Genomic DNA, 144,179 nt, shown 5'->3' with positions numbered 1-144,179 from the left:
CCCTACTGTTGTGCGCTCGATCGCGCATGGCCCCTTCACTACTCATCCTCTCTGGTAGCGCGCTCGATCGTAGGGAACCTGCGATCGATCGCACCGTCAGGAACTCTAATTTTTTCAAATTTCTCTCTTTGAGCCCAAATCTTCCAGATTTACTTCATTTTCTTCCAAAAGCCTACAAAAGCGTGGAAAACACATAAAAGAACTAAAATAGCACAAATTAACATACTTCAGGAATTAACACATATAAGTTTAAGGGCTAAAATATGAATATTTTGGCACTTAACACTAACTCGAGTCAAAAAGGCTACGAAACCAACTTAACCATGACATTAACCAAATCAAAATTCTTCACCTTTTGACGTGAACACTCAATGCTTTGAGGTAAGAAGTCCAGTTACTTAGTGAAAAGCTTATCAATGATCATCATTTTTTTTCTTTTTTTTCTTTTTCTCTTTTTTACATATATAAATATGTCAAAGTATCCATCTAATAAGTCATCCAGTTTCACCCAAAACATAGAAACACACACATGAGACTTTCATGTCATACCCAACAAATTATGTGCTAATGTGCTTGTGTAGATCAGATCAAACATGTGAATTCTCAACTGTCAAAAGCAAGTAACCAAACTGAAAAATCCTATCATCAGATCATGTGTTCAAAATTTTAAGCTCACCAATGAGAATCAAATCACAATTTTTAAGATCAACCAAAATTTTAAGACAACATGAACATACATATATTTATATTTTTTTTCTTTTTCGAAAATGGGACAAAGTGTATGTAAAGTGTCTCCCATACCCCCAAACTTAAATTACACATTGTCCCCAATGTTTGTATAACATGGAAAGATCTTACCCGGGAGATGGATGACATGTTTGGAATGGCATGGCTCATAGCACACCCCCAAACTTGAACTGAAGCACACTTGTTTCTAGATATTAAAACACTAAAGTAACAAAGGGAAAACAAAACGAAACTAAAAATAACCAACAGAAAAATAAAACAAATAGGAAATAAAAATGATATGCTATGGGGTGCCTCCCATGAGAGCTAAGTTTAACGTCTTCAACCAGACTTTGGCACTTTAAACTTGAAGCACTAGTCTTTCCTTCTCTTGCACCAAAGGGAATGAATTTTTCTATTGCAAGGTGATTCCAATTGTTTATAGATCAGGGAGGACCACTCTGAGTTTTCTCCAACAGCTTCTCATCTGAGAGGCAATCATGAACTGGATAATAGTCAAGAATTCATCTATCTTGATGTCCTCAATTTGCTCATAACATAACCCTATCAGACTTCTCTCTTGGATTCTTGGAAATTTGGGAATAGGAGCTGATGTTGAAGAAGTTTCAGTGCTCTCTTCCTTTTCCCAATGTAGCTCCTCTAGAACCTCAGTTTGCTTATCTTCTTTTTCTAGCTTGTTCTCAGGAGTTGAATCCAATAAGGCCTCAACTTGCTCATGTTTCATGTCAAGGTCCAGATCAAATTCATATTGAGCAAAGTGCTCTTCTAATGGATCCTCCAGACTTGACTCACTACTCATCATAGCTTGCTTGAGGAATTTATCAAGATCCAGGTCACATCCAATTTGATCAAAACGCTCTCCCACCAGATCCTCAAGACTTGGCTCATTAGAAGTTTTAGCATACTCAAGTAACTTGTCCAGGTCTAGGTCACCTCCAAATGCATCAAAGGGCTCTCCCAAAGGGTCCTTAAGACTTGGCTCATTATAAGTTTCAGCATACTCAAGTAACTTGTCCAAGTCTAGGTCACCTCCAAATTGATCAAAACGCACTCCCATCAAATCCTCAAGACTTGGCTCACAAAAACTTTCCTCAACAGTTTCTTCATTCCCAGGTGTGGTGGCTGTCTGCTCATGATAGTAAGTCAACTCATCTTCCATGTAGTGCTCATTAGGATTGGTCACCAACTGACTTTGACACTCTTCTTCTTCTTCTTTAAGTATATCTGATATTTGCTTGAAGTGATCCTCTGTCTTGGCCATAGTGGATTGCAACTGTTGATTATAGGCCTTACTGTGGCTAAGAAAAGCTGACATTGTTTCTTCTAAACTAACATGCGCTTCTTCTAACGCAGAATTCTTCAGAGGAGGTATCTCTTCTTGGTATTGTTGAGGTGGAGAGGAATATGAATAGTCATATATGGGAGATGGTTCCTCTTCATGAGCTACTATCTTGAAAATGGATTGCCTTAGACTGGGGCTAAGGCAAGAATAGGATTGACCATATAACTGTGGAGATGGCTCCTTTTCATGAAGTTGTGGTGCTTGAATTCCAGGAGCTTGAGCTTGCCATGAGAGATTAGACTGTTGGCTCCATGACAGGTTATAAGAATCAAAATAGCCGTCATTCCCCGATGTGTTCATATGCCCAAAAAAATCGTTAGAAATTTGTCTTATTGAGGGACAATTTCTAACATGGTGATAAGGGTCATGGCAAAATGAACATGGTTCATGGGGTGTCGGAATGTTTCCCCACATGTGTGAAAACAAAAATAAAATAAGAAAAATAAGTTAAAATTAAAAGGGAAATAAAAACAAAATTAAAACTTATGAAAATGCAGACTCGAACGACCTAGCATGAAACAAAAGAAAAAAAAAATCATCAGAAAGCCTAGGGGCAAAAATGAGCATGAGAGGGCGAGGGGTAATGGGTATTTATAGGTGAGAAAAAGCTAAGGGAGCTGCAGGTTATTCTGAAAAGTAGTGTATGTACAATACTATAGGGGCGTACGTGCAGTACTTTTTACCCAATAGACCAAAGGTTGCATCGTACGTTCGGACATTATCCAATGGTTATCCAAAAGTCAGCATACATCCAGGTGGTGCCTCTATGTATGTCCTCATACGATTTGCAGGCGTACGTATCATTGTCCCCTACGTATGTCCTCACTAAAGACAAGAGTGTATGTACGGTGGTCCTCCTACGTACGTCCTATCATAAAGTCTAAAATTTCTAAAATGCCCTTCTAGTTGTTCCTAGTGACCAAAAACCCAAATTAACCCTCTAACTAAGTTACCTAAGCTTAGTTAATTATTGGGTCACTACACGTGGTCCTGTTCAATGTATGCCACAACCCTGCCAATACCGCCAACATATTCACCTAAAGCCCACCTGCTTCTCATGACCAAGATAAGTCATTTGAGGTTTAATGTGTTATAGTCTAGATGGCATTCTTAGTTCCATTTATGACTACGAACAACAGGTTTTATAAGTTGTAAGGACATTTAAGTATAATCTTCTGTAATACCCACACCATCACTCAAATACAATACATCTTGGGGTTCTTAGATGCATATATTCGGAAAATACACAGTCAAACATATATGACATGCAATAATATAAGTGTATATGTCTATTGTTCTATAGTAATAATCAAAACATTATACAATCAATTGGAGTTTTGGACACCATTTCTGACAGATCACTTGTCCTGGATATTTAGGGGTTGAGAACCAACTGCACCCTGCCTAGGTTTAAGGGATAAGGATCTCTTGTACCTTCCACATTAAATTGCACTCCCAAACGGGCCCTTACTCAAAGAGTTAAAGAAGCTCAAACATTGCTATAGATTGAGTGTGATTGGAACATTCTCTAACACCATAATTATGTGATGTAGCACGTGGTCCCCATCCCTGTAAAACATAAAAGGCTTTATTTATTTATTAAGGGAAACTTCACAAAGGACCCTTGAACTATCACGCGTTTTGAGAAGACCCCCCAAATTTCAAAATCTCTCATTTTCACCTAACAGACTTTCAATTTGATCTAATTTACCCCCTCCATCAAGTTTTGTTGTTAAACCCTAACGAAAAACCCTAAAAATACCATATTACCCTTCAATTTTATTTTATTTTTTTTTGTTTAAAAAAATGAAGGGAAAAAAGGGTCACAAGGTGACCCAACCGTGGGTAATCTTGTGATTTTTTTTAAAAAAAATTTTTAATTTGAAATTAATGGTAAATGTAGAATTTAAAAAATAATAATAATAAATAAATAAAGAAAAATATAAAAAAATCAAGGGTATAATGGTGATTTTATCACTGTTAACATTTAAAAACTAACGAAGGAGTGTACATTACATTAAATTGAAAGTTCAGGAAGTGAAATCGAGAGTTTTTGAAATTTACGGGAGTCTTCTCAAAACGCCCGGTAGTTCAGAGGTCTAAAGTATGATTTTATTTTCCTTTCTCTACTAAGATTATGTTTACTTTTCCTACTAAAATTAAGTGTACTTTCCCTACTAGAAGCAGGTTTACTTTATTACAAGGATTTTTCTTCTATAAATAGGTTAGCTTATTATAAAATCAAAAGATTTCTCTCAAAACTCTGTGGAGTTTGTGTTCTTTGCTCAACCTGTGAGTTTGAGCTTATCTTTGGGTAGAAGAAGAAAATGTTTCTCCTTGCAGAATCAAAGACATTGCTCTTTAGTTAGTTAATTTAGTCTTTCGCTACGTCAGTTGGTATTAGAGTAGACTTTACCTTTATCATGTCCAATCAGTGCAACAGTGATGACCTTCTCCAACAACGCCACTTGTAGGGGAGGGGTTCTTTTGAGAGCAAAATTCATGGGGTAACCGAGCTGGTGTTATCCGGATTCGATGGCCAACTTGTACTGCAGTAACAACTTCTATAATGATGTCATTCGTGAGAGAGAGGTTCTTTCGAGAGTCGACTACAAGCAATACGTTAAGCGATCAGAGGCTCCTTCGAGAACTGAATTCCAAGAGCTCTAGCAAGTGGTGCAACACGAGATGCTCCAAATGCAGAAGATGATGGAGCACATGCACATGGGTCCTATTCGTAATCACAGAGAGAATCTTGCACATGATGATGATAGGATCCAAGTGAGATCTAATCCTCACCAACAACCTGCTCCCATAAACTGACCACCAGCCTATGATGATTTCAATGACGATGAAGACTTTGCTGAAGGAGTGTTTGGACGGGACGTTGGGCTAGATTGAAAGGGTGGATTACGTAGAGGCGGCAGTCGTGGAGGCGCAAGCTTCAAAGGCTATGAGTGAGGTGGTGCTGGCCATATGGGTAATGTCTGATAAGTGCCAAATATTGCATATTTGGACCCCTTTATTTACATTAGTTAATCCTTCAGCTGTGTCATTATTTAATATTTTGTGTTAGTTTTGTTTTTTTAGTATTTTGTAGGTCATTGAAGAAAAACTACAGCTTTAAAGGGAAAAATGCAAAGTTTGGAAGAAAGAATACTTTGAGAAGACCTAGATTGTGTGGTTAAGTCTAACCAAATCCAAGAAAAGGTTAGATCAGATTAAACTTCAGATTGGATAAGATTTCGGATCGGATTCAAAATTCAGATTATGCACATGTCTTAGTATTTTGACCATAACTCTCCGTTCAAATATTGGATTGAATTGATTCAAACGGCATTGGAAAGCTAACTCAAAATACTACAATTCGTTGTGAAATAGGAGTTTCCTAATTCTGACGGTTTCTATGCCAAAATCGCCCCGTAATTATAGGATACAAATCTGGACGAATCCTATTCCGATTTCAGACTTCTATTTTGACTGGGAGACAGACCTCCGAATTATCTAGGTTTACTTGGGCTTCTAGGACTTCCCTAAGCCTATAAATACACTTCTTTGCATTCAAGAAAAGGGACACAATCCCAGAGAGCAAAATTCTTTTGTTTAGTTTTTCTTTAGGTTTAGGTTTAGGTTTAGATTTTATTTTTATGTGGAGCTAAATTCCCACCTAAGGTTGGGGATGAAGCCTCACCGATGAAGAACATCAATACTTTTATGTAAGTTTTTATTATTATGATTTTATTGGGTTTTATATTTTAATTGTTTTACTTCTAATCAATTGTATGGAGTGATTCTTGGATATCTCTTGTGATTCAAGGATACATGTGATGATTTGAGATAATTTCATATGATTGATTGCTTGGCTTTTAACTCATAAAAATTGGATATCCCTTGTGATTTGTTCTACGGATACATTTGGTGTTTCAATTGAATTTGGATTCCTTTTGTAATTTGGTCAATGAATGGATACATGGGATGGTTTTGATTAATTCTTTGAAGCATAGTAAAACATATCTATGATTTAATTTGTGAGAACATCGGATTAATATTGATGAACATAAAGTATGTTGTTATGATTTGGTGAGTGTGAATTTCCAAACCTTAGTACCTTTATCCTTAGATTTACTTATTTTATTTAGTTTATGTTTATCCTTTAATTTTCAAAAATCAAAACCCTTTTGGAACTAGATTAGGATTTAATTAGTTTAGATATAAATTGCTCTTTCAAAAATACAATTCTCTGTAGGATCGACCTCGCACTTGCAATCCATTAAACTACAATTGATTCGTACACTTGCGAGTTAAATAAATTTGCACAATAAGTTTTTGGCGCCGTTGCCGGGGAATTGTTCAATTTTTTAAACCAATTTATTTCTAAATTCGTTTTATTCTTCTACTAGTTATAATTAGGATTTTATTTTTCTGCATTTTGTTTTGTTTTATTCGTGTTGCTAATAAAAAATAAAAATAAAATAAAAAAAGATTTTTCTTGTTGTTTTTTGTTTTGTTTGGCTTGTTTTACAGTTCTGCCGCAGCATCTTCCGCACATCAGTATGATCGAGCGCACTCACAGCAAAGGCAGCAACTGCAGCAGTTCCGTAGATTTTTGCCAAAAATTTATTTTTGGTCCTTTTTGTTAGTTTTTAAATTTTAGTTTTATTTTATTTTTTTGTTAGTTAGTCGTTTTTTTTGTTTTTTTTTTCTTTTAAAAATTTTTTTTTAAAAAAAATTGTTAATGTTTTATGTGGGATATCTGCATGCTAAAAAGTGAGGGGGAAGCATGAATTTTCGTTTTAATTATTTTAATGCCTCTCCTAGTTATAGGACACCAGCTCCTACCAACTACCCTCAAAATTTTTAGCCACATAAACCATGTTCATATTGTTTCAATCCTTATCATGAAGAAAATTATTGTCCAGATCTGCGAGCAGAGCTCGATGACTTATGGGACAAATTAGACCAAATCAGAGCAGCTAGATCTAACTTTTCATATGAACAAATGAACACCAGTTTCTCTAGCCCGGGGTTTGATTCAAATTTTAATTGTTATGACTCGGACTGGAGCAACCAATCTAATTTCTCATGGTCAGCTCAAGCTACAGGAAATTATGCTCACCAATTTGATGAATTGCACCATTCAGAATATCCGCAGTTCGATCATCAAGCTCAACCTCCTATTTATCAGTCTACCACTCAAGAGCCACAGCCTGCACCACAGTCATCACTGGAAGACATGATGAAAACATTAATAGAAAAAGTCGACCAGTCCAACTCCCAAGCTATACAAGAGCTAAAAGGTTTTACCAATCAAGCTGTACAGGAGCTGAGGAATTCCAACATGGCTAATGGCAGAGACATACAAGAACTTAAGCAGGCCATGTCTAAGATAGAAGGACAGATCGGTCATCTAGTTGCTGACTTCAACAGAATAGAGGAAGAAGAGCTTCAAAGTTAGCTGATGGCTGAAAGGTATTACATGATTGATGAGGATGATTCCAAAAATTCTTATTAACATCCTGAGCAAGTTGAGCACCATGAGAACAGTGAGCCACCAACAGATCCTGATCTACCCAGTGACATGGAAGTGAGTACTGAAGCTCTTGCCTGCATCACTGTCCCTCTTAAGACATATCAAGAGCCCAAAGCTTCATCGCCTGAATGTCTCAAAGAGCCATCTTATGTCAAGATACTCAAAGACTTGTGCACACATGCACACAAATCTAGGAACCACTTTCGTAAGAAGATCCTTCGAAGCAAGCTAGTCTACAAAAGATGGCGAAATCTCCTTCTAGAGGGGTATGAAGTTTTGAAGAAGAAGGGGTGGAAGGGATTGGTTGGACATCCGCATGATCGGGGAAAGCGCTGTAAAGTTTTCTCCTCCAGTTTATTTTCTGCACTTCACTCCACAAATTCTTTCTTTCCTTTTTCATTATATTGCATTTCTTTTTATTTATTTTTGTTTCTAACAGCAATTAATCTTTTGATGTTTTGTTTCTGTGAAAAAAAAAATATTGCTGTTAGTTTTTGTTGACAGGTGTTTTGGTGTTTAAGTTTGGAGAACGCCCTAGCCTTGTTCACACTTCGATTTCCTTACTTCCGGTAATGTATTTCTATACTACACATTGAGGGCAATGTGTAATTCAAGTTTGGGGGTATGGAAAAACACTTTGTCTGTTTATTTTTGTTCTTATTTGTTTATTTTTATTTATCATTTTGTGTTAAAAAATTTGAAAAAAAAAATAAAAATTGTGCTATGTTGTTGTCAAGTTTGAGTTAAACTATAACTGTGATTTGCATTTCATTAGCTCGCTGAAAGGGTTGAACATCATCATTATGTCATTAGGAGTCTGAGTCCTTTGACTTATTTTTGGGTAAAAGGGATTTCACTTCTTTTGAGCTTAGGCTTGCTCTCTTTGAGATTTGTTAGATGACCTATTGATGAATAACCATTGGCTTGCAAGATATAAAATAAATAAATAAATAAAAAAGAGAAGGAAAAAGAAAAGAAAGATCATGTTGAGTTTTTCATTGAGTAACCGGACCTCTTGCCTCATTAAGCATTGAGTATTCGCGTCAAAAGGTATGAAGTTCAGTGTTGATTTATGATATAGCTAGTTTGACTTCGTAGCCTTTTTGACTTAAGTTAATAAGCCCTTAGGGATGTTCTGCATCTAGTGCCCTAAAGCTACCTGGCTTGGGAGTCATTGGCCTAACACTTGTTACATGAGTCAATTAGAAAGCTCAAGGAAGTTAGACATTGCAGAGCCTGTTTAAAAAAAAAAAAAAAAAAAAAAAAAAAAAAAAAGTGAAAAAAATGCATATCTTGCTTTGGTTGTTTCATTTGATAAGGATTCTTACAAATTCTATGGAACTTGTCTTGAGTTTAAGCTAAAAGCTTCATGATTGTATGCTAATTACACTTTACACATTCCAGAACATATGAAGTCTAAATTGTTCATTTATGAGTAATTTGATTTTGGATTTCTTTTTGACTGTTATGATGGTGTTTGTCTTTTTAAGTTTGCTCATGAATAAGAACCATGGTTTATGTGAAACTTCTTTCTTATTAACAACATAGTGCACAATGTTTGTGGGTATTATTCCTGTTAAGCCCTCACGAGACTTCACTCGTCCACTAGGGATGCCTAGGGGTTTAAAAGGCTTGTTGCATATGCTAAATGCAATCGTCTCTCCCACGAAAGAGGATTTATGTTTCTTGCTTTCATTTTATTTGTCGTTTTGTTTTGCTAAGGGACTAGCAAAATGTAAGTTTGGGGGTGTTTGATAAGTGCCAAATATTGCATATTTGGACCCCTTTATTTACATTAGTTAATCCTTCAGCTGTGTCATTATTTAATATTTTGTGTTAGTTTTGTATTTTTAGTATTTTGTAGGTCATTGAAGAAAAACTACAGCTTTAAAGGGAAAAATGCAAAGTTTGGAAGAAAGAATACTTTGAGAAGACCTAGATTGTGTGGTTAAGTCTAACCAAATCCAAGAAAATGTTAAATCAGATTAAAGTTCAGATTGGATAAGATTTCGGATCGGATTCAAATTCAGATTCTGCACATGTCTTAGTATTTTGACCATAACTCTCCGCTCAAATATCAGATTGAATTGATTCAAACGGTATTGGAAAACTAACTCAAAATAATACAATTCGTTGTGAAATAGGAGTTTCCTAATTCTGACGGTTTCTATGCCAAAATCGCCCTGTAATTATAGGATACAAATCTGGACGAATCCTCTTCCGATTTTAGACTTCTATTTTGACTGGGAGACAGACCTCCGAATTATCTTGGTTTACTTGGGCTTCTAGGACTTCCCTAAGCCTATAAATACACTTCTTTGCATTCAAGAAAAGGGACATAATCTCAGAGAGCAAAATTCTTTTGTTTAGTTTTTCTTTAGGTTTAGGTTTAGGTTTAGATTTTATTTTTATGTGGAGCTAAATTCCCAACTAAGGTTGGGGATGAAGCCTCACCGATGAAGAACATCAATACTTTTATGTAAGTTTTTATTATTATGATTTTATTGGGTTTTATATTTTAATTGTTTTACTTCTAATCAATTGTATGGAGTGATTCTTGGATATCTCTTGTGATTCAAGGATATATGTGATGATTTGAGATAATTTCATATGATTGATTGCTTGGCTTTTAACTCATAAAAATTGGATATCCCTTGTGATTTGTTCTACAGATACATCTGGTGTTTCAATTGAATTTGGATTCCTTTTGTAATTTGGTCAATGAATGGATACATGGGATGGTTTTGATTAATTCTTTGAAGCATAGTAAAACATATCTATGATTTAATTTGTGAGAACTTCGGAGTAATATTGATGAACATAATGTATGTTGTTATGATTTGGTGAGTGTGAATTCCCAAACCTTAGTACCTTTATCCTTAGATTTACTTATTTTATTTAGTTTATGTTTATCCTTTAATTTTCAAAACTCAAAAATCAAAACCCTTTTGGAACTAGATTAGGATTTAATTAGTTTAGATATAAATTGCTCTTTCACAAATACAATTCTCTGTGGGATCAACCTCGCACTTGCAATCCATTAAACTACAATTGATTCGTGCACTTGCGAGTTAAATAAATTTGCACAACAATGTCTATGAAGGCGCGGGCTACCAGGATGCCTATGGAGAGCAACTCAGACATCAAGATTACGGTAGGGAGGAATCCCGCGAATACCATATTGAGAATAGGATTGCAAATCAAAGTATTTGCGCAGCGGAAGGAATCAAATTCTCATGCCAAGATCCTTTACGAAGAACATGTGGAGAACAATTGCTATTTAAAATTAAATTTCAAGAACGAAGAACACTTACTTGGATATCAACGGCCATTCCCGACTTTAGGAAAAATTCTTTTTGCTTCTCCAAGAACATGTTCTTTATTGTTCAAGAACACGAAGAACAATTTCTTCTTTGTTCAAGAACATAATAGATCTTTAAGGATGTAAAGACCTCTAGATCATCTCACCAATGACTAATAATAACCAAGAGAGTGTGGGCTCTTACTTGGCTCTTCAAATCTTAAACTTTTGTTCTTCGTGAGTTAACACAAAGAACTAATATAATTTTCAGAGAGTTTCTAAAAACTATGTATCAAGATAACTTGATTGAATGATTTGAGAGCCCTAGGCTCTCCTTTATTTATAGGCATAACAGGGAGGCAAAGAATTAGATTTAAGCAATATGGGACAAGTTGTATTAGAAGATGAAAGAACAACGAAGATCATGTTCTACCCCCAAATCAAACTCATAAGCAATTTATATAAAGAAAATAAATTGCAATGCACAATATCACCAAAATAAAACATGCACAGCAGAATTTAAAAGCAACATCACAAACACAACATAAAGTTTGTTTACGAAGTGGAAAACCCTTTGAGCACCTCAAAGGTATAAACCACTATGGGGCAGCCAAACCCGGAAAATCACTAAATGAAGATTCACAATTACAGAATAGACAATACTCACAAACTTGAGGACCTCTAAACTTGGTAAGAACAACAAGCTTCCCAAGTTGTCTCCATCGTGACCATCTTCAAGGAGTGCATCTCCTTACCGACCCTTCGGTAAACTTCTTTCTTCAAGCATCCATAGTAATAAACTTTATGTAGATGAACGAGCAAGGCAACACGCCAATCATCAACCCCAAGTGGTGGAAAGCTCCAAGCTTTTTAGTAAATCCACTTGGTGAAGCATGAAAGAAAGCTTCACAACCATCAAGAGAGGGAAAGCAATAATGGCTTCCAACCCAATCCCTCTTGAGGAGTAATCAACCTTCTCTAGAGACTCTTCCTTCTAATTTTCATGCTTGGAGGTCCAACCTACCCAAATTAGCATCATTTTCCCTATATACAAAGAGAAAGGGCAAACTTGTCATAAGCTGAAAAAAGTCATTTGGGGAACCAAAACCAGCTCGGGTATTTTGCCCATAACTTCTTCATCCGAGCTCCAAATGATGCCAACTCAATGGCTCTGGAATATCTTTCCAAGATCTATAACTTTTCTTCAAATGAGCATCTTCAAATTCGGACGTTTGCTAGGTCAAAAATGGCTTTGAACTTTTTCTCAAATGGGCCTTCAAACGCCCAGCAAATGGAGCTCTTTGGAATTAGTACTGGAAGCTCTCTTGGACTCACCATTCGAACGGCTAGCAAATGGAGCTTTTCTGGAATTAGTACTGGAAGTCTTATGTTAAGTGAAAAAATATTCATATTTTAGCCCTTAAACTTATATGTGTTAATTCCTTAAGTGTTGTTAATTTATGCTATTTTAGTTCTTTTATGTGTTTTCCATGCTTTTGTAGGCTTTTGGAAGAGAATGAAGTAAATCTGGAAGATTTGGGCTCAAAGAGAGAATTTGGGAAAAGTTAGAGTTCCTGGCAGTGTGATTGACCGCACTACCAGAGGACAAGCAGCGAGTACAGCCATGTGCAATCGTGCGCACACCAAAAGAGTCTCGATCGCAGATGTGCAATCGAGTGCACACGGGTTGCGATCGAGCTCACTAGTGTGCTGGTGACACATCAGAGGCGGCCAGACTCCCTTTCCTTCCATATTAGGGTTTTCCAAGTCCCACTTGTAATAGGACTAAAACCCTATCAATTTTCTAGGTTTACTAGGATGTCAAGGACTTCTAAAAGCCTATAAATAGACCTCTTAGCTTCTAGGAATGTGTGGGGAGAAATAGGAACAAGCTTTGAAAAGGAACTGAAGGCTATATCAAGAGGAGTTTGGGTTTTTCTTCTCTTCCACCCTTTCATTTTTGTTATGTAGTTTATATTTTAATTAGGGCTAGATTGAAACCCTAATCATGTCTTTTAGGATTGCAATATTGGCACCTTTGCTACAATTATATTTTGGTGTGTTTAACTTGATTAATGCTTGTTATCTTGAATTCCTCATATGTGTTTGTTTGGCCAACATATGCATATGGTATGGACTAGTTAATAAATGAATTTGGATGATCGAGTCCTGGGTCTAATAAGAGTAACAAAAGAAATCCACATCAGGTTCTTGAGTTAATCAACATGGAGAATCGGGAGTAGACACCCATACCCTAGGCCTCATGTGTTTGTCATTTCCACAGATATATGCTTTCTTAAAGAACAACTTAGTAAACACCCATGCGAAATCCTTTAAAAAAGAAAAGAATTAGAGTAGACACCCATGCCTAATTCGTTGCTTAGGAAAATCGATAGCTTAAGGAGTAGACACCCATACCCTTAGGTTGGCAAACATTAAATATACTAGTATAATTGGCGCATTGGCATATTGTTATCTTAATTAGTCTGATTATTGGTGGATATCAAAACCCTAATCCTTTTTAGTTTTAGTTTATCTTTTATTTTATTTCTTTATATTAAATTCAAGCATGACAATTGAATTTTATATGTTTAATTAAATAGGAAATTACTTCTAAACATAATTTACCAATTCTCGTGGGAATGATCTCGTATTTGCCTGCTATACTGTCATTTGATCTTATTCACTTGCGAGTAAAACGTACTAAATATTAACTATTAATTTAGGTAGTATGTGGCACAACAAGTTTTTGGCGCCATTGCCGGGGATTGTGTTAAATTATGTCTAGAAATTTTTTTTTTTCCTTTAGTTTAATTTAGTTTCTTTTAGTTTTTTTTTTTTATTTTTTTATTTTGCTTTCCTTTCTCTATTTTGTTTTTTTTTTTTTTTGGTTTTTTTTAATTTTGTTTGTTGTTTTTTTTTAATTTTTAAATTTTGTTTTTCGTTTCTGTTTCTACCAGCAAATCGGATTTAATTTGCAGTAGTGCGATCGAGTGCAATCTCACTGCAATCGAGCGCACTGTTGCCTGTGAGCCCTATATGCTTATGTTTTGCGACAGTACACTCGAGCGCCCATTCCAAGGAGATCGAGCACAGCTGTGCGATCGAGCGCAAGGGCACTGCGATCAAGCGCATAGCCAGATAGCAGTACTGAAGCTGCTGATTTCAATTTTGCTTTTATTTTTCTTTTTTCTTTTTTTTTTTTTATTTTTGTTTTCTGTTTTCTTTTATTTTTCCTTTTGTTTTATGTTTCTGTTTTTAAAGCCTGTTAGTTTTTATTAATTTTTTAATTTTTAATTTTTGTGGTTTTAATTTTTCTCTGTTTTTTGCCCACAACTTTGAGCTACCATGCGGCAGTGTGATTGAGCGCATCTCCATCCAGTAGTACTGAAGCTGCTGTACAGAGCTGAAGACGTTAAACTTAGCTCTCATGGGAGGCACCTCATAGTTTATCCTGTTATTTTTCTATTTGTTTTTCAATTTATTTTTGTCTTTTTTTTTTATTTTTGTTTCCTTTTTATTTGTTTAGTGTTTTATTTTGCAGGGACAAGTGTGCTTCAGTTCAAGTTTGGGAGTGTGCTATGAGGCATGCTATTCCAGACAATTTCATCCATATCCCGGATAAATTCTTTCAATGTTATAGACAGATTGGGGACAATGTGTAATTTAAGTTTGAGGGTATGGAAGACACTTTACACACATTTTGTCCCAGTTTTATTTTATTTTTATTTGTTGTGAAAAGAAAAAAATTGTCCTAGTTTTATTTTATTTTTATTTTTGTTGTTTGTGAAAAGAAAAAAAAAATATGTATAATCATGTTTGTCCTAAAATTTTGGTTGATCTTAAAAATTGTGATTTAATTTTATTGGTGAACTTAAAATTTTGAACACATGATCTAATAATTAAATTTTTCAATTTGGTTACTTGCTTTAGGCAGTTGAGAATTCATATGTTTGATATAATCTTACACAAGCACATTAGCACATAATTTGTGGGGTATGACATGAAAGTCTAATGTGTGTGTTTCTAAGGTGAAACTGGATGATCTATTTGAAGGATATTGTGGCATATATATATGTGATTAAAAAATAAATAAATAAATAAAAGAGAGAGAAATTATCATTGATAAGCCCTCTTGCCTCAAAGCATTGAGTGTTCACGTCAAAAGGTAAAGAATTTTGATTTGGTTATTGTCATGGTTAGTTTGGTTTTGTAGTCTTTTTTACTCGAGTTAGTAAGTCCTAGGGGTGTCTCTACACCTGATGTCCTACAACCATATGGTTTTGGAGTCATTGACTTAAGACTTGTTACATGGGTCAATTAGAAAGCTTAAAGGAACCAAAAATTGCACAACCTGACGAAGAAGAAAAAGAAAAAAGGAAGAAAAAAAATATATATATATATATATATGACATTGTTGTTCATCCTAATAGGGATTTCAGTGAACTTTGAGATATTGAGGCATTGCACATTGGAAATAATTGGAAGCTTTATATTTATGTGCTAGTTCACTTTACACTGTTTTCAAACTTCTGATGCCTTAGCATGTCTTTTGTAAGTGATTAAATTTTAAAATTTCAATTCATTGTGAAGATGGAGTTTATCTCTTTAAGCTTTCTAATGAGTGATAATCATGGGTTTGAGTGATACCTTAATTTTGGATAATATGAACCTGTGCATGATGTTTGTGGGTAACATTCCTGGAAAACCCTCACGAGACTTCGCTCGTCTTCTAGGGAATTCCTAAGGGTTTAAAAGGCTTGTTGCATATGTTAAATGCAATCGTATATACCACGAAAGATGGATTTATCTTTATGTTTTCTGTTTTTCATTTTGTTTTTAGTTTTGTATTGCTAAGGGACTAGCAATATGTAAGTTTAGGGGTGTGTTAAGTGCCAAAATATTCATATTTTAGCCCTTAGACTTATATGTGTTAATTCCTTAAGTGTTGTTAATTTATGCTATTTTAGTTCTTTTATGTGTTTTCCATGCTTTTGTAGGCTTTTGGAAGAGAAGGAAGTACATCTGGAAGATTTGGGCTCAAAGAAAGAATTTGGGAAAAGTTGGAGTTCCTTGCAGTGCGATCGAGCGCAGGAGACTTGCGATCAAGCGCATTACCAAAGAGGACAAGCAGCGAGTGCAGCCATGTGTGATCATGCACACACCAGAAGAGTCTCGATCGCAGACATGCGATCGAGTGCACACGGGTTGCAATCGAGCGCACCCGTGCGCTGGTGACACATCATAGGTGGCCAGACTCCCTTTCCTTCCATATTAGGGTTTTCCAAGTCCCACTCGTAATAGGACTAAAACCCTACGAATTTTCTTGGTTTACTAGGATGTCAAGAACTTCTAAAAGCCCATAAATAGACCTCTTAGATTCTAGGAATGTGTGGGGAGAAAGAGGCACAAGCTCTGGAACGGAATTGAAGGCTATATCAAGAGGAGTTTGGGTTTTTCTTCTCTTCCACCCTTTTATTTTTGTTATGTAGTTTATATTTTAATTAGGGCTAGATTGAAGCCCTAATCATGTCTTTTTAGGATTGCAATATTGGCGCCTTTGCTAGAATTATATTTTGGTGTATTTAACTTGATTAATGAATGTGATCTTGAATTCCTCATATGTGTTTGTCTGGCCAAAATATGCATGTGGTATGGACTAGTTTATTAAATCAATTTGGATGATCGAGTCTTGGGTTTAATAAGAGTAACAAAATAAGGGTTGATAACGTTTTTGGTACCTGGGATTTGAGGTTTTTTAATTTTCTCCCATAGGTTTTAAAACATAACTAAACTAGTACCTTAGATTTTCGAATAAACCGAATAGCTACCTCCATTAGTTTCAGTCAATTCCCCACTAACGGTTGTCCACGTCATCGCCACGTAAGCACTTTATATTGCAACACATGTCTACTTAAAAATAAATAAATAAAACTAGAACTAAACTGCATGGTAAATCCACGTCGGAATCTCGTTAAATGAAAAAAATCACCAATTATTTGAACATTTTCCCCCCTAGGGTTCAGACTAGCCGGTTTTCCCCTTCTGCGATTTCGATTTAGGGTTGTTGGATTGATTTCGATTTCAATTTTGATTTCCCTTGCGAATGGAAGTAGTCTGGGTTGGTTTTGATTAGTCTAAGTTTGAGTTTGAGGGTTATCGTGGGTGGAGTGGGTCAATTTAGAGTTGTTGGATTCCCGTCGGTTGTCTAAGTTTTGGTTTCGATTCGTGGTAGTTTGGGTTTGGATTTCGGTTGGATCCAGTCTGGAGTTGGCTTTCGATTGAAGTAGTCTAGGTTTGGCTTTTGATTGAAGTAGTCTAGGTTTGAGTTTGAGGATTATCATGGGTGGAGTGGTCTAGGCTATTGTTGAATCGCAATGGGCGGCCTGATTTGAGCATGTTGGCAGAGACCTTGTATGCGGGAGGAGTAAAATGAGACCACCTCAGAGAAATAGAGGTCGAGGTATGTACTTTTGCTTTGCTAAATGAAATCCCCGACAAGTGGGACGCTTTTAATAGTATTTAGCATATGTAATTGAGAGGTTGTATTCACTTTTATGGCTGACTGTTTTTTTAGTTGTCCGTTAGTGTAGTATTTTTTGTTTGTTTCGAAGCCCAGTATAAAGTTCACCTTTTCTAACAGTTAAAAAGTGGTTGTTGTGTTGTATTATGTTGGTTGTCAATGAGATATTGCTTGAGTTTGTTTGCTTTTGAAGACTTCTTTATTGTTGTGGGGTTGTTTGGTGGGTGGCCATTGTTTGAGTTTGTCTGCTTTGGGAGACTTCTTTTTTTTATTGTTGTGGGGTTGTTTGGTGGGTGGGGACCAATGTGCATGATAGATGGAGTTGGTACGTAGGTATGGAAGTGTCTCACATGGCCATTATTTTGTTCATGCAGGATCACCACTAACAAAATCCATTAATCTCGTTACTCACCATCATGGATCATTTAGTAGACCACATATAGAGTATGTAGGGGAGGAAGTGATAACTTTTCCTGACTTGGATATCTCGGTGTTATGCTATTCAGACATTACAAACCTAGTGGAAGTGTACCTTGGTGATCAGTATGGAAGGGTGCCTCCTCTCTATTACAGGGTTGATGATAATGATGAAGTTCGTGGACTTGCTAGGAGAAATCATGTCCAAGAGATGTTTAGGGTGGTTGAGTGCGAGTCCAAAAACTTTCATGTGTTTGTAGATCATGGAGATACAGAAGATGGTGAAACCGAATGAGATGTAGGGTTGAAGGATGTAGTTTTTGTAGTTGAAGAAAAAACTGTTGGAGAAAAAGGTGGAGTTGGAGAAGTTGAAGAAAAAACTATTGGAGAAGAAGGTGGAGTTGGAGAAGTTGAAGAAAAAACTGTTGGAGAAGAAGGTGTAGTTCGACCTGATGAACATAGTTGGGCTATTGTTGAAGTTCCAGCTGCTTGTGGGATTGGTGAGGAAGATGAAGGGTATGGAGATGGATTTGTGAATAATGAGGATACTTATGGGTATGAAGAGGTGCTTATGAAGGAGGTCAAAAAGGAGAAGGTTGATCAAACTGTGAAGCAGATGAGAAAACAAAAGAAGCAGCAAATGCAGACTGAGCAAACAACCAAGGATAAGAAAACGGAGAAGATGCAATCCATGGCTAGGCAGTCCAAAGCTAGGCAGTGCAAAACCAGCCAGTCCAAATCCAGGCAGCCTACAAGTGATGGAGATGAAGAAGATGAACATGATGAAGTAGAGACTCAACCTCTTCCATTAACTGACTTTGAAGATACTAATGGAAATGAGGAGGACATTTATGTCAGAAAAAATGAAGAAATTCTACGGGCAGCTAGGGAGGCTGCATCAAAGTGGTTCCAGTAATGTGGTGTATCATCATCAACTTTTAAGGAGGTTAACACTGGAAATGGTAAATGCAAACAGCCGAATTAAGAGGGTGTTGAAAGTCCTGAATTGTGCAGTTTAGAAAGTGAAGATGAGAATGATGAAGGTACAAGCAAAAGAAAAATAAAGAGAAAAAGAAGGAAGTATCTGGAATGGCGAGGGTTGAAGAACCTTAAAGAGAAGGTAGAAATATATGTGGGACAGTTATTTGCAAACCCATCGGAGTTTAAAGAGGTACTACAGTTATATGCAGTACAAAATTCATTTGATTACTCATACGCGCATAACGAGAAAAAACGTGTTTCAGGACATTGTAATAAAAATTGTGGATGGAAAGTATATGCGTCATGGAAGAATAACACCTAATACTTCCAAATAAAGACATTATTTGGTGTTCATAACTGTGGAAGTCATTACTACAACAAACAAGCTTCAATCAAGTGGGCAGCACACCGATACATTAATAGCTTCAGGGATCAAGCTAATTGGAAGGCAAGTGCTTTGAAAGAGGTGATTCGAAGGGATTACAATGTGGAGATGACTTTGCTTGCTTGCCACCATGCCAAAAGAATGGCTTTGAAGTTGTTAACCGGGTCGGATGATGAGCAATACAAACTTACAAGAACGTATTGTAGTGCAATACGTAAGTGGAATCCCAATAGCTCAGCTTATATACAAAAAGATGGTGTATTCTTCCAAAGGATGTATGTTTCTATAGTTGCTTGTAAGCAGGGTTTCTTGGCTGGATGTAGGCTATGTTTGGACGCATGCTTTATGAAAGGTCAGCATAGTGGCTAGCTACATGCTGCCATTGCACGGGGTGGGAATGATGACATCTTCCCAATAGCATATGCTATATGCGAGACCGAAAGTAGAGCCACATGGACATGGTTTTTGAACACTTTGTTGAAGGATATTGGGAATCCAAGGGAGCACACATGATCATTTATGTCCGACAGACAAAAGATAATAACCTAACATCCTAATTGAATGAATATTATTAATTTGTGAGAACATTAATATTTAACATGTCTTAATTAAATTGTGATCTTCTTACATAGGGATTGATGGAAGCCATAGAGTATCTGATGCCTGATGCGGAGCACGGGTTATGTGTTAGACATTTGCATGCAAACTTCAAGAGCAAGGGTTACAAAGGCAAGGAATACAAGGATGCATTGTGGGATGCAGCTCATGCATCAAATGCAACTCATTTCAATTATTACATGTCTGTGATAAAAGGAATGGAGCCTACAGCCCATGATTATATTGCGAAGGTGCTAAAGCCTATAAATAGACCCTTAAGCCTCTACAATAGGTATTCTTTGTAAGGAGAAGAATTGGAGCTCTTCAAGTTCAAGTTTCGGGTTTATTCTTTTCCTTTCTTTTATTTTATTTTATGAAGATGTTTAACATCAACTTTATGTGTAACTAATTTAATTAGTAGTGCTAGATTGAAGCCCTAGTTATGTTTTGTTAATATTCAATATTGGCGCCTTTGTGATGATCTTGTTATGATATCTAACTTGATTAATACCTAGTTTCATGAATTCCTCATATGTGTGTGCCTGATCAACATGCGTATGTGGTATGGACTAGTTAGTTAAATCAATTTGGATGACCGAGTCCTGGGTTTAACATAAGTAACAAAAGTAATCCACACCGGATTCTTGGGTTAATCAACATGGGGAACCGAGAGTATACACCCATGCCCTAGGCCTCATGTGTTTGTCGATTTTCACAGAATATATGCTTTCCTAGAGAACAACTTAGTATACACCATGCTAAATCCTTTAGGAAAGAAAAGAGTTAGAGTATACACCCATGCCTAACTCGTTGCTTAGGGAAATCTATAGCTTAAGTAGTATATACCCATGCCCTTAGGTTGACAAACATTAGATAGACATAACTTGATCAAAACATTGGCATATTGATATATTAGCTTAATATAATTAGTGGTGGATACCAAAGCCCTACCTTTTTATCATTATCAATTTAAATCCAATCTTTTGTTCTATTTTACTTCGGGAATTGATTTTAGACAAGATTCAGCAGTCCTCATGGGAATGACCTCGTATTTGCACACTATACTACTATGTTGACCTCATGCACTTGCGGGTAAAACATCCAGTTATTTGCCTATTAATTTAGGTAGGTAATTGTGAACAACAAAACGCTCCATTGCTTCCTCACTGCTTTTTTCCATAAGTGCTCATCCACAAGCTGAATCAACCATCCCTTTTTTAGTATCATTTAAACCTTCATAGAAAATTTGTAGCTGATCATCTTAAGGGATGTTGTGATGTGGGCACTTGAGAAGCAGTGAATTGAAGTGATCCCATGCCTCAAAGAAAAGATCTCCATCTTTTTGTTGGAACATTTGAAGTTCCCTTTTAAGTTGTCTTATCCTTTGAGATGGGAAAAACTACTTCAGAAACTTAGTGGCTAATTCTTCCCAAGTATGGATAGAATCTGTAGGCAAAGAATTATACCACAGTTTAGCATTATCTTTTAAAGAGAAGGGAAAAAGGACTAACCTTAGTCTTTCTGGAGTTAGGCCTTGGATGTGTTGTAGCTTGCATAGATCAAAGTACTCCTTAAGATGCAAGTTAGGATCCACAGTAGGTGTGCCCCTGAAGTGAGTTAAGGCATTGAGGATTTGAGGAGAAATATGATAATTGCCTTCCACCTCCGGTTGATATGCTATGCATGATGGTTGATTGAGGTTCATTGGGACGAACGCCTGCTTCATCGGTCTCCGCACTGGTGGTGGATTTGCCTCTAGTGGTCTTGGCACTATTGGTGGATTCTCTTGCAAATCTTCCATTGTGTTTTCAATCTCTTCCTCTTCTTCTTTGTCTCTAGCTCTTTGTCTAATTCTCCGCTCAATTTCGGAATCGAGTGGAATGACAATTGAATCTTGAGATCGACGACCTTGCATCAATTGAATTGCCTCTTCAGTCAAAGCAGCTTCAGTGCTGCTTGTCCGGATGCTCCCTGGAACTGCGCTCTATCGCAGGTTGGTGCGCTCGATCGCATTCGGCTAACGTTTGAGCGCAGTAACAGAATCGCAAGTCCGTAAACCTAAAACTGAAAACTGAAAACAGAAAAGTTAAGAAAAATGGAAAATCTTTTTGATTTTTGATAAAAACAAAATTGAAAATTGAAATTTCAAATAACACAATTAAAGGAAAATAATTTTAAACAAAATTCGCCGCAATCCCCGGCAACGGCTCCAAAAACTTGTCACTATTACCTACTGAAATTAATAGGCAAATAATTGGATGTTTTACCCACAAGTGTACGAGGTCAACACAGTAGTATAGTGTGCAAATACAAGGTCATTCCCATGAGGATTGCTGAATTTTGTCTAAAATTAATTTCAAAGTAAAACAAGACAAAGATTGATTTTTGATTTGGTGATAATAAAAGGTAGGGCTTTGATATCCACCACTAATTATATTCAATTAATATATCAATATGCCAATGTTTCGATTATGTTATGAATATCTAATGTTTGTCAACCTAAGGGCATGGGTGTATACTCCTTAAGTTATAGATTTTCCTAAGCAACATGTTAGGCATGGTTGTATACTCTAACTCTTTTCTTTCTTAAAGGATTTAGCATGGGTGTATACTAAGTTGTTCTTTAAGAAAGCATAATTTTTGTGGAAATCGACAAACACATGAGGCCTAGGGCATGGGTGTATACTCCCGGTTCCCCATGTTGATTAACCCAAGAATCTGGTGTGGATATCTTTCGCTACTTATGTTAAACTCAGGACTCGGTCATCCAAATTGATTTAATTAACTAGTCCATACCACATGCACATGTTGATCAAGCACACACATATGAGGAATTCATGAAAGCAGGCATTAATCAAGTTAAATATCACAACATGATCATCGCAAGGGCACCAATATTGAATATTAACTAAACATAACTAGGGCTTCAATCTAGCCCTACTAAATAAATTAGTTGCACATAAGTTTGATGTTAAACATCTTCATAAAATAAAATAAAAGAAAGGAAAAGAATAAACCCGAAACTTGAACTTGAAGAGCTCCAATTCTTCTCCTTGGAAAGTATATTTATTCTAGAGGCTTAAGGGTCAATTTATAGGCCTTTAGGAATACTCTAGAAACCCTAAAAATCGTAGGGTTTGAGCCCTAGTTCGAACTAAGCTACAAAACCCTAAAAGTTGCTCTTTCATTATTAATGTTGGCGGCTGACTTGACCATCATGCACGGGTGCACTTGATCGCAGCCCATGTGTGATCAATCACAAGTCTGCGATCGATCCTCTGTGTGCTGGCGCTCGATCGTGGTTGCCTTGCGTGTTGCAGTCCTCGTCTGTAGTACGCTCGATCGTAGCTCCCCTGCGATTGATCGCACTACCAGAGTCTTCCAATTTTCAAAATAGCTCTTTTTAAGTCCAAAACTTCTGAGATTGCTTCTTTTTCTTCCAATGACCTACAAAATCAAGGAAAACACATAAAATAGCTAAAATGACATAATTAACTAAAACTAAAGGATTAAAACCTATAAGTTAAAGGCTAAAAATATGAATATTTTAGCACTTAACAAGTTTAAACGAGAAAAGGGCGAGGGTATGGTTAGTATTTATAAAGAAGAAAAGCTGGAGACGTTCACCAACTACTCTAAAAAGTAGCGGACGTCCGGTACTATGGGGGTGTACATCCGGTACTATTTACCCAGCGGTCCAAAGGTTGTAGCGTACGTCCAAGTATTATATAGAGGTTAACCCAAAAGTAGAGTATGTCCAGTACTATTGGAGCATACGTCAATGTACTATTTGTAGAGTATAGCGTACTATTGTCAGCATACGTACAGTGGTCCCCAATCGTACGTCCACACTAAAAGCAAGAGCGTTTGTCTGGCAACCTTAGCATACATTCAGTCAGATAGTACAAAATTCCCAAAATGTCCTTCTAACTGTCCCTAGTGACCCAAAGTCCAAATTAACCCTCTAACTAAGCTACCTAATCTTAGTTAATTATTTGGGTCACTACAACGTTCACCTAGAAGGCTCGTACGTCCGGTCTAGTGACCGTACGTTCACTCAGAGAGTTTCAAGTAGAACCTCATTTGGTTCATTCGTCGTCCTATCCCCCTAAACTAGTTTTAAAGCTACCTAAAGGATTCCATGGACCTCCTATCTCAAAACAATGTCTCCGTGCAAAAGGAAATGTGCTCAACAATAATTAAACGCTAACCCATGCTCAAACCAAGATTAAAGGCAACAACATAACTAGAAGGTACAAACTACCAACTAAGCTAACTTTGAAAACATTTTAACAGCATAACGACTAAGGAACAAGCTAAGCTTAGAAGATTACCTCCTTGAAGCCAAAAAACTCCAAGAATCACCTCTCCTTCTCCAAGAACTCACAAAACTCACAAGAACACACTCACAAGAGGAGTTTTGCAGAGCCTAGGGCGTAAATGGGCGTGTGAAACGTTGAGGGTAGGGGTAATTATAGCAGAGAGCGCTACCAACTTCTCTGAAAAGTAGCGGACGTCCGGGTACTATTGAGGCGTACATTCGGTAGTATTTACTCAGCGGTTCAAAGGCTAAGCATATGTCCAGGTATTACCCAAGGGGTATTCTAATAAGCGCCAAATGTTGCACATTCAAGCCCTTTAATTTACATATGTTAATTCCTTAGCATTGTTATTTGTTTGATTTTGTTTTGTTTTTGTATTTTCAGGTGTTTAATAAAGATACAAGAAAATCATTGATTTTGGGCTCAAAATGCATTTCAAGTACTGTAGCAAAAATATTATAGCAGAGTTACTGTAGCACGTTACTGTAGCTACAGTACGCTTTAGCGCAGCTACAGTGCGCTCAAGAGCACACGGGTGGCAGAGACAAAAAGGAGTCCGAAATTGATAAGGAAAGTTTTTCTAGGTCTCCCAATCCAACTGGGAGACTGAATTATGATTTTTTGGGGACTCTTAGGGCTTCTAGGGTTCTCCTAATCCCTATAAATAGGCCTCTAAGCATTGAGAAAAAAGACACACCGCTTCCTAGAGCTAGAAATCAGAAATTTGTCTTTAGAGCTTAGAAGATCATGAGCGGCTAAACCCCTTCGTGGAGTGTTGATGTAACCCTATCCAAGCACAATGGTTTGATTGTATTTAATTTCTAAATTTTTAATTTATGCATGTTGATTGTATAACTATGAGAATTGCTACCTTTTGATTATGTTCTTAATTATGAAATGCAATTGTTCTTAAATTCGAAAATCAATATTTGTGAAATTCTTCTCTTGTCTTAGAAAGTATTTTACTTTTGTTGATCTCAAATCATTCTTGTTTTCTGTGATTATAAGGATGATGGTTATACAATGGGTTTAATTGACATATGATCAATAGGATTTGATAGGCCATGCCTAGGGAAGACAAATTGTACTACACCCTAGTTTAATGTAATTTAGGTAGATAGTCCGTGCCAACCGAAGATAAGTTACACTTATTCATTGATTGTATATATCCTGTTAAAGAATTTGATAATTTATACCTAGGGAAAATGGGTCGTACTTCATCTTAGTAGTTAGGTGGACGATCCGTGCCAACCGAAGATAGATTATGCTTATTCTTTAATAAGGTAGTTTCTTGTTTATTTATAACATGCATAGAATGAATTTCTGGGATTAATTATGATTAGCCATTATTGTGCGAATAGAAGTGAAGTCAATATCCCACACTCTCTCTCTTAGTTTAAATCTCTTTTATTTTCATACACTTTAGTTTTAAAGAAAATCAAATCAATTCTCTTTTTAATTAAGTTAATTTTGATCTTTCGAAGTTGATAACAAAACCCCTGTAGCCCTTAAGGTTCGACACCCTTTCTATAGCCGTATCCTACAAAGATTCATCCTATTGCGAGTGGTTATTTTTATAATTGATATTTCTGGTCACAAAAATACCACATCCTATTCCAAAAGTAAAGTACGTTCGTGTGGTCCCCAGCGTACGTTCGTGTACTATTGGCAAAGTACAGCGTACTACTATTAGCATACGTTTGGTGGTCCCCATGCATATGTCCGACAACCCTAGCGTACGTCCGACCCGAAAGTCCAAATCTCAAAATGCCCCTCTAGCTGTTCCTAGTGACACAAAACCCAAATTAGCCCTCTAACTAAGCTACCTAAGCTTAGTTAAATATTTATGTCACTACACACCCAAGGTCGGACTCGGTCGAGCTGCTAGTGTTATTGATGGTAGCGTACAATGGTCGGAGCACCTTCATTGTATTACAAGTTCCTCGAGACAGTGCCAACCCTGCTAAGAAGGGGTAATATTTTGGGTAGATCATATATGATAGTTATGACCTATAAAGCATTAGTTTTCTGCATTGAAACTACTTAGAGAATTTCCACTGGAAGTACACTCGTTTCTCTTAACAAATTAATACTTTTATGGTGTATTAACAGAAACAGCACCTTTTTCTAATGCTTACCAACACTGCACGTTTATTTTTGCTTAACGATAACTGGCTCATGTCGTACTTAATTGTGAGGTTTACTTACTAAGTCGTTACACTTATGCGGTTAATACATCTTGTTGGAAACTTGTTTCTAGAGCCAAAAAGTGGCATGGTTGCCACCATGGATTTTACTTAAGAAAGATCTTCACACTATTATCAGGTTTGCTTAAGTTATTAAGTCATCATTAGTTGCTCTGTGTTTTTCATTAAACCTGTCTATTTGATGATTAATAGACTTCTCAGATTATTTCATATTCGCATGCAATAACTCTGACGTTGCTTAGAGGGGTGGTTCTCCATTTAGCTACTAGTTAGATAGATCGGGGTAATTGCCAGTAACCTACTAGACTGGTCAAAGCAGGATTTGGGGGCGTTATATTAATGGATCTCCACACCATCACACGTAAAAACATGACACATGTCCATAATGCCACATATTAAAGTCAAATCAGCATACCAGATGTGTAACATCCCTATCTTTCTCTTCTTTTATCTTATAAATAAATCGAGTGTTACGCTGAAATAATATCACACATCGGAAAAACTGTAATTGTCAATATGAAACAATACCGTTAAAATACTTTTCTTTATACAAAAATACCCAAAGCTATGCCGAACAAGGCCTTTATGCAAATCTATCCAACTGTCTAAACTCTAGACAAACTCCTCCAACTTGGAATCTCTAATCACAACTGCATAATTACCTTGACCTTCCATTCCTGCAAACATTACAAAAACTATGAAGTAGTGAGTTAATTAATCTCGATAATATAAATCATTGTTGAATCATATATATCAAAAGGCCAAACAAGTTATAAAACCACAAGAATCCATATTATTGGTTATCAATATCATACTCAGTAAGTAAGAATACTTACTGTGAGTTACAAGAACGAATCATCAAAAGTAATTACTTGTCGAAACTCATTCTGCTGCAATTGATCATTACCCACAAATTTCACAATCATTGTCCCTCTCTCTCTCCCAAACTCTCTTTCTCACCTTCTCTCTCAATCTCCTTTCTCTGATTTCATCTCAATCTCTCTATGTGGTTATAAAGGGAAATGAAGATAAAAAGATATTTATAATGGGTAGGGAGATGTACGTGTGTGAGAGGAGCAAGGTTGAAAGAAAGAAAAAATAGGAAGTGGGTTGGATTTCACTCCAATTTATTAAAAACAAATCTGATAAAATCCTAACTTCCATTAATATATATCACTCAAAACACATTAAATCAATCATCAATTATTATAATCATACTCCAAAATATATTAATAAATCTTCAATTGTCATATCTCTTAAATCACCCAATAAAAAATCGAAATATAATCTCTCATACAAAATCAAACCTCATGATGTAATAACCTCAAATCAATATTCATTCCTATAATATTCATAAGATCTAATAAATTCCTCGAGAATAAATATCATTACCTATATCAACAAATAAATATCTTCAAAATAAGACTTTTAAAATCTAGGGCGCTACCCACTTTAAATATTTTTTTATCTTTATTTTCCTTTATAACCACATAGAGAGATTGAGATAAAATCAGAGAAAGGAGATTGAGAGAGAAGGTGAGAAAGAGAGTTTGGGAGAGAGAGAGAGAGAGAGAGAGAGAGAGAGAGAGAGACAATGATTGTGAAATTTGTGGGTAATGATCAATTGCAGCAAAATGAGTTTCGACAAGTAATTACCTTTGATGATTCATTCCTATAACCCACAGTAAGTATTCTTACTTACTAAATATGATATTGATATCCAATAATATGGATTTTTGTGGTTTTATAACTTGTTTGGCCTTTCGATATATATGATTCAATAATGATTTATATTATCGGAATTAATTGACTCACTACTTCCCAGTTTTTGTAGTGCTTGCAGGAATGGAAAGTCAAGGTAATTATGCAGTCGTGATTAGAGATTCATACTTGAGATTTACAGAGATTCCAAGTTGGAGGAGTTTGTCTAGGAGTTTAGACAGTCGGATAGATTTGTATAAAGGCCTTGTTCGGCATAGCTTTGGGTATTTTTGTATAAAGAAAAGTATTTTAATGATATTGTTTCATATTGACAATTACAGTTTTTCTGTCGTGTGATATTATTTCAACGTAACACTCGATTTATTTACAAGATAAAAGAAGAGAAATATCGGGATATTACAAATGGTATCAAAACATTATCTAGCCTGAGATGGTGGAAACGTGCACAAGCCTATGAGGGTTACTAGTGGACATGTGTTTGGATGCCAAAAGTGTGTTTTATATTATAAGGGTGTTAATTAAGACGCCAAGAGATTTATAAGGGCCAAAAGTTAAAAGCCGAGAATGAAGAAATTCCCGGAGGATTGCCAACAATGACACTGGTGCCCAAGAAGAGTGCTTGTGATGTCTCACATCGCCTAGGTATGGAACATGTTATTGTATTTATTCTATGAATAGATTGAATTTAAGTTATATGATGACGTGGCCTTATATCATATGTGGTACCTATGTTTTTGGTGTCAGTGGACTGTAAAAAATAGTAAAAAAAAAAAAAAAAAATTTGTAGCTCCAATAATTCTTTTTTTTTTTTTTTTTTTTTTAAGTCACCCCTATTTAATGTAAGGGGTGGCTCAATAGCCAGTCAGAGGTGGCCGAACTACCCCCAAGGGCCAAATGAAAAAAAGTAATAATAATAATAAAAAAATTTAGGATAACTCCTCGTCCTTTGGTGAATTGATGATGATTATTGGCAATTTGGCAAGTAAAGAAGTAGTGCACGATGCAATAGTAATACGATTCTCTTAAAATGAGATCTTGTTTACTTTCATCTAGTGAACCATTCAAGAACGATAAATTCAATTTATCTAGAAGTGTTTTGGATAGCAAGTATAGATAAAAAAAAAATTAAAAAAAAAAAAAAAATTAAAGTTTATTAAGATTGGATTTTATAAATATAAATGCAATCAATTGGAATTGTTTCAAACCGACCTTAATTAATTAAGATTATAGGTGAAAATTAACATAAAGAAAATGGTTAAATTCACTTTATCACCCTGAAGTTTCAGGAGTTTTTCAATTCGAACCTCAATGTTTAAAAATTGGCAATGTACCCCCTAATGCTTCAAAAAATTTCAATTCAGACCTTCCGTTACTAATTTTTGTTTAATTGGATGGAAATCATTCCACGTGCGTCTCACGTGGAATTTTGATGCCCTTTATTCTAATTTTTCTCTCATTAAAACCTATGAAATTATGTAATTACCCTCAATTTCATAGGTTTTAATGAGAGTAATTACATAATTTCATAGGTTTTAATGATGGCAAAATTGGAATAGAGTGCATCAAAATCTCACGTGAGATGCACGTGGGATGATTTATGTCCAATTAGATGAAAATTAGTAACGGAGGGTTTGAATTAAAATTTTTTAAAACATTAGGGGGGTACATTACCAATTTTTAAACATTGAGGTTCAAACTGAAAAACTCATGAAACTTCAGGGGGTAAAGTGAACTTTTCCCTAAAGAAAATCTAAAAAATATTTATCTTTGGCTATTGTTATTTAAATTCTTGAATTAAAGAACTAAGATTTGAATGCTTTTGAATTTGAAATCTTAGAATTAATCGTAGAAGCTTCACAATATATTAGAGAGTGATAGATAAAAATTTTTGATCTCTCCGTTTCTCATGTTAAAATTGTGACCGAATCGACCGATAAATATCATAAATATCATAATTTTCAATAACTTGTAACTTATTCAGCTTTACCTTTTTTTTAATATATATATATATAATGTGATGCTATCTCACCGTACATATTATTAGAGGTGTCAACCCGGTCCTGGTTCCTGGTTTTTGGTCAAAACCGGGGGTACCCCGGTTCTTGGTTGTGGGCAATCGAAACCAGGAACCGGGTCCCAGTTACTGGTTGCCTTCGGTTTGTATCCAGTTCGGTAACCGGTCTTTTACGAAAAAAAAAATTTAAAACAAGTTTAATATATATACACACCTGGTTCCGGTTTCCTGGTTATAACCGGGTGCCAAAAACCGGGATCGAAACCGGGGTCCATGGTTTTTGGTTTTTTGCAATCGAAACCGGAATCGGCTCCCCGATTTCCCGGTTCCGGCTCCCCGATAATTTTTGACAACCCTACATATTATATAGCAGCTGGTGAAATAGAGTGTCATAGTCAAATGGCACTCAAAGTACAACCCACTAAAGAAGGGATTCGGATTCAAGACAACTTTCTTTGATGATTCATGTTTCCGGCAAAAAAAAACAAAAACAGAAGAAAGAAATTTTCTCTATACCAGTCTGAATGAAATATTTTTCAACCCATTTAAAATAGTGCCACGTAATATTTAAAAGACGCATTAAATTTAGTCTAAGTTAGTAAGCTGCTATTAATGACGTTAAGAATTTAATGTGCATTTTAAATATTTATAGACACTTAGCACTAAAAGGTAGTTTGATGGGGTCGTAATGTAAAGTTGGTAGTTGATGGGGGTATATGGTAATCGAGTGGTAATTTATGGGGAGAAAGGATAATTACCCCATTTTCTTTAAAATTGTAGATTCTCAAATTACGCAATTTTGGCCGTTTTTAGGCATCGAAACGTTTGAAAATGTCACATATTAAAAATATGATACATTTCAGTTGAGAATTGAGTATATTTTCATCACGTTTTTCCTCTATATGTTGTAAACAAGTTTGACCTAAAAATTGTCTTTTGATTTTATGAAAAATAAGAGTCTCTACAAAAGTGAAGATTAACTATTTTGAAGGGTAATTTTTTTTTTAGTTGCCTTGATAATATGCCACATTTTTAATATGTAGCATTTTTCAAGAATTTTGATATCTGAAAACAGCCTAAATCACGTAATTTTAGAATATACAATTTTAAAGAAATTGTAGGAGATCCTAGACTAAGTATCTAGTAAAAAAAAAAAAAATTGAACGAATTATCTTTTCATTGATATAACAATCAAATGGGGCAAAATGCTCGGTACAATGCCAAATATATAATTTGGAATTTTCACAAGTCAAACATTATCTATGACATACACAATAGCCTCTCGAACTACTGTAAGACAATATCTATGAAAAGTCACTATTTCACCTTTGTCATTCAGTCTGTGGTTTATTCCCAAAAAAAGAACCATAAGAAAATAGAAGACCGACCGGAAACTAATTTTGTTATGCCTAAAAATTCGTGAAAACAAAACCTAAGAAAACGAATAAAACTCCACCCTATAGATTGTTACTAAAAGCAGATCTAGAGAGTGCATTCTTATTTAAAAATAACAAAAATATAATAACAAAAACCCAACACACCCTCACGCATTCCACACGCTATGCACCATTAAAAAGCACTCCAAGGATCATTGACACACACGCCCTAAGAGCATCTCCAGCAATAAAGTTAGTTTAGCGACTCAAAAACTCCTATCTTTTATTTTTGCTACTTATTTGCTCTCGAGTTAACAAGTTATTCTCTTTAAATAATAGTTTTTAATATTTTTTTATTTTATTTTTTCAATTTTCTCTCTCACACTCTTACACGCACGCAGGCTTGGAACCAAATTCAGCTTGGCCTTTTCTCTCTCTCACTCTCACTCTCACTCACGGCCTTCTATCTGAACAGAGGAAGTGGGTTTGGGTCAAAAGGGTCCTCTTGTATGGCGTTGGAGAAGAGCAAATTCGCTATGGTGCTGGTGATGCTGGTGGCGCTGTCGCTTGCGACCTCCAACGTGGGCCATGATGTGCACTCGACAAATGAAGGTCGGGAGTACGATGGTGGGTCGATTGGGTCTTCCTGTCTTGACTGGGATCTGATTTTATGCATTTTTTTTCTCTTCAATCGGGTCTGTTGATTTCTTCTTATGCATTTCTTTTTGTTGTTGGGAATTGATTTGATCGACTTTCGCTTTGGTTTTGGTTTTGGTTTGATTTTAGGCGTATGGTTTGAGTGAAGGAATTGCTTGGTTCAGTGCCTCTTTCCCGGAGAAGTTTGGCTCGGTTAAGTGAAGGGCGAGAGGGATAATAGGGAGAGGGAGGGGGAGAGAGAGGAGAAAGAAAGAGAAGATAATAAAAAATGTTTAGAAGTTGCTAGAGTTTAAGTTTAATGTAGCAAATTTTAAGAAAATTGCTATTCTAGAAAGACTTACTGGAGCACCAAAATTACTAAATTTAACTTGAAATTTAGTTTAAAAGCCATGCTAGAGATGCTCTAATTGATCTATGGTGGAGTGGAGGCAAGAAAAGGGAGGGGAAGGGGGAAAGAGAAATGGGGTGAGGAGTTAACTCCCTCCCCGCAATCTGCTATGCTCTCCGTGAAGCTCTTTCTAGGGTTTTGAGTATCTAATAATTATACTTGCATCATATAATCATATGATCACATGGTAATGTTAAATCTAGGGATCCGTTTGATTTGTGGAATAGATCCCTAAAATAGAATGGCTATTCATATGAAATAGTCATTCCTCTAAAAAAAAATGAGAAGAATACTATTCCTAAGGACAATGACAAGATTTTCCAAGAAAAAAATCTTCTTAAATTTTTTTTTTTTTTTTAAAAAAAAAAAAATTAAAATTAAAAGCAAAAAATCATGAGGGTGGCTGACCACCCCAATGGGTGGTGCGGCCACCCCCAAGGCCATCAGGGGTGGCCTAGCCACCCCGACCTCCAGGGGTGGTCGCAGCCACCCATTGGGGTGGTTGACCACCACACGAGGGTGGCACCATGACGAGGTCCTCTGGTGGTGGCCGCCCCTAGTGCATGATGTGGGTGGTCGACCACCCATTGGGGTGGTTGACCACCACACGTTTAGTCTTGTTTATTTATTTTTTTATTTTTTATCTTTTTTTTTATTTTTTTTATTTTAAATTTGAGTTTTAGAAAAATTAGAAATCAAATGAGCTTTTTAGAAATTTTAGTTTAATCTCAATTATGAAATGTATTGCTATCAAACTAAAAAATTAGAATAATTATTTCATTTCATCCTCTTCTATTTCCAGTAATACATATTCTTTTTCTTACACATTCCACAAACCAAACGAGGCCTAAGTATTATTGTTAAAATTTAGATTATATATATGCTTCAACTAATCAACAAACATCAGTAAGGATACCAAGCATGTCGTGACACACACGCTTTATGATTTTCCGTTGGCAACGGGCTTTTGTTTCTAATTTTCTATGAAAATCAATGCAATCAGGCCATCACATTGTCATTCATATGCAATAGGGTAAGCATGGAAAGCAAGAACCAGAAAACAAAATGTCCATATTCAAGTCATGAAAAATAAAAACCTTTTTTTTCCCTTCTCCCTTCTCAAAGGCATATCGCAAACAAAGTCTAACCACATGAAGCCTACCAAAAACAGGACTTAGGAAAAACTAAAGAAGAAAAAAAAAGAAAAAGAAACATGCAATAGGAATGGAGATGTTGCTCAAAGGCCCCAAATGGAGCAGTAAGGAATTTAAAATTCCGTTGTATTGGGGCAACAAAGAAGGAAATTAAAAACTGTTTGTTGTATTGTTATAAGAGGCTAAAATATTATTTCTTCCTTAATCCCAAAACACGTTAATGTGTTGTTCATTTGCATAAGTTAGCCGCGATTAAGCTCTAAGTGCATATGGATCCTCAGAGACTAGCAGTATTTCTTTCATCAGTCCAAGGTTTTTTCAACTTACTCCACCTTCTTGCTATCATTGGCATCACTGCTTTCTTGGGATGAATTTGCAGTCTTAGACTCGTCAAACTCCAACAACTGCACAGTATGACAGAAGACCAGTATCTAATCAGCCAAATATTGCTTACAAAGATTGCAGGCCACAACTGCAGCCAAAGTTATTAAACAAACATGATCTAAATGATATTGATAGGCTTTAGATAGTTAATATGAGCAATTACATCCCAACAAATCCACACAAGCCTTAGATTTATGTTTCTCAATATTATGATTTTAACTTGTTTCTTCAGCACACCAAATTGTTTTAAGCAGTATGATTTCATCTATTATTTAGGGATACAAAGTTATATAGCACTCTGTTGGCCATGTTTTGCAACCAGATGCAGAGGATGAGAGATACCAATCTTGAATTCCTAACAACAATTGTTATTAATCCCCTGAAAGAAATATGCAGAAAAGACGATTATCAACTCTCTCTCTCTCCTTTCTTTGCTTTTTCTTTATTAACCAAGAGGCCTTTAACCTATAATATGCAACAACATAGCCTGGCATGTCTTAGGTTCAGAAAAAATAGTTATATAGCATTCTGTTGGCCTCCTGGATGGTTCCGTTGGTCACAGGCTACATTTTTCATGGTTGACAAAGGAAAATTTATCATTCTATTTAACATATATGCAATATTAATTACAGTAATAGCATAGAATGAGAAAATCAGTGCAGATAACAGAAAATATAAGGGTGATGAACAAACCGGTTTGACTTCACCATTCCATATGCAATGAGCAGCCAAAAATCCAATAACAGCAGGTACAATATACAAAAGTGCAGGCTGAAAAGTATAGTAGGAGAAACAGTGAGGATCAAGCAGTAAAATGAAGTGAGGGAATATTATCCGACATGTATTTTATGAATATGAATACAATAATGAGGATCGGGCAATAGTCACCTGTGCAGCCTGAAACCAGTTCATGACAATAATTGTAAGAACCAAACCGGCACCATATCCGATAAAAGCACTCTTAAAATACTGGCTGTCTTTCCCTCTAGACACATCAAATCGCAAAGCCAACGCTACGAAAATACCTGAAGGAGAAAAGCAAATATTACATTGCACAATACATATTGGTGAAATATGTACAAATTCACAATTTTTTTTTTTTTTTTGACATGTTCACAATTAAACAGCTGCCAAAGAAAAAAAAAAAAAAACTGCCAAAGATCAACTCTAAAATCTGATCCAAAGAATATGTAGCTGTGGTACAGGAGTCATTTCCAGTCTTCATATTTGTTTCCAAAGGGATCATCCTATCTAATACCAATTCATCAGCAATATTTTCCATGACCTATCCAACTTGTCCATAATGCCAGAAGAAAATTTGAATGAAAAAGGGTGAAGATGTGTCAAAATGTTTTTGTTCACCCAGAGAGAAGTGCATTGAGTAGACAAACTCAACTTCTCCTCAACTTGATGAAATCAGTAGTTGAAAAGCTTCTGATTGACAAAATCCATCCACCAACCAAATAATAAATTACTAAAAAGCAGAGAGGGAAAGAGAGTAAAGTAAACTATGTCATACTGGTAACAAGGGGTCTACAAAATGTACTATTAGAAGAGGAAGGTGCCCAGAAATTTGATAAATGTGCAATAAAAGTTTAAGGGAGAAATTTCTGCGAAGTTTAACAATAAGTTCCATGTGTGCCTTGATGTTAGCTGCAAATGTAACGTGCAAGGTCCACAGCAGCAATGAATATGTCCCTCTGATTTCCAATAGGCCAACACTCAGGACCCTTTAGTGTCTTTACTAGCAAAATCACAAACAAATGAACAGACGAATGTAAACTTCACAGAAAGACAAAGCAGGCGATAAAGGTCTCAAACTTACCGGGTATTACAATATCACCAAGTCCAAGCATGGAAAATGGTCGAGCAGAATCTGCTGTAGGGAACAAAAGCTGCAGAAGAATTGAATAACTTGAACAATTAGAATGATAGACAGCATCAACTCTTAGTAACAGAATTGTGGAATGCAACATGCAGAATTCAAGAGATAAAAAAGAACTTTAACAGCGCATTTACATTTCAATTTACTTAGATTGCTCACCTTTATAGGAGCATCAAAAGATTTTGCAACACTGACCATCACTGGTGTGAAGAAAACCCAGAAAATATCATATACAAAAAGTCCAGCCTGCAAGGGTTGAGGATGGGAAAAAATTAAATATATACAGGAAATTAAACTGAGCACATTAGCTGCATGCTAGGTACCAAACATCTTGACAATGTCAAACAACGGCAATATAAAACATGTTCTTCATATATTATATTCGGGATCTTCAAATATTTTCGGAAGCTCAAGTTAAATACATTAATTACAAAGAGAAGGAAGATAAATAGGCAACAATGCAGTAATCATGTAAGTATGAGACAAATTCTGGATCTGATATATTAGGTGTCAAAGAGATATCCACCAATGAAGAAAGAGAGTAAGAGGGACATTTCTAGCAACAAATGATCAAACGAAACACTATTCAATGTATCATCTTTTAGGTTCTTACAGCAAGAAAAATTTCCTTTAGTTTGAATCTAAGCATTTTGCAGCTAAGTATACATTAACAGAAGAATGTCATGCACTGACATGAAAAGGAAAGAGTTTCACATTCTACTTTAGAAAGGAAGGGTTAGGGATACAATTGTACTGAAACTAGAAAAGTATGCTCCATGGCAACAAAAATAGGGGGAAAAAGGTGGTCCCAGCAGTTGCAGTGCTAGTGTTGGCAGAGGGAGACAGCAGGCAGTGTAATCACCGCATATAAAGTACGGAAGTAAAATCTATTGCTACAGTGGTGGTTGTGGTGGTAGTGGAGAGAGTGAACATAACTATTGATCCTTTCAAGAAAACAGAATCGACATCAACCAATGAGCTTTAGCTCTAATGGTACTTCCTCCCTTTGTAGCAAGGTGGAGGTTGAGGTTGTGGGTTCATGTCCCACCGAGTGCGCAACTTACCAATCAGAAAAACAAAATTGACAGCAAGTCAAGTATATGGGGAAACCTATTCAAGAACACCATTGGAGCAAGACTTGACTATCTAAAGAACCAATAAAAGATAAGTAACAGCAAGCTTTAGGTTTGCCATTCTGCTATGGGCCTAAAATCAAGCTACACTCATATTTGTTCAGGCTCATGAGTTGAAAACTGAGTCACCATGTATATTCAGGCTTGGCTTGTTTTCCAACAGAGCCTGAAAAGATAGGGATCAAGTTGCTTATATAAACAAGCTGAGCCTAGCACCGAAGCTGCAAAGCTCATTTGCATGCCTAACAGCAACAGATCTTAAAAACAAGATATTTGCAAAAATGGTCATTCAATTTGGGGGAGTACAAAGACTACTACCCATAGAGATAAATGACTGATATGCATATTTACATATATAAGTGTGGGGTGCGTGTACATATGTATGTGCATAAATACACATAAATAGAAATCAAACAATCTATAACGTCAAAATAACTCTTATTACAATAAAAAGTACTTCTAAAGGGAATAATTATAATAAAATCAATAAGTCCCACTTCTTACCAAGAGGATGGCACCAGTCTTGAAAGAGCCAAGAGAAAGCATTTCAATTCCCTGCAAATAAAAAAAAAATGAAATCTTTCAAATCATAGTACTCAGTAACTACATTATACATGAAACAAAAATGGATTGACTAAATATTCTACATAAACACAGTGCATAAAAGCATCTCAATGACATTTTTCGAACACCAGTTACGGACTTAAAGATTGCAACAAAAATGTGAATCATATCAGGAAAATGAATCAGTGTAGGAACCCATATGACACCATTCACTTGAATGCCTAACATTAGTGGGAGAGAAACAAGAAAAATAATCAAACAAAATTCTTAAAGAGCATTAGTTTCACGATAACTAAAGCATGTGCCGGATACTCCCTCTCTTTTTAGGTGGTTTCTTATTTCCTTCTCAAGTTAAAACAAATCCATGACAGGAACTAAAATATACATCTCACCAAGCTATAATAACTAGATTAGTTCCCAAAGAATACTAGAAGTGTAAATGCTCCAAACAATCAAGAAATGATGGGGGATTAACAAAATTCCTCACCATTAGAGCTCATAGTTATAGAATTAAATATAAAAACATTAAGTGCATGAAATTGTCAATCATAAATTACAGTACAAAAGGAATAGATAATTTTCCAAAAAACAAAACATTCAAATAGATAACAGCAGGATCATTTGTGCTAAATAAAGACATACAGGTATCATTTAGAAGGAAGCTAGCAAACCTGAATGCAGAAAGCAAGCCCCAATATGTTGTTAGCTAGCCAATGCTTCTGCATAGCATACCATGCACAGAAAAAGGTTCCAGGGATAGCAGCAACGATCTGAGACCTTGTGAACTCAATGTCCAAAGCTGTGTAAGAAAGGTGTAAGGAAAAATATCATTCTGCATAATACAAGCAAGATAATGTCAACTAGACCAAATGAAAACTCAGAGAAGGAGAAAACCAGTGAAACTGCCTTCACAAATGGCAGACGTGTCAAAGAACAAGAAAAATCATCATGCACTTGACCAAGAAGTGGCACATAGAAGTTAAAAAAAAGTGTTAGAAGAAGCAGCTGTTCAGACTCAACCAAGCAAATGCATTAAATTCATAGAACAGCAAGGTGCCCAGCAAATGTAGTATTTCAGAAAGCATATCATTACACTTCAAGCAATTATTTTCATTTCTCTTTGCTGAATATGTTAAAGGTAGTATCAAATAGAAACACAGTTGAAGTTTGGAAAAGCCTAAGAGGCCTTTTTTAAGCCACATATTACAAGGGACATTACTAACTACCACGCCTCATGAAACAAAAGTCACTAATTCAAATCTCTCGTTTCCCTCCTTAAGACCAATAACTTAAAAAAAAAAAAAAAAAAAAAGGCATATTATACAAGGGACATTAATGATGCTAAGTAAACAGAACTCTATTCTCCATCTCAGCTCATGCTTTCTCTGCCTATCTTTCTTATTTCAAGATCAAGAATGGCTCCAATATATTGGAAGAATGCAAATAAAAGGTACAGAAAGATTAGCCCAGCCCATAGGGTTGCATATGCAAGATGAAACTCTTGAGATATTAGTACAATTTAAGCCCTTTAATTTAAACTAGCAAAACTTTCCATCTCTGAAATAAAATAAAAGCCAACCAAGAAAAATTGAGCAAAAACTGCTCTAAAAAAATGCTGCAATCCATCATAAAACCAAAAACCAGTTACCACTTGCTAAATATCTAAACCAACTGCAGAATAACAATATGACAGCACTGCCAAATATCTATCAGAGTGCAGTAGTAAAATATTTAATTGAAAAATATAGGCATCAATTTACTAGTGGAAATAACAGACTAGAGCAGATATAACAAAATAGAATGGATGTAAGAGTTCACAGAAAAAAGATTCACACCAAGAATCAGAATAATAATTAGAATATAATAAAAACAATGGACATCACATACAACGGAAATATGGGAAATGCCAGGTGATAACGTCCTGATTCCAATGCTCAGGCAAAAAACGTTTGATAGCAGGTAACAATGTTGCCCTGCCAAAGAGAAAGAAAGAATATATGAGATAATGAAGCAGACAAATAGAAATCAGTTCCAATTGAGTATTTAAGTTATTATAAATAACAATAATCCCATACGGAAATAACATACGAAAGAGCAACGATCCCAAGCACAATGAAGTAGCACGTCAATACAGCATTAACCAAGTCCTTAGATAGAAACTTAAAAAGAAGAAATAGGGATAACAGCATTGCACTCCCAACAAAAGGGAACCGCATGGCATGCTCATTAGACATTGTCTCCTGCATAAATATACATTACATGTTTCAGGAAAGATTGGTTGGGAGTCCTTAAGCAAAAAAGAAAAAAGAAAAAGAACATAGATGTAGAAGATGATGAACATTCGAGCTGCTTTACTTACAGAAGGTGGAGTTGGCTTGACAGATCTATAGCAACCCACATAAACTGTGAGGCAGGCAGTCAAAATAACATTTAGGTTTGGATCTACCTTCACAACAAGTGGTGCTAAAGTTAACCCTGCATTCAAAAAGCAATGTAAATTAACTCTGGTCAAGCTCCAAATCTCCAGGGCAGTTTTTACAGGAAAATACAACTCACGCAGGTGACCCTTGCCCAGTCTCCAACCCATGTTAATGGTGACAAGAGATGCCATTTGGTCCAAAGACCACTGGATCAGTAACTCAAGAACATTAGAAATACGCTACCACATAGAACTCATAATAGGATATAGAATTTGCAGCAACACTGCCGGGACAATGGCTACCACATAACACTCATTTAATATATATATACACATAAGAATTGCTATAGCACTTGCTGCACTTGACTCAACAAGCATAGGAGGTTTAGAAAGTAAGTGTCTTGAATGATTAATGACTACCAACTGCTACCAATACAGCAACCAGGAATCAAATGCAGATAGAGATAGGTTCACAGCCAACGTGACACAAGCATGGAGATAGGATCCACTGCCAACTTTTTCTATGTAATATTCCAATTTGTAAGATAGCTCCTTTATCTAAACCAAACAGCGGTATCTGTTAATAGGTGTAGTCAAAGTGGACAAAGAAACCAAAGGGATACGTACATGAAACAAAATTAAAAGACCAAGGGAAAAATGAAAACTTCTAACCTTAATAGAACAACATCACAAGCTAACTAATCTCCAAAATGTCCAGAGAATGGTTATTCTAAGCAAACATTATTCTGCAATTAAACTGATAATTCCAACAAGAAAAAATCTTTCTGAAAATTTGCTAAGTGATAAAACAAGTTTTATCAAGTTAAATGGTCACAACACAGAAGGTAAGAATATATTAAGGAATAAATAGCAGATATGTCAAACCATTTGGGAGAGAAGCCCAGGAAAAAGAAGCACGTTAGATATTAGGCACTCAAATGAAAAGTTGAGCAATAAGGGTGAATCCAAATAGGTCCCAATTTGTACTATTATAAGAAAACAGCAACCAATTCAGATAGATGAAGAAAACCAGCGTAATTTTCAATTTGGTAATATAACTTTACGCACACTCGAGGCAACACTTCAAGCACCCAATTAACAAAAGTTGCCACTGCGAAGTAATTGGTAGAGCTGAACAAATGAAAAGGTGAGGAGGGAGGGCTACATCTAAAATTTTTAATTTTACCACATTAGCAAATTTTTTAAAGAAAACTCAGAACAGGGGCATCTAAACCACATAAATGCATAAACTTAAGTTAGCATATAGACGAGTTAACACACAAAACACAATTTTTCAAGAAAAATACCATGTCAAGTTCTTAAGAAATGTATTCAATCCAAGTACCATTAAAATTTCTAATTTTACCCAATGCGCGATCAGCCCTGGGAGCTGCTTTCACGAAAGTTTGAACCAACACCAAAAAATATTAACATTTAAAATAAAGCAACGCACCATTCCAACAAATCGAATCTCACTAACACCACAAAACAGCAAATGTAAAAGCTAACCTGCTAAAGCTACATTCGCAATTCGCTCAACGTTCTTCATTTCTATCTTATTCTAATTACAAGCTTCACTAAAACTCTCGCTGAATCAAATCAAAATTTTCCCGAAATGGCTTCCTCCGCGATCACAAACCTACATAAAATGAATCGAAAATGCCAAAGGATTAGTCAGATTTATCTCAATTGCGCCCAAAATAATTGAATTTCGCAACGTAGAAACAGAATTTCAATGTTTGAACCAAAAATGTATAAAAAATGGAAATTGGAATATAAAACAAAGAAAAAAAATTCTCGTAGCATAAAGAAAATCAGTACTATTCATCTGCGGCACAGATATCTTCCACCGGTTTGCTTTCGGAGAGGGCGTCGGAGAGAGAGATTTCGATGCCGTGCAGAGTTAGGGTTTTAACTAATGAATTGGGGTCCTTGACGATCGACTTGACTCTTCGTAAGCGAGCCACGCAGCATGAGGTCTGATATCCAATCACATTTAGCCATGTCAGCCTGTTTCGAGGGGTGACGTCCTAGTAAAACAGCACCTTGAACGTAATTGGGAAAGGTTTGCGTCGCAGATTGGTTATAATTAAATTTTTGAGATACTTATCTTCGTCCATGATCTCTTCATAAGTATAAAGCAATATGTAATTTATTCTAAAATTTATTGTCAATTTCAAATTAAAACTTTAATTTGAACGGATATTTGAAATTGAGAGGAGTCGGTAAGCGTCTTTAAGAGGGGTAAAAACCGTAAAATTGTCCAAAAAATTAAAATAACTATTTTACTCCTCTTAAAAATACTAACCTGATCCTCTCCATTTTCAAATAAAATGCAGAGGATCCTAATCCGTTAATTTTGGGGGTGAAAATGCGGGTGAATAATAACCACCCGCATCCACACTTAAACGCAATCTGCTATCTACTATCCGCATATGCGAATGCGGATAACATTCTTATATATATATATATATATATATATATATATATATATATTAATTTATGTTTGTCGGATTTGTAATTTATGTTTATTATATTTGCTAGATTTGTAATGCTGTTGGATTTTACTTTTAAAAAACTATTTTAATTTGTTATGATTAATTGCCTTATATGTTCTTCCTTTATTAATATTACTTTCAAATGTTTTTTCTTGTTAACAACTAAGGCAATTATAGATTTACTAGAAGCTAAATATTAAATAATGTATGTAATAAAAATTTATTGGCAAAATGATTAGAAAGTGTAATATGAATAATGGGTTTAGCTAGCCTGCGGTAGACCAAACTACAGCATATCTACGATAGTTTGGTCTACCACTAGGATTTTTTCTAAGGATTTTTTAACTCTTAGAAGGGTAAAGTATATTATAATAATAATAAGAATAATAATAACAAAAAAAAAAAAAAAAACTTTGTCTCTCTCTTTTCACTTCCTCCTCTCTCCCCCCACCCCACACGCTGCTCTCCCATGAATGCTACCCTCCCCCGTCTCCCAGCCAAGCACTGCTGCCCACCGGCAAGCAATGACGTCGGCCACCGCCCACCATCAGGTGACTTTCTCCGAAAATTAGTGTCAAAACAATTCTTTAGTTTGTTAGATTTGATGGTGAGGACAATATGATTTTGACGGGGAGTAGAAATCTTAATTCACAAATCTCTTTCCTTGACAAAATGACCAATCTTTCTTTGACAAAACGACCAATCTTTTTCTCAAGATTTAATTGCAAAAATAAAAATTTAGAACTTATTTATTTATTTTTATGAATAAGAGATTTCATTAAAAACAAAGCTCAAAACAGAGCAACTCCTCAAACACAGTTACAAACCCTTACAAAGGGAACAATCAAAACAGGGAAAAACAAACCTAAAAGCCAACATTACAGAGTATAGCAGCAGGTAAATTCCACAAGAGCACAACATAAGATTCTCCCTAGTTCTAGAAAACCCTCTTTTCCCAATAAGTCTAGTCCTGACTTCCCACATAATTTGCTTCAAAAGCTGATCTTCAGTGCTTGGAGTACTAGCATGTCTAAGCTCATTTTTTGTGCGCCAAAGGTTATAAACAACAGAACCAAGCACGACATAACAAGCAATTAAGAGATTTTTTCCCTCAGCTATTACAGTCTAACTGCACAAGATCATCCTAGACCACAGGAGACATATCAATTCTGCAACGAAACATGCAAAATTTCCAGATTCTGGAACTAAAGCTACATTCAAAGAAAATATGATCACAAGTTTCCAGTTGGTTATGGCAGAAACAACACTAAACCTGTAAGAGCACTAGCAGCAGCACCCTAACCATTTTCCCTCAATTTTCAGAATAAAACTACTTTTTGATTTCCTATAAAATAAAAAATAAAATAAAAACTTCATAATAGATTCCCTTATTTTTTTCCTATATGAATTAAATACTATTTATTTTTATCATTGCAGCCAATGAGAGAGGAGAGAGGAGATAGAATTGTTGGGACATGTAAATGAGAGAGGAGAGAGGAGATAGAATTATTGGGACATGTAAATGAGAGAGGAGAGAGGAGATAGAATTGTTGGGACATGTAAATGAGAGAGGAGAGATAATGATTTGTTTATAATTTAATAAAGCATTGAGTATGTACAGTGTTTCCCAATGCTTTAGAAAACACTGTAGATACCATTTGGTGTAGGTTAAATATAGGGCTTTTGATGTGTGTGTTTTTTGTGTTTTTTTTGAAATTTTTCCTAAGCATAGGGAAGAGAATGGCATATAGGGCATCTGCTGCTAGCTCTCACGCCCGCAAAATTAGCCTTGGCTAACTTGGCAGTGTTACTGACAATTACTTCAATAAAACTAACTTGTGGCTAAATGAGGAATTGCCCCTCTAAGCATTATTAGAGTTAATGCATAGGAATGTGATATAAATCTGAGAAAACTATTAAATCATGAAATATACAAGTATATCCCTCGAAATTAAGACATTGAGCAATTAACAGTAATAATAAACAAACCTGTTGACGACATGGAGGTTTTAAGCAAAGTTCGTAATGGCAACTGGGCCACTCCTAGGTTCTAATGACAAGTTTTCTGAAAGGGTAATAACAGCGTAAGTCTAAAGACTTAGTAAGTAAACCTCACGACTATATATGATATGAGCCCACTGGAGCAAAATTAAATGTGCATTTTTGATACATATTCAAAGTGAGATGCTGTCTCCATTAATACACCATAAAAATAGTATTTTGGTTACCAGAGCGTGGTGTACTACCGGTGGCAGTCGCCCAAGTGTTTTAATGCAGAAAGAATAATGCTTTTATAGGTCACAACTCTCATGTATGGTCTACCCGAGATCTACCCGAGATATTACCCATTCTCAGCAGGGTTGGTGCTATCCCGAGGGACTTGTAATACAATGCCAGTGCCCTAGCCATTGTACGCTACCGTACATAACACTAGCGGCACGACCGAGTCTGACCTCGGGTGGCCCACACCGCTAATGATGTCCATCTTGTAGTGACCGTCCATTAAGGCTGAGCCGACCATGAAACAATCATTGGATCCAAGACCCACATAACGCACACACATTTGACCATAGAATGAAGTCTATATAGTAAGCCCATAACCATTATATCGCACGTACCGGTGTACCATGTCATACAATGCATCTTGTCAATCAATTTATTATGCAGTTACCGAGTAGTTACAAGAATGTAGACATGCTCATATCATACTCGTGGTCAGTCAATTGACATATCCCACGTTTTTAAGGAAAAAGGGGCGTAAGCATTTACTTACCTCGTACGCTCGCTTGAATTCTCCAACATTGCTGAATCTTGCTATAACGCAATACGTCACATTTTTATGCGCAATTCTAGAGGACTCTTACGAGTAAAATACTAAGCCTTATCTAACAAAAGGATTGCTAGGCTATAAAATACACACGAGTGGGGCTTAAGGGCTGGTGCCTGGCTTTCTGACCGTACGTCCGGGCTCGAGGGCGTATGCCCGGTTAGTGAATTAGGCCAGCTCCAAACTGTGTTTTAAGGCTTCTATAAAATCTATAGGCCACTATATCCCCTTCTAGGCTAAGGAATAAACACATGCAACATAAGAAAACTCAACATCATGCAGTACAAGGAATCAAAGAAGCTTTTGAAACTATTTTGAAAACATTTCTTGTTTTGTAAGTAAAAGAGTAAAGAGCTTAACATATCTTCTTATGAAAGCTCACAACATTTAAGAATGCAATAAAAACAGTAGTGAAAGCATGAAATGAGCAAGGAGTTACCTTGGAAATTGGCAAGAACGCACACAAATGCTTCCTTTCTTCTCAAATCACAAAACTCACAAAGATATTCACTCAAGGGGTTTTTAGAGGGCGATGGGGGTTAGGTATTTATAGGCCAGAAAAGCTAAGGATGCTACCAACTACTCTGAAAAGTAGCGGACATCTGGTACTATTGGGGCATGTATGGTACTATTTACTCAACGGTCCAAATGGTGCATCATACGTACAGGTATTATCCAGTGGTTTTTCCAAAAAGTAGCGTACGTCTGGGTGGTCCCCTATCGTACGTCCTTGTACTATTTGCTGGCATACGTACGGTGGTCCCCCCCTTACGTCCGGTAACCCTACCATACGTTCGGTCAGAAAGGGTTAGGCTTGGGTTTGTGCTTAAAAACGTTTAGGAGTTTTTAGGCTATAAGTGTGGGCTTAGGTTCTTTGTTATAAAACCGGGTCTTTCATAAATCCTTTAACCATTCCTTGTAGAAAATCTTTTAATAAAAACTATTGTTTTTATCAAGGTATTACAGAACCTCACCCTTATAACCCCATTTAAGTAACCTCTCACCTGTAAGAAGCCTATCCTTCATAGCAAGCCACAAGATAAAAGGACTGCTTAGGAATAGCAATAGGAAAACAGACCATCTTCCACCGTATAACCTCTGCACTATTCGTTCTAAGAGCTTCCCAAGTCTCTGAACTGACATAGATACCCTTCTTAGAAGCAGTCCAAATTGGTTTATCACAGTGGCCCATGCTAACTTCAGAGAGCCTAGCTTGAATTTCAAATAGAGCTTCTAATCTGGCTGGTCTCCAAAGTCAATCCCCATTACAAATGACAGAGGACAATTTGGCTTCAATATTACTTTGAGCATCATAGACAACTCTAAAACCATATTGCTCAATCAAAACTCTTGAAGGATGCCACAAATCCAGCCATAGATGGATGTTTTCCCCATTACCAACCTCAAACCTCAAGAAACTTTTGGTAATATCTCTCAGCTTCAAAAATTTTCTCCAACTCCAAGAACAATTCTGAGGAATGCCTACACTCCAAAAACTCTTTCTTTTCAAGAGGTTTTCTCTCACCCAGACAACCCAAATGGATCCAGACCTAGCAAAAATGCTCCAGATATGCCTTCACATAGAGGTTTGATTCCAAACTTCTAGCCTCTTCAACCCCAAACCTCCCTCCTTTTTAGGAAATCAAAGATCAGACCAAGAAACCTTAGCCTTAGCTACAGCTTCTTCTTTCCCATTCCAAAGAAACCTATTGAATTTTTGTTCAATAGCTTTAATAATCTTTTTAGGAAGAATGAAAATACCCAACCAATACACTTGTAGACTGTACAAAACAGAGGATAACAACTGGAGCCTGCTTGCATAAGAAAGATTCTTAGAAAGCCAAGAATCTATACGACTAGTAATTTTGTCTAGCAAAGCCCCACAATTAGTTGAAGAAAGCCTAGAGGAAATGAGAGGGACCCTAAGGTATCTTATAGGGAGATGACCTTCCTTCATCATTAACTCATCCAACAGAACATAATTCACTCTATTTGAAACTCCAGAACAATAGAAAGAACTTTTTGAAGGGTTAGCTTTCAAACCAGACAAATTCTCAAACTCAAGAAGAGCAGCCATGATAACATGTATAGAATTCAAGCTAGCTTCAGAAAAAATCAAGAGATCAGCTGCAAAACACAAATGAGTGAGCCTCATGCTCACACATTTAGGATGGAACCTAAAACCAGCATTACCACCAGTGCGATAAGCCATAATCCTAGAGAAGAACTCCATGGCTAGAACAAACAAATAAGGAGAAATAGGATCACATTGCCTCAGCCCATTTTTTCCTTTAAAATAGCGAACCAAAGTGCCATTGATGCAAACAGAAACTTTAGTAGAGGTAATACACTCCCTGATCCAACTCAAAAATCTACTAGGAAAACCAAAACAATGTAAATATTGAAGCATAAACTCCCAATTTGCAGAATCATAAGCCTTCATAAGATCAATCTTCAAGGTACATCTAGGATTCCCTTTTTCCTTATGATAACCTCTCACAAGTTCCTGAGCCAACAAAACATTTTCAGAGATACTCCTAGAATGAATGAAAGCAGATTGGTTCATGTCAACCATATCACCCAAAAAAGGCAGCATCCTATTTGAAAGAATCTTGGTAATGCACTTGTATATAACATTACAACAAGCAATAGGCCTGAAATCTCCCATAGCAAAAGGATTTACCTTCTTAGAAACCAAAGATAGAATAGTAGCATTCACTTCCTTTAGCAATAAACCAGAGGCAAAGAAACCTTTAATGGCAGCCACTACCTCTTGACCCACAATAGACCAAGTAGACTTAAAAAAATCTGCAGAAAATCCATCAGGACCAGTGGCCTTATTTGCTTTTATATGAAACAAAGTATCTTTGATTTCATTTGCAGAAACCTCATTCTCCAAAATGGCCGCATGATCAGAAGAGATAGCAACATGAATAAGCTGCCTAATTCAAGTTGCTTTTGCATCAGTGAATTGTAACTGATCTGTACCTATATGACCTCGCACTTGCAAACACTATATTGCAAATGACTCATGCGCTTGCGAGTACATTTATAACTCACAACACTAACCAATCTCCACAACGGATGGGACCAAGTGGTCATCCAAGAGACATAAAGTCATCCAACATATTATTAGACTCCGATATGCGAGGCCGGCTCGAAGACTTTTGACTCTCTGAGCTTTACCAACATGGTGAAGTCCCTACGCTTTTTAGGATTGGGTTACGTTCTTGATCCCTACAAGAACAAGAAGATTGGCTAAGGAGCAACATTTTCCATATAAGGGTCAAACACAAATGTAAAGCCTTGAACCTCATCATAGATAATGGCAGTGGCATGAATGTTATCTCACAAGAGGTAGTGTGTAAACTCAAATTACCATCAAAGGGGCACCCTAGGCCTTACAAGCTGAGCTGGGTTGATGACACATCCATACCGGTGAGACAAAGGTGTTTAATTGCTTTTTTGTTGGGTCGACATTATAAGGATATTGTATGGTGCGACGTGATCCCCATGAAGGTATGTCATGTCTTGCTGGGACGTCCATGGTTGTATGACAGGAAGGTGAAGTATGATGGGTATACAAACACATATGCATTCTTGTGTAATGGCAAGAAAATCATGCTCCAGCCCATGTGGATTCAAGAGCTTGAACAACTAACAGAAGAAAACAAAGGTACTCACAATGAGGAAGTTCACTCAAGCATGAAGGGGGTCCTGTTTACATGTTAATTACCAAACCCACCTAGGCCAATGAAGCTACAAGTTGGCCAAAAGAAATTCAAAAGCTCCGAGAGGAATTTGTGAACCTAACGCTAGTGGAACTACCACAATCACTGCCACCAATGTAGAATTCACAGCATGCCATCGATTTGGTACCAAGTGCGTCCCTCCTTAATCTCCCTACATATCGAATGAGCCCCAAGGAGCATCAAGAGCTGCAACAGCAAGTCCATGACCTCTTACACAAGGGATTCATCAGTGAAAGTCTTAGTCCCTGTGCTATTCCAACCTTACTCACTCCAAAAAAAGACGATAGTTGGCGGATGTGTATCGATAGCCGGGCCATCAACAAGATCACTGTCAAATACCAGTTCCCCATTCCCTGACTTGATGATATGCTCGACGAATTACATGGATCAACGGTTTTCTCCAAAATAGATCTCCGTAATGGCTATCACCAAATTCGCAGCCGACCTGAAGGTGAATAGTCAAGATGGGAGATGGGTTGATTGAGTGGCTTGTTATGCCATTTGGTCTCACCAATGCACCAAGTACTTTCATGTGTATGATAAACCAGACACTCCAGCCCTTAATTGGAAAATTTGTTGTCGTATACTTCGATGACATCCTTTTATACAGCTGGGACTACGTTGAACATTTGGATCATTTCCGACAAGTCTGCACACTTTACGATTTGAGAATTTTTTTCTCCATCTAAAAAAATGCTCTTTTGCACAAAATTCTGTTGTTTTCCTTGGATTTGTGGTGTCTGTGCAGGGAGTTTCAGCGGATCCCTCAAAGGTCCAAGCTGTTCTAGATTGGCCAGTACCTTCCAATGTGCATGAAGTGCATAGCTTCCATGGCCTCGCATCCTTTTATAGGTGATTCATCAAGAATTTCAGTTCCATAATGGCACCACTCATTGAGTGCACCAAGAATGGTCCCTTCCTATGGAGTAAGGCAGCCCAAGATGCATTTGAGACCATCAAGCGAAAATTGACGGAAGCTTCAGTCCTCCGCTTACCAAATTTTGAACAACCTTTCGAAGTCACTTGTGACGCCTCATATGTGGGTGTAGGGGGCGTTCTCAGCCGACAAGGCCATCCTATAGCATTCTATAGCGAAAAGCTCAATGACACCAGAAGGTGCTACTCAACATATGACTTAGAGCTCTATGCCATCATTCAATCCTTCAAATATTGGTGTTATTATCTCATTCACTAGGAATTTGTGCTTTACACCGATCATGACTCGCTTCATCACATAAACTCACAAAAGCAACTCAATGCACGGCATGCATGCTGGGTTGATTTCATGCAGCAATTCTCTTTTGTGCTCAAGCACAAGGTAGGCGTTGAGAACAGAGTGGCAGATGCACTTAGTAGAAAAACCCATTTACTTGCTTCCCTTATGGTGGAGGTCATAGGTTTTGAAGAACTTAAGCAACACTACAACGCTGACCCTGATTTTGGTACTATACATGGCCATATCTCTACTGGGTCCACACAAGAGTATCCCAAATACACTCTTATAGATTGGTACCTTTTTTATGATAGCAGATTGTGCTTGCCCAAGACATCTATATGAGAATTTGCAATCCATGAGCTTCATTCCGGTGGGTTAGCGGGGCATTTTGGTAGGGACAAAACCATACTCCTAGTGGAGGATAGATTCTTTCGGCCAAGGCTGAAACGGGATGTATCGACAGTGGTTCAGCGATGCCGCATGTGTCAACTAGCTAAGGGGCACAAATAGAATACAAAGCTATACATCCCCCTCCCAATCCCAACTGGTCCATGGGAAGACTTGAGCATGGATTTTGTATTTTGGCCTTCCTCATACTGTTTGTGGCAATGACTCTATCTTTGTAGTCATTGATTGTTTCTCCAAAATGGCACACTATGTACCATGCTCCCGCACCTACAATGCTTCGCACATCGCCTCACTATTCTTTGTTGAAGTGGTCCGCCTTCATGGTCTACCAAAGTCTATTGTATCGGATAGAGATGTTAAGTTCGTGAGCTATTTTTGGAAGACCTTATGGGCTAAGCTTGGCAGTAAGCTCAAATTTTCAAGCGTCTTCCACCCACAAACTGACGGGCAAACCGAAGCGGTCAACCGAAGCTTGGGAAATTTGCTCCGCTGCCTTATGCTAGATCATACCCCTGCATGGGATCTTCTCCTCCCATAAGCGGAATTTGCATACAATAACTTTGTCAATCGAAGTATTGGTCGTTCACCTTTTGAAGTTGTTACTGGCATTAAAACTTGAACCACTATTGATCGTCTAGCACTACCCCTTCCACCATGAGTCAATGCAGGTGCGGAGGATTTTGTGACCCACCTCCAATCTATCCATGCTGAGGTTAGGTGCCAAATCACACTCCATAATGCCAGCTATAAGTAACAGGTGGATGGTCATAAGCGCCATGTTGAGTTTCAGTGAGATGACCTTGTTCTTGTTCACATTCGTCTAAAACGATTTCCCAAAGGGTCTATCCATAAGTTACACCCTTGCAAGGCTAGACCATTTAAAGTCATCAAACGGCTGGGCCCCAATCCCTACCTTCTCGACCTCCCAGCTGAAGCATCTTATAGCCCCATCTTTAATGTGGTAGACATCACACCTTACCCAGGCCACGTAGACAAGACAGCCCCACCTCCACCTACATTTCAGCCCCTGCAAATACCAAGTCAAGGAATGAGATTGAGTCCATTCTTGATGATCAAGTTGTGTCCACTAGAAAAGGCAGTTACTAGAAATTTCTTGTTAAGTGGAAGAACATGCCCTTGTCTAACTGTTGTTTCCTCCAAACGGAGAAGGTCTAGCGGCTAAATCCCAACCTCTATGAGTTTTACCAAGCTCACCATTCGTCGGAGTCGAATACCTTTCCGATGGGGGGAAATTGGCGAAGTCCGTTCAATTTTAATAGCTATCCAAGTGGAACTTTATATGTTATTTGATTTTAAGGGTTGTATTTGTTGGGATCGTTTGCGTAAATTTCAAAAAAATTTCCTTTTACGCAGTGGATTAAAAAAATACAATCTCCAAGAACTTTTGCCAACAAGATAAACATGCTTAGATCTAATAACATATAAGTAATATTACTTACACGTAGCTTCGGCCTCTCCTAGGCATTAGGGCGTAGAAGCATACAATCATTCTTCCCATGATGTAAGGCTGAGCAATTGTTGTTCCAACGAACTTGCAAACTTACAGTATGAGTCAATACTCATTCCATGTTTTTTACATTCTTCTTGTTCTTCGCGTTCTTTGTGTTCACTGCGTTCTTGATGAACTTGTGGTTGATCTTCAAAAGGATCTTTATGAACAATTTCATTTTCTTGGATTTCTCTAAGAACTTCAAGATTCTCCAAGAATTCAGGATTCAATTCTTCCATCAGATCTTCTCTTCGATGACTGAATATGACTGTGAGTGTGGGCTCACACTGTTTTCTCAAGAGGCTAGAGAAAACTAGAAGCAAAGACCAAGAGAGTAATTATCTCCCTTAGCCATGTATTACTTTCATGAGAGAGAAAACAATTTTTCAATTCTTCTGTAAGTTTGAGGCGTTTCCACACTCAATTCATAGTCCTTCTTTGCTTCTCCTTGGCACCTCTATTTATACTACTGGGATCTCAAGAGAAAACTAATTCTTAACCATGTGGGACTAGGGTTTTGAAAACCCTACTCATAGTAGAATTCGGTCAAGGCGTCAAAAGGCCTTCCTTGCCCTTCTACACATACACGGCCATGGGGAAGAGATTACTCTCTCCCCATGCGCCTAGGGCTTGAGTTTGAGACCCTAGACCACTCCACTTGGTTTAGCACTTGGGCTTGGATTTTATCCTCAAGTTGAATGCTCCTTAGACTTAACTTTAGCCCTTTGGAATTAATTCCCTTGGGCCCAAAGTTTACTTACTAGCTACAAGAATTAAAATAAAAAAGCCCAATACTTATTTTAATTCTTTAGCCTGTAGGAATTAAATCATGAGCCCAATTGCTCTATTTAATTCCCTGAGTCTAATTTCTCCAACTTGGCCCTTTAGATTAATAAATCTCTTTTGCTCTATTGAAAACCCTACTCATAGTAGAATTCGGTCAAGGCGTCAAAAGGCCTTCCTTGCCCTTCTACACATACACGGCCATGGGGAAGAGATTACTCTCTCCCCATGCGCCTAGGGCTTGAGTTTGAGACCCTAGACCACTCCACTTGGTTTAGCACTTGGGCTTGGATTTTATCCTCAAGTTGAATGCTCCTTAGACTTAACTTTAGCCCTTTGGAATTAATTCCCTTGGGCCCAAAGTTTACTTACTAGCTACAAGAATTAAAATAAAAAAGCCCAATGCTTATTTTAATTCTTTAGCCTGTAGGAATTAAATCATGAGCCCAATTGCTCTATTTAATTCCCTGAGTCTAATTTCTCCAACTTGGCCCTTTAGATTAATAAATCTCTTTGGCTTATGTTTTACGAAAAAAAACATCCTAAGTAAATACACATAAATATAATTGAGGCCCAATATTTATACTAGTCAATTTACATCAGCTCAAAGAGGGACCCAAAGAAAAAAATATCATTAGCTTAATAGGTCTGCGACTATATCTACATTGATCATATCACAGGACTCTATTTAATCACAATTAATACCAATACATAATTGTGACTGCACTCTAATGAATATTTTTGATTTAATCAATTAATCCTCGTGACATACTTATTATGTATGTTACCCCTCCATTGAATCATTCCGTAGTTGAACCAAAGTTTATGTACTGTCACTTTCTTTACTATATCTTTCCTTGAGTCACTGATTTAACTTCATGATTATCCTTATATACCTTGTGAGAAATATTATCATCTTGTACATGCATAAGTTTCAGTCATACCTACTAAAACACTCAGACCCGAGCTTCAGGATAATCTTTCCCATTAAATCTAAAACAAGGGGAATGTTCCTTGTCGTTTTGTCCTAGACAAAGGATTTGGATTCCGTCTTGATATCAGTAAACCCACAATGCTACATGCGATCACCCAACGTACTGAGGTTAGATCGACCACTAATAGGTCTTGTTATGCAAATTTTAATATACTCGCAAGTACACGAATCGTTTGCAATATAATGTTTTGCAAGTGCGAGGTCGAACCCACAGAGAATTGTGTTTTTGAAAGAGCAACTTATATCTAAACTAATTTTATCCTAACCTAGTTCCAAAAAGAGTTTGATTTGGGGCTCTTGAAAATAAAAATAAAACAATATAAACTAAATAAAGTAAAACAAAAGATAAATGTACTAAGGATGAGGAATCCACACTCACCAAATCATAACAACATACTTCATGTACATCAATATTAATCTAAAGTTCTCACAAATTAAATCTTATGTATGTTTTACTATGCTTCAAAGAAGTAATCAAAACCATCACATGTATCACATTCATTGCACAAATCACAGAAGGAATCCAAATTTAATTGAAACACCAAATGTATCCGAAGAAAAAATCACAAAGGATATCCAATTTTTAGGCATATAAAACCAAGCAATCAATTATGTGAAATTCTCTTAAATCATCAAGTGTATCATTGAATTACAACAAGATATCCAAGAATCATGCCAGATATTGAAAAGAAGTAAAACGATTGAAATAATAAACCCAATAAAATTGGAATAATAAAGACTTATATAAAAGTAATGTTATTCTTCATCGGTGAGGTTTTATCCGCAACCTTAGTTGGGAATTTAGCTCCACATAAATAAAACCTAAATCTAAAGAAAACCTAAACTAAAGAGAAAAATGATAGAATTTTGCTCTCTGGGATTGTCTATTTTTCTTAAAGCTTTGAGATCTATTTATAGGCTTAGGAGAGACCTAGAAGCCCTAGTAATCCTAGGCAATTCGGAGATGTGTCCCCCAGTCCAATTAGGAAGCAATCTGAGTACAAATCGGAACAGGAATGGTCTAGATTTTTGTTCATATATTGCGGGATTTGGCATAGTAAACGTCCGAATTAGGAAAATCATATTTCACAATAAATTGTAGAATTTTGAGTTATCTTTCCAATACCTCTAGTCTCACCTCAATCTAATATTTAACCGAAAAGTTATGATCAAAATACTGAGATATGTGCAGAATCTGAAATTTAATCAAATCCAATTTTTACTCCAATTAGATAAATTCCGATTTAATCATTTCCTTGATTTAGTTAAACTTAACCATATCATCTAGATCTTCTCAAAGTGTGCTTTCTTCCAAACTTTGCATTTTTCTCTTTAAAGCTACAGTTTTTTTTTTCAACAACCTACAAAACACTAAAAATACAAAACTAACACAAAACATTAGATAACGACACAGCTAAAGGATTAACTAATGTAAATTAAGGGATCCAAATATGCAATATTTGGCACTCATCAAAACACTCCCAAACTTATATTTTGTTAGTTCCTTAGCAAAACAAAACAAAAAAAACAAAATGAAAGCAAGAAACATAAATTCTCTTTCGTGGGAGGGACGATTACATTTAGCATATGCAACAAGCATTTTAAACCCCTATGCATCTCTAGTGGACGAGTGAAGTCTCGTGAGGGCTTAACAGGATTGATATCCACAAACACTGTAGCACTATGTTGTTAATAAGAATGCAGTTTCACACAAATCATGGTTCTTATTCATAAGCAAACTTAAAAAGACAAATAGCATCATCATAGTCAAAAGATAATCCAGAATCAAATCACTCATAAATGGATAATTGAGACATCATAGGTTTTGGAAAGTGCAAAGTGAAATTAGCATACAATCATGAAACTTTCAATTTAAGTTCAAAACAAGTTCCACAAAATTTGTAAGAATCCCTAATAAGATGAAACAACCAAGGCCATCATCTAAATTAGGGTTGTTTTCAGTTACCTGTTGAGGGGCGTAGGAATTGTCAAGCTTGGGTTGAGACTGGGTTGTTGTTTTTTGTGGCGATCGATAACTTCAGGGGAGTTGTCTATCATTCTGGTGGGTTCTAAACTGCTATTCGGTAGTTTCTTGGTTTGTGGAGAATCCTTGGTGGCTGTCGACAAGGTCAGTGGTGGTTGTCGGCAGGTTCTGTGCAGTCTTGGAGCATTCTCGGTGATCTGTGGTGGTTGTCGGTAGATTCTATACAGATGTGGGCTTTCGGCAATCTGTGGTGTTGTCGGTGATCTGGGCTATCGGAGCTTTGGCGTTGTCGGCAGGTTCAGGTGTGGCTGATTTTATTTTGGTGTGGTGCAGTGAAGCAGACATAGGCTTGTGGGGATCTAGGCTGTCGAAATTTTGGTGTTATCGGCAGGTTTAGGTGTGGTGTAGCTGCTACAGGTTCTAGTGTGGTGTGAGTGCGGACTAGGTTGGTGGACTGGGCTGCGGATCTGTGGGCTTGCTTATAGACTACTATAGGTTGTTGTTTGGTGTGTTTGGGCTTGTGGACTATACTTGTGGACTACTACAGGTTGCTATTTGGTGAGCTTTGGGCTTGCTGTCCAACAAATTTGGTGGGCCTGTTACTCCTTTGTCAGGTTTTATCATTTATGATTCTATTTTGGTTTCATCATGTCTTCTAGTGAGTCTTTCGGGGTCCGTTTTACTGGAAAAAATTATTCTACTTGGGAATTCTAGTTTCAATTGTTTGTTATGGGAAAAGAGTTGTAGGGCCATATTGACGGTAGTGATCCAGCGCCTACGGAACCTAAGGAGTTGGCTAAGTGGAAGGTCAAAGATGCACTCGTGATGTCGTGGATCTTAGGGTCTGTCGATCCTCTTATTGTGTCTTAATCTGAGACCCAATAAGTCTGCAAAGACTATGTGGGAGTATTTGTTGAAGGTTTATCACCAGGATAATACCGCACGTTGTTTTCAGTTGGAATATGAGATTGCTAGTTACACTCAAGGCAATCTCTCCATCCAGGAGTATTTTTCTAGTTTTCAGAATTTGTGGGGAGAATTTTCTGATATGATTTATGCGAAGGTACCTGCTGCATCTATCTCTGCTGTTCAGGTTGTTTAAGAGCAAAGTAAGAAAGATCAATTCTTGATGAAATTGCGCCCTGAATTTGAGGTTACTTGCTCAAATTTAATGAACCGGGATGCTTCTCCATCTTTGGACGTTTGTTTTGGAGAATTACTTCACGAGGAGCAACGTCTTCTTATACAGGCTACGTTCCAGCAAGATTCCAACGCAAATCCAGTAGCCTATGTAGCCTACGGGAAAGGGAAGGGTAAGGATATGAACAAGGTCCAGTGTTTCAACTACAAGGAGTATGGTCATATTGCCGCCAATTGTGCAAAGACATCTTGCAATTATTGTAAGAAACAGTGCCACTTTATCAAAGAATGTCCCATTCGGCCTCAGAATCGCCAAGCTACCACCTATCAGGCTGCAGTGAACACCTCTTCTGCTCCAGTGATGTCCTCAGCGTCTTCTTCTACGGCCAGATCGTCTGTTTTTACTCCTGAAATGGTCCAGCAGATGATTATGTCAGCCTTTTCCTCCTTAGGGCTCCAAGGTAATGGTACTACTCCGAATAAGTCTTGGCTTATTGATTCTGCTGCATCCAATCATATGACCAGATCATCTGATACTCTTTGCAATGTTTGTCCATATCTTGGTTCATCTCATATTCAAGTAGCTAATGGGAGTCATTTAGCTATTAATGAAGTAGGATATATCAATCCTTCATTCCGAGATGTTTATGTGTCTCCTGGACTTTCTAATAGTCTTATTTCAGTTGGCTAGTTAGTTGAGAAAAACTGTGATGTCCATTTCTCTCGTGATGGTTGTCTTGTGCAGGATCAGGTGTCAAGGAAGATACTCGCGAAGGGGCCTAAAGTTGGCAGACTATTTCCACTGCACTTTTCAATTCTTAGTTGTTTATCTTTGGCTTGTACGACAGTTAACACTCCAAACGAAGTATGGCACAAACGTTTGGGTCATCCAAACTCTATTATTCTGTCTCATATGTTAAATTCTGGTTTGTTGGGCAATAAAGAATGAGTTTCTAAAAATTTATCATTTGACTGTTCTGTCTGCAAACTTGGTAAGAGTAAGAAACTTTCCTTTTCTTCTCATGGTAGTCGTGCTACAAAATGCTTTGATATTGTGCATAGTGATGTATAGGGCATTTCTCCTGTAATTTCTCATGCTCGATATAAATATTTTGTGACATTCATAGGTGATTTCAGTCGATATACTTGGGTCTATTTTCTTCGAGCCAAATTTGAGGTCCTGTCTATTTTTAAGACCTTTGTAGCATATATTGAGAATCAATTTTCTACAGGTATTAAGATTTTGAGGTCTGATTCTGGTGGAGAATACATGTCTCACGAATTTCATGATTTCTTATTCCACAAAGGAATTGTCTCTCAGCACTCTTGTCCTTATACTCCTCAGCAAAATGGGGTGGCGAAACGAAAGAACCGACATCTCTTGGATGTTGTTCGCACCTTATTGCTTGAGTCATCTGTTCCGTCTAAATTTTAGGTTAAGGCATTATCTACTGTAGTTTACTTAATTAATAGACTACCCTCTCAGGTCTTGAATTTTGATTCTCCTTACTATCGTTTGTATCATCAACATCCTAGCTATCTTAATCTGCTACTTTTGGATGTGTTTGTTTTGTTCATTTACCTTCTCATGAACGTCACAAACTCTCTGCTCAGTTTGTTAAATGTGCATTTATGGGTTATAATATTTCACACAAAGGTTATGTTTGCTATGATTCTTGTTCTAACAAATTTCTTATATCTCGTAATGTTGTTTTCTTTGAGAATCAATGTTTATTTTCTACACATGTTGAGTCATTGCCTAAAATTAGTATTCTGCCGTGTTTTGATGAATTAACTCCTCTCCCTGAATGGTTCAAACCTGGAATTGTGTATACTCGACGTCTACCAACTTTGCTCCTTCCCGAGACTGACCCTTCATCTGAACCTGTTCTGACAACTTCTACGGAGATTGATTTGTCATCCGAGATAGGTCCGATCAGTTCTCCCATGCCTCCTGAACTTGGTCCTCGACGATCGGCTTGAGTATCACGTCCTCCTGATCGGTATGGTTTTTCTCACACTTCTTTTAATGCTACTTTGTCTTCTATTTCCATCCCTACATGTTTTTCCGAGGCCGTTAAACATGAATGTTGGCGAAAAGCAATGGATGAGGAACTTCAGGCTCTCCAGGACAATTAGACATGGGAGGTGGTTCCTTGTCCTTCTAATGTTAAAGCCATCGGTTGTAAATCGGTTTACTCGATTAAGCTCTACTCTGATGGGACTCTAGATCGGTATAAGGCACGATTAGTTGCTCTTAGGAACAGACAAAAATATGGGGTGGACTATGAGGAGACATTTGCTCCAGTAGCGAAGATGACCACAGTGCGTACGGTTATTTTTATTGCCGCCTCCCAAGGCTGGCCGCTTCACCAAATGGACATAAAAAATGCTTTTCTTCATGGTGATCTCAAAGAGGATATTTAAATGACTCCTCCTTCGGGTTTGTTTTCTTCTCAATCTGCAGCTGTGTGTAAGTTAAAGCGGTCTCTCTATGGCTTAAAACAGGCTCATCGGGTATGGTTTGAAAAATTCAGGTCTACGCTGCTTCGCTTCTCCTTTGTCCAAAGCCAATATGACTCCTCTTTGTTTCTTTGCAAGACTCCGACCAGTCTCGTTCTTTTACTTGTGTATGTGGATGATATTGTCATTACTGGCACTAACTCTAGTTTGATTGGCCATCTTAAGCAAAATCTTCAAGCTACTTTTCATACGAAAGACCTTGGTCCTCTTACATATTTTTTTGGGGTTGGAGGTGCACACCGATTCTTCAGGTATATTCTTGAATCAACACAAATATACCCAGGACTTGATTCGCCTGGCTGGTCTTCAGGATTCTTCTTCAATGGATACTCTTATGGAGGTTAATGTGAAATATCGAAATGAGGAGGGTGATCTTCTTTCTGATCCTATTGTGTTTCGACAGTTGGTAGGCAGCTTGAACTATTTGACTACTACTCGGCCTGATATTTCCTTCGTTGTCCAGTAGGTTAGCCAATATATGCAAACTCCACGCCATCTTCATTTAGCTGCGGTTCACCGTATCATTCGCTATCTTAGGGGGTCATCTGGTCGTGGTTTGTTCTTTCCAACCGACTTTCCTATTCGTCTTGTTGCTTATACTGATGCGGATTGGGCTGGATGTGCTGATACTCGGCGGTCTGTCACGGTAGTATGTTTCTTGGTGATTCTTTGATTTCTTGGAAGAGTAAGAAACAAGCTCGCGTTTCTAAATCATCTACTAAATCTGAATACCGAGCAATGCCTGCTACTTGTTTTGAGATTGTCTGGCTTTGTGGGCTTTTGGCTGAGCTTGGTTTTTCTCAATCTGATTCTACTCCTCTTCATACTGATAATACTAGTGCCATTCAAATAGCTGCTAATCCTGTTTACCATGAACATACGAAGCATATTGAGGTAGACTGTCATTCTATTCGGGAAGCCTTGGACACTCGTGTTATATCTCTTCCTCATGTTTCCACTGATCTCCAGATAGAGGACGTATTCACGAAGGCCATGACATGACAGCGTCATTAGTTCCTTGTGGGCAAATTGATGCTTCTTGATCGACCAGCATCAATTTGAGGGGGGGTGTTAGTCAGATAACTTAGGTATATTTATATTTGTTGGTGGCTCACTTTTCTCATGGTGCTCGATTTGCTTAGGGTGCTCAATTTGCTCCTCTTTTTCTTCCTCATTGTTATCCACAATTTCATCCTCATCAATCCACGAAAGATTATAATGATTTGCTCTGGTCCAGTCTGGCTTGGACATGCTCATGATAAGAATTTCTGGACTCATCCTCATCATTCATGTAGTGTCCTTTAGCCATCATGTGACCTTGGAGCACTTCTTCCTCATTGTTATCGTCTTTGCTTGCATTGTCCCAATATTGAGTTATTGTGTCAAGTTTATGTTCAGCTAGATATTCATTCTCACTCTGGCCAATCCATTCTTCCAACCCTGCAGTAGCTTAAGTGTTGGTATCTTTGATCTCTTGTATGGCTTCTTTCAGTTCTTGGGTGGATTGTTGCATTCTTTGAATGGATTGTTGCATTCTTTGAGTGAATTGTTGTAGTTCTTGTATGAATGCTTTGAGTGTGTCTTCCAATGATAACTCTTGTGGAGGAGGTTGTGGCACTTGAGTGATGGATTGATAAGCAGGCAGTTGAGCTTGGGGATTGAACTGCGGATAGTCTAAATGGTGCAGTTCATGATCTTGGGGAGCATAATTTCCTGTAGCCATTGCTTTGACATGCTCATGATTAGAATTGCTAGCATCACCCTTATTAATTATGCTCACATAGTGTAAAACGAATGGACATTCACTTTGGTGGTGAGTAGGATTATAACAATATTCACAAAATAGAGATGGTACGCAATCATTCATAACTTTGATATAGGTAGACCTAGTTATCATGAGTTGGTATTCTTTCCTATCTAAGTCATCAATGTGAGCAGTTGGAGAAAGTTGCACTATTTCATCTTTAAGAAGATAATTTCTTGTAGCCTGAGCTGACAATGAGAAATCAGATTGGTTGCTCTAGTCCAAGTTGTAAAAATTGGAATTTGTTTCAAACTCAAGGCTGGAGAAATTAGTGTTCATTTGCTCATATGAAGAATTAGAAAATTGTCCCTAGGATGAACAATCATTATCACTATGATAAGGATTGGAGCAGTATGAACATGGTTTATGTGGTGTGTAAGTGTGAGAAAAATGGGTCGGGGTAGATTTGGCTGCTTTGATTTGGTCTAATTTGTCATATAAGGCATCGATCTCAGCTCACAAACTTCCGGGAGGATACATGATCACTCTCACTTTTTAGCATTGTTGTGCCAAATACTACCTAAATTAATAGATAATATTTAGTACGTTTTAACTCGCAAGTGCACAAGATCAAAACAATAGTATAGTGCAGCAAGTACGAGGTCGAATCCACGGAGATTGTGATTTTATATAGAATTAATTAAAAATATCAATTTGTCACTGAATTGATATTGTGAAAAAGAAATAAAAAGATATAAAGATAAAAGTAAAGGTAAAGGTAAAGGTAGGGCTTTGATATCCACCACTAATTATATTTAGATAATATAACAATATGCCAATGATCCAATCATATTATGAATACTTAATGTTTGCCAACATAAGGGCATGGGTGTCTACTCCTTAAGCTATTGATCTCCCTAAGCAACGAATTAGGCATGGGTGTCTACTCTAATTCTTTTCTTAATTAAAGGATTTAGAATGGGTGTCTACTAAGTTGTTCTTTAAGAAAGCATAAAAACTGTGGAAATCGACAAACACATGAGGCCTAGGGCATGAGTGTCTACTCCCGGTTTCCCATGTTGATTAACCCAAGAACCCGGTGTGGATTACTTTTGTTACTTATGTTAAACCCAGGACTCGGTCATCCAAATTGATTCAACTAACTAGTCCATACCACATGCATATAATGGCCAGTCACATACATATGAGGAATTCAAGAAAATAGGAATTAATCAAGTTAAGCAACACAATATGATTATCACAAAGGCACCAATATTGAAATATTAAATAAACATAATTAGGGGTTCAATCTAGCCTTCCTTAAGAGTTAGTTACACATAATAAAGATAAAAGAAAAGATAAGGGAAAGAAAGAACCGAAAACCGCTCCTAGAAGTAGCCTCCAATTCTTCTCCCCAAAGTTGTCTCCTTCTAATTGTCTCCTCAATTGTTTATTGAATTGTGAGGCTTAGAGGTCTATTTATAGGGCTTAAGAGAGTCCTAGAAGCCCTAGTAATCCTAGGAATTTCGGAGATTTAAGTGAATCAAATATATTTCATTTGTTTCTAATTCGGGTGTTGTTTTGTTTAAAAAGTTTTTTTTTTTTTTTTTTTTTTTGGTTAAATGGTGATGTAATTGTATTAGGAGTTTTTACAAACGGTTGGTGTGTGAAATTTCAAGTACTTCAAAAGTATGAAAAGTAAGTCCCGCATAGTTTTGCTTTCAAAAGTAATTGCTTTGACATATTGGATGTGTGTTTCTTGCCTTTTGAAAGTATTAACTGCTTTGATTTTATGGCTTCCAAAAGATGGAAACTGCTAGACAAGCGATTTCTAAATTCTAAGCACCAAAGCTCATGTTATATATATGAATTTGATAATGGGGAGTATTTGCTTCACTTTAATTTTATTGGGGAGTGTTGTTTTTCTCATTGCCTTCGTGCTGGGGTTAAGTTCATTGAGTCTCATATGTAGGAAAAGAGTCCTGCTATTTGGCTGCCAAGAGTCAGACAAGTGTCTGCCAAAGTCTGACATGGCTTTATTAAAAAAAAAAAAAATCGTAAAAATCTCTCTCTCTTCCCCCATTTCGTATTTTTTTGTTAGTTAAATTTTTATGAATTAATATTTAGTTTCTAATGCCTCAAAACTTGTTTTTGAATTCAAAACTAAAACCTAGGGGCGGAAAGTTAACCCTTTAGGGATGGTATCACCCAAAATGAATTCAATCATCCTAAATTTGGTGCTAATGTCTCAAATTTGGTGCTAATATCTCAAATATTCCCCTTTAATGTTTATCTTCTTTATATATATATATATATTGTAAATGTCTGACGCTTAGCTGCCTCATGGCAGCCATAAATCTCTACTCGTAGGAAAAAGGCTTTCTTTAAAGCAACTATATAATTATGTTTGTTAGATATGATATCACAACTGGAACTCGAGATGCCAAAAGAGAGACGAAAGCCCGGGCGACGTGTAAGCGGGATATTCTGGATTATACTCCTTAATATTGGAATATTTGTGGCGGATCACTTTTTTCAGGTAGTGATTTCTTATGCCTTCTTGTTATGGATTTATTTATATGTAGATGAAATTTTTAATGGACAAAATGTAAAACATAAAATTGACATAACATACTATAATTACAAGATCTTAACTATCATGATTTCACAATAAATTAATAAAATAAACATACCAGAGTCCATTGCTTCTTTTAATTCTTCTTTGAAAACATAAACACCAGAAATCGGTTTCTCTCGCTTTACCCACTTAAGGTACACGAAGATAATGGAAATTGCATACATTTATAGGGCAAAGAGAGGACCGGTTTCTTTTATTCCTTTATAACTCAACTTCCCATCAAAGTAAGAGTTAATTCAATAGAAAACCACTTCTCTTAATTAATTAACCAACAGTTTATTAAGGATTAGGATTAAATAATCTCATAACTTAAGGAGTCTAATAAATACTCATATGTGCCATGTCATGTGGGACATTAAATTCTTACATTCTCCCACTTGGCCCTTATGACTAATATTGTTTTAGACTCAATGAGGTTAACATTAGGTGCACAAAAATTTAATCCATCCTTATTTAATTTGGCAATCCTAAATACCATAAGTAAACAATCTACTAGTGTGAGTCATGGCGGTTGTACATCAAAAGACGACATAGTCCCTTCCATGTACCACAACACTACCAACATGTTCAATCATGGTTCATAAATGAGAAGTGTCTAAAAATGGTCCACAAAAATGTCTTTTTTCAAAGACTATCCCTGTTGTCATTCTTCCAATCTTATATGTACGTACAAAATGGAAAACAGGAAAATCATAAACATATTTAATGAGATCTCAACAATGTCTAGTAACATAAATAAACATTATGCAATCCATAAACATTATGGGCATTATGGGTTACAATCAAGACTCATTATGTTAACATGTTCCTTAAATGTCTTTATTGCTAACCCTTTAATGGACCTGCAATTATGAGCACTTTATTAATATGTTCTATAGACACTTGTTGTTTCTGAATTTTTTTCCTTAATGACAAAATATTTAAGCTTCATATGCTTATAGCATCTTTAGAATATTTGTCGTTCTTCGAGAAAAATATAAATGCAGAATTATCACAATAAATTCTCAGCGACTTGGCATTAGTGTCAACAATTCCAAGTCCTAAGATAAATTTCTACAACCGTAATAAATGAAATGTGGCCTCAAAGCATTCAACAAATTCAGTAGAGTTTGAATTAGAGTAATCAATCATCTCTAAATAATCAGACCTCTTAAAAATGAGCATAAAATCTTTTAATTCTCTAGCTTTCAGGGTATAGAGAGTCAAATGTCCCAAAATGACCCTCCAGCTATCCCTAGTGACCCAAAGATCCAATTAATCCTCCTAACCAAGATATCTCAGCCTAGTTGATTATTTAGGTCACTACAACAAGATACTCCATTACAAGATGAACAAGACACATATGTTCAAAATAGTGGGAGTAAAAGAAAGTTTAATGATCAATCACTTGTGGATGCAAGTGATGGAAACAGTGGGAGTAAGAGATAAAGGCAACCGTCAAATATACTAAGGGATCATTATGTTTTGAGTGCAGATGACATAAGTCTACAAGTTAAAAGATCCTTATATATAAACTCATATAGTCTTCTAGACAATGGTATTTGAAGTTCCACCAAGTTTTACTGGAAATAGGATATGAGATGAGTCCGTTAAGTCACAATTTTTTTTTTTTCCTATTCAATAATGGGACAAGGGTTATAGGGGAGAAAACAAACAAAACGGGGTGTGCTCCTAACGACAAAACCCAAACGAAAAAGGCAATACAGAGATGTAAATGAAAACAAACACTAGGCAATGGAACCAAAAAGGATTCAGGCCTCTCTAAGGGCCACACTAAGTGGTTCACAAAGGCAAAAAGGCTCGGTTAGTAGCCCCATGCGGTAAAGACTACCACCACGGTTAAGTGGTAGTTGGAGGGGAAGTATTGCCGAGAACCAAACGGAATCCGTCGACAAAGAACAAATGCCGGTTACAAAAATCTCCACCATCAGAATAGGCCATAAAAGAGCCGAGAGAAGGTAACCTAAACAACACAAAAAAGGCAGCAAAAAAAAAAAAAAAAAAAAGCTGCAGAAATACAACTAAACACCAAAAAATAGCTGCTATAGTGGAGAAGGGTGGTGGAGCCACTATCCGGAAAGGCCACGCACCAGTGCATGGAGGACACTCGCGGGCAAGTGAGATCCACGCGCAAGCATGTGATGGCCACGCGCCGGCATGTGATGGCCACGCGCCAGCACGTGGTGACTGGACGGTGACTTGGAGAAGATTGGCGGGAGGTGGGTAGGCCCAGGAGCACGGTGGTGGGGCGCGTTTGAGGGAGGGGCTGATTGGGGCTCACAGATCGTAGCTTAAAAGAACCAAATCTATGAACCTCTACAGATCCAAGAAACAACCGATGATGGGGAGCGAAAAAGGGGCGGTGAACAACAGAATGGCAGTGGACAATGAGCCAGGGGTGGAGATCAGCCGGTAATGGTGTGTTTCGGAGGAAGCGAAAACAACAACAATGGAGGTAGATAAAAACGACAGGAAAAAAAAAGCTAGAAGGAGAACAAAGGGGAAAGGGAGGGGGAAAAGACAAATATCCATTCCTCCTCCCTTGGAAAACCACCGGAGGTGGTGGAAAACCCTCACATGTGGAGGTGGCTAGGCCTTACTCTTTGTAGAGGGAAGGAGGAGAGTCTCTCTCTAGAAACTAGAGAGAGTGGCAAAGACGGAGGACCACAAATCACTATGTTTACACATAGAAGTGCCAAGACAAGTTAACAACAAAGCCATTATATGTCAATGATATATTATTAGCTAGTAATTGTCTGGATATGGTGAATGAAATAAAATGCATTCTCAAGATCCAAATTTGAAAGGAAATACATGGATAATGACACTCATGTTCTTGGTACAAAAATTTCTAGATATAGAAATTTAGGATTATAGTTTTTGGATCAAAAAACTATGTGGATAAAGTGTTCAAAAGGTACAATTTGGAGAATTGTAAATTTTTGAGCACACTTGTCTGCCAAGGACAGAGAAACTATGTGCTCAAGAAATGAGGAGTAAATAACAAAGAAATTGAAATGTCCCCTATGCTCAAGCTATGGGCAGTCTCATGTATGATATGAAAGAATTACGTTTAATATTTGTCATGCAGTTGGATTCGTAAGCATGTTTCAAATTCAACCCAATTAGAGTACATTGACAAGCAGTGAAGCAAATACTATGATATTTACATAGCACCAAGGTATGAAATTGTGTAATGGGCTTAGTGATCTTGACCTTATTGTTTGTAGTAATGCAGGTTTTACAGGTTATGTAGATGATAGAAAATTTACAAGTGAACACATATTCCTATTTGGTGGAATGGTTGTTTCTTGGTTTGAGTATGAAACAAGGTTGTGTTGCAGAGTTCAAAATGGAGCTTAGTGCAATGGATGCAGCACGTAATTTAGTTTGAATTTAATTTTTTTGTCGATAGTTTAATCTAGGTATACCTAGCATACCAATAAATGTGTTTTGTAATAATAACTCTGCTATCTCTTTAATAAAAAGTAGAGCACATAACTCCAAAGACAAACACATTAATAGAAGTTATCACTATATTCAAGATATAGTGGAGAGAGGTGAAATAAAAGTTGAATTTATTTCATCAATAAAGATAGTAGCCGATCTTATGACCAAGGGGTTGCCTCTGGATAAATTCAGAGGGCATGTAGCAACAATGGGATTGAAATATACCTAGGTGATAGCTACATGCGTTGACACATAGTCTAAAGGATCCGGGGATGCCTGGAAGAACGATTTTATGCACTTATGCCTAAGGGCTGATGACACTAATGAGGTACGGATATTACATCCCACATAAATGTAAAGTCCATTGAAAGACATTATGTTGAGATCAGGTAATATCTATTCTTGATAAGGTGCATCAAGAAAAACCTCAGGAATAATGGCTTTAATGGAAGTACTTGATCGAAAATTTAGCGCAGGTCAACACATGGTTTTGTGTACGGCTGAAGTCGTCAATTGTGGACTGGGTGTGGACTATACTCCCAATCATGGAGAATTGATGTCGTTCGTTTTAAAGATAGCGAAATAAAGTCATCCCTTAGATGCTATAGGTAAGGAAGTATATGGTAAAGGATGCGGTCAGATAAGATGACGAAAACGTGTACACATGTAGCCATGTCATGATTTGACATCAATCTATAGGTTTTACAAATGAGAGTTTGCATGGGGAAAAATTATTACTACCATGGTAATCATGCTTCTTCAAAGTTTTCTTCATGAAGAGTTGTATTGCAATACTATATATATGGAGAAAATTGTATGTAACAATTCATTCAATCATATTTTACAAACAATATTGTTTTCTCTTTCTCTTTGGTCCTCTATTGGATTTCTACCCTAACGGGATAAAATCCTTCTACATAAAGATCCTTGTAACAATTTTCCAACAATTATGCCTTAAATTTCAATGTTTTATCTAAGAATGACATTTCTAGTTTGTCATGAGTAAGGTTATTATTCAATGATCTATTTATTTGAGCAAATGATATATGATCATTTTACATGCTTATTACGTTATTTATATTGTACATGTGAATGGCTCTTAAATTACATTGAATATGGTCTATTATGCGAGTAACGGGGTTATCACACAAGGTGTAAGCCATAAACCTTATAGTCTTAAATCTTTTCTTGTTTGCAATCGGTAATGAAATTGAGCATTCCACTTGTAAAGAGTGTTACACATGACAACCCTAATGGTAGATTGAGGGACATTGCAAAAATTGAAAAATTAAGAAACTTAAAAACATTACAAATTGAGTGGTAGATTGAAAAGTTTAAACTTATAGAAAGAGGTAAATTTAATCATTTAATGTATACTTTAACACTCACTCTCACGTGTAGACTCAAACTCCCTTTTTATTAGATGAAACTCAACACATAAAATATTAATTGAAACGGAAGGTGAATTGATAGAGTCAGAGTTCGAACTCATGATCTCTGGTTCTGATATCATATTATTTCTTCACTTATCTTAATCACTTAAGCTTAAAAAAGAGATAAATTTAATCATTTAATAAATACTTTAACAAATTTCCATATATTTTAATGGTCTTGATAACTGGTTGACCCCACAAATAAGAAAAGAGAGACATATATATAATGTCCATAAAAGTTGGGTCAAAATCTGGCATAATATGCATAGTTGGTTTATCAATCCACGTCATCTACTCATCTGACAAGATCAAAGTCACTCACCAACTTTATGATCAAAATGTGGTTGAATTGAAAAATATTTATGTTTGATACGCATGCTATAAATGGTTGAGGATATGAAATTATGCTCTGCCCCTTGTCCCTTAATCGGCACTCCCCCATCTTTTGTGTTAAAACAGTTTCCGGTTTGGTGGACTCAAGGGTAAGTCTGTAATTCTTCTGGTACTGCTCCTTCTCCAATTTGAAAATTAGATAAACGAGTTAAAAGAATACATCAGGATGTTTCCGGTGAATCCTCCTCCGATGGTAAAGTCAATTCTCCTCCTGGTAATATTGTAGGATGGTGGGAAAAATATATCGTGTACCTTTCTTCTTGAGTGTCTCAAACTCTTTATAGGATAGATCGTCTGAATAATAATAATGACTGGGTAAAGGATCTGGGATCCAGGCGTAATCGACGGAGGAATTAACGATCCGATCCTCTGTCTGTTATGAATCAAATGTAACGCTACAACGATTTAATGTGTATCCATGGATTCTATGTAATGGCACTGAGTGTTAATCCCCATCCCGTGAATGGGGCTTGTAACCATTTCGATGATTGATACCCATCTCGTAGCTGGCATTCCACAGTAATGAATGACAAATATACTGCTCTGCTTTCGTCTATACCGACTCGATTACTGTCACATGCTCGGTAAGAGACTTTTCCAGAGTCACCATTCCACATTTCCCACCTATGATGTCCGAGACCTTATGATTTCCGGAGATACCCTCGACAATGCTTTCCTGAGGCAAGTTGAGTTGTGAACAAGGACGATTCTTCGTGAAGGTTCTGGGCTTTTGATGATGTCTAGGCCCATATCTCTTTTTCTCCATGGGCTCGGGTCTCATAAAATATGTATAACATTTTGTATGAAACTATTACAAAATGCACCAATGTTGTTTATGCATGTTCTCATATCCTACTCCAATATGATATATATAATGTATGTTCTTTAAAAAAAAAAAAAAAAAAAAAAAAAGATTTATAATGTTGTATACCATCATTTTATTCATATTTTATCTCTCAAAGTTGATGCAGCGTGGTCTCCAATAATATTTAGTGCATGAAAATGATTTTTTTTTTTTTTTTGGAAGACCACAGTACATTAACTTTTGAAATAAAAATAAATTAAATAATGATATATAAGATTATTCTATTTTACCACAAGAACCCAAGTGGATGGCAATTTGTATAATACATTAGGCCATAATCACAACTTTCTTTTGTGTGTGCAGAGTTGTAAGTGAACAAGTCTATTTGACAACTTGCTTGTATAAATTTGAATCAAATTCAGTTTCGTTTAATAAATAAGCTAACCATGAACATAAAAAAATATTAAATGAGCTATACTCGTATAAACCCAGTTTGACTCATATAAGCTCCTATAACTTCATTTTTATTATTTTTTAGCATTATTTTAATTTCACAATTATGACATCATAAGTAGGAATTATTTAATATAATAGATATAACTTGAATTATTGTTATTCTGAGTCTTGATCTAGATATATGTGTATGTGTGTGTACATGAATGTGTTTGTGAGTATGTATAAATATGTGTGTGGGAACATAATGAATTTATACGGATACTATAAACCATACATATAAACTCGAGATTAGATTATTTAAAAATTAAGTTAATTTAATTAATTAAATTAAATGATAAAATATTAACAAATAGTTAGTAAGGAAAACTTTAATTACCATTCCGTCAATTCTTTATCTTTCGTCACTTTTATAATCGTACCCTTAAACTTTTAAAAGTGTCAATTTAGTGTAGGGGTGTGAGTAAGCCAGTGAACTCGAGATCAGCTCATATAAGCTTAATTCGTGCCCGTCTCGTATATATATATATATATATATATATATATATATATATATATATATATATATAAAATATATTATATATTATATCATGTATAATTGTTCATATGGTTTTTAATATTAAATGTGAATGATTTTTTTTTTTTTTGCTAAAAGTTGCTCATGTGATTTTTTTTGTTCCATTGATCAGTTATTTTCTAATTCATGATAGAGTGTCCCACACTGGATGAATATCTTCATGCCAAAAGGATCCAACCTCCTCCCACACATTCTTCTCCATGCCAAGAATCCAAGTCCAACCTCCCACATGGTCAAAGTGCTCAACCCGGGTCAAAGTCTCACTTTACCTTGTGTTTATCCAGCCTTTTCAAAAAACACAATGCAGACTTTTATCCCACATAGCTAAAACCAAGCTCACTCCCACCCTTATCTATAAAAAGGAAGCGCATAGAACAATTGAGAGACAAGAACTTGGCGCGCCCTCGCTGTAGTAGCAGGTTAGGTGCAAGCCAATAGTTGGTTAGGTGCAAGCCAATAGTTGGCTAACTGCTTACACATGCACAAGCCGCCTTTTTGAACCTTTTCAGCAAAAAAATTATTAATATTTGAGATGATTGTCGAGTCGACTCAGCTCGGTTCAGTTTGTTTAATATGCAAGCGGAGCTCGAGCTCACTTTTTCAACTCGTCCTTAAGCTCAGCTTGAGCTCGGGCTTGAATAAAATTTAAACGAGCCGAGCTCGGACAAGCAAAGCTCACCCAAGCTCAGCTCATTTATACCCCTAAATTTTAGTGTATCAATCTTTCAATTCTTTTTTAAAAAAAAAATTTTACCAATTCATTAAGATTTTCAATTAAATTTTGTCAAAATTCTCAAAATACCTATATTTTATAAATATTAAAATTTTTTTTTTCAAAGATTCAGGCGTAGGTATTTTTGAAAATCTCTTTAAATCCGGACCAACACCTAAATTCTTATAATTCTTTTCTTTTTTAAAAAGAAATGAGAAATATTTTAAAAATTTTGACATCTCTTCATTAGGAAAAATCACTCAATCTTGGACTCGGGCTTGAAATAAGTATGATTTTAAACAAAATCACAAAAAAATGATTGCTTGGCATTGCATTTCTTAAAAAATTGCGATTTGAAATATGCTAATCTGCATTTTCAAATCGCATGTAAGTAGATATTTTTAAAAAAATGCACAATTTTAAAAGCTAAACTACGATTTTAAATGTCAAACTACAATTTTACCTGACTCTTTAATTGAATTTTTCAAAAATCACATTTTAAAATCTCACATTTTAAAATTTCTATTATTTTAATGGCATTTTTAAAATCGAAAATCCAAATCGACATAAATTAATAGAATTTTATCTACCTATCAATCCTATAACGTGTATTTTCTTTTCGCGGGGGCTTTATCAAAGTCAGGACCCCTCGTGCGTTGACAATCGTGAGATGGGCAGCCTGCGGTGGAGAAAAGTTTCAGTTTCAGCCGGGGCATACGTGTAAGAACACTGTTTACATGCCAAGCTTCTGAGCAGTGAGAAGAATGGGGCAGTTTCAGTTTCAACTTCAGCAACTCCGACCATCTTATTCATGCAAATTCATGCCCTTGGCTTCTATTACCCGTCCAATGAAATCTCCCACCTTTCCTCCTCATCCGCCCTCTTCTTCTCAAACACTCACCAAACCCAATAAAATCCTTCACTTTCACCCTCTCTCCTCTGCCGCTCGATCACGCATAGTATGCCAGACGAACGGGTCAGGTAAATTCTGCTGGAATCAAATATATTTCATTTGTTTCTGATTCGGGTATTGTTTTGTTTAAAAAGTTTTTTTTTTTTTTTTTGGTTAAATGGTGGTGTAATTGTATTAGGAGTTTTTACAAACGGTTGGTGTGTGAAATTTCAAGTACTTCAAAAGTATGAAAAGTAAGTCCCGCATAGTTTTGCTATCAAAAGTAATTGCTTTGACATATTGGATGTGTGTTTCTTGCCTTTTGAAAGTATAAACTGCTTATTTTATGGCTTCCAAAAGATGGAAACTGTAAAGCTAGACAAGCGATTTCTAAATTCTAACCACCAAAGCTCATGTTATATATATGAATTTGATAATGGGGAGTATTTGCTTCACTTTAATGTTATTGGGGAGTGTTGTTTTTCTCATTGCTTTCGTGCTGGGGTTAAGTTCATTGAGTCTCATATGTAGGAAAAAGGCTTTCTTTAAAGCAACTATATAATTATGTTTGTTAGATATGATATCACAGCTGGAACTCGAGATCCCAAAAGAGAGACGAAAGCCCGGGCGACGTGTAAGCGGGATATTCTGGATTCTACTCCTTAATATTGGAATATTTGTGGCGGATCACTTTTTTCAGGTAGTGATTTCTTATGCCTTCTTGTTATGGATTTATTTATATGTAGATGAAATTTTTAATGGACAAAAGAAATAGAAATGAAAAGGCAGGAGGGGTTGTCTGACCTCCATGGAACACCCTTTCCCTTCTAAAGAGAAGACCCAAGAAATTACTCCAAGTCTTGAACCAAAAGCAGAGGGTACCAAAACCCTAACTTTGGGGATTCTCATGGGTTTGGAGGCTGGTTCCTGGACTCTCGAGGATGTTATGATACTATATGGGTATATGAATCTCCTCAAGGAAAACATTTATGTGTTCTAGTATATGATGGATCACTGGTTTTCCTCTATAAGATAATAATACAGATGGTCACACTACTTTTTTCATCTTTTTCTGCTAGGTTCGTAGCATTAAAAGTCTATACTTGTACCACAGTTGGCCTGCTTGGTATCAGTTCGTGACAGCAACATTTTGTCATGCCAATTGGTAAGACCTTTATGTTTTTGAAGGTTGCATTAAGGACAGTTTGTGTATTATCCTTCCCTTAAACTTTAGCATTTTGCTGTATTTTTCATGAATCATTTGCAGGAACCACCTTTCAAGCAACCTTTTCTTCTTGTATATTTTTGGTGAGGGTCTCGCACTTGTCTTGCTAACACTAGGATGCTGTGTTGAATGAATAAATCAAAAGTTGACAATGATGCTTTTCTTCAACAGGAAAGCTAGTTGAAGAAGAGGAAGGAAATTTTGCGTTGTGGCTTTCTTATATTCTTACTGGTGTTGGAGCAAACCTTGTTTCATGGCTGGTTCTACCAAGGAATGCAGTATCTGTTGGGGCCTCTGGTGCTGTTTTTGGGTTATTTACAATCAGTGTCCTAGTAAAGGTATCTCAAAATGTATGACTTGTAAACCACGTTCTGAAATTAATCCACCAAAAGTCTTCAACCTCATTTTCTTTCATGTAGATGTCCTGGGACTGGAGGAAGATCCTTGAAGTGCTTATATTGGGTCAATTTGTTATAGACAAGGTGAGCTCATGTTCTCTTATATAGGTGAGAGGGGTTAAATTTATTGGAAAAAGATGCTCCGACTCACTCTTACTGAAAGTTGGAGAGACAGAAATAACGCCAGTATGATCATTTTATAGTCATGCTCCAACTATTCATTAACTGTTCTAGAGAACTAAGAAGAAGGCCCTAATCTTTCAAGCATGTAGAGAATTCCTCTTCCTTGACCATGCATATAATATTTGGTTCACGAAAACTTCCATCCAGAACTATGCTCCAACTATTCATTAACTGTTCTAGAGAACTAAGAAGAAGGCCTTAATCTTTCAAGCATGTAGAGAACTCCTCTTCCATGACCATGCATATAATATTTTGTTCACGAAAACTTCCATCCAGAACTAGAATCTATGCATAATGCATACTGAAAAACTGTAAGTGTGTTTGTATGCCGCATGTGTATGCAAGGTAAGAGAAAAATAAATAAATAAATAAAATAATGAAGAGGGGGAGGGATTATCATGGCAGGAAAGTATGGAAGACATGTATGTGCCCTTTTTTTTTTGCTTTTAATCTGAGATGTTCATAGCTGTGGTTTGCTTTGTATGTGTTGGTCTGACATGGATACTTGTTATTGTGTTTTTGTGGTGAAAAAAATCCCATCTCAATAGTTGTAAATATGTAACATGTATTATGGTTGAATCGACGAGCCATGTTCTAAAATGTTGCCTCTCATGTACACATACTGTCTCTTTTCTTTGTATTCTTTTTACTTTTTAGTACTTTCTGGAGATACCTTCATATGCTATTCTTGGGCAAAATAGGTTATGGAAGCAGCCCAAGCTTCAACAGTCCGTGGTGGCTATGCGCTGCAAGGTGTGAATCACATTGCACATCTCTCTGGTGCTCTTGTTGGTGTATTCCTTGTATGGATTCTTAGCAGAGTTCCTTCTCAACCTCCAGGTGGAGAAGGATCGACTTTGCATAGGAATAAGGACAGAACTCAATAAACAATTTAAGCAATTCTATTTTGTATGGTTCATGTTGTTTAATTCAAGGAGTTAATTACACGATTATATTTTCACTATTCTATTTTTCTTGTCTAGTATAAAATGTTCCAGATTTAACCTCTTTTTTTTTTTTTTTTTTCTTCCAAATTACATCAAACTATGAAAATAGTTTGGTAGCGTCTATTCCAGGGTGCCGGCCCTGGCTATTACAAAGGAGACCACAACCGGGATATTGCTTGATTTTGACATATTTTAGGGTCAATAGTGGAGCTCAACCACATTGCATTTATTTATTTTTTATTTTTTATTTTTTTCTAATAACCATATTACATTTAAATTGAACATTTTGCATGATGCTTTCGAAAATGATGCTTTAGATTAGGACAATTGTTTATCTTCCACTGGCTAAGTGGGCCTATTGCTCTAGGCTTTCGGTCCAAAAGTTAGTTCCCAAATGATGTGTCATCTCATGAGATTTATTATTTTGAAAAATGTGTCACTAACTCATGGGATAGTAACACATCATTTGGAAAACAATTTTTGAAACAAAAATTTGAGATATTTAGCATTTCTCATCCTTTAAGATGGCCAACCTTGATCAAAGAAAACAATAGTAACCTGAACAGATTCAACTAATAAATTTTTGTTAAAAAAAAATAAGGGGAGAGTCTAGGAACTCCTTTCAAACTACCGTTCAACCACTCAATTGACAATGTCCTCCCAAACTTTCAATTAAGACAATGTCTTCTATCCCAAACTATCAAAAATGTCAATGTCCTCTTCAATGACAAAAGTACCCTTAATAAAATAAAATAAAATAAAAAAGTCCATATATTTCCCTCAAATTACAACAATGTCTCATAAACTTTCAATTGTAACAATATCCCCTTAAACTATCAAATAATTGACAATATCTTCCTAAGACCAGCAAAAAGACAAAAGTGACCCTAAATTTTTTTTGAATAAGACAAAAGTACTCTAATAAATTCAATATATATATAATTTTTTAAAATTCACACCCTGAACTTAAAAAAAAAAAAAAAAGTTTTATTCTTTATTTTATTTTACCAAGGGTAATTTCGTTATTTGAGGAACATTGTCAATTTTTGGTAATTTAGGAAGATATTGTCGCAATTGAAACTTTTGGACATTGTCTATTAAGTGGTAGTTTGAAGGGGGCATCTAGACTTTCCTCTAAAATAAAATATTAAAAAAAATAAAATAAAATAAAAAAAGGTCAAAAGCTGCTAAGTGAAGAATAGCAAGACTGCCATGATGGAGAGTAAAATAGCAAACCCTCAATGTCAATGTCTTTCTGTGTAAAATAGCAAGACTGCCTTGATGGATAGTAAAGAATATATGGTATCATTGACCTTAGCGTATTCAGCAGGCCTAAAACAAAATGGAGGTCATCCAAATGAAGCAGCTCCCTTAGCTATCTACAAAACATATCAGGTGCATTTCTTCAGGGAGGACTACATGGATGGATTACATCTAAAATATTGTAATTTCCATAATCCTTCAGCTCAAGAATACAACTGTACATGAGACTGCATGCTGAGCATACACTCCAAGCTGCCTTTGCGACTGCTTCCGGCATATGATTGGCGATCTGTCCCCAAATTTACAAGTATGAGAAAGATACATAGATTTTGTAGAGAGATACGAGCTGTCCATTGAAGAATCAGCGTCTCTTAAAACCATTCGGCTTTTCCTAGTCGTCATGGCCGATCCTTTTTGAATGCCTGTAACAACTGCTGGAATCTGTAACAAATTGGAAAAAGAGGCACCAGTAGGCTGCTTCTGCTCAATTTTCTCTGGTATCTCTTCTTCTGTCCCTATTTGATGTGTCATTCTATTGCCTTTCAAACTATTCAGCATCCTATTTGCCTCTTTTGTTAATCCGGTGGCACGCCAAGCTTCTGCAACAAGCAAGATGGTGGATTTCTCTGGCTGAACGTTAAATTCTTCCATAATTGGGAGCATTTCTTCTGCTTTCCATGGCTGCTTTGCTTCTCCATATCCCCATATTAGGGTCTCAAATGTCTTCAAATTTGGAGAAACCTTGTATTCACACATCTTGTCAAAAACCTTGACAGCGCGCTCCATCCTGCCAGTGCTGCACCATCCACTGATGACAGTTGTGAAAATCACAACGTTTGGACGGACTCCTGATTGGGTCATTCCTGTCAATAGTTCTTCGGCTTTCTCGGGTTCTCGCGCACGTGCATATCCTTTAGCAAGAATGCTGTAGGCATGTGCATCAGGTTTTATTCCAGCCTTCATCATTTCTTCAAAGATTTCCCTGCACTTTTCCATGAATCCTGCTGTGCTCCATGCATTCATTATGGTACTGTATGTAATCACGTCTGGTTTGACCCCAAATTCATTCATCAATGTCATAACCTGCAGATTAATGCTTCCCATGTATTATACTTACAGCCAGGCAAGATTATAACTGATAATTATTGAAATGGGTTTGGTAACAAACACACTTTTAGTCATTATTCTCTGTGCATATATTGGCTTTGACTTTGTGCATATATTTACAACATCAACCAGAATTTGACTTTGTGCATATATTGGCTTTGGTACGAGAGTTAGAACGCCTATTATCAGTGAATACTTCTGAGGTTGCTGAAATATTTAATTATACTTTAGAATCAACTTATAACACATTATATTTAATTCTAACAATTGAATTAGGTGGGATATAGTAGTGAATACATAAAACTGTTAACAAGGTATTGCCTTAAGAATCAAAATAATATGTCATGCAATAATGAGAAGAATTTGTAGAAAGAAAAAGATAAAAGAACCATACGATCTTAGCTCAAACTCACCTCATCCACCCCATCTCTGTCCATCGTGATCACAAATCCTTTAACCAACGAGTTAAAAATTACGAGATTAGGATGCAGCCCCAGATCCTTCATCCTGTACACAAACCTCAAGGCCTCCTTCAATTTACCTTCCTTACAGTACCCACTTATGATGATGCCACAAGTTCGCTCGTTGGGCTGCACTCTGTTTTTCTGCATCTCTAAAATCATCCCTTCAGCCCGATCTGTCTCTCCATTTTGAGCATAAGCTGTTGATATTGTGTTGTAAGTAACTGCATCAGGTTGCATTCCACAAGCTACTATCTTATGTACCAGATTCCACGCCTCCACAATGTTGTTCTTCTTACACCATGCTCTGACAAGCACATTATAAGTCCTGAGATTGGGTTTTACATTTCCCTCTTGGGACATCAAGTCTAGCAGTTTCAGAGATTCTGCAGGCTTACCAGCAATCCCGTAACCTTTAATCAATGCATTATAAGTAATAGTTGTTGGTTTTAATCCACTCTTCTTCATTTCCCAAAAGGTTTCCATGGCTTCCTCTATATTCCCAGATTCAGAGAAAGCATTTATAACAGCATTAAAAAATACTGAGTCAGGCTTCATTCCATTTTCTTCTACCTGTGAGATAATCGAACGAATGGACTTGAAGCGCTTCTGGATGGTCAAGGCAGCCAACAAGGTTGTGTATGTTATAAGAGATGGCTTGTGCCCTCCTTCAATCAAACTGTCAAATATGGATTGGACTTCCTGAGGTTTCCCTCTTTCAATCAGAATATTCATCAACTTTGTTCTTGAGCGTACCATTCTGCAACTATTTTTGGTTGTGCAGAAACTGCAGTGGGACTGATTTTTGGAATCTGTAGACTTTGATGTCCGATATAATTGATTCTTGTCACCTAGAGAATGCTCCTGCTAAAGTCAAAGGCCCAAGAAGTATTAACTTTTGACAATAGAAACATTCATCTAAACCTTCAAAACAGCGCAGATTTAAACTATTGTTCTGGCATATGATTAGAACACACAAAAAAGCAGAAGTTTACTATCTTTTTGATTTTTGGTTTGATGTGTTAAGAAGAAATGAATTTGTTCTGCATTTGCTTTTTTCTACAATACTATTTTTCACATCCCGTTTTCAACAGACCTGAACCACACTACTCTTTACCTACATATGGTCGGCTCCTGAGACAAGTTTTCTAGGATATAAACCAAGAACATGGTTTAAATTCGTAGTGTCATGAAAGTTTTATAGCTATTTTTATAAGTCAATATTGAAATCATGCTAAAACCAGCCAAATTACTTTCATGAAAAAATCCAGAAAGACATTAATCACCTTTCCAATATACTAAGCAACGCAGCACATGACATGCACAAGCTATAACTGGAGAAATCAGCCTAAACCCTTCAAAGCTAGTGACACTACAAAGGACAATCAAGATTGGGTAAATAATACAACTATTGACAATAGTAAATACTAATATCAATAGTAACAATGAAATTTCTCATTCATTGTCCCCATAAATCAATTTGAAGACCAGTTCCTTTTTATGGTCGTCAACAACATGAACCCTAATTTCCTTTCTGCTAGTCAAGAGCCATTTCTTTATTACAGGACTAAATTATTCTAACTTAGTCTAAGCAACGTCCTTCAAAATTATCTTTCCCTTCCAAAAACCCTTAACTCATACCAACTTTACATAAGTGCGCTATCATTCTACAATGTAATTAAAGCTACTCTTAATCTCTTCATCATTCTTTTATATTTTATACCATCTTTCATAACTTCTCAAATTGTCCGCCTTAACATCCTCATTATAACTATATCATTTCATAGTTTCCCAACATCTTGCTCCGTGAAGCTTCATTGGATGTACTTTTTTCTTTTTCTTTTTTCTTTTTAACTTTGCAATTATTGATAAGTTATTATGCACCCAACCGGTCTTGTATCTATGACCTCACCCTCCACCCCATTCTTATAGGGGAGGAAGGGCATTGAGCTAGGGATAGCACTCCTCATGATTGCTCTTAGGTCATATAAAACCAGAAAAATATCTCCACATTACTCTTAACTACAATGAAAAATATAAGCAAAAGGTATATGGGTAATGAGCAAGAGTTCTATCTCTGTATGATAGGTATACATACATGAAACCAAAATCCAACCATTTTCATTTACGATTTCGACTTGAACTTTTAGCATTGCCAACAACAAAACGTAGTGAAGTAACAATGTTTTTCAGCACATCAAGGAAAGGTATTGTCTGAGCCTAACCACGGCAAGTAGACTGTAATCTCAAGCTGCTTCACAGTGATTTGATTCTCAGAATCAAAATCAACGCCAGTCAAAGTATAAACCAGAAAGCAGTAAACTGAGTCAGACCAATAATAGAAGAAGTGATTGCTAAATTTACCTTGATTGGTAGTGCTTGAACCCATCCTTTCTTGATAGTGGTAGTTTGATATTTTCTGTTGGTTCTGGAAACAGCCTTCTCACTACCAGATTCTCCCATCTGGTCCTCTAAACTTGTCTTTTTCCAACTCTAAATTCTCAAACTGGAGATAACTTTAGTAGAGCACCCACCAAGGTCTGAACTCAAATTTCTATATCCTTTTCACATACAATGCTAGAAAGTTCCTAGAATGAAAACACCTACATACCAGCAAGTTCATGGATTAAAGTTATTATGTCTTCCAACTCAGACCCAAGAGGTTTTTTTTTTTTTTTTTTTTTTCAGAAAAAATCAAAGGAAGGACAATATATTGCTTGTGGATTAAACGGTTGGAAAGCTAATAGTTTACAGTAATCCTGCTAAACAATATATCTCCAGATGATAAAACAAAACAATGATCAACATGCATTAGACATGTATCTACAGCTCAAAATTGTATTTGCTCCTGCCAAATCTAAAATGAGTCTTAACAAGGGTCATCCTATCAATTTTAGTCCAGCTTAAAACTAAGGAAAGAATAGGAAAAACCAAAGCATGAAATTTCATACTTCCACAGCAGAAATGAGATTGATTTCCCATACTTGTTCTCAATTCAAAATTCACTGTAATAAATTTTCATGAAAAATAGTTCCAAGTAAAAGGTTGTCTTTGGACTTATTCACCAGATCACGTTTTCTAGAATATTTAGAATTTCCACAACACAGAAAAGAAAAATATTGAGATTGAAAACAATGAATATTATTTGGAACATATATTCTTCTTTTTATACTTTGCTTTTGTTAAACAGAACTAAATGAAAACGTACGTGATACTTATTTGATACAAGTTTCCAAAATAAGGGGTTCTCTCCAAATATAAAAAAGAAGAAAAAAAAATCTTGAACATCAATTTCCAGAAACAAGCATCCACGAGCAGTTTCCATTCACTTCCAATGTGTTTTTCATATCTGTGAAACAGAAGATCTATAGCAAAATCCAACTAAAGGGAATCCAAGCAAGAAAACCTAATCCAAAGTCCTCATCTCGGTGATATGAAAAACTAAGCAATTCACATGGTAAGTAAATTCCACACCTTTATAGATTATCAATCATACCCACCATGATATTTCGACCAATAAGCAAAACAATAACTCTAGAACATCATAATCCATCAAGAAGGAAATCCAAGTTTTCAAACTACCTCATTTCCTCAAGTTCAAAAATATTAAAAAAAAAAAAAAAAAAGGCATCGAAGAGTTATACCTTCGTGGGGAATAAAAAGTTGCTAAGTGACTGTTGGGTTACTTGTACCTTCTGGGTTCAGCGCAAGAATTGCAGGCTTGCGAGTAAAGAGAGATGGATTTCGAAATTGTTTTGCAGAGTTTATAGTACATGGAGTACCATGACATCCAGGAAAATAAAATATTATCCATAACTATTATCACAATAAAAAATAAAAAATAAAATAAAAATAAAAACGGATAAGAGGTGGAAGGCTCTGACACTTCTGGGTTCCACAATTTATAATTTCTCCCATTTTTTGAAGCGTTATTTTTTTAGTATTTAGGTTTTTACATTTTTATTTTTTTTATTTAAATTTCAAATCTTATTACAGATAGTACATGAGTTATGAAAAAAAAAAAACAATTAGTATTTCATTACATTCCGTCAGCCCAAACTAACAGAATGCCACGTGTTCTTTAAAAAAAAGTTTTAAAAATTAAACCCTAAAAAAATAAAAATTAAAAATTAAAAAATTATGAGGTTGTCGAGCCAATTTATTTAATGGGCCATGATCGCATATGGGACAGTAATTGTTTCTATAAACGGAGGACTTAGATTTGGTGGAGATTGTGGAATCCTAATTGTTTCAATTGTTTCTGTAGACAAATTGACTCAGTTTTGATTTGCTTGTATTTTCATCTTCTACAACTTTTCATTTTCCTTTAATCTATTTTTGGAGAGATGTTATGTTTGTCCCTCATTTCCTTTGTTTCTTTGATTTGTTTTCATCACTAATTTCTGCGAATTTCTTCTTCCTTTTTTTTTTTTAGTTGTCAATTATTTCTCAAGTTTTCTAATTTTCTTATTTAATAAGTATTTAATTTTCTGCAACTATGCTTTTTTATTTAGTGTTTTTTTTTTTCATGAGTTGCTGATGAGATGGGAGAAGGGAAAAGATTAACCAACACATTAATTTTTTTTTTATTGTTATTTTTATTTTAGTTTCTTATCCATGAAAATCTTGACTACCAAATGGAGCTTCAATGAAAAATCTGGAGCCATCCTCCATTTCTTTATGAATTCTCTCAGTTCTTAATGATGAAATGGTTTCATGTTTTATTAAAACATAATCATTGTCTGAAAACACCATTAAACACTGAAATGGAACATAACATAAATCTATCCAAACATTTGCCCAATACATCATGTACTCTAAATATCCCAGAGAATGGTCCACTGAAGCAACCAAAATATTTCCAAGTTACCCTTCAACAACCATCACTGAAGGAGCTCTTAAGTGTCCTCATCCTCATTTGGATTGTTACCTGCCCAATCAAAATGTATTCAATAAGTTTTATATGATGTCTTATAAAAAAAAATTAAAAGACAATAAATAAGTAAATGAGAGTATTGAGTTGATGGACAACTTGTAACATTTTCTTGACGCATACATAAGTCTAACATGCATTGACATTTACAGTTCTATGATTACAATTGACTCAAAAATAAAAGCAACTTTGAGTTGGCTTTCCAAAAATGTTCAGAATATTACAATTTTGAATGCATTGTTACATGTCAAGCAGATTTTGCCTTGGCTGTGTGAAGTGAAGAAGAAGATGGCTTAGGTTTTTTCGTGGGTCAGCTGCGTGTCCTTAGCTTTAGGCTATTAATACTTACCAAAACGGCGTCATTTTGGTAAGTGTAAAGAATTTCTATTTCAATCAATATAGCGTGGTTTTGTGTGCTTCTTTTTAATTTTTTTTTTTTTTTTTCCAAAATGACATTTCAGTAACTTAACATTGCCAAAACGACGTAGTATTGAATTTTTCATTCTATTTTACGGTAATGACTAACGGAGTGGCCAAATTGCAACTGGTTGGTAGTTTGGGAGTTACTTTATCACTTTTTGAACATTAAGAGGCTAAAATAAAAATGTCTGGTAGTTTAGGGGGCTAAATTATATTTTTTCCTTTTAAATAAATGAGCGTGAACAAGTCTCATTATCAATTCCGTTTAATGCCCCAACACAACAAGAAGAAAAAGTAGCCAAGGCAAAATGCTGAACAGTGATACAATCGTTTTAGCATAATATCCATATGAACATAAATTTTCTCTAAACTAGAAATATCCTCCAACCTATGTAAAATAGTGCCAAATGTCTATACATTTAAAAGGCACACTAAATTTAACCTAAGTTAGTAAACTGGTATTAATGAGGTTAAGAATTTAATGTACATTATAGACACTTGACACTATTTTATATGGGTTTGAGGATATTTCCTCCAGACTGATTTGAAAGAAATTTCTGTCCTATCCATATTATGGATTGATGAAATACAAGAGGTACTGTGACCACACCATACCGTCCGCTTACTAGCAGTTCAGCCGAGTCTGCTCTTGAGTGGCTCACACTATTTGTGATGTCCGTCTATAGTAACCACTACTCTAACATGGATGCGCCGACCATAAACAACCATTAGATTCAAAGCCAAACATAAATAATAAACATATTTTGACCATAGGGTCAAGTCCATAAAGTAAGCTCATAGTCATTATACCGTATGTACTGATGTACCATGTCCTATAATGTAAATATTGTTCATTTAGTTAAACATTTATTTATCTTTATAAAAGTAATAGGCTCAAAACATATTATTGAAAAGGGTTGCATGCTCAATCCTCTGACATATCACATACTTTTATTAAAGTAGTTGTAAGTATTTACTTACCTCATTCGTTCATCCACAAATTTGCATCTCGCACCCTTGTAACTGCTAAACTCATTCTAACATTATAAACAATGCCTCGAGATCTCATCCTATATATGAAACACCTTAAGCAAGAGTTAGACATACCAAATTTTTGGTCTACAAGTGTTTTGGTATTTATTTAAGATTGAGGGATAGCTAAAGATCACACCTTTTTGGTGTTGAGAGATGTTGTTACAATGCCTTTAGATCTTTGCATATAGAGGCCCTCTTATTGTGTTTGGGCTTTCAATGCATGCGTCTTTTTTTTATTTATTTTTTTAAATTTTTTTTAAGGAAACTACATTTTCTCCCTCAGTCTACCACTCAATTTACAAATATCTTCCAAATCTTTCATTTTTTGCAATATTACCCCCCCCCCCCCCCCCCCAATTTACCATTTAAGGTTGCATTTGCCCTCCTCCTTTAGGAAATTATGTTAAGTCAAAAGATTAACTTACTAATAGCCCATACACCCACTGCACGAGTGGAAGGACCGACCTAAGATTGAGGCAAGCCGAGAACATGCTGAAACTTACTGTCAAGCTCAATTACTTGAGTAGGGCTATAAACGAGCCGAGCTCGGGCGAGTTAGGGGTGTCCAAGTTCGGCTCGCATGTACTGTTCAAAAAGCTCGAGCTCGTGATGAGCCCTAAATGGTGGACTCGGCTCGGCTCGGTAACATTAACATTGTGTGCGAGATCGAGCTCGAGCTCGTCCACAACCCGAGCCGAGTGCCTTATCAGGCACTCGGCTCGTTTAAATTAAAAAATAAAAAATGGACAAAAAAATTCATAAAAAAATTAAATTCTTAAAAATCCAACTCCAACTTTCAAAATCAAGTTTCAGATGGAATTTAGAAATAAAAACAATCAAAAATCAAACACAATTAACCAAAAATGCCATTAGCCCCATGGCCATCCATTACAAAAGGTAAAACCAAACAAATTTACAATTACACTTTCTTTTTTCATTCACTTAACCCTTCTAAACAATTACAATTTACAAATACAATCTAATAAATTAAAAATCAATTTGCTGCAAAAATGCAAATTGACATATTCACTTCATACTGAGTCACTAAACAATTAAAATTTACAAATTCAATCTCATAAATTCAAGGCTTCAACCTTCAATTACAATTACAAATTATAAATTATAAATCACGAAGCAAATATAAAATGCAAAAATCAAATAACTAATGTAGAAAATCGTAATGTGTGGAGGAAACTCCATATAAAAATATTCTATTTTCCATCGATCACTTGCACTGGTTTCATATAACGTAGCCTCCATTTCCAACATTTTGTAACTCAGGCGTCACCTAACAGAAATAATGGCATCCATGTCAAAAACATAGTTACAGAAACAAATCTCAAATTGGTTAAGTTGTTCCTGTGAGATTTTTGTTTTCTCTGTACCAAAAAGAAAACCACATGAACAGAGGAAAAATTGGTGGGGGTACTTTATATTGACAAACAGGCGACAAATACTAACATGGAAAATATGAGTAGCATATCAATGCATCAGGAAGCCAGAAATTCATTAGTAATTGAGGCCAACATCCATGAAAACATGAAAGAAAAGGGTATACCCCTATTATATAGACTATTTTCTTTCATCAGCAAGAGAGATCTAATAGTCATTCTTCACATAAGGACATATTATACTTATCAACTCAGCAAAATCAACTAAAGGATTCCTATATATGGCCATAACCTAAATACATTTGGTCTTACTAAGTGTTATACCAAGCAATTGCCAATACTTCTTCAGAATTTGATACTTTGCCCCTATCCCCAGCAAACATATCTAAGAAACCCTAAAACAACCAATTAAACCATAGACCAGTTCAACCATAGCTACAAAATCTTTTGTTGATGATTACCTATAGCTACAAAATATTATTACAACATTCACATTTTCAATATGTCCAATATTTCCTACAAAAGCCAAACAAAGTCTTGAATAGAATTGAAGGTGGCCTGATGCAAAGATATTTATGTACTAAGGTCCAATGTTTGCATGTATTTAAAGTAACATAAGATGAAAACGTACATAAACGCAAGAATACCACATAGAAAAGTTTACCTGATTAGCTTTGCGCCCTAAACTCAACTCTGTTTATCTAAATAAAAAAACAGGAAAAGGAAAAGTATCAGTATGAAAGCCATTTTAACCAATATACCTTCATTGTTTTTTGGGAGAAGTAATAACATATTACCAAATATACCTTTCATTGAAAACATTGAATACTTACTAACTGATCTGCAAGCATCAAAAATATTTTTAAAGAAAACTTTCGATTGCAATAGTTGAACAAGTCTTCTAGGATTGCAAACTTTCGATTGGCCCTAGAAGATCAATAACCATAACATTGTACTCGCCCTCAACACCAAACCATTTCAGATGGGTGATACCTGCTTCATACAGATAAAAAGATAAATAAGTAGATACATAAATTGATTTTAACTAAATCCCTTCATATCAACTCACTATAGACAAAAGGACTAAAAGAGGAAACTTACTCCTTGTAGAAGCATGTATAACTTTGACTCATAATGAAGCTAAGGGTGCTTGGTCTTCACAGATTCCTGGGGAAACAAGGAAAGTATGTATAGGTTGGCAATGAAAGTCATAAACTTACTAAAGTAGCACACAAGCAAAATCACAGAAACAAAACATAGCCAAAATTATCATCAACCAAACATAGCCAAAATTAAAAACAGAAACAACAAAAAAGAATAGAAAACAAAAAAAAAACATGGATTATTAACCACTAATTATATATGGGTTTTACCGGTCTGATGGGTTTGTCCCAGCAAGCTCCAGTGTCCAGTGTCCTCCAGGATTGGGGAAATTTTTAATTAGTATGATTTTCAAAGCATAAATCATTTAATACATGTCCTAATGTTGTGTTATACAACAGATTGCAAAAAGACAGGCATCTATGATACCTTGGCTTTTTTATGTTAACAACACACAAATATATAATAAACTTTCTCCACGGTAAATGCTATAAAAACTCACGACTCAAAGTAATCATTTCTAACAATCAAGTTTGATAACTTCTTATGGATGATTGCTGGACTAATCAACTTAGTCATTAGGCATCCAACATATTCAACTTGGTGAGGCAAATTGACATAAAGATTTAACAAATTCAATTTGAAATTTTAGAAAATAAGGAATTACCATCATTCTAGCATAAGTAGATCCAATACAACCACCACCAATGACCTCAATTGTCTGTCCTTTAAGCAACTTTCCTACATACCCAGCGGAAAACAAATATATCCAAACCCAATATCTGGAGGAACATTGCAGACCCAGAATGTATAGTATTTTGGATTAAAAAAGATAAATCCAATTAATAATTAACAAATAAATATGCAACTATTTTGGCCAACAAATCATTAAATAGGAAGTCAAACATCAAATATGCAATAATATTATCATCTCTAAAACTTAATACAAATGTAAAGTTGCAAAAGTAAGGTTGGTAAGAGTCGTAAGACAATCTGTCAATCTCCATTTCAGTATCCAGCCTTCCACCTATAGTTTTAAAAAAACAATATATATTTAGTATTTTGTAAATGAAAAATATGCCATAATTATTAAATAGGAAGTCATACATTACCTCACAAAAAAGAGCTTCAAGACTCCAACAAAATCATATTGTCCATCAAAATTCCTCAACCAAATACATAGTGGCAGTAGTGCATTTATATTACAAATTGAAAATAGTTTTAAAACTTAATTAACAATTTGTCTGATAGTAACAAAAGTAAAGAATTAGGGTATCATTGGTAAGGTAATCTCCTCAATGTCATTTTTCACCTGAGGTAAAAAAAATAGAATTAGAAAAATATGGGCAGTACCTTGTAACTTCAAATGAAAATAACAATTTTCACAAAACATAATTAATACTTACATCACTCGTCCTTTTTAGCCCATGTAATGCCCTGACCCAATCTGCCCCACATACCAACATTTGCACAGTTTCTGGAGATAATGAAGCTCTGTAAGGATCAATTATCCTTCCACCAACACTAAATGTGGACTCTAAACTCACAGTGGTAATTGGAGTTGACAATACATCCTTGGCCAAAATAGACAGAATGCGATACTTAAGTGCATTTGCTTTCCACCAACCTAATTAGGGCTGTAATCGAGCCGGGCGAGCCGGGCTTTGGGTGCGCCGAGCTCGGCTCGTTTATGTTCTTTAGTAAACGAGTCGAGTCGAGTTCGAGCCGGGCTTCAAACCCCCTGGCCTAACTCGGCTCATTAGGCCCAACACCAAACTCGGCTCGAGCTGACAAGCCTAAGCAAGCTCGAGCCGAGCTCGGTTAAAAGCTTATCGAGCCTTAAACGGGCAGCTCGGCTCGCTTAAAGCTCGTTTATTTGGATTATTGAATATAAAACAGCTCCTGGAATTCTCTTCAACTCTTGAGAATTATTCAACCTCACCTTATTGTCCAACAATTGTCCAACTTGTCTAAATAAATTATCCAACAAAAGTCTCAAACACGAATGTCTAAAATGCATAAGTTCAAAATACATAACCAATAACCAAATTCAAATTACAATCCATAAAACTTAGAAAGTACATAAAACATAAAAAGTCCATAAAACATAGAAATTCCAAATCAAGGTAGATTTCAATCAGGTGGCCCCCACTTTCTACAAAAAAGATAAAAAAGAAAGAAAATGACACAAGTTAGTGATCTTAAATTAAAGATGCTAATAAAGTAACTTGAAAATTACATTTATGATATATAGTCCATACCAATCTGAAATTTGTAAGGCAGGGAAGTCAATTTCAATCATTTTCTACAAAAACAAACACAAAAAGTTAATGCATATATATATATATATATATATATATATATATATATATATATATTAAAAAAAAAAAAAAAAAAAAAAAAAAAAAAAGAAAAAGAAAAGAAGAGGCATAAATACTCTTCATTTGAATGTAAAAAAGTAACTTGCAGCTATTGTTGCAGAATATTTCTTCACTCCATGAAGTGCTCTCACCCAATTTGACCCACATGGAAGCATTTGAACCGTTTCGGTTGATAATGATGCTCTATAAGGATCAATAACTCTACCACCGGCATTAAAAGAAGATTCAAAAGCAATTGTATTGATAGGAACAGCTAAAATATCACGTGCCATCTTAGACAAAATTCGATACTTTAAGGCATTGAATTTCCACCATGCTAGTGCCTCAAACTCCATATCTATATCTTCTCTATTATCATCCTTCTCACAAATGTAAACATCTTCTTCAAGATACACATCAAAATCAGTTTTTTTAAGGGGCCGAACAATGTCATTACTTTTATAGTGTTGAAGAAACATTGATTGGCCTGTGGAAACTTTTGGTTTTGGAGGTACAACAACTCTAGGAGTACAAGGATTAGAGTCATTAGAAGAACTAACATGTTCTTGAGCACTTTGCTGCATAATAGATGAATTATGTTCCAACACATAAACCTCATACAACTCATGAAGTATGGACAACACATATTTAATGCGCTTCTTAGCTTCATCCATTGGAAAATAAATCAATGGAAAACAATATTCTATCAACTTCATTTTGTACCTCGGATCTAAAATAGCACCTATGGCCATCAACAAATTGCATTCACCCCAATACTTGTCAAATTTCTCAGCCATTTTAGTTGCCATTGCTTTGATGTATACATTACTATCCATACACTTAATGGCCAATACATGTTTCATCCTCCATACCTCAGGTAGAAACAAATTTGAGGTTGGGTAATCACTTCCACTCACTATGTTTGTCACTTCATTGAAAATTTCCAAAACTTGATTCACATTAGCAACCTTCTCCCATTCTTCAGGACTTACCACCCACCGAAAACCTTCATATGTTTGTTGAAACCTTGGGAACACTTCTTTGTACTCTATGGCATTTGACAACATCAAGTAAGTGCTGTTCCAGAGAGTGGAGACATCCAAAACCAATTTCTTAGAAGGTAAATTCAACCGTCTTGCTATTTCACTAAAGTCCCGAAACCGGCTCTCAGATACCACTATATACTTGATGCCTTGCCGTACAGAATCAACTATTTCCTCAATTTCACCAAGCCCTGCTTGCACCAACAAGTTAGCAATATGTGCACAACACCGCACATTAAACAATTTACCCCCAATAGGCAAGACACCCCTTAACAGAAAATCATCTTTAAGATTTCTAATGGCAACATCATTTGCTCTCGCATTATCAACTGTTATTGTGAATATCTTATCTTCAATGCCCCAATCTACAAAACACTTCCGTAGTGCATCTGCAATTACATCACCACTATGTGGAGGAGGCACATTACAAAAATTAAGAATTCTCTTCTGCACGAACCAATCAGAGTCCACAAAATGACAAGTGACTACCATATATGACAATTTTTGTGAAGAGGTCCACATATCAGTTGTAATGTTTACCTTGTCAACCCCACTTAGCAGTGTTTTTAGCTTCTTCTTTTCAATATTATACGTAGAAATGCAGTCATTTTTAACAGTTGTACGACTAATCTTTTTCTAGTGGGGCGATAATGCCTTGCAAAACTTGTTAAAAAGTTCATGCTCCATGATATTAAAAGGATATTCATGGTAGAGAACCATATGGGCAGTAAGTTCTCTGACCCTCTTTTCATTATACGTATAATTCGACAAAGTGCCTAAATCACTAGACTCACTAGGATCTAGGGTGAGAGTCTTTTGCTTCTTGTTAGCATTCACATATTTCAAACATGCTACCAAATGTCTACCAAGTGTTGAGGTAGAACTTGAACTAGAAACAGCAAATAATCTTTTACACCATTTGCACTGAGATTTTTGGACACCACCAACATCAACACTTTGGAAGTCTTTTGCCTTTGTCTCTTTTCACATGCATTCCTATCTTCTGAAACTTCAGTACTACTAGCTTCAGATCTATTCAAACTACCCATAACATTAGTCGATCCAGTCACTTCCGTAGGTTGGCTTGTACTCTCCATAAGTTAACTGTTGTACATTTTAATGGCCCACATTCAGTGAAATTTCTTCACATTCATAAACAACCCAATCAATACAACTCCAAACAAATCAATCCCAGAACCCATTATTTACAAAATCAAAATACCAAAATCAGCAATAATCAAAATCAAAATCTAAAATCAAAATCAACAGCCATATATAACTCCAACCAAAATCAAATCTAAAATCCAAACCCAATCAATACAACTCCAAACAACACAAAGTTATAATTGATATCATCAAACTTCAACAAGGCCAAATAAAAGGAAAAATAAACAGGTTGCATAAATTATACACACTAATTAGACCGTATAAATATGGCACATTCACAATAAACTGATGACTTGTGAACAACAAATAAGGAGAAAAATTAATTTCATTAAAAAGGGAAAAGTTACTTCAAAGGCTTAGAAGATGGGTGGAAGGCAGTGATCAAAAGGCAAGAGGAAAACCAGACGAGAGAATAAGGTAGGAAGGCAAGTGCTTTGGAAGGCATAGTGCTTCGTATAAGGCAGAGGGACATCTTCCTACTAGAAGGTCCTGCTCTAGTACAGGACATGGATTCTAATATCTTTCTTTCATGTTCAAACTTTGTGTATATTGAAATATTTTCTTGGGGGAAATAATTTTTTTTTTCTTTCAAGGCTGCATTTAATATCAGCAAGTCTAGAAAAAGGACATTGGCTTCAACAATATTTTTCTAGTTCTGATAGTTTTCAATTTCATATTATTCAAGCCGAAACATCAAGTCCCCACTTCAGAATAATGCAACCCATAAGAGTTAAATCAAGCACCCATTCACAAACAACCCTAAAATCACTAAATATCGGCAAAATTTTCTAATGGATATACCAAATTATTGACGATTGCTATAGATGGTATCCCATCTTCCAAAAAATTGTGTTATTTAGAAACATAACCCAGGCAGAAATTGTTTAGCATATCCACAACCACAAATTCCTGAACAACAAAAAAAATTTAGAAACACCCTCTTTGATTTTCAGCAATCTAAAATAAAAACCCTCCTCATCTTATTGAACCAAAAAACCCATAAAATTAATTGGTACCTGCTGGCTGGTAGAATATGGTGCGAGATGAGTGAGGACTGAGAAACACTGAGACAGATACGAAAAGAGACAGTGAGAGTCGAGATTGAGAAGTAGAGAAGGAAAATAATGATTGGAAGAGAACCTAGATTCGAAGGAAAATCATACCTGGTGGCTTGTAGAAGACGAACCCAGATGGCTGACAGAGAGAGTGAGAGTCGAGATGGAGAGGCAGAGAAGGAGGAGAAGGGGGGAGCTTCTGAACTTTGGACCTTCTGTGTGGGCGCCGTGGGGGAATGACCGAATGAGAGAATGAGATTGATTAGGTTTAGTTTAGGGTTAGGAAGAGATGAATATATATGGGTATTAAAACGACGTAGTTTTGGCTTGTTCAATTTTAAAAAATTGTTTAACAAATGGTTCAAAAAATTGGTCAAAAAATTGTTAAAAAAATTTGTTCAAAAAATGGTTCAATTTCTTTTTTTGCATAAAATGGTTTAAAAATTGTCAAAACAGTGTTCAAAAAAATGCAAAATATATTAATACTTAATTTGTTGTTATAAGTAATACATTGTTGAATCTAATGCCAATTACTTAATTTGACATTATATGAATCACATTGTCATTGTATATAAATATTATGATTAAATATTTGAATTGTCATTGGATCATATGATTAAGTGTTGATCTTATAAACTTACAAACAAACAAAAATACTTCAATTCTAGTTATAAGTAACACATTGTTTAATCCAATGTCAATTACTTAATTTGATATTATATGAATCACATTGTCATTGTCATTGTCATTGTACATGAATAATTGATTAAGTATTGGAATTGTAATTGGATCATATGGTTAAGTATTTATCTTATACATTTATATTATTCAATATGCATATAATATAACTATAACCAATTATATATATAATCTAACGAGCCTGTCGAGCCCTTATCGAGTTTTGTCGAGCGAGTCGGGTATGTATCATTTATTAATCGAGTGGGTTTCAACAGTAACGAGCGGGTTACTACAGTACCGAGCTCGGGTCGGGCCGAGCTTAGCCGAGCGGGTGTCGGGCGGGTTGTCGGACGAACTGGTTTATTTACAGCCCTAAACCTAATGCATTAAACTCCACACCCTTTTCACAAATGAGTACATTTTCCTCCAAATATACTTGCAATTCTGTTTTAATAGGCTGCTGCAATGTTTCAGCTCTTCTGACAAATGAGTCATACAAATCTACACCACTTTGGACATTGGCCGCACTAACCGAACCAATACTTGAAGAGCTCTCTGGAGCATTGCATTGTAAATTTTGTTCCATAACACTTGAGTTATATTCTATAACATAGTCATTATACAACTCATTCAAAACTGAACTGAGACGATAGATATTTGTTTTAGCATTCTCATCTCCGTAGATTATAGGGTAACAAAATCGTATCAAAGTCATCTTATACCTTGGGTCCAACACAGCAGCAACTCCCATTAGCAAGTTAACCTCTCCCCAATACTTCTCAAACTTCACATTCATTTTACGTGCCATTGATTGAATGTACTCATTCGGATCTCTACACTTTGTACTCAAGATGTCTTTGATCCTCCACACTTGAGGGAGGAATAAGTTGGAAGTAGGGTAGTCACTTCCCGATACAATGTTTGTTACTTGGTTGAAGACCCCCAATAGTTGGCACACATTCTCAATTTTTTCCCAATCTTCATCTAATGGCAACCATTGAAAACAAGAATCCATGTATGAATACATGGGAAATGACTCTTTGAACTCAAGTGCTGCAACCAACATCAAATATGTACTATTCCACTGAGTGGGTACATCCAAGAATAATTTCTTGGAAGACAATTTCAATCGCTTTGCAATTTCAGCAAATTTAAGCAACCTTCCCTCCGATGCAACCAAGTACTTAATTCCATCCCTTATACAGTCAACTATCATAGTTACCTAACCAAGTCCATCTTGCACCAACAAATTAGTAATGTGGGCACAACAACGCACATGAAACAATTTACCATCAACCGGCAAAGTCTTTCTCAAACTAAATACATCTTTTAAGGCCTTCATTGTTGTATCATTCGGTTTTGCATTGTCAACCGTGATTGAAGATATTTTATTCTCAATACCCCAGTTTTGAAAACTTTTTTGTCGTGCATCTGCGATAAAATACCCAGAGTGTGGTGGCGGAACATTGAAAAAATTCAGCACACGCCTATTTAGACGCCACTTGGAATCAATGTAATGACAAGTTACAACCATTTATGAAGACTTTTGACGTGAAGTCCACATGTCGGTTGTGATGTTAACTTTGTGAACCCCTTTCAACAAAGTCTTCAATTTTCGCTTCTCATTGTTGTAAGTGGTAGAACAATCTTTCTTTGTAGTAGCCCGAGTAATTCTTTCCCAATAGGGCATTAGCGTCTTAGCAAACTTATTAAATATAACATGCTCCACAAGTGCAAAAGGGTACTCATGAAACATCATCATATGGGAACACATCTCTCTTGACTTCCTTTGATCATAGCTAAAATTAGAGATTGTACCCACACCATCAACCTCCTTACCATCAATTGTCAAAAGCTTTTGCTTATTCTTGGCACCATTGAATGACAAACAATTTCTCAAGTGCTTACCAAGCGTACTTGTACAACTTGATTTGGATATGGTGAATGTCTTCTTACACCAATTACATTGGTGCTTGTTCACACCGTTTATTTTCACTTCAGTACAATCTTTCCAAACCTTAGAAGTCTTCGCCCTCTTCTTTTTTTGATAAGCATCCAATGGATCTTCTTGATTAACAACTTCATTAATGGCAGAATCTACAACCGGGTCCCCAATTTTTTTTGGGTCAGCAGCAATAACATCATTACTAATTTCAAATGAATCCTCGTTTTCATACTCTTCTACCTCAACTGGTTCAAGGTTGTTCACATCTTCCTCCTCCATCTCTTCTAAGATCTTATAGTATGTATTATTAGAAAAAGATAGGGTTAGAAGATGAATCAAAAATTGACTCACAATATGAACTAGAAAACATAAACATTAAGCATAAATTAGAGCATAAACCAAAACATAAATCATTCAGCATAAATCATAGTAGAAATCATTAATATAAGCATAAACCAAAGTATAAATCATTTAACAAAAATCAGAGTAGAATCATAACATAAATGGTTAAAGATAAATGTTAGAACATATCTTCGAATAACTGGGTCTAACAAGAATATAAAATATCATTACATCCTAGTTCCTAATGGAAAAACAGATCAAAAACACATTAAAAATTGATATTTGTTCTCTCAAAATTATGTAAAACAACTTCTTGGACCCAAATAAAAAAGGAATAATTCTAACAGATTCCAGAACATGTAGTCGAATTGACATTAGAAATAATTCAAGAACATCATCCCACTGATTTCAGAAACATAATAATAAAAAATAAAACTATGTACGAATTTCAAACAAGAACTTGAACAAAAAAAACCGGCATCAATCAAGAAATTTTAAAGATTTGACCAAAACCCACTTTCAAAATTTCAGTTCATACATTAAAACAACTACAAATTTCATAACAAATGAAAATAACCTTAGAGTGATAGAGTCAGTATGTTGTTGTATCTGGATGCGGGTTGTGGCTTACAGTTGCAGATTCGACAATTAGGATCAAAGAGGGAAAAATTTAATAGTTGTCCCTGAAAGATTAAAAAGCAAAAAAATCACGTTAACATTCAAGCTTAGATATACTGAAAATTGAACTCCAACTAGAAATAAAATGATACGAAAATCAAAGGAAAAATTTAACATAACTGTAGCTTGAAGTCTTCTTGAAGAATCGAGAGATATTGTTGGGGTTCTTGATTCAGACTATTCAGAATGCTCTTCCTCTCAATTTTGTGTGGAAGAAAATTGAGAGCGACTAGCCAAATGGGGAAACAAGAAACATCCACGCCCAAATAAACCAAATGACGAATAGCGATGATGAGTACCATATCAATCAGATCAAGAGTATTGTTTGCCTCTTCCATTGGCGTGTGTGAGGAGAGAAAGACACAAAATCAGAGAAACAGCGGCGAGATGGGATAGGTAATCCTTATTTTTTGTATTATTTTTTGGCCGTCTGGTTCTAACTCAGCGAAAAGGGTTTTGAAACCCTTTAGAATCTCAAAACCAATTTGTTTAGATGGCTTAGAAGCCATTAGATCAAATGCTAGAAACCCTAGAATGAAAATCAAGCCGTTAAATTTCCTTTCTCTGATAATAAGTAGTTGAGAGGAGCCATTGCATTGAATGCAAAGCATTAATTGCTTCAAAAAAATTGTGTGAGCACTTCACGTCGTTCATAATGAGAGACATAGTTTCTGCTTTTTTTTCCTACATGTGTTCACATATAAAATCAACATATAAGTTGATCCTCACCACGTAGGGGAGGAGGGTTGGCCGTTTGGCAACCTCCCTCCTCCCCTCGTCCTCCTCGCTTCGGTGCTAGCTATTTACCTGATGCCCTAGCCCCGGTGCCTCCTCTCTTCCCCTTCCTTGCTGCTCCTTTTCCCCTCTGTTTTTCTCCGTTTTTGCCCCTTCCCTGCTGCTTTTCTTCCCCCGCCTTCATTTTCTGCAGCGGGCTCCTTGACCTTGTTTTGGCTCTTTGTGGGTTCGTATTTTGTCTGTGGTCACCGCCGACCTGTGTCGCCGCTTCGCTGCCCGCTATTAGGGTTTTCTTTCATGCGTCCCCACTGCGTCGAGCTCCCACGCCCCTTACGCGGCGGTTTCCATCTTGCATGGGTCCGGCTCCCTTCCAGCTACCGTCTTCCCACTTTGTGCTTATTTTCCCTGTTTTTTCCCTATTTTAATGGCTCCTTGTTGTTGTTGTTGTTTTTTTTTTTTTGTTTTTTTTTTTCTTGTTTGTGGTTGTTTTCAGGTTCTGCTTTGCTGGTCTTCTCCGCGCTTGTTCGCCACCCACCGTCCACTGTTAGGCCTTTTGACGCGTCCCCGCCGCGATGAGCTTCCAACGCCCCTTCGGTTTTCGGTTCCCGGCATGTGCGTGATCGGAGTGTGCTGTTTTTTTCTTGTTTTATTTCCCTATTATGTTGCTTCTTTAATATGTATTTGTGTTTTGTCGTGTGTTTTTTCCCTGTATTGTTTAATTTCCATGTTTTGTTCGGTTTGTAATAAGGCTCTTTCCCCTCTCACTCGATCTACGTCACTTTCGGATTAATTAGTTTTGGTCCAGGCCTTTGGGTTGTGGATGTGATAATTATCCTAGCCTTCGGGTCGAGGAGGAAGAGTTTCGGCATGAGAGTCTTTCCGCTCTCAGGGTCGAGAAATAATTGCTATCCATGCATTTGGTTGAGTCTGTCTGTCACAGATCTAGTATTAAATCTGATTTTAGTCATGGGTTAGCGGATTGGTCTCGAATCTTGTACTAAACCGAGTAATCTTATAGTTTTATGCTATGGTTGCTTCAGAGCTTTGCTCTGTGATGTAAGAGCTTTATGCTCGTGGTATTATTGAATGAAATGTTATATTTTTCTCCAAAAAAAAAAAAAAATTGATCCTCACCGTTCAGTATTTATTAATTAATTTTAAGTTGTCAGATTATATCAAACAAAGAGATCCTATGAAAAATTAAAGCACCATATAATTTCCTTATATTCAATATTCTGAAACAAATGGTTAGGATTGGAAGATTAAAAAATCTAACGGCCAGGTTGACACCGAAAAATGAGGGATTTTCTCCCTCACGGGCCCACATGTCAGCCATTCAAAAATCAAAACTTCTTCAGAATTTAATCTCCTATACACGCGTTATTGTGAGATCTACGCTTTGTAATTCTATGCAGTCATCCTGAACGTATATCAAATTTCGATTAAATCCTAGTCGATGAAATATATGGAGGACAGTACACTTAGCCACACCGTATGCATTCCAATATACAAAGTGCTATATATATATATTATAGCTGTAACCCACTCAATTGACACATGTCACACTGATCTAAGCTTTAAATGTATTTTGTATTTTGTTTTTATTTTTTATTTTTAAAAAGAATAGTTTAAATTGTTTAATAACTTTAAATGTTTAAATTTAATTCTCTTTTTAGTATAATTAGCCAATTAGGGACTTAGGGTTGAAAAAAAAAAAGATTTAATTTATAATTGTGTTAGTATAAATTGCTTAATTGTTTATAATTTAATTTATTTTTTTAAAAAATTCAATATGTTGAAAAAAAAAAACTAATATTAATAATTTCATATGTTAGAATATATACTAACTAGTCTACTATATTTTATGAAAAAAAAAAAAAAAAAAAAACTAGTCTACTATATATATATATATATATATATATAAAAGATTGATACTAACTGTAGAATAAAAGATCTTAGTTGATGATTAAATGAAAATCGTTGGATCTTTATGCTGTGATGGACATGCAAGACATAAGATTATTTCCATGTGAATTTATGCCTTATAACTGTAACCCACAATCACTCATCAACGCCTCACATTTAATAAAAAAAATTGAACGCTTTAGTGCATTTTCACGATAATTTAGGTGATTTAAATATAAATCCTTAATTAGCACCGGTTTTGCTTTTTGGCATTAACTATCATTAACTTGGTAGTATTTTTAAAAAATTACTATAATGGGAACTGTTTATATTAATTAATGACATTAAAGTATTTAAAAAATATATATTAAGTTAATAGTTATTAGTAATACCATTAAAAAATAATATATGTATTTATTTATTTATTTAAATGGGACATTATTTATTTAAATATTGTCTAAAGAGTAATTGTTTTTTGAACACTATCTAAATAGTAATTTGTTATATTGCATTAAAAATTGATCTAACGCTTATACTAGGTGAATAATTGGTTATACTCCTCATATATGAAAATTCAATAATTCATGACATATTCAAATAAAAAAATTTAATGCAAGTGGCTGAGTGAGTTTTTGTAAATTATAATTTATTAACATTTTTTAGGGTAAGGCTTAGGTGCGGTAGTGCAAAACTACCGCACCATGCAGTAGTCCAAAACTGCACCGTTTGGTGTAGTTTTGAGAAGGAAAAATTCAAAACTGAACCAAACAGTGCAGTTTTGGGCTGGGAAAAAATAGGTTTTTTTAAAAATATAACAAACAATTATTTAAGAATTAAAAAATATAAAAAACTAATAATTAAAAATATTTTTCATTTTGGCCAAGGGGTGGCTCCACCCCTTTCATTTTTTTTGTTTCTCTTCTATTTTTTTAATACTTTTAGTTTTTAAATATTTTTCTTTTTCTTTTTCTTTAAAAGAACTATTTGTTTATTGCCCAAAACTGCACCAAACGGTGCAGTTTTGGACTACAGCATGGTGCCTAAGCCTTGCCCCATTTTTTATTACTGATCTTTTATGGAATGATTTAAGGACTTGAACCATGATCAGTTGGAAAATCATGAAATTGGAAAAGAGGATAATTTTCGAATGAGACTTTCCATCTTTGGATCATTTATTAATTTTTTTTTTTTTTTTTTTGTTTCCATTTTGAAGTATGAGACTTTCAAAAATTAAAGGTTGAAGAAGATATGAAGATACTAGATAGCATAGTATTAATTCAATTTTTAATGGTTTAATGCTACGAATTGAATACTATTGACTTTTTTTTTTAATAAATTGCGACATGTGGCGCGAATCCATTTTTTTTAAAGGCTAAACCGGTTTTTTAAGACATAATTTTTTAACATTAATGAACCCATCACTTTTTAAGAGTGCAAAACTACGTCGTTTTTGACTCTTTGAGTAAGAAATAAATAGTTAAACAATTGTTTATGTGTAAAACAAAGTCGGTTTAAAAATTGGTAAAAAACAATGGTTTAAAAAATGGCTAAGAAATTAAGAGAAAATGGTTAAAAAAAAAAAAGGTGTTTGTATATATGTATAAGTATAATTTACAAGGACTTATAAGTTTATAACATACATTTGAACTAAGTCTCTAGGTACTTAATTATTGTATTAATATGAACTTGTATACTTATAACTTATGTCATATATATATATATATATATATATATATATATATATATATATAATTTGTTAATATTTGCTTGTATTTTAACTATTCAATATAGTTATAGATTTAATTAGTTAACTACTTAACCAAATGTCATAATATTTCATATTGAAATATTATTTACTATTTATGTAACTGGTGTTGATTAACTTACTTTATTTTTGTTTTTGTAAAAGGGAAATAGTTAACTTACTTAGTAATACTAAGTAACTTATATGTTAACTAACAAGTATGTATATTATATATTCGTATATATAATCGTCATACAAATATGTATATAATCTGCACTATTGAGTACTTTGCAGGAGGTAGAAGGTACTGCAAGGAGGGCTGAGATTAAAAGATTGCAATCTGAGTTGGGTGATCTTTTGGCACAGGCAGATGTAACGTGGAGACAAAGAGCAAAAATTCATTGGCTTAAAAATGGGGACAAGAACACACGATTCTTTCATGAATGTGTAAAACAGAGGAGATGTAAAAATCTTATCTCTCAAATTGATGATGAGGAGGGACGGAGATGGTCTAACCCGAGAGAAGTTGAAAGGGCTTTTTGCTCTTATTATCAGAATCTGTTCACCTCCTCACTCCCTGTTGGGGTGGACGCAAGTCTGGCTTTATTTCCCAATAGAGTCACAGCTGAAATGAACTCCATGCTTGTTCGGGAGCCCACCATGGAGGAGATTTATACGGCTTTATCCCAAATGGATCCCATGAAAGCGCCAGGCCCCGACGGTTTTCCGACTTGCTTTTTTCAAGATCATTGGGCCTCGGTGGGCCCCGAAGTTGGAAAAGTCGTCTCCGATTTTTTCAGGTACGAAAACATTGATAAGGATATTAATTTTACTCACATAGCCCTTATTCCCAAGAATATTAGAGCGACGAAAGTCACTGATTTTAGATCGATCAGTCTTTGTAATGTGATTTACAAAATTATTTCTAAAGTGTTAGCTAATCAGTTAAAAATCAAACTTCCGGATATTATCTCACCCAATCAAAGTGCTTTCATTCTGGGGAGATTAATTATGGATAATATTTTGGTGGCCTATGAAACACTTCACACTATGCATACTAGGATGTGGGGCAAGGTGGGATATATGGCTTTAAAACTCGATATGAGTAAAGCCTATGATAGAGTGGAATGAGTTTTTCTGGAGTCGGTGATGAGAAAGATGGGCTTTGATACGAAATGGGTGGGGCTTGTAATGTCTTGTGTTACTAGTGTCAACTATTCAATAATTATCAATGGGGAACCTGTTGGTCTTATCCGTCCTTTTAGAGGGATTAGACAAGGGGATCCCATTTCGCCTTACCTTTTCTTGCTTTGTGCAGAGGTCCTCAGTTTTAAATTTCAACAGGCTGCTTTAAATGGAAGTCTTAAGGGAGTCCCTACTTCCCTAAGGGGCCCTAAGATTAACCATTTATTTTTTGTAGATGATAGCCTAATTTTCTGTAAGGCTAATTTACAAGATTGGGCCATTTTGTCAGAAATTTTGGAAGATTATGAGGCTGTCTCAGGGCAACGTTTGAATAAAGAGAAGACTGCTGTCTTTTTCAGTAGAAATACTAGCAGGGAGGATCGGCTTAAAATCCAGAATTTGTCCGAGATACCCGCTTCGCAGCGCTTTGACACTTATTTGGGGCTCCCAGCTTTGGTGGGAAAATCCAAGACTAGGGAGTTTCATAAGATTAAGGAGACAGTTAATAAACGTGTCAATGATTGGAAAGCAAAATTCCTCTCACAAGCAGGGAAGGAGATTCTGATTAAAGCAGTGATACAGGCAATACCTGCTTATAGTATGAGCATTTTTTTGCTGCCCAAAACACTATGCAGTGAGTTAATTGGAATCATGCAGAAGTTTTGGTGCGGGCATAAGGATAATGTGAAGAAGATACATTGGATGAGCTGGGAGAAAATGGGGAGATCAAAAGCTAAAGGAGGTATGGGATTTAGAGACTTAATTTGCTTTAATATGGCCCTTCTAGCCAAGCAAGGGTGGAGGATTATCCAAAATCCCGATAGCCTGGTGGGGAGCATTTTAAAAGCCAAATATTTTAGCCAAAGTTCTCTATTGGAAGCAAAAATTGGTAGCAGGCCGTCCTTTGCGTGGAGAATTTTATTGGCTGCTACTGCTCTGTTGAGGGAAGGAATGATTTGGCGGATAGGGAACGGGCAAAGTGTCAAAATCTGGGGGTCCAAATGGATTCCTAAGCCAATCTCCTTTACAGTTCAGTCTCCATGCTCATCTTTAGAAAGTGATGAAAAAGTAGTAGCCCTAATAGACCCACATTCAAGGGGCTGGAATGTTCCTTTGATACAATCAATTTTTGAGAGAGAAGAGGCAGAAGTTATATGCAATATCCCTCTCAGTAGATTTGACCATCCAGATAAAATGGTCTGGAGAGCAACGCCATTGGGAATATTTACCGTCAGAAGCGCCTATTTTTTGGAGCAAGAAAGAATTCAAGGTGAGAGGGGTGCGAGTTCAGAAGGAAACGGCTGGGATTTTTTCTGGAAGTTGATATGGGGCCTTCCAATCCCAAATTCCACGAAAGTTTTCCTTTGAAGGGCGTGTAGCAATCTGCTACCAACCAGAGATAATCTTCTGCGGAGGGGAATGGACCTGGAGGTGGGTGTTTTTTGTGCAGTCAAGAAACCGAAACTATATTTCACGTGTTGTGGGAGTGTCCAGCTGCACGGGATGTATGGGGGGTGTGTGATAGAAAAATCCAGAAAATGGGGGTTGTGGGTACAGATTTTAGAGAGGTATTGGTGATGCTTTCGGAAAGATGTAGCTCTGAAGAGATGGGTTTAATTGCAACTATCGCTGGAAGCATTTGGAAAAGGAGAAATAATGTATTGCATGGAGGCATTTTTACACATCCAAACCGGTTGGTCCATGAAGCAAAGGAGACCCACGAGATTTTCCTGGAAGCGAATCAGAAGCAGGACCGGTCAAATGAAGTTTCAAGTGAAGCAGGTGTGGAGTTGGAAGTCTGGAGGTGTCCGCCACCTGGGTTCTACAAAATTAATTGGGATGTCGGTATGGATGAGAGGAATAATCGGCTGGGTGTTGGGGTGATTATAAGGGATTCATATGGAGAGGTCATCGCAACAAGGAGCTTGACAATTCAGACCAAACAACAACCAATTATAGGGAAAGCCATGGGAGCAGTTTATGCAGCAGAGCTTGGACTTGACATAGGTGTTCAAGATGTAATTTTGGAAGGGGATTCTCTGATCGTGGTTAATGCGCTTCAGGCTATGATTGAGGATTTGAGTCCTTACGGACACCTAATAGATGATGCTAGAATGCTTCTACGACATTTTCGAACGGCTCAAGTCAGACATGTGAAGATAAATTCTAATAAAGCTGCCCACGGTTTAGCTAGAGAAGCAGTTAGAAAGTGTATTGATAATATATGGATGGAGGAGACACCCCCATGTATTTCTGATATACTTGCTCTAGAGCATGCAGCTCTTGTAATTTAGAGTTTTGAAACTCTGGATTTTCTGATTAATGATAAATTCTCAATAAATTTCCAAAAAAAAAAAAAACATATAATTTTTTCTTTGTCCAAATAACCTATAGTTAATTATACTAAGTTAGTAATTTAATATATATTAACTTGGTTAATATGTTAGTTTATTAACTAACTAGTTACTAGTTAGTATGTTAATACTAATATATAACACATGTATAATAAAATAAGTAATATACATAGAAGTATTGAGTAACATGTACTTAATTATATTTACTTAATATATATTGATTAACTAGATAATATGTTCATTTATGATCTAACTAGTTAGTATGTCAACTAATACATATACATAAATATTAAATAATTCATATAACATATATTATTTAATTACTAATATAAATATTTAAATATATATAACTATTTTTTTTTTGTAATATATATATATATATATATATATATATATATATATGAACGAGCTAACGAGTCGTGCTAATGAGCCGGTTCGAGTTTTAAACGAATCGAGCTTACGAGTCCCCATCGAGTTTTATCGAGCGAGCCGAGTATGTATTACTAACTAATCGAGCGGGTTTTAACAGTAACAAGCGAGCTTGTACAGTGTCGAGCTCGAGTTCGGATCGAGCTTAACCGAGCGGGTATCGAGCGAGCTGTCGAGTTGTATTAGCTCGCTTACACCCCTATACTTGACCCACAAATGATGCAAAATATCTGTTAAAAACCTTGTAAAACTTATAAAAATACAATTATAGCCTTGATTTGTATATATATATATATTTTTTTCTTGCTTTATTTTTTCTTCATATTTTTCGTTTTTCGTGATTTTTTTTTTTTTTTTTTTCATGTATGAGGTGATAATGGTACCTATATGTTAGGATTTAACAAAAAATCACAACCGAAGGAAGACGTTATAATCCTAATGATAAGGGTGATATTACAAAAATTGAAACATTAAGAAATATTACAAATATGGTGATAGTTTGAGAAGTTAAAATACAATATTTCCTATTGGTTTACTCATTTTAGGCAGCTTTTATTTTATTTTTTAATTTTTTTCTTTTAAATTGTGTTTATGACATGGCAAGTTCATCAACATGTCCCTAATAGCGTGTGTATGACATGTTAAAAGTGATACATGTGAATAACGAAAAATCATTAAATTTGACTGAAAATAGACTGATTTATATGAAATTTGGGTAAAACCTAAAGACCTAACCAAGGAAAAATGCTTAGTCACATTTACTCTATCATCCCAAAATGACTATTTAATTTGAAACTTTTATAGAATTTCTTATAAAGTTCAGTTTTATACCTAATAAGCCAATAGCAAGACCTATGCATGATTATCTTTATAAACTACCTATTGTATGTGGATTACTTGTCATTTTCCCAATATAAGATCGGAGTGATACACCTTATGTCGAAATTAGAAATTGAACTTTTCCCTATTTGTTACTCATTGAAGGCGCAATTATTTATTTATTTTTTTTAATAGTATCAATGACTCATTGATTGACATGGCAAGTTCATGACATGGTGCAAATAATGTGTATATAATGTGTCAAATGTGATATGTGACATACTGAAAATTGTTAAATTTGATTAGGACTAAATTGAAATTATCCAAAAACTTAGGACTAAATTTAATTCTACTATTAAAAAAGAAAAGAAAAGTGACATTCTACCAAACATTGTCAATGGTGACGGATTTCCTGGAAAATGAGCTTTCCATGAAAAGGGAATTCCGGAATTTAAATAAAGCTAATGGTTTCTTTTCTTCTTCCATTACTCCAAAAGAGCACTGTAATTAAAGGTTAGATAAGAGATACATCTGAATATTCAGGCCTAATGCAAAAACCGAATTGCAAAAGGGCATGACTTTCCACGCTCCATAAACCGTAATCCCCTTTTCTTTCGCTCTCTCTCCCTCTTTCTCTCTCTTTAGAATTTCTGTCTCTGTCAATTGGGAAATGTTGAAGTTGTGGAAATGGTACCAGAATTGCTTGGCTGTCCACCCAGTTAAGACACAGGTCATCAGCTCAGCTCTGATATGGGGTGTTGGAGATATAGCTGCCCAGACCGTCACCAACTATACTGCCAAGAAGCATCATCAAGTTCAGGTTAGGACCCATCAACAGAACCCTATTATTCTCTCATTTCTGTAAAATGATTGAAACGTTTCTTTGCTCATTTTCTCTGTTTCTTCAAATGGGTCCGTATTTGGGCAATTAGGTATATTTCATTTTCTTGCAATCTGTTTAATTTTTTCGTTCTGGGATTTCTTGTTCTTATTTGTGCAAAAATGTTTTTGACAGGGCTTGTTATTGTTTCTATCGTTCTTCATTTTATTCCCTTTAAGATGTAGTGTATTGTGAGGTTCTAATGCAGAAAGGAAGGAAATACATATTGAGAAAAGATTCCAATGAATCAATGATGGGAAATTATGCCTAAATTGCTAGATTGCAGAAGGCAATGAATGGACCTTTTTGCATGGACTAAATGCTCCCTGATTGCTGCAGAATAGTAACAGCGTAAAAAAATCCGCTGGTATCTATACCGGAGAAACTCTGATGCCTAATTCAGTTCCTTAGAAAAAAAAACTGTATGCTCAATGCACAAGATTTCAGTTTAGGGTTTATATCTGGGGTAAGGTGGAGTCAGACTTGGATTATGTCTTCTACTTTAACTTGACCTAAGAGTGCAGAGAGTTGTGACCCATGATGTATCTGGTGGGCCAATAGAGTGATATTATTCCCAACAGTTACTCCCAATGCTCTTATTCGAGGAACTTGGATAATGGGAATTCAATCAAAGTCCCGCGATGACCCGAGGCTTGATCTCATCTGAGGCTCATGTCTTCCTTGGAGCACATCTTGGAGTCGCTCAAATATATAGCTACAATTCAATGCGCCGGTTTGATTCTCGAGATGTATTTCTTCTTTAAATTCCCCCCAACTCTCTTCTTTGACTGCGGGATAAATCCAACCCTCCCTCCAAGACTTGATTGAAAAACCAAGTAATAACATTCTTTGTGAGACCTGAGGGTTAAATCCGACCCTCCTTCAAGACTTGGTTAAAAATAATCTTCTTTGACCTGAGGGTTAAAAGTGACCATCTCTTCAAGACTTGGTTGAAAAACCAAGTAATAATCTTCTTTGACCCAAGGGTTAAAACCGACCCTCTCTTCAAGACTTGGTTGAAAAACCAAGTATTAATCTTCTTTGACCCGATGGTTAAAACCGACCATCTCTTCAAGACCCGAGGGTTAAATCCGATCCTCTCTTCAAGACCTGGTTGAAAATCCAAGTATTAATCTTCTAAATGAGACCCGATGGTTAAATCCGCCCTCCCTTCAAGACTTGGTTGAAACACCAAGTAATAATCTTCTTTCACCCAAGGGTTATATCCGACACTCTCTTCAAGACATGGTTGAAAAACCAAGTATTAATCTTCTTTGACCCAAGAGTTAAAACCGACCCTCTCTTCAAGACCCAAGGGTTAAATCCGACCATCTCTTCAAGACTTGGTTGAAAAACCAAGTATTAATCTTCTTCGACCGAAGGCTAAAACCGACCCTCTCTTCAAGACCCGAAGGATAAATTCGACCCTCTCTTCGAGACTTGGTTGAAAAACCAAGTATTAATCTTCTAAATGAGACCCAAGGGTTAAATCCGACCATCGCTTTAAGACTTGGTTGAAACACCAAGTAATAATCTTCTTTCACCCGAGGGCTAAAACCGAACCATCTCTTCAAGACTTGGTTGAAAAAGCCAAGTTTTGAACCTATAAAATAATCTTAACAATGATCTATGTACCTTTCAATAGGCTAACCTTTGCTCCTCTTTTACCTCAGCGTGGCTCTGTGTCTCCTTGTTTTTGCTCTGGGTTTTCTCCCTATCTCCGAGGGTGGCTTCATGTCTTCTTGTTTTTAAGGGTTGCCTCCCATTCTTGTTTTAGAGGGTTGTTTCCCTATTCTTGTTTTAGAGGGCTGTCTTCCTATTCTTGTTTTAGAGGGTTTCCTCCTTATTCTTGTTTTAGAGGGTTGTCTCCTTATTCTTGTTTTAGATGGTTGTCTCCCTATTCTTGTTTTTATCCAAGGTTTTCTCTTTGTCTCCGGGGTTGGCTACAAGCCTTTTTTGTTTTTGCCCGAGTTCTTCTTCTCATCTTCGGGTATGACTTCAAGCCTTCTTGTTTTTGTACAGGATTTTCTTCCTACCTTTCTTCCTATAAAAGAGGAAACATCAATGGGTCCCCTATCTTTAGACCGAGGATACTTTGATGCTTAGGTCTGCTCTATTCTTTGATTAAGAATATTCATATTCCCAAAGTCTAGGGAATGCTCAGTCTTTATTAAAACAAACACGCGAGAAAATAGTAACATGGTTGATAATGTAAATGAATAGATAAAAGAAATACGCGGAGGTACTGCTGATAGTACTTCTTTAGGTGCTCCGCATTCCATTGCCTTGGCAATAATTTGCCATTCGCTGCCTGTAGGTGATAAGTGCGTTGCCTTTGTCCGTAATACTGAGTGTGGATTTGTATACATCATGTGCTTGTTGGGACCATGATTGTTGGGGTGCCTAACACATGGCTTCGGTCTTACTCCCGAGTGTTTCCGAAGTTTGATGATCTCAAGTTGCTAAGCTTTTGGATGCTCGGGCTTTGTCCCTTTGAATCTTGACCTTTTGAGTTGTCTCTTGGAACCTTGACTCTTGGAATTTTGTTCCTCGGAGTCTTTACTCTCGGGATTTGGTGATTGTCTTGTGTCCCCTCTTCCACGTTTTTTTTTTCCTTCCCTTTTCTTTCTTTCCTTTTCTCTCTCTCTCTCTCTCTCTTTTTTTTTTTTTTTCTTCCTTCCTTGTGGCCAGACCCCTCTTCCACGTTTTTTTTTTTTCCCTTCCCTTTTCTTTCTTTCCTTTTTCTCTTCTTTTCTTTTTCTCCTTCTCTCCTTTTTCTCTTCTTTTTCTTTTTTCTTTTTTTTTTATTTTTTTTTATTCTATTTTCTTTCTTTCCTTTTTCTCTTCTTTTCTTTTTCTCCTCCTCTCCTTTTTTCTCTTCTTTTCTTTTTTCTTTTCTCTTTTTTTTTTTTTTTTTCTTCCCTCCTACGGCGCGCAACCACTCTCCCTTTTCTTTCTTCTTACATTCAGCACCACATGCTTTATCTGCATGTCTCATCAATCTGATGAAAACTATCATTGATTTAGTGTTGGTTGTCACAAATTCGTTACAGTTGAGTCAACACCCATGAATGAACGTAGATATGAGACATCTCCTTTCGGCTGCTTGACATTATCGCTTGAACTTGTGCTCACCACCATGACCGATTTTTTTATTTTTTATGGGAAATGAATAATTGTTCCCACAGACGGCGCCAAATTGTTAGAACAGTTTCCGGTATGGTGTGAACTGCGCGTTTCGGGGCGCTTGTTGATCTCTGATCTGCATTTGTGATGCTCTTTGATTCTTGCAAAATAGTAAGAGCGTCAAAAGATCCGCCAGTATCTATACCGGAGAAACTCCGATGCCTAAGTTAGTTCCTTGGAGAAAAACTGTATGTTCAATGCACAAGATTTCAGTCTAGGGTTTATACCTGGGGTAAGGGCCCATTTATAGGCTAAGAGGTAAACCTAGATTAGGTCATCTACTTCAACTTGACCTAAGAGTGTAGAGAGTTGTGGCCCATGATGTATCTGGTGGGCCAATAGAGTGGGATTATTCCCAACAGATATCAAGTTTGTGGAAGAGTTTTTCTCGATAAGATTCTAGAATGAACACCATATTGTAATCAAATAATTTCAATTTCTTTGGCTTGTAGTATAGGTTTATCTTTAGCATATGTTATTCAATTTGACTTTAGGTTTCTGAAAAATCATGTTTGCTTCACTAGATCAAGGTAAAGTTTCTTGGAATGAGTCTTAATCCCAAAGCCACTGTAGTAAGATGGTGCAGGCATGCCATTGGAAGAGAAGTTTGCAAAAATAGTGGCAGATTCTTGCTCTAAACAAATATAATTAAAAGAGAACAGATCCAACATTGTAACTAAAATCTTTGAATCTTTTTTTGATAATTAGTCTTTGACTCTTGACATAGGTACTCTGAAGCATCTTCTCCAATATGTGGCACTTGCTTAGGAGCTGAATATTCCATGCGATAAAGTGATGACAATTTGTGAGTCTATGTGATGCCAGAGAGATAAGGTAACATGTCTACAAGTGCTTAATCAATGGTATAGATTTTACCTATAATTTCTTAGCGTAACACCTCAGTCCTACATTGGGAAGATAAATAGCTCACATAGAGTGAGTAAATTATAAAGGCACCGTGCTAAGTTCCACATTGTTTCCTTACTAGGTGAGATCGGGTTTTATAAGTGATTCTAAAGAACTCCAAATCAATTAGTCATTTTGGAGTGATATCGTAGACGTGGCTAGCGTTTTCCCTAGGTTATTATTCTAAGGCTTTGTAGATTATGAAAGATTGAATACGCTTAAAGTGTAAGGACAAAGTGGCTAAGCCATAAAAGAATTGATTGCTAGTATTATATAGTTTAAGGTTGACATTGGATGAATTAATTGGTGGAGGGGACGCTTTACAAGGGTCCAAGGTTTAAGAGCAATAAATCATTGGAAATTTTTTGACTTTGTGTTTAAAAGGGTGTAGCAGAAGAGTGTGCTTTAGAGTTGCAAAGGGGCAAGACAGGCAAGTTAGGGGGCTGTCAGTGGAAACCTGTATAGAGGAAGAGGAAGGAGAAGACGAAGAAGCGGAGAGAAAGAAAGAAATGAGGCACTGATGGCGTTCCAAAGCACAAACGTTCATTAAGGTTTAGTATTCCTTCATCATCATCCTCTTCCAGAAAAGCTTTTCTAGAAATAAAATTTAACATTCCTTTATAATCAACTTTAGAAGATGCCGTTTTTCTGTTAGATGGCAACTCTCAGCGGATAGGATGTTTCTTCTTCTTTTATATCTAATAGAAGAGAGTTTCTAGGATAGATTTTAATGTTCCTTTATAATTCACTTCACAAGGTGAGCTTTTTTCTTTAGATGGTAACCCTAGGCAAATAGGATGTTTTGTTGCAAAGAGACATCTGGTATTTAGGCAGCATTAGCCACTGCTATATTCAAGTACCCCTATTGTACCTCCAGCCTGTGCAGAAGGAATGTATGCTCGTGATCACAACTGGTCCATGGCGGCAAGTAACTTGCATGCTTACATGATGATCTTGCAGCATGCTAGACAGCGCGGTGTTGCCACTTGTGCTCTGCCTGCCAGTCCACTAACTCTTGCTTCCTAGCAAGTGGAGCCTCCCTTATGATCCATGATGTCTAGCTAGTGCATGATCAGCCCATACTTATTTGTGAGGGGGAGCTTGGCCCACACCTATGCCATCTTTAAGCTTTAAGCCCAGAGTAACATCATACCCACACAGCAAAGCAGCAACCCAGCTTTCATGTTCATGATCAGCTTTCATGTTCATGTTCATAAATTCAAGACTCTTGAGATCACCCGGATCTTCAGTGCCTGTGTAGCTGCTTACTTACTTGATTGATGAGAGTTTGTAGTCATCATTATGTAATTTTATGCTGTTGCCAGTGGGTTTGGCTCTCTCTTCGAACACAAACTTCTAGATTAATTTTTCTCTTTTGATTGAAGACTGGCTCAAATTATCTGAACCACTTTTTCTTCTATGTGGATAATGTTCTCCATGAAGTTGGCTGATGTGGGTCATGTCTAGGCTTCTTTGTGCTTATAATGGTTGGTGTTTCTGCCATTTTTTCATGTTTAGAATGGTTATAGTGTTTATTTCTGTAAATTGATGTTTGGAGAGGATAAGGTAATTGCTGCAGCCATGAAAAGTAATGGGAATTGATGAAAATTAGAATGGGCAACATCATCCTCATGATATATGTTCACAGGTTGAACATGTTTCAGCTTCTTTTGGACTGCATACAGGTTTATTAAAATCAGGAATTTGATTCTACCCATAGAATAGAAAGAGAAGAAAAAGAACAATAAATCAGTCACTTGTTGTTTGGCCAATATTTTTATCTATAAAAGAAACATATTCTCTGCTTTTACAAATAAGTCTGATACCCTTTTTGCATGGGCACAGCTTCTAATTAATCACTGTCATCACTGGCCTATCGGTCACCAAATTACAAAGGGCACCGATTTCATTTACCACAATGCAAGACAAGAATATGACCGAAGTATTATCCCTTATATTCTCTGTGGAACGACAGCCGTGGTTACTGTTAAACACCAGCGATTATGCAGAATATTGTGGAGTCAATTGGCACACCCTTTCTGCACTTCTCAATTGTAGTTTATATGTAAACACTGACATTTTTGCATTTCTTAGCAATTTTACTTTTTCATGTCATGTGATGTGACTGGTATCATTGGCCTAATTGCGTGTCACGAAAGTTTTAAGCCACTACTTATCTGTTTTGTTAGGATGACCAATCTATCTTTCATTCATCAGGATGAAGATAAGCAACTGAAAATCAATTGGAGACGAGTGGCTACGACCAGTTTGTTTGGGTTTGGATTTGTTGGGCCAGTTGGTCATTTCTGGTAAGTATTTTTTACTCTTTCAGGAATAGACCTCTACTGACAGATTGGGTTTGCTGTTGATCGAAATGAAATGGGCACTTATGTTAGTGCTTGTTGAAATACTCGTGACAAATATCTGAACCTTGGGGGAATCTAAAAGAAACTTGCTAAAAATCGAGAGTAAGTTCAACGAATTTTGCCATTTGTTGTGCTTCAGGGGATTATAGTGTAAGGCTATGAAGAGTGCACCCGTATGCACGCATGGAAGGTCTCCTTCAGCCACATGATCTTTTATACTTCTCTTGATATGTGCCTTGCCTGTTTCTAGAGGGAAATTTTAGTTACTCTTTAAGACCTGTCTTTAATTCGTTCAGTACTTATTTGATTTTTTTTTTTTTGGCTCTAAAAAAAAGCCAAAACACACTTTTGAAAAAAGCTTAAAAATGAATCTTTTTCTAAAAAGCTCTTTCTAGATATAAAAGCTTTATTTTCCAACACAATCCCAAACATGCACTTAGTCAAACCTATGTGTCGATTTTGTGTTCTCTCTTTTGGTGAAGTTCTTGATTCCTACCTCTTTTCACTTTGCCTTTTTGTATGTAAGCGAACCCAAAAGCATTTGAAGTTGGAAGTGTGACACTCCGGTCTCATATTAAGAAGATGAGTAGTCCACATAGAGTGAGCAGTTTATAAAGATATTTATGGGTGCCAAGTCTCACATTGTTTACTTATTATATGAAATTGGGTTTTATAAGTGATTCTAGGGAAACTCCAAATTGACTAGTCTTTTTAGGGTGATAGCACAAATGCGGCTAGCGTTTTTCCTAGGTCATTACAAGTGGTATCAGAGCCACCTAGTAATGTGATGTGAAATTGTCAGCACCTCATGACGTGGCCCTGACGAGAGGACATCAGGGGTTTAAGCTAGGGAGTGAATTTGTAATGCTCTGATCTCATATTGAGAATATGAGTAACTCATATAGAGTAGGTTGTTTATAAATACATTCATGGTTACTAAGTTCCACATTAATTGTTAAGTGAAACTGTGCATTATAAATGATTTTAGAAAAGCTTCAAATTGACTAGTCATTTTGGGTGATGGCGTAAATTCGGCCAATGCTTTTCTCTAGGTCGTTGCAAGAAGTTTGTTGGTGAGTTCAACATGTGGTTGACTGCACCAGAGCATTGCTTGGAATTGTCAATTAGAGGCAAACTCACCACAGGCATATGAGGCCATGTTCTAATTGCCTGATTTTAATTACTGCTTATTTCTCAATGGAATTTGGAGGTCCTGAAGATTAGACTCTGTTAAAGCTATAAACATCCCGTCCCAACAGCAAGAAAAGAGAAAATGGAAAAGGGAAACAGAACTTTTAGTACCATTAAGAGAGGGAAAGGGAGAGGAAGAGAGAGAGAGGTGTGTATGAGATTTCTTTCACATGTAAAAAGAAAAATAAATTGTATAATAGTTTATCAATCTATTTCTTGTTACTCTTTTGTAGGTACGAAGGCTTGGACCGCTTTATAAGGTTGCAACTTCTATTGCGACCCAATTCCTTTCGGTTTGTTGCTACTAAAGTTGCTATTGATGGGTTCATCTTTGGCCCGTTGGATTTACTTGCTTTTTTCACTTACATGGGTTTTTCAACTGGAAAGAGTGTCCCTCAAATCAAGGAAGATGTGAAGAGGGATTTTCTCCCGGCCTTGATTTTGGAAGGAGGCATATGGCCAATAGTTCAAGTTGCAAATTTCCGATATATACCTGTGAGATATCAGCTTCTTTACGTCAACTTCTTCTGCTTGCTGGATAGCTGTTTCCTTTCATGGATCGAGCAACAACAGGATGCTCCTTGGAAGAAGTGGTTGACATCTATTCTACCTTTGAAGGAACAAAAAGGGCAAGGTGGGTGATGGCTCTTCAACTTGTTTCATCTTCATCCCAGGCCTTGCTTTGATCATAGCGGAGATGCATGTCAGAAAAGTAAAAGAGTTCACTGAAAATATCCCCCAAATGCCAAGTTTTTCAAAAGTTGGGATGTGGGAATGATGAAAATTGTTCTCACGCTGACATGGTTTTCACTTGGATCAAATACAAGGAAATTAACATTGCTTGTTACTCATAACATTTTAATCAATAAATTGTTACTTCTCTTTGCTATTGGTTTTGAGGTTTTGCTTGGTGTTGTATCAAATGGGGTATATGATAGATTTTGCTGTCTCGTACTCCCTGTTGAAATAGTTCACAGATTTGAGCTTTGATTTTTTGTGATAAGTAATGAATGAAGAAAGTTTTTCTCTAGATATTTACGAAGGAATGTAATGAGAAATGAAAGATGGAGCAAGTACCATCAAACTGGCTTAATTGGGGAATCTTGGCCTTTAACAAGTATTAATAAAAAACTAAAAAAATCCATATTAATAAAAGTTTTTTTTTTAATAGAATGAGGAGAAAAGGGTTCCAGGGGTATTAATAAAAGTTTCTTATGAATACATGAACTTGGATTGAAATCAGCGGCGCTCATGAAGCTTTTGTGAAATGGGTAATCAATGGGGGGGACTAGGAAGGATACAAATCTGGAATGAGTAATTATTAGGATGGTTTTCCGGGTACCAAGCAAAATGGAATAAGATCTTCTCCGGTTCAAATGAATTGGAGAATATCCAGTTAATTACATTTAATGTGTATTTTTATCTTTTCCCTTTTTAATGGGATAAAAATACTCCTCTAATATATCTAATTGAGAGAAGATCCTAATTTCAAGCAAATCATGTTAAAAACCCTTGTTTGATGAGCCTGCATTAGATAAAGGTTGCCCATGGCAAAGTGACTGGAGTTTGGGGCCGTGATTGGTGATTTAGAGCAGTCCACCGGAGTGGCAGCATAAAAAGATAGAAGTACTGTAATATTATTGCAGAGTTATCTTGAAAATACTTTTCGTCATTTATGGCGCTGGGTGGTCACCGGAATAACTCAACTCGCCTCACCTACCATATTTTTCTTATAAATAGAACTTACATATTAAGTCATTCAATAAAGACGTAGTCTTATCGGGTTCGGGCTCTCCACTAAATCGCCCCAAAATCTATATATTCTCTTTCTTTCTTGCTTCCGCTGCTCTCTTATTTTCTTCATTCTATAATAAATTTCTAGTCACCATGTACTGGGAATTCAGTGGCTAAGCTGCTATGATGAGCATCATTGCCTGTCGCACTTGGATGATCAACATGAAGTACTAGCACATGTTGCAAATGTCCAACAAGCCTGAGCAAGAAAATTAGAGCTATTTGAATACTATTATTAACAAAAAGGAAGTAATCTCTCTCTCTCTCTCTCTGTGTCTCAAGGGGGAAAAAATTGAGCATCAGATACCAAAATTCCCATCAATATTCATCTCTGCTATCTTGATTTGAGGTTGTCCTGGAACTCACTGCTTGAGCCAGAAGGGTCAAGACCATACTCGCTGGTGCTTTCACTATACTTGCTGAAGCCATACTCCTGACTCTCCAATGCCATACTGAACTTCTTCATCTCTTCCATGCATTTCTGGGCATCAAAATTTGAACTTCCTGAATATCCGTACAAACTTCCAAGTCCCGGTGGCATTCCTTCATCAAAATCCATCAGAGAAACATGTCCTTCTAGAGCATGAACTATCTGCTTGGTTTCAAACAATTTTTTTTAATTTTTGTTTAGCATCACTGAACATATGTTATACAGAGTCTAAAATTCATGGGTAAAACAGCACAAGAGCATACATCAGCATGGCTGTTGAACATAAACTGATAATAATGATAAATTCTTTGGGAATAAGTTCCCTGTATATATATTTACACTTCAGGAAAGAACTAAGATAAAGCTATTCAAGTCATAAACAGTCAATTTTCTTCCCCTTGCCCAAGGGAAGGCATTTTAACTGGTAAAGCTTATACTATTTCTTTTGTCCACATTAGTGGGGTTTGAGGCTCCTCTACCACTTTCTCAAACAAAGAAAAAGTAAAAGAGAAAAAAGATTACTTGGCTCATTCGTGGTCGAAGCCATGCAGAATGGCGCACGCAAGCAGCAGCACAAGCAACCATTATAGCCATCTCACTGGTGTTGTAATTACTCAGTAATCTTGGATCAACAAGAGCATCAAAATTTCCATTTTCTAGTGCCTGAGAGAGCAAAGGCCTAGCCTATATTGCCAAGACAAAAAATGTTTTCGTTAATCATATGAAGGCTCATACTTCTCCATCTAAGAGTACATCAAGTTCAAAAGGAATGATACTGTGATTCTCTGTTTTCTAATTTTTTGGTGTAGTTTAGAATCAACATAGTTTTTTTGACCCTTTTGAATCAACAAGTTTGGGATCAACAAATATTTACCAGTCAATGTTTTCTTACAGAAAAATATGAAGATATTATCATTCACCAAGTACCTTAGTGCTCACATATTCCCAGGGAAAGATCTATGAATAGATAAATATCTTGGTTCTATCCCTACATATAGAGGGTATTATAGCAATGATGCAAGAGAACTCACCCAGCCAACCAGGCCCTCATTCCTTGAGGAGTCTATTTTACTGATAGGCGGACGTCCAGTTATGAGTTCTAAGAGCATGACCCCATATGAGTAAACATCTGATTTATCTGTTACTTTACCACTTGATGCATACTCTGGAGCTAGGTACCTGTATGCAGTGAGCATTTATGTTCAGGGAAAAATACTTATGAACTCAATGCTTGTCATGCTCAGGGTTGTCTTACATGACTTGGTCAATGATAAGTTAGGGTCTGTTTGGGTGTATGTTTGAGGGGTCTAAAAGTGTGTTTAACAAGTAAAAAATTTGTTTGAAGAAAAAAGTTTCCGTTTAGTAAAAAAAATTGAAAGCGCTTTTAAGGGTCCAAAAATGGCGAAAACATACTTTTGGCAAAAGTTTAAAAATGAAGCTTTTGCCAAAAAACGCTTTTTGACTTAAAAGCTCTATTTTTCAAACATAATCCTAAATATGCTCTTAATCCTAGACAGCATGAGGTGAAATGTTGAGGAAACTCAAAAAATAGAAAGATGAAATTCAACTTATGAATTCAGAAAGTAGACCTATGCTTGGTCTGCTTAGACCTAGTTAAGACATGAATGCCAGAGGATATTCAAACAGCACTAGCTAAAAAAACAAGCTAACATATGAAAGCCAAATGATCACATAAAAGAAGAAATAGTAATGGTATTTATACTACATTTTTATCTCACAATGTTGATTTGTCAGTCCCAACTAATCTTTGATTTTTTTTTTTTTTTTTTTTTTTTAACAAGAATTGATTGAAGGGTGGGTGAAGATCACCACATCAACATTATGGGATAAAAATGTAATTTTTAGCATTACTCAAAAAAGAATATATTAGGATTAACTTCACAAAGGCCCCCCTGAATTTCCATGCATTTTGAAAAGATCTTCCATAGTTCAAAAACTCTCAATTTCACCCCTCAAACTTATAATTTGATGCAATCTATCTCATCCGTTAGGATTTGGCGTTAAATCCTAATGGAGGCTATGAAAAATACCAAAATACTTTCAATTTTTCATTTTTTTTATTTTGTTTTTAATTTTTAATGTGAAATTAAGTGTAAATTTGGAATTTTATAAAAGTTTACGGGGTATAAAGGTCATTTCATCCATTTTAACGTATGTTTAACGCCAAACCCTAATGAAGGGGCTTTATTGCATCAAATTAAAAGTTTGAATGGTAAAATTAAGAGTTTTTAAACTTTTGGGGAGTCTTCTTAAAACACGTGGAAGTTCAAAGGGCTTTTGTAAAGTTTTCCCAAACTATTAAGATAATTCCAGCAAGGCTAGGTTCATCCCAGACAATAGAATAATTATATGAGTAGTCCACATGGCTCAGCCTCTAAAGCTATAAGATAAGAACATGATCTTACTTACCCAAAGGTTCCTACCACTCGAGTGGAGATATGAGTTACGCTAGCATTAGTATCTGAAAATATTTTTGCCAGTCCAAAGTCGGAAACCTGAAAATCATACTTGAGTTCATCATTGATGAAAGACCAGTAAATTGGCAAACATATAAAGCGATTCTCGCCTTTTCACTACATTTCATCTCATGTATGAATCATGAATTAATGTGCCCTAAATTGTGGACCTACCAATACAAAACAAATATAACAACCAAAATATTGCCTAATCCAAGCATCCAGTTATACAGATACCTTAAGAATGAGGGCTTGAGTTTAAGGAGCTCAAGACTATTAAGATGCAATTTTTTCACTTTCTTTACTTATTCATCACATGTATAGTTCAGTGAAAGAAGTATGAGTCTGTTGCTAAACTATAACAAATACTAAATAATAGCATGAGTCCTACCTTTGCCTCAAACCTGAAGTCAAGAAGAATATTAGATGCCTTGATATCACGATGAACGATTGCTGGATTACCTGTGTGCAGTCAAGAGTTATTTCAATTAGAACTGGACTCCAATGCCAAAAAATTCTCAAGCAAGGTGTTGCATGAGGTAAATGCTCATCCAATTGGACAAGGATTTCACTTTATAGTGAGAGACATAACAGCTGATTTCAAGAGGAAGTTGGCATTCGATTCGAGACAAATAGCATATCTGCCAATGTTATTAACAGTTTCCTGCACAAAAATTCCTCAGACTTGGACTCCAATCCCTATTAAGACACAATCTGATTAAACATGATCAAATAATAGCCAGCAGCAGAAACGTGAACACCAATGAAAAAAAACAAGAGAGAGATAGAAGCTGAACAGGATATCAGATAACCAAGGAGAAGATATAAGATTGCAGTTGCTGAGCTTTCATTTACAATTGTACTTTGTAACAGTAGATGTCTTATCTTTGGATTCAACGACAATTAGAATCGTGTAACAAACTCTTCTAAGTGTATATATTAATACAAAACAAAGGCTATTAAAATGTTGTGAAGCCAAAACTTCTTCCAAACATTGTGTTTGTTTAACCCCAACACCACATTCATAATCCATCGTTAAGGAAAAACATCAAGTGACTAAATTACCCAACTACATTGATTGATTGAGAGAGAGAGAGAATCTGCCAAGAACTCACAATCTTCATGAAGATATGCTATTCCTTTTGCAGACCCAACAGCAATTCTCATTCTAGCTGCCCATTCAAAAACAGGGCGCCCTTCTCCTGCAATGCATTGTATTAAAGTATTGACACCATATCCAAAAATAGAAGAAGATTATAATGCTTATTTGTGGGAAACAGCATACAGATAATAGACTTACCATGTAAGTGGAATTCCAAGGTATTGTTTGGCACAAACTCATAAACAAGCAACCTCTCTGCCCCAGTAACGCAATAGCCAAGCAATGAAACAAGATGTTTATGGTGCACCCGACTAATGGTCTCAATCTCAGCCTGAAACTCCCGTTCCCCCTGCCCGCTGTCTTTCTTTAACTGCTTAACTGCAATTTGTTGCCCACTGGGAAGGATTCCCTTGTTGACATACCCAAAACCGCCTTGCCCGAGAAGGTTGGTCTCCGAGAAGCCATTGGTGGCTACAACTAGCTGATCATATGTCATGGTTCCACTTGAGAGACTCAAGGCAGGTGGGATTGGATTTCCAGATCCTGAGCCCTCACTGCTGCTCATGCCAGGATTTGGTAACACCTTGAGCATCAGTGCCCCTAGCAAAACAACATTCTTTTGTGGATTAGATAATTCAGCAATCACCATGAGTGCATATATATATCTTACAATTAACCATGAAAATTGGTTAGAAAATCATAAGCATGTGCAAATAGCAAGACAAATTCCAAATTTGAGCTGCATATTAAGATCATGTAAATTAATAACAGTTTCAGTATCACTAAGCCAAAGAAACCAGTAAAGATACAATAATTCAACAATGGTTGGCAGATAATCCATGTTAAGTGAAGAAAAAAAAAAAAAAAAAAAAACCCCAACTTGGGGAAGTTATAGAAGAAAATTTTACCAAAGCATAAAACAAAAACGACTGATCTCTCACCTTTAGGCGCCAAGCCGTGCAATTTGTAGTGATCCTCCACAGGCCCATGATTCTTTTTTCTCCTATATTGGCAACAAACAAATAAAAGGGCAAGCGCAATTATAACAAGGAAAATCACACCAGTGAGAAATCCAACCGCAAGCCCTGCTGATATATGAAAATGTCCATTAATGGGCGGCTTTACCGGCAGACTCCGGTTTACTAGTGGCGGTGGCTCTGGGGGAGATGTCAGAAACTTTGGAGCTTGGAGAGAAGGAGGAGGAGGTGGCGGAGATGCCAATGCCGATGGTGGCGGTGAGCCACTTGGCCTTTTTGTAAAGGGCGGAGCTAAAGTTGGTTTTCGAGGAGGAGGAGGAGGAGGTGTTGGCAGTAAGGGAGGGGCTGATGTGGGTGGCAGAGAAAGAGTCGGCCCTAATGGAGTTGCCGGGGGTGGAGGAGATATGGGAGGAGAAGTGAGTATTAATGGTGGTGGTGGTGTTGGAGGTTGAGGAGGCAGTTGTGGTGGAGATATAGGAGGAGTGGCTGTGACTGAAGGTGGTGGTGACGGTGACGGTGACGGAGGAGGAGGAGGAGATATAACGGGCGGCGTTGGAGTTGCTGGAAGAGGCAGCGGAGGAGAGGTTAGAGGAGGCTCTGAATTCATAGGCGGCGATGCTACCACTTGAGGAGGAGGAGGAGGAGGCAAAGAAGCCGGCCGCAGGGGAGAAGTTGGCGCTATTTGTGGACTAACATATGGAGCTGGTGATGGTGGTGGTGATGACAGCCTGGTTGCAGGTGAAGGAGAATTAACATATGGAGCTGGTGCCTCTGCTGAAGAAGAAGAAGAAGACATTGACGAGTTGTTCATGTGATTGTGAGAGCATATCCTGGAAAGTATGTAATACTAATAAAGTGTGAAGTGGTTGTAATTTGTAAAGGTTATTATGCATGATCTTTTGGCCTCTTCAATTAATATTGTTACTTATTCACTTCATATTCCCAGGATATATCATCACGGGGGGCTGCAAGTGGAAGTGGAAGTTAAAGTGCTCTACAACCAGAAAGTTAATTAATAGACTCTTTGAGAAATTCATAGTGGATATCCAGGTCATGATCACTCTCCCACTGTCGCTATGACCAGACTTGTGCTCTTGTGACTTCTTTTTATTTATTATATACAGTTAAGTAGTGTTTTGGTAGCCAAAGACAAGAAGTAGTTAATATATATAATATATGATAAATGGATTATGGTTTTTCATTGTTAAATCTTGCTTTTGTTTGGTTCCCGCTTCATATTATATTAATCCAGCTCCAGCCCGTGATTCAGTTTCAGTTTCTAGCAAACTGGGCTGTCATATTTGGTATAAGAAAGGTAGGCGAACATGGGGGTCAATTTGCAATCATGTAAAAGAAAGCATGCACGAGACAACTCTCTCTTCTACCTCAGAGCACAGAGGGTCAAATTGGGGAGGGACCACGCGGATAATGCTAGATATAAATGGCAATTGACTCGTCTTTTGGCAATATTGTCTTGAAGAATCACCAAGCTTAACACTTGAAGTAGGAGTTTGATGGGGTTTCCTTTGGATTTGCATTGTCAGAGCATGTCTCATGTCCATCGAAAAAGAACAAAACCAATTTGCCATGGTTGTTATTCAGTATTTGATCGTCTATCTTTATGAGATATGTTATATTTATCAAATTCTCTTTAAAAGTTGGTTTGATTGTGACGCATTTTTTAAAATAATACATCTTATGACATGGTAACACATTACTTAAGAACAAACTTTTTAAGAGAAAATTTGATAAGTGTAGCATTTTTTTTTTTTATGGAAACACTAAAAAAAAAAAAAAAAAAACATTTCTCAAATTTTAACAATAAGTCAAATTCCAACGTAAAGAACTTCATGGGTATAATTGCAAGTATGTCAAGAAAGAATCAAGGGATTCGAACAATGTGTACTTAAAAAAAAAAAGCCCAAATTTCATGAATAAATGGTGATTTTAAAAGCCACATCAACTTTAGGAGGATAAAAAGATGGTTCTTACAATTAGTGAGGTAATATATGAGACAAACCACATAAATGGCAAAGGTTGTTGCACAGAATAATTTAAGGGGAAAGTCCACATAACCCTCTCAAATTAGGAACATGATCTTTTCCGATCCATAATGGACTGGAGAATATCCAGTTTATGGTCAAGATTTCTTTTCAGAAATTCTATGGCCACAAATGGGACACATATCCCATCAATAAAAATAATAATAAAATATTATTTTAAATTAATAAAAAATAAGAAAAAATAAGGGGGGTGGCTGGCCACCATAGGGGGTGGCCAGCCACCCCCATTTTGGGTAGGGGGTGGCACAAGCCACCCCCAATGTCCGGCTAGGGGGTGGCCGAACCACCCCCATGGCCTATGGGGGTGGTTTGGCCACCCCCATCTTGCAAAAGGGGGGTGGCCGAACCACCCCCAAGGCTCTTGAGCCACCCCCTCTGGGCCAAGGGGTGGCTTCGGCCACCCCAGACCGGCCGGTCTAGCGTGGCCGAAGCCACCCCATGGCCTTTGGGGGTGGATCGGCCACCCCCAAGGCCAACCCTTTTTTTTTTTTTTTTTTTTTTTTTTAACTTGGCCCTTGGGGGTGGCCGATCCACCCCCTTTGGACCAAGGGGTGGCTTCGGCCACCCCAGACCGAGCCACCCCCAAGGCTCTTGGGGGTGGTTCGGCCACCTCCTTTTGCAAGATGGGGGTGGCCGAACCACCCCCATGGCCTATGAGGGTGGCCGGACATTGGAAGCCACCCCCTACCCAAAATGGGGGTGGCCGGCCACCCCCTATGGTGGCCAGCCACCCCCCTTATTTTTTTTTATTTTTTATTAATTTTTTTTTATTTTAAAATAATATTTTATTATTATTTTTATTGATGAGTTATGTGTCTCATTTGTGGCCATAAGATTTTTGAAAAAAAATCTTAGCCATGAACTGGATATTCTCCAGTCCATTATGGACTGGAGAGGGTCCTGTTCCCTCAAATTACCACTCAATTGATAATGTCCTCCAAAACTACCAAAAATTGTTAATGTTCCCCCAATGACGAAATTACACTTAGTAAAATTTAAAAAAAAAAAAAAAAAATCTAAAACTTCTAGAAAAAACCTAAAACTAACAAAAAAAAAAAAAAAACAAAAAATCCAAACGTTGGCCAATTTTATTTTATTTTTAAATCAATTTTATAAGAAAAATTAAAAAAATTTCGATTTATTTTTTTATTTTATAAAAATTGAAAATTTTCGTTTTTTTATTTTTATTTTTGTTTTATAATTTTATTTAAATAAAAATTTACGTATAAAAAAAATAAAATTTTCGTTTAATAAAATGAATTTTTTTGTTTTTTAAAACTAAATAAAAATATATATATATTTTTTAAAAAAATACAAATTTCCGTTTTTTTTTTCTTTTAAAAAAATTTGTTTAAATTAAAATTTTTCGTTTTTTTAAAAAATCATTTTTTTTTTTTTTTGGAATTTATAAGGGTATTTTTGTTTTATTGAGAAATCTATAAGAGCATTTTTGTCTTATTGTTAGTCTTGGCGAGGACATTGACAATATTTTGGTAGTTTGGAGAAAATATTGTCACAATTGAAAGTTTGGGGGGCACATTGTCAATTGGGTGGTAGTTTGAAGAGGGTACGTGAACTTTACACATAATTTAATTTAATTCCTCCCATAACTTCACACCTGTCTGCCAAGACTCGAGAGAGACCAGTCAAGGGCTTTCTATTGGTTTCCCATTCATGTCTTGGCTCTATAGCACGTTGTTGAAAAACTCAGACGTTGCTCATTACACAAAACATGTAGAGAAAATGTCGCCGGAGATTCAAAATATAATTAAACCTTCCATCAAGTACTTGATTCTTATTCAAAAAACATGGTCAACCCAATTCTACAAAGAGGAATCCCCACTTATTTTTGAAGCTTGTATAGACTGCAGCACTCTATTTTCCGTTACTCATCACATACCTTCATCTCTGTTGATATGAGGAGGGTTTGAATGACTCTCACAAGTCATCTCTGTCGATGTGAGGGTTTAAAGGTAAATGGGCAATTTACATGCATTTGTGCCAATGCTACGCTTGAAGGCACATGAAAGATCATTGCATTTGCTTTGAACTCGATACCAGATGCTATGACAATCCAGCTGATAACTTGATCTCTTTTGATATGAGGGTTTGAAGGTACATGGGCAATTTGCATGCATTTGTGCCAATGCTAAGCTTGAAGGCGCATGAATGATCATTGTAATTTGCTTTGAACACGATACTGGATGCTATGACAATCCAGCTGATTTCATTTGCTTTATCACCGTGTCTACTTTTTCTGATAAAACTGCTCTTCGAAAGCCAGCGATCAACAAATCATAAGTTGATCTTCTGAGCTCATAATAACCCTTTATATGTTCCAAAAATAAGTCTAGCCGATCAAAAGCTGCCCGCCTGAAGTAAGAACAAATTACCTTCTCAACATCATCTGGGGAATTGAAAGACAAGCCTTGTTTTAACATCCTGCCAACAGAATATTCTACATCGTCCAATCGATCTACCATGGCATACTTCCTTATAATTCCACAGTGCACCCGTGACAGAATCTTGGATACTTGATCCGCGTTCATTAAAGTCACGAGTAGCTCCTCCATATCTTCCACAGTCCCCACTTCAACATACAACCCCACAAGCCTCTCAGCCATCACGGCAGAAATTTCATAACCAACATCAAGCATAGAGTTCAAGAACTCTTTCACTTGGCCAACACTTTTCCGCTTGCAAAGCCCTTGAAGCATATTATCCAATATGGGTATGTTGGGCATGACTCCAGACATCTTCATTTCTTCATATAATTTATCAGCACAATCATATTTTCCTGCTTTAACAAAACCCGAAATGAGAGACTCATAGGTTTGAAGATCAGCAGAGAATCCAGCAGCAATTTTAGCCGAGTACCAAGCTTGCATGGCATCAGCATTTCCCAAATTGGAGAATTTGGATATGAAAGCATCATAGGTTTCAGAATTAGGCCTATAGCCCTCGGAGCCCTCCATTATCTCAAACAAGCTCTGGGCTGTCATCACATTACCTGAAGACAAGCAAGCATGTATAAGGGAATTGAAAACAGAAGAAGTGGGTCTAACTCCATGACCCTCCATAGAAGTAAAGACACGCATAGCTAGAGGAAGATTCTGAACCATTCCACAGAGATGCATCAACTCTGAGAAGCAATCATGGTCTCTCACATTCTCCTCCAGCATTTTCTCTAATCTCCATTCCAAAACCTGACGAATCAAATAGTGGGATGTTATGAGCTTTTGTGGATTGGAAAATCAGGACAAGATGGGAATACAGCGATAAAAAAATTCACCCTGGATATTCACAAATCCACCAGGATTCAATGTATGCAATGTTTTCAGACTCCCAGCATGACATTCTTACTTTATTGATTCATAGAGTGCCTGTCAGGTTCTCTTTTACTCACCATTTCAGTTGCACATTGATAAAAACTTTCATGTAAATCAGATATTTATCAACCAAACCGATTAAATGCAGAAAAAATTGAGAAAAAAAAAAAAAAAAACAAGTGACCTCAACTCCTACATCTTTTTCTGTTGGGTTTTCAAAATAGTGAAAAACGAAAGAAAGAAAGAAAGAAAATTACGACTCTAAGTCTCCAGTTTACTATGAAACATCTATAATAATAATAATAATAATAATAAAAAGCGTTATTTTCCTTTCTTTTCCCACACTTTCTAGGCGACCAAGCAATGCAAAGTGAAAAACAAAAGGAAGGTGAAAAGAAAGAAAGGAAAATTACCAGCTGGGTTTTCTGCGGGGACGAAGATCTGAGAGAATTAACGAGGGCTTCCCAGGAAAATCCAGAGCTTTTGAGGGCAGACATGTCCTCTGAATCTAGTGCACTTTTAATTCGTGAGCTTGGTTCCTGAAGCAGTCTCGCGAGCAGAGGATTGGGATTGAACGCTTTCTCACAGAATGAACGTTGGATTGTCATAATATCACGGATTAGCAGAAATTGAGGCATCAAAATTAAACCCTTTGTCGTAGAGATCGATAGTAAAACCCTACGAACTGATGCCATGTTTTCTCTTCTTTTTCCCGTGAGTGGGTTTTACTGTTTTCGCGTTTCGACGCCGGTTCTCATTATTTGGAATACGACTAAAATGAACTAATTTAGAACATGAATATATCATATATTGTGGATGAATTCAAGATGAAAGGTAAGCTTATAAAATTATTTCCAAAGGTGAAAAGGAGCAACTAATTTTATTAGTTAACAAGATAAATCTTCTTATGGAAAAGAAAATTCCTCCGACAACAAAAGAAAAAAGGTTAATGAGTTGTGGACTGTTTTCCCTTAATTTCGTTAGTTTAGTATTTTTTAATTTTTTGTTTAGGGTTAAAGAACTGATTCTAGATTTAATTTTTTCACTTAAACTGCACATAAAGTAAAAAATCAAGCTAGTTTCAATCTGGATTTAGACACTTTGTAAAATAATTAACCATTAAAATCAAATTAATCTGGATTTACACAAACTTGGTAAAATAATTAACAATTTCAAAATTGATTTCGTTTCAGTTTTAGTTTAAAGCCAAGTTAGTTTCAGTTTTAGTTTAAAGCCAAGTTAAATCAACTGCCGTTTGGCAAACACCCCCTGTGGGACAAAAGAATAGTAAAGTATAACATCCATAACTTGTGATACAAGAATACATTTTATTTTTTTTTATTTTTTTTTAAGTAATAAAAAGTTTTATTAAAAGTGTATAGGCACCCTAAAGTCCACCGAGTGTATACAATGGAATCACCTAATGAGAAGAGGAAAAGCGAAAAAGAAAATCATCATAAATAATCGACATCGGAAAGACATGCACCACAGTCCAGAGATACAAAGTATGAAAACAAGAGGCTAATATGTGTTCCAAGGTCCTCTCTAAATCCTCAAAACACCTACTATTCATTTCTTTCCATAAACACCAAAAAAAGCAGGTGGGCACCATCTTCCAAACCGCGGCACTCCCCCTCCTCCCCGAGGACCACCAACGGGCTAGAAGATCCGAAACCCGTCTCGGCATCACTCAAGACAACCCAAACCGACCCAAAAAAGTACACCATATATTTAGAAAAGAATACAAAATTATAACAGAGTTTTTGGTTAAAAAAAGAGAAAAAGAAAAAAGAAATATCATATATTTAGAAAAGAAATCCACTCACCCCAAAAAGAAGAGAAAAATCAGAAAACTTCTGATAAAAGAAAGTACAGAACTCTTTGGCCCACCTCAACATCATGGTACAGGAAAATTTCTTACCACAAATGGTAAAGAACAAAAATAAAGAACAGAAAAAGAACTAAGCCTAACTGCACAACTCAAACAATTGACTCGCGTTCCTGGAATAAAATGCCCTGCAATAGAGGTCCAGAGAGGTAAGGTTTGGATAATGCAGGAACTATGGTGTGGGTCGGAAAAAGAAAGGAGAAAGCTAATCTTCAACTGCATCATAAACTGATCTACTGCTAAAGAGGAAGGCTCTTTTACCACTCTCTTTTATTTCATCTCCAGCTTCTTCCCAAGAGAGAGGGAGTTTCCTCCATAAACATCGGACATAACCTATTTTCTGTTGGGCCCTGAAGAGATATATTTAGATCGTTACAGCAAACCGAATTTGGACAGAGCTGATTGAAACAAAGCAGAGAAGGCCTCAGATAGACTTTGATCATCAGCTTTGATCTTCATTTGTGCTTTAGCGGATGACGTGTTGATTATACACTCTACAAGAAATGTGGATGATTCCTCTGCTTTTTGTGCGAAGAAGAAGAACTTGAAGTTAGGGGATTGACCACCTGATGCAATGCAGTGGATGGAATGGCCTTGCATGTGCCGGAGGAGAGCTTGAGGTGCTGTCAATCCTGCAACTCCTTCAGGACTAATAGAATGTTCCTGCACCAGAAAATAATCGTGTTCTATATTAGAACGTTTGGGAAATACAAATGCTAAGCCGGAGATGAAGCGGGAAAGGTCTCTTGTTTACAATTCTTACTGTTGCCCAAAGGAAATTTAATTAAACCACAACTCGTAGAAAGCATGGCATATAGAAGATGTGGTATATATAAAAATCACAGTGTGCAAGTTTTGTTACCAAGAGAAAAGGGGCATCAATAGAAAGAGAGAATTATCAAACTGATGTCATAATTGCCAAGTAAACCTGTGATAATGATATTGGCAGTTGGCGCCATTTTTGCTGAAAAGTGCTTGGATCTAGAGCAGCTTTTGAATTAAGCTTCAAAGGAGGGGGTGAGGGAGCAGGTGCAGGTTCTACCGGTAGACCTAAACCAAGGAGGTCATCAATTTCCAGGCTAGGTTGTGGAGCATGCCCTGATACAGTGGGGTTTGAAATTGCCAATTCTAATAACGTTTGTGAAGCAGCAGCAGACACAGCGGAAGCATCGTATGAAGGAGCACTATATACAGATCCATTGTTACTAGGCCCTCTACTTTCCTCCTTCTCTGAAGTACTTAAAAGCAGATCCTTGTCATTTGCCTCGACTCTCTGAACTGGAACAACAGTACCGGCAGATTCTATGCCAATGGATATATTTCCAACTTCGTCGGAAAACTCCAATGGTCCACGGTGTTCCTTATCAGTAAACATGTAGGATGGCTGCAAAAATTTATATAGAACAGTTAATTTGAAGCTTAGCTCCGAACAAGTTCTAAATCCATTGAAGATAAGCAAGACATGACCACTATCACACAGAACACTTCCATATAACTACCATATCTGTACTGGCTATGGGTGGCATTTTGGGAATTATGGTCTATAAGTTTTTCTCAATTAATAACGAACTAAATGAATGTCAATGCCTCCAAATATCTTTTGCTAGGCATTATAATTCATACAATAAAACGGGAGAGCACCTGTAACATCACCCTTTACGTCTTGTTTCTAAGGGAATTGGCTTAATGCTTGCCAAAATAGCATGAGGACAAGAATGAATGAATCATACCAATACAATGAACCTGTGTACAGGTTGAAAACAGTTGAATCCCCCCCAAAACCCAAAAAAACAAAAAACAAAAAATCCCTTTTATCCTTCCTCCAGATCTCTGAATTTCTTCAATGCTTTGCTTTACAATAAAAAATTTAGACATATTGTGAACTAAATAGAATTGTTCCTTGAACATAGAGTTAATTTATATCAATCTGAAACAAATTATAAGGGGAGAAAGCTGCAGTTACCTTCTGGTATACAACAGACAAACTGTTAAATTCGTCAAATATGCGGTCTTTGATTTCACTGCTCTGAGTGTCAGCAAATACTGAAACAGCTTGTTTTGGAGGGTCCACCACATGTTCTGCAACAGATACATTGTATTGCAAAAGCCTGTAGTAGAACAAGGCTCTGTCATGAACATCCTGCAATCAACGGAAAGTTTTAATTTAACATTTTTATACAAAATATTCCAAAACTTAGATAGGTATTAATTATAAACTTAAATAAGTATTAATCAGAATGTTATAATTTCAAAGAGAAAATGATAAGTATTGTTACAAGATTATCAACTTAAAAAAAAATCAATACTGATGATCATATTAATGGTAACGATTATGATAATGGTGATAATCATGATAATAGCGATAATGATAATGACAATGACATTGATGACAATAATAACAATAACGCTCAGTGGTGGATCCACATTATGCTAAGTGGAGGCATCTACCCTTGCTGAAATTTGTTAAAAAAAAAAAAAAAAATTAGGCTCCATATTAATTATTTAGGATAATTTGAAACCTTTTTACAATTGCACTCACTAAAAAGGAGAGAGCCGTGGGGAAAATTACCAGAGCTTCTTTTGAAAATTTAGGGCTGCTTACAGTTTGAGAAACTCATAATGAAGAAGAAAACAACAAAATAAAGAAACATCTTTTAAAATGTTGGTCCCCGTTTATCTGGTTATAGAACAGAACAACAAACCCCCTTGGTCCCATATCTCCTTTATGTTGCCGCCACTGGAATGAGAGAGAAAGGGAAAGGGAGAGAGAGAAAGGGAAGAGAAAAAAGAAAAAGAAAAAGAAAAAGAAAAGGAGGGAAAATGAGGAAGAGGGGCAAAGTTATTTAGGAAAAGAATGTTTTTTCTTTCTACAATTGTGGATGCAAGTGAAAAAAAAAATTATTTAAACCTAAATTTCTAAATTAGGTTGTATTTATTATTATTATTTTTTTGTAATTAGGTTGTATTTATTTGATTGTTTAATTGTTTGACAAAAACATTACTTATTTATGGCATCTTTTGACTTGCTTATTTCCTTTGAGCATTACAGTAGGCTAGGGTTTTTCTCTCATAAATCATTTTGTTTAAATACAATTAATAACTTAAAGTTGAGAATTGAAATTGATTGTCTTAGCGTTTTTAATGTTTGAACAATGAATTTTTTTTAGATGTCATATTGGTTAAGTGTTGACAACTTCAATCCAATTTTATTTTATTTTAATTATTTTAATTATTTTTTATTTTTTTATAAGTAATCAAATATCATTAGTTGTATGGCGCCCCGGGTACATAGAAAGTATACAAGAGACAACTTCAATCAAAATTCTTATTAGCTAACAAGATTTATGATACGCTGTCCCTTTAGAAAAATATATTCTGAATTTATGTTCTATGAAAGTGTTGAGTCTGATTAAATTATTATTTTGAATCAGTTATGGATAAGTTTATCAACAGAAACTCAATGTTGGAGCAAGTACCACTTGCAGAAGAAACTATTAGTCACAGCAATGAACAAAATTGTTTAGAGCAAAAAAATGTCAAAGTTAACTTGTATAACCTTTGCACGGATAATGGGCTGCAGATTAAAATTTTATATTATCTCTTAAATAATTGGGAGGAAGTTAAATGCGCATATCTAGTATCCACAAAAGGGTCCTCGTCAACTTCTCAAGTTACAGTTGAGATTTTTTTTGTTATTATTATTATTTATTGAAAAAAAAAAAAAAAAAAATCTTAAACTGTAACTTTTCATAATGAAAAGTGAAAACAATATTATCCAATTTATTTAAATTTCTTTTCCCTATTTAGAATTTGCACCCAATGAGGAAATCCACGCTCTAGCCACAGGTAATGATGATAATCAAAATAATGACAATAGTTATAACAACGATGATGATGATGATGAATGGCATTGATAATGATAATCATGATAGCGATAACAACCACAGATCAAGCAAGACCTGGTGGAAATCAGCAAGACCTGCAGCCAACGCTGCTCCCAAAGCCTTCTGAGTCTCAGGTGGCCTCTTGAAGAAACACTTCATTACTGCTGTGAGAAGATGTAAGCGAACCTGAGCAATGACATAGTCCATTACCAAACGATTAAATGAAGAAACCAAAGGCATAAAAGTAAGAACTCAATCTTTAAGATTTCAGAATAATTAAATAAAAAAATTACATATGTGTGTGTACACACCCACACATACACATTATGGATACAAACATACATACATACATATTACACATTTGTTGTCATTTAGGATTAAGATTCAAACCACAACACGAGTTGAAAAAGTATTGCGGCATCTCTTATAATGATCAGACAAGGTTTGAGATAGACACCCGGAATATGGCTTATAACAGAACAGAAATGATAAAAAGATATTGTGTTACGTCATGAAAAGAACTCTGCAGCATGAGAACAGTAAGCACTGGACATGCAATCCAGAATACAGCTTAACCTGTAGAGTGGATTACTGAAATCTAAGCATGTGAGCCTATAATTACCTAGCTACAGCATATTTGAAGATCCAAGCAATATTAAACTGGCCCAAAGATCCAGGGGATACTAAACTGGCCGATTTAATTTCATATAACCTAATTTTCATAACAAAAGTAACAGCCTTTGACACAGAGATCATATCCCCTAAAAATTAAAAACCACAGCCTAGACAAAGTGAGGAGAAGCAAATAGCCAAGGCATTGCAAAAAGACTATTATAAAGCAGCAGCTTAATTACCTCAGCAGAATGTTCTTCTTCCCAATTTTCAATTAAACTCTCCAATATATAAGGAGCATCATGCATGTCCTTAGAATATTCCCCCAACATCCAGATAAGAGCTGCCTTGGCCTTGGGTTCTTGAACATTTTTGCTGCTGATATTTCCAACAACTGCAATGCAATCTTGACTCCATTGTGGATATTTCCTTAGCAGATCTTTTACAAGCACCTGGACAAAAAAAATGCAGAATGTGTATCAACCCTTTGGACCATAGTTAGGTCGAGCGGACATTGTTTTGCAGGAATTGAGAGCACTGCACTAGCATATCACGATCTAATTATTTACCAGAGCTTCAGCAGTCACATAGTCCTTTTCCATCTCCAGAAACTGAAGAAGCCTATCAACAATTGCATTCACATCATATTGCTGCAGTGCTATTTTCCCAACAGCCCGGATTGACTCTCTTGCAATAGGAATATCAACATTTGCAGCATATTCACATAATTCCGTCACTGAAAGAGAACCAAGGTGGTCATGCATCAGTGATACATGAAAGAAAACAAAAGAATGATGGCACCTGTGACTGAAGACTGGGTCTCCAAATATGACAGGATGCAGATTTCCCGTGACAACTTTTTTGCTTTAAGGCCTTCATAAATGAAATTGAAATGCTGTGCACTTACCAATTTCATAAGTGTTGCTCTCGTTTGCCACTGCGGTCAACATTTCAAGCTTCAATTTTTTGACATATGATGGCTCATTGTACTGGCAATAGAAGTGTTTGTAGTCTGAGGAAAATATAAATGGTGCACGCATCACCAAGAGATGCAGGTGGCTTAAAACTGCGTATGATTGCTCTGGACTTCCTGAACTTACTAGGGTTAAGAGAGGGGCTTTAATACGTTCATATACCTAACACCAGTAGAAGTTCTTATTAGAGGTCTGCTGGCCACATAAAAATAACCCAAGTAATAACAGATGGATTCAAAGTATTGTAAGATGACATGCATCAAAGATGGCGTAACAAACTAATCAAAATTACCTGCCCACGAAATCATGTTCTAGAATAGAAGTTTTTTTTTGTTAAGTGGTTAACATATAATGGGTGGTCTCACCTCGTTGGAAACAGAGGGTGTCCAAATTAATGGGCAAAAGTTATTTTAGATTTAAGATAGCACCTCCATTCTTATGCAAATCCAAGGAATTTAGTTTGTCATTTAGAAATTAACTACAGTTTCTTGACAGTTTGAGCTAAAAGAACGAATAAAAAAAGCTTCTATAAGCACCTGCTGGTGAACATCAGTCATGGACAAAGTCAACTGTAGAAACACTTTGATGGTTGCCAATACTACAGCACCATTTGCATGCTGAAGTCTATCTTCAAGTAGATTCATGATGTCAAATATCTCACTGCCCTCTGAGGGTACATATTTAGCAACCAACTCAAGTACAAGGCATTGGGCCCATTCACTGAATTCCTTAATCCTGCATGTCAAAACATGTACAAAAGTGAGATTTTTTTTTTTTTTCTTTTTTTAGAAGGAAAAAAAAAGAACTGAAGTCCAGTATGATTTCCAGAAGAACTTTCTTCTGAATAATTTATCAGGATTCAACTCATAATTATACAATCCAGAACGGCAACAACTCAGCACCAGGATGATAAAATTTGTGGTTTTTCAGCACGTGCTACAAGGAATTTCAATATTCAAATATTTTTATTGACCATTTACTAAAACAACTTACAATTACTAAGACATCAGAAAGAAAATAACATCCACATTGTAACTTCAAGTGGATGTTATTATGGTTTGAAATCAGCTTGGGTTGACAAGTTGGAGCCCGTTTCAGTTATGGGTAAGTTTCCTCTATCAGTTTTGGGTCCAGACCTTGGCTCTGGTCACGATTTGGTTCCAGTTTCGACCTCTGTCACGATCACTCCAACATTTCTGGGCCAGTTCCCCTTACGCCGGAAAAGTCTGCGGGAGGTTCTATGGGGGTCCTGCAGTTTGCTTTGACACCGATGATTGGGTGTCTTCAGGCTTCTCACTCTACGGACTTGTCTTCAGGCTCCTCTCTCTCCGGCAACCTCTTGGGGTCCTTGGTGGATGCCCTGCGGGCTAATCAGGCTTTTCCTTCTCTGTCAGAGAAGTTTGCCGGAAATCCTGCTGTTCCAGGAGCAGCAGCTTTAGGTGAGAGGCTACATATGCTTCCGGTGTTGTCGAAGAGTGGGGCCCCTATAGTCCGGTCAGTGTACAAGTAGACGTTGACATATTATCGGAGAGCTAGGGAAGCCAGGGGCAAGCCGGTGAAAAAAGTTCTTACTCTTGGAGGCAGTGGAGGCTCTCAATGCTCTTTCAGTGCAATTTCAATCCTTGCCGATTGCTGGGTTTGTTAAACAGTTACCTTCGGAGGCCGTAGCTGCTCCGAAGCTTAGCTTATTACGTTTCCTTAATTCAAGATTGTGGGTGAAAGGTACTCCTCATGCGTCTAGATGCCAATTGTTTTATTGACATTATCGGAGGTTGTTGAGGAGAGGGAGGACTCCAGTTGGAATGGGTTGTTACAATCCCAAAATTGGCCGGTAGGTCTCGGCCCTTCAGAGGAGATTGTGGTGTGGGATAAGGATGGTTATAACCTTTTCCCTCTGGATGTTTGTCATCCATCTCAGGAGATTGATGAGTGGGATTATTTTTCCGACCCCCTCGATTGGGATTATGACGAAGAGGAGGATCCGGCCTTGGTGCTGTTGGACGCCATTGAAGAGGATTTTCATAAGGAAGTAAAAGTCGCTCGGGCAAAGTATTAAGGCACTAGGGAGCTGCTCAAGTTGAAGAGCTCAGTTAACTATGGCGATGATATTACTTCCAATCGGCGAGGGAAAGACAAGGCACAAGGGTGGCATCGCTAAGTCTCTTTTTGGGTCTCAGGTGGGAGGGCTTTTGTCTTACGGTTTATAGTGTTGTGAGGGTTTTTTTGTTGGGCTTTCTTTCTCTGTTGGGTTTCGGGTGGGAGGGCTTTCTTTCTTTCTTTCTTTTGTTTTTCTGCCTTTCTTGTCCCCTTCTCTTTCTCTTTCTTTTCTCTTCCTTTATAAGGCGTTCTCTTGTGTATTACTTGTGTATTAGGGTTGCGCCCCTTTGCGCTTTTGATATATGAATCATTACTTATCAAAAAAAAAAAGTGTTGCTATCCCATGCACTACAAAATAAATGTGAGGCCCTTTTTCTGTATCTGCCAACTTACAATGCAGCAGTACTATGAATGGCTACATAGCAGTAAATTGATAAAAACTAATGTAATCAAAGTTTTTGTTATCCGTGAGTTAGAAAATAATTACCGGAAACTGTTTCAAACAAAGAAGTAATTCTTGTTCAAGAATTCTTTCACAAGATGAATCCACTCAAATTATTCATTGAAGTAACAATATTGAGCTCATATAATAGCCATGGTAATTAACAAAGAAAGATATAACAGACCCAATTACATCTTAAAGTGTGCCACAAAGGCGAGGTTTCCATGGAATAACTTAACAGATTTCTCATAAATGCCTAGTTATAGAACATACCGATTCAATAAGTAGTAAACATTTGTCTTGCTAAGCAAACCTTCTCTCTCCCTGGATGCTTCCTCAGAGGTGCTTGCTTCTGAGCTCCAAATCTCTTGTAAGGCGGATAAACAATTTGCAACCACCTGATGCAAGAATAATATGAAAATCCACCAATTCAGAGAAAATACAAACATCTTCCACATCAAAATTAGAGCAAAAAAAAACGTGACATTGCCAGAACACTTAGAAAGAGGAAAGCAACAAAAGGAAAGAAAAAAAAAAATTAAGAAATTAAAAGTACAGAAGAGTAACCTGAGTCTCTGAGTCATTAAACATCATATTCTTTAGTATTGCAGGAAAATCTGCATCTATACATGTTGAAGCCGATATATGATACAATTTCAATACACCCATTACTGCCACTGTTCTCACGTAAGAACTTCTGTCCTTCAATCCTGATCCCAAGGGCCCCACCAAATACTCCACAAGATTTGCCACTCGTAGTGAACACAAGCTCCTCAACGCAAGCCCGCGTATCATCGGGTCCTCATCCTTGCAATCTCTTTGAAGGAAATTGATAGTCAAAAGTGCAAGATCAGGATTAACTTTCGCGTAATTCCCAACATAGAGATAACACATCTTCTTCAAAACAATGTCGGATGCTGCCGAGCACATCACCATCTCCCCAAAAACAGATGAGACATCAATGCCAATCGTCATGTAGGAGATCACTTTCTTGAAGAGATCCCGCTTTGAATCATCAACGCCAGGAGCTCGGCTTCCAGCAAGCTGCCGGAGCTGCAATTTCAAGTCGGAGACTTCTCCTTTTCTGGCCAAATCAAATTTGCGGTAAGGGTTTTAAGGAAGAAAATAAAAGGTGTGTGTGTGTGTGAGAGAGAGAGAGAGAAAGAGAGAGAGAGAGAGAGAGAGAGAGAGAGAGAGAGCTAGTTTCTCAAATGTCAATGGTAAGAGCTTGGATAAGCCAACTAAACCTAATACAATTCCAATTGCTTTTCTCAGTGGTTCAAATCAAGTTTCAACAATGTGGAACCAAAAAAGCATTAAACATGAAAAGAAATCAAAGATTCTCGGCTATGCTACCCTAAGTCGGTAAATGCACTAAATTGCTCAAATTATGAGAGTCTTTCACGTTTTGTATATTAATTAACAAAAAGGATTTAGGTTTTCTTCTTCTTTACTTCAACTTTCACAATTTGGAACTATTTCATTTACGCAGTGCTTGGTAGCAAAAGCAATGCGAATTAGACCTTTGAATCTCATAATTTTCATAATTCAAATCCCGAGGCAATAACAACAACCGCCACTATACTAAACCCAATCCAACACATTGACTCATTCTTGATGAGCTCCAAAGCCAAAGTTTCCTGTTTTCTATTCTGTTTTTCATTTTCCAGGACTTTATCAGAAACCAAAACTACAATCAAAGTTAGGGTTTATTAGAGTGAGAGAATTTGGGTTACCCTGACGGTTGAGACGGTGAGGGAGACCGCTGAGACTGCACCGGAGGAGCCATGGCCGACCGGAATTGAGCCCAAGTTACGGTTCTGTTGGTTACGGAACCGTACAGTGAGATCTACGAATCCCGTTAGCTGGCTTGGCGCACAGAGAGATCGATCTGACCGATGACCAAGAGCGATGATACAGACCAAAGTTTGAAGCCTGCAAAATCTGTGAAAAATGATAATCGTACAACGGGTGAGGGAAATTTTTTCGTTCACGTTGAGGTGGCCAGATCTGATTGGTTTGGATGTATGATCGCGAGGTGGCTTCTAGCACTGTCGTCATTCACCTTTCCAAGTGCAACTTGCTTTTACTTAACACTATGTAGTCGAGAGACTCGACACTACAGCTTGTTACGACGAAATATTGGGTTTGGAGATATCTCTTTGGAGCTTGGAATTGGAGTACAATTACGAAAGGGCCCTTAAGCCCACTCGGTGGAGGCCCCTTTGGGCTTGGGCGGCAGGAAAGCTGACATCCACGGTAACCATCTATTAGGGCCCGACGGGATCCAGCGCGTATTAACCCACCTTCGAGAAATATGCCTATGTGGGGTCATAAAGTGGAAAATGTAGGGCGACTTCTAGGCCACGTGGAGTAATTTCCCTGGTATCCACGGGGACGACCACCCACGATTGAAACCATGCTTCATGAGACCCTATGACCTATAAATAGAAGGGGACTACATTTTTCAGGTACAATCATTCTTTTCATAAGCTAATACTATGCCCTTTTACACATCTTACCTCACTCGGTTAAGCATCAGCGATGTCCTCGTTGGTGTCCAACGAGAGCCTATTTGGCTTTCTTTTCGTTCTCTACAGATCTCTTGGATCGGGCATTTGGCTTGTAGTCACTATATCAATAGTTGGCGCCGTCTGTATGAACAATAACATTGTTTCCTTAGACAAATACCTTATGCTGAACGTTCGGTCAAGGAGTGCCTGGATGGACAATGTTTACACCTCTGGACTACCAAACCACCACTTAACCCCAGGACCTGAGGTTCACAGTGCTTGAGGCACAAATAAAAATAACGCAGGTGCTCCCCATGGCAACGAACTCTAACGAATGTAACCCTTATCCAGCAATTCTTGCAGCGGAAATTTAATCAAATTCGATATTAACTTCAATTAGAGAACTTTTAATTTAATCATTTTTTTGATTTGATTAAACTTAATCACATAGGTCATTTATTATGATTGGTTAGGCTTAACCATATCTTCTAAGTTTTCTCAAAGTGTAATTTAAGCTCAAAATCAATTAAATTTCTTACATCTTTATTAAACTTGAAAACAATAAAACAACAACAAAATCAAATAGATAACAGTGCTAAAAAATTAACATATGCGAGTTAAGGGGCTTAAATGTGCAACATTCGGGCTTATCACATTCCCTTCTTCTTCTTTTCATTCTCTCTTCTTCTAACATGAGCACTAATGGTAGTGAAATCATGGAGACTTCTTTCCTACTATGTGTTAATGAAGTACCGCATGTTTCCATGTTAAAAGAAGATTGTTGAGTATGGTGATCATCAACATTTTATCTGATACAGGATGACCTGCATTTGCAAGCTCTTTTGCAATCAATTCCATTTGATTCATAAAATCACCCACATAATCGTCTTCACTCGTAAGTGCACAGTTATATTTATGGAAAAGATATAAAAAAGCCTCACAAACTAACCGCCGTTTGTGATAGAGCCCAATAATGTTCAAAATGTATTAAAGTTGCCTATTAAACTACTAAAGTGTGTCAAAAATGTCATATCTTTTTTATTATATTCCTATAAAACCCCTAATCTTTTAAAAACTAAAATATAAAAATAAATGAAATAAGTAACTAAAAAATTAATTTGTCAAAATTAAAAAAAAAAAATTAAAAAGGAAAGGAGTGGCTGCCAATTGAGCCAACCACAAGGTTTGATTTTGCATTTATCTATATTTTTTATACCACACGAGTTATTTATAAGTTAAGCCAACAATAATGACTAATTTTTTATTGATTTAAAAAAAAATTGTATTTATTCACCTTTGTTTTTTTTTTTTTTTAATTTATTTTTTGTTTAAAAAATAGTTTAATTTATTAATTTTTTTTTTTTAGTTTTAAAAGATTAGGGGTATTATAGGAATATAAAAAAAGATGGGACCTTTTTAACACACTTTATTAGTTTGATAGGCTACTTTAGTACCTTCTGAATATAATGTGACTCTATTGCAAACGGCTATTAGTTTGGAGGCTTTTTTATATTTTTCACTTTATTTATCTAATAATAGTTGTATGTGTGTGTCAGACTTGGACCATACTTTGTCTCTAAAGCTTCCATCATTTATTTTGCAGTCTCATGATTTTTGAACATATGAATGATATTGTCTTTCATATTGTGGAGAAGTGTGGCTCTAGGCATGAGGTTGTCTTCCATCCATTTGTCATGTTTCTATATGACTTTTTGGTTTTCTATGTTTGGCTTTTCAGTTGTAAGGGTAGACTATGTTTTCTCATGCGTTAGTATATAAGAAATATGTCACTTCTACATTCTAAAATTCATCTCATTGAGGCTTTTGACTCTAGAGGAATCAATACTGCATTTGATAGCCATTTTAGAAAGTAGATACGACAAATAATATTATATATATATTAAAGTACAATATAAAATTGTCTTAATTACAATACAACAATACCAAATGAAATATGTGGTTCTAATTATTACAAAAAAATGATAACCGTGAAAACAAATAAAATAAAAATAACAAGAGCAGCTATGAAATCAATTGTCACCGGGATAAGTTAGTTGAGCTTGATAGTTGGTCAGGTAAGCCCTATAGTATGCCAAATATGGATCTGGTGGATTGAACCGTTCACCCATTCTTGGAAGAGTGTACTAGCATGCCACGGGTCTCTAGGGTTCTGCACAACGGTCCTTACAATTCTTAAAGGATGTGGACCTCTTATGTGTCTATCAGATGAGACCTCAATTTGTACCAAATCTAGAACACTGAACTCAACCTTCTTGTGTTGCCTTGGAGATAACCAACATGGTTGAATAAACCTCTGGTTCACGCTTCAATGGCTTTGCTTAGAAGATTCTCCTCTTTCCTAGTGTTTTATTTGATTTTTCTGCTGAAAATTAGTATCTATAAAACCTATAGCGTTCTTCCCCTTTAAATCATCTTTCCAACGGTTTTTGAATGGTCCAAATCGGGGTTGAAATGGGCCAGAATGATCAAAATTACCAAACCTGCCTTGAACCAGCTGATTCAAGTGAACCAGACGATTTGAGCGAACCAGACCGGCACTGTATGGACTGGTGCTTGGAGATGGCGCCTTGGCGCACCACGTGGCTCGACTTCTCGACTGGGCTATGTGGCGTGGGTTGGTCTCTGGATCTGGAACGTCGTCGTGTTGTTTCTTACAGGCCTTCTCCAAGATCCATGGAGCTACACCATTTCACCCCGAAACAATGTCGTTTGATTCGGGCTTGGAGTAGACCCGCTCCAGAAGCGAAACAGCTTCATCCCATTTGACTGGGATGGCATTGTCTCCAAAAGCAGCGCTGGAACGCGCCTTTGTAGTGGGGCCCAAAACGATGTCATCCCACTTAGATGGGACGATGTCGTTTCGCATGGGGCTAAAGGAGACATGGCTTTTGGTCCCTTGGCTGGTCAAAACGGACCATTTTAACCAGTTTGGGGATTTTCTTGATTTTTCTGCAGGTGTTCTTCTTCCCAGTAATAAGATTACTGGGGTATTATGTTTTCTCCATTTTAAATTTTGATCATGCTTAACGCAGAGGCCAATATAGAATATTGTCACTAGACTAATTTATTTCAGTGGTGCTTTAGGCCTCATTGCAGCTATAGATTTTTCTCCATTAATCCCTACAAGCACTCATTAGCAGGCGAATTCACTTATTTGGGCAGGAACTACAGCTTCATGACATCTGAAAATGTCCCAAAAATATCCAAATTTCCAGATGAAACTTGCCTTTTTCATAAAGAAACTATTACGAATATGCTTTGTCCACTTAAACCACTCCTGATTGATGGATAATTTGAGCAGACAGATCAAACTTTGGTAGTGCACTTCTTTTTTTCTTTTTGTGATCATTTTTTTCTTGTCATTTTGAATTAAGAATTTTTAAGAGTAATGTGATGCAAAAAAAAAAAAATGCAACAATCACCATTCACAGAACCATCTGATCTAGGGTAGAGCAACTCTTCCTTCACCTCTGTTTTCTGCAGCAAGTGTAGATCTGTCTTTTGTGTTTTATACAGATTTATGTGTATTATTTTCACTTTTCTTTTTTATACCTTCCATATCTATAGGAGAAGGCACTTGAAGGCTGAAGTCCTGTCATCACTGCTGAATGTATGAATCCTAGGTCATGCCAACCGAAGTCCTTGGCAGGACCTGGTAGAATTGCACCTATTCATTTCACAATCACTAAGCAAGTATTAGTTACAAGATAGTTTCACCATTAAAGGGTATGTGATACACTATACCAATTGTTGTGACAAAATAAATTTTACGATCTGGAAGAAAACAAAAATAACAGAATAAAAATAACTCAATCGCACAGATGAAAATGGGAGTAGCTCACTAATCATATCATCTTGTGAAAATGTAGTAACTTCTGATGTCTGCATTTTTCCATCCCCATATTGTACTTGTTGAGGTGCCTTATCTCCACTAACCCATGTTATTCTCATCTGCACCACCATACTAATCTTACAATCAGCTGCTAAGGGTGCATTAGGCCCTGCAATTTCACACGTCGAAAGTATATTTTATACAAAATCACAAAAATGTGTCTTGATTTGACGTGCATTTGAAAAACACACAATTATAAAGGTCGAATAGCGATTTTAAAGGCAGATTTTAGCAAATGCTTAACTACATTTTCGCTATTCTTTCAAATTGCACGTTTTGAAACTGTTAAACCAAACAAGCTTCATTGGAAAAGGGCTGTTGCTTACTGATGTTCCAGTTGAATCTATGCTTGATAGATGTCAATATAATGGCTGTTTTGGATTAGCAAAATTCACTGGGTTTGACCTCGTCAATGCCCAAGGTGTATCGAAGCCGCCGGCGAAAAACACGAATTCAATGTCGGTTCTGATGTTAATAACATGAAACCTCAAAGAACCACTGCAAGTGGTTACCACGCAGCTACCATTGTCATATTCCTCGCATTCCTTCTTTGTGTAGTTGATGTAGTCTGGATCATTGCTCATGTACTGTGCCTACAATTTTGTTACCGACATATAAATTATGTTAGCTCTTTTTTATTTATGAGTTTGCTTATAAAATATCAACCTAGTTGTTATTCATTTTCTTTCAAATGGGAAAACCTGCCAATGTCTAATTATTAATATTGGGGTTTCTTAATTTTCTTTATGAAAAAAATCAAATTTAGTCAATTGATTTTCAATTTCGACAATTAGGTTCTTGGGTTTTTCTTTGATTTCAAATAAGTTCATCTTTCAACCTACGGTCAAATTAATTAACAATATGCCACATAAAACCAATCAATTAATGTTACATGAGTCTCTTTTGACACATCATGCATCAACAGTACATGTCACGTGACACAATTACTTAAAATTATAAATAGGCCTTATAAAAAAAGGGGAGGTAGAACAAATTAAGGACAAACCCCTCTAGACTGGGCAAATGTGTTGTGATTTTTTCAATGGCTTAAATTTAATTTTGTTTTTTCTTCTTTTTATGATTATCTTAAAATAATAATAATAATAATAATAATAATAATAATAATAATTGGCTAGATGGGATATAAAAGCCCTATAATAATTAGGCCACCCCCGGTCCCCCCAATTAGGCCATTACCATTCGGATTGGCCATCCACATATTGAAGGTTATATATGCTTCTTAATGCGACTTTTAGCTACCATTACAAACGTGGCTACCTTAGTAACCAAAAAAAAAAAAGGGGGGTAGGTTTGAGTTAATTTTGCGTGTAATGGCCTCAATTTTGGATCTGAATCCTCTCCGGTCCAAAATATTTAATGTCAGAAATTCTAGGACCACAAATGGGACATGTGTCCCACTAATAAAATATTATTTAGGATTACAAAAAATAACAAAACAAAATAATAAAAAA

At 36.3% G+C, this 144,179-nt stretch overlaps 10 protein-coding genes and 1 long non-coding RNA gene across 15 annotated transcripts; 3 read left to right on the top strand and 8 right to left on the bottom strand.

Annotated features, from left to right (window-relative positions):
• Nucleotides 1–33,704: 33,704 nt before the first annotated feature.
• LOC132189329 (signal peptide peptidase) lies at nt 33,705–42,030 on the bottom strand. The gene is made up of 12 exons (XM_059604022.2): nt 41,870–42,030; nt 41,558–41,687; nt 39,989–40,104; nt 39,718–39,869; nt 39,517–39,602; nt 38,301–38,428; nt 37,570–37,620; nt 36,092–36,178; nt 35,873–35,942; nt 34,936–35,072; nt 34,741–34,818; nt 33,705–34,067 (listed from the first exon to the last, which is right to left on the bottom strand). The coding sequence occupies exons 2-12, from the start codon at nt 41,595–41,597 to the stop codon at nt 33,987–33,989; spliced, it is 1,026 nt and encodes a 341-aa protein (XP_059460005.2). The 5' UTR covers nt 41,598–41,687; nt 41,870–42,030; the 3' UTR covers nt 33,705–33,986.
• Nucleotides 42,031–72,521: 30,491 nt separating this feature from the next.
• Nucleotides 72,522–75,539, top strand: LOC132189844 (Rhomboid-related intramembrane serine protease family protein). Its single transcript, XM_059604655.2, has 7 exons — nt 72,522–72,869; nt 73,356–73,480; nt 73,860–73,945; nt 74,048–74,088; nt 74,177–74,343; nt 74,425–74,487; nt 75,288–75,539. The coding sequence occupies exons 1-7, from the start codon at nt 72,653–72,655 to the stop codon at nt 75,471–75,473; spliced, it is 885 nt and encodes a 294-aa protein (XP_059460638.2). The 5' UTR covers nt 72,522–72,652; the 3' UTR covers nt 75,474–75,539.
• A 1,130-nt stretch (nt 75,540–76,669) lies between these two features.
• LOC132189879 (Tetratricopeptide repeat (TPR)-like superfamily protein) lies at nt 76,670–82,133 on the bottom strand. 4 transcript variants are annotated; one of them, XM_088510627.1, is made up of 4 exons: nt 82,009–82,133; nt 80,729–80,967; nt 78,317–79,231; nt 76,670–77,879 (listed from the first exon to the last, which is right to left on the bottom strand). In XM_088510627.1, exons 2-4 carry the CDS (start codon nt 80,825–80,827, stop codon nt 76,995–76,997), a joined length of 1,899 nt encoding a protein of 632 aa, XP_088366753.1. In that variant the 5' UTR covers nt 80,828–80,967; nt 82,009–82,133; the 3' UTR covers nt 76,670–76,994. The 4 variants fall into 4 exon arrangements, with proteins under 4 accessions (XP_088366753.1, XP_059460681.2, XP_088366755.1 ...); XM_059604698.2 differs by having other exon boundaries at nt 78,317–79,228; XM_088510629.1 differs by having other exon boundaries at nt 80,729–80,880.
• A 3,812-nt stretch (nt 82,134–85,945) lies between these two features.
• On the bottom strand, nt 85,946–87,111 carry LOC132180254 (uncharacterized). The gene is made up of 3 exons (XR_015913069.1): nt 86,977–87,111; nt 86,808–86,844; nt 85,946–86,040 (listed from the first exon to the last, which is right to left on the bottom strand). It is a non-coding gene; the product is annotated as an uncharacterized LOC132180254 (long non-coding RNA).
• Nucleotides 87,112–88,626: 1,515 nt separating this feature from the next.
• Nucleotides 88,627–90,686, bottom strand: LOC148583669 (zinc finger BED domain-containing protein RICESLEEPER 1-like). Its single transcript, XM_088510745.1, has 2 exons — nt 89,877–90,686; nt 88,627–88,818 (listed from the first exon to the last, which is right to left on the bottom strand). The coding sequence occupies exons 1-2, from the start codon at nt 90,669–90,671 to the stop codon at nt 88,627–88,629; spliced, it is 987 nt and encodes a 328-aa protein (XP_088366871.1). The 5' UTR covers nt 90,672–90,686.
• A 3,225-nt stretch (nt 90,687–93,911) lies between these two features.
• LOC148583668 (zinc finger BED domain-containing protein RICESLEEPER 1-like) lies at nt 93,912–94,763 on the bottom strand. The gene has a single exon (XM_088510744.1). The coding sequence runs from the start codon at nt 94,761–94,763 to the stop codon at nt 93,912–93,914; it is 852 nt and encodes a 283-aa protein (XP_088366870.1).
• Nucleotides 94,764–103,619: 8,856 nt separating this feature from the next.
• Nucleotides 103,620–104,375, top strand: LOC148583667 (uncharacterized). Its single transcript, XM_088510742.1, has one exon. It carries the CDS (start codon nt 103,620–103,622, stop codon nt 104,373–104,375), a length of 756 nt encoding a protein of 251 aa, XP_088366868.1.
• Nucleotides 104,376–106,173: 1,798 nt separating this feature from the next.
• LOC132190512 (Peroxisomal membrane 22 kDa (Mpv17/PMP22) family protein) lies at nt 106,174–115,244 on the top strand. Its single transcript, XM_059605524.2, has 3 exons — nt 106,174–106,503; nt 112,873–112,964; nt 114,446–115,244. Exons 1-3 carry the CDS (start codon nt 106,354–106,356, stop codon nt 114,852–114,854), a joined length of 651 nt encoding a protein of 216 aa, XP_059461507.1. The 5' UTR covers nt 106,174–106,353; the 3' UTR covers nt 114,855–115,244.
• Nucleotides 115,245–115,830: 586 nt separating this feature from the next.
• On the bottom strand, nt 115,831–121,891 carry LOC132189975 (proline-rich receptor-like protein kinase PERK15). 2 transcript variants are annotated; one of them, XM_059604839.2, is made up of 8 exons: nt 120,957–121,891; nt 120,214–120,615; nt 120,029–120,115; nt 119,305–119,375; nt 118,867–118,952; nt 117,468–117,615; nt 116,959–117,120; nt 115,831–116,598 (listed from the first exon to the last, which is right to left on the bottom strand). In XM_059604839.2, exons 1-8 carry the CDS (start codon nt 121,801–121,803, stop codon nt 116,341–116,343), a joined length of 2,061 nt encoding a protein of 686 aa, XP_059460822.1. In that variant the 5' UTR covers nt 121,804–121,891; the 3' UTR covers nt 115,831–116,340. The 2 variants fall into 2 exon arrangements, with proteins under 2 accessions (XP_059460822.1, XP_059460823.1); XM_059604840.2 differs by lacking the exon at nt 116,959–117,120.
• Nucleotides 121,892–124,622: 2,731 nt separating this feature from the next.
• On the bottom strand, nt 124,623–127,129 carry LOC132190061 (uncharacterized). Its single transcript, XM_059604943.2, has 2 exons — nt 126,798–127,129; nt 124,623–126,261 (listed from the first exon to the last, which is right to left on the bottom strand). The coding sequence occupies exons 1-2, from the start codon at nt 127,077–127,079 to the stop codon at nt 125,263–125,265; spliced, it is 1,281 nt and encodes a 426-aa protein (XP_059460926.2). The 5' UTR covers nt 127,080–127,129; the 3' UTR covers nt 124,623–125,262.
• An 801-nt stretch (nt 127,130–127,930) lies between these two features.
• Nucleotides 127,931–138,334, bottom strand: LOC132189338 (adaptin family protein). The gene is made up of 11 exons (XM_059604043.2): nt 138,018–138,334; nt 136,849–137,365; nt 136,555–136,679; nt 134,279–134,477; nt 133,676–133,904; nt 133,338–133,504; nt 133,011–133,220; nt 132,232–132,342; nt 130,236–130,412; nt 129,201–129,656; nt 127,931–128,935 (listed from the first exon to the last, which is right to left on the bottom strand). The coding sequence occupies exons 1-11, from the start codon at nt 138,068–138,070 to the stop codon at nt 128,645–128,647; spliced, it is 2,535 nt and encodes an 844-aa protein (XP_059460026.1). The 5' UTR covers nt 138,071–138,334; the 3' UTR covers nt 127,931–128,644.
• Nucleotides 138,335–144,179: the final 5,845 nt, after the last annotated feature.

This window comes from Corylus avellana, chromosome 9, assembly GCF_965113065.1.
Source record: "Corylus avellana chromosome 9, dhCorAvel1.hap1.2, whole genome shotgun sequence".
In the NCBI taxonomy this organism is placed as follows: Eukaryota; Viridiplantae; Streptophyta; class Magnoliopsida; order Fagales; family Betulaceae; genus Corylus; species Corylus avellana.
The sequence above is the reverse complement of the archived record's forward strand: the minus strand, read 5'-3'. Positions and strand labels throughout refer to the sequence as shown.

Excerpts from the sequence above, each read along its gene's own strand:
- LOC132189975 (XM_059604839.2), bottom strand. The coding sequence starts at position 121,803 with ATGAACAACTCGTCAATGTCTTCTTCTTCTTCTTCAGCAGAGGCACCA. Across the intron at positions 120,616-120,956 it reads GCACGGCTTGGCGCCTAAAG|GGGCACTGATGCTCAAGGTG; the intron begins GTGAGAGATCAG and ends TTGTTTTGCTAG. Across the intron at positions 120,116-120,213 it reads CTTGGAATTCCACTTACATG|GAGAAGGGCGCCCTGTTTTT; the intron begins GTAAGTCTATTA and ends AATGCATTGCAG.
- LOC148583669 (XM_088510745.1), bottom strand. The coding sequence starts at position 90,671 with ATGTTGTCAAATGCCATAGAGTACAAAGAAGTGTTCCCAAGGTTTCAA. Across the intron at positions 88,819-89,876 it reads TGGCACGTGATATTTTAGCT|GATGTATTGTCAACTCCAAT; the intron begins GTTCCTATCAAT and ends ATTTTGGCCAAG.
- LOC132189879 (XM_088510627.1), bottom strand. The coding sequence starts at position 80,827 with ATGGGAGAATCTGGTAGTGAGAAGGCTGTTTCCAGAACCAACAGAAAA. Across the intron at positions 79,232-80,728 it reads TTCAAGCACTACCAATCAAG|CAGGAGCATTCTCTAGGTGA; the intron begins GTAAATTTAGCA and ends CTTTGACTTTAG. Across the intron at positions 77,880-78,316 it reads ACAGAGATGGGGTGGATGAG|GTTATGACATTGATGAATGA; the intron begins GTGAGTTTGAGC and ends ATTAATCTGCAG.
- LOC148583667 (XM_088510742.1), top strand. The coding sequence starts at position 103,620 with ATGGGGGTTGTGGGTACAGATTTTAGAGAGGTATTGGTGATGCTTTCG.
- LOC132189329 (XM_059604022.2), bottom strand. The coding sequence starts at position 41,597 with ATGAAGAACGTTGAGCGAATTGCGAATGTAGCTTTAGCAG. Across the intron at positions 36,179-37,569 it reads AGACTGGTGCCATCCTCTTG|GCTGGACTTTTTGTATATGA; the intron begins GTAAGAAGTGGG and ends CAACCCTTGCAG. Across the intron at positions 35,943-36,091 it reads CTTTTGATGCTCCTATAAAG|CTTTTGTTCCCTACAGCAGA; the intron begins GTGAGCAATCTA and ends ATTCTTCTGCAG.
- LOC132189338 (XM_059604043.2), bottom strand. The coding sequence starts at position 138,070 with ATGGCTCCTCCGGTGCAGTCTCAGCGGTCTCCCTCACCGTCTCAACCG. Across the intron at positions 133,505-133,675 it reads GAGCAACACTTATGAAATTG|TGACGGAATTATGTGAATAT; the intron begins GTAAGTGCACAG and ends GTTCTCTTTCAG. Across the intron at positions 132,343-133,010 it reads AAGAAGAACATTCTGCTGAG|GTTCGCTTACATCTTCTCAC; the intron begins GTAATTAAGCTG and ends GTCATTGCTCAG.
- LOC132189844 (XM_059604655.2), top strand. The coding sequence starts at position 72,653 with ATGGGGCAGTTTCAGTTTCAACTTCAGCAACTCCGACCATCTTATTCA. Across the intron at positions 73,481-73,859 it reads TGGCGGATCACTTTTTTCAG|GTTCGTAGCATTAAAAGTCT; the intron begins GTAGTGATTTCT and ends TTTTTCTGCTAG. Across the intron at positions 74,488-75,287 it reads GTCAATTTGTTATAGACAAG|GTTATGGAAGCAGCCCAAGC; the intron begins GTGAGCTCATGT and ends TGGGCAAAATAG.
- LOC132190061 (XM_059604943.2), bottom strand. The coding sequence starts at position 127,079 with ATGGCATCAGTTCGTAGGGTTTTACTATCGATCTCTACGACAAAGGGT. Across the intron at positions 126,262-126,797 it reads CCCCGCAGAAAACCCAGCTG|GTTTTGGAATGGAGATTAGA; the intron begins GTAATTTTCCTT and ends TTGATTCGTCAG.
- LOC132190512 (XM_059605524.2), top strand. The coding sequence starts at position 106,354 with ATGTTGAAGTTGTGGAAATGGTACCAGAATTGCTTGGCTGTCCACCCA. Across the intron at positions 106,504-112,872 it reads AGAAGCATCATCAAGTTCAG|GATGAAGATAAGCAACTGAA; the intron begins GTTAGGACCCAT and ends TTCATTCATCAG. Across the intron at positions 112,965-114,445 it reads GGGCCAGTTGGTCATTTCTG|GTACGAAGGCTTGGACCGCT; the intron begins GTAAGTATTTTT and ends ACTCTTTTGTAG.
- LOC148583668 (XM_088510744.1), bottom strand. The coding sequence starts at position 94,763 with ATGATAGTTGACTGTATAAGGGATGGAATTAAGTACTTGGTTGCATCG.